The 143,650-nt window shown below is 38.5% G+C and overlaps 9 protein-coding genes and 1 long non-coding RNA gene across 15 annotated transcripts; 6 read left to right on the forward strand and 4 right to left on the reverse strand.

Moving 5' to 3' along the window:
* Positions 1-3,228: 3,228 nt before the first annotated feature.
* mrpl19 (mitochondrial ribosomal protein L19) lies at positions 3,229-7,033 on the forward strand. The gene is made up of 5 exons (XM_022234249.2): positions 3,229-3,387; positions 4,159-4,398; positions 4,670-4,804; positions 5,223-5,410; positions 6,100-7,033. The coding sequence occupies exons 1-5, from the start codon at positions 3,321-3,323 to the stop codon at positions 6,334-6,336; spliced, it is 867 nt and encodes a 288-aa protein (XP_022089941.1). The 5' UTR covers positions 3,229-3,320; the 3' UTR covers positions 6,337-7,033.
* LOC110978915 (cystatin-A-like) lies at positions 6,865-8,709 on the reverse strand. The gene is made up of 3 exons (XM_022234251.2): positions 8,464-8,709; positions 8,210-8,311; positions 6,865-7,748 (listed from the first exon to the last, which is right to left on the reverse strand). Exons 1-3 carry the CDS (start codon positions 8,539-8,541, stop codon positions 7,629-7,631), a joined length of 300 nt encoding a protein of 99 aa, XP_022089943.1. The 5' UTR covers positions 8,542-8,709; the 3' UTR covers positions 6,865-7,628.
* A 2,205-nt stretch (positions 8,710-10,914) lies between these two features.
* Positions 10,915-23,277, forward strand: stk40 (serine/threonine kinase 40). Its single transcript, XM_022234196.2, has 8 exons — positions 10,915-11,119; positions 12,817-13,682; positions 13,852-13,986; positions 14,559-14,804; positions 17,103-17,271; positions 17,810-17,954; positions 18,909-19,028; positions 19,495-23,277. The coding sequence occupies exons 2-8, from the start codon at positions 12,942-12,944 to the stop codon at positions 19,793-19,795; spliced, it is 1,857 nt and encodes a 618-aa protein (XP_022089888.1). The 5' UTR covers positions 10,915-11,119; positions 12,817-12,941; the 3' UTR covers positions 19,796-23,277.
* A 218-nt stretch (positions 23,278-23,495) lies between these two features.
* LOC110978868 (uncharacterized) lies at positions 23,496-48,466 on the forward strand. 2 transcript variants are annotated; one of them, XM_022234184.2, is made up of 9 exons: positions 23,496-24,632; positions 30,405-30,628; positions 32,057-32,180; positions 33,138-33,284; positions 35,719-35,862; positions 41,567-41,722; positions 43,484-43,633; positions 43,982-44,110; positions 44,651-48,466. In XM_022234184.2, the coding sequence occupies exons 1-9, from the start codon at positions 24,542-24,544 to the stop codon at positions 44,893-44,895; spliced, it is 1,410 nt and encodes a 469-aa protein (XP_022089876.1). In that variant the 5' UTR covers positions 23,496-24,541; the 3' UTR covers positions 44,896-48,466. The 2 variants fall into 2 exon arrangements, with proteins under 2 accessions (XP_022089876.1, XP_087002359.1); XM_087146233.1 differs by lacking the exon at positions 30,405-30,628 and having other exon boundaries at positions 23,501-24,632.
* cfap298 (cilia and flagella associated protein 298) lies at positions 45,489-55,421 on the reverse strand. Of its 2 annotated transcripts, none has more exons than XM_022234258.2 (8): positions 55,313-55,421; positions 52,254-52,425; positions 51,778-51,945; positions 51,070-51,137; positions 50,569-50,727; positions 50,219-50,350; positions 49,382-49,477; positions 45,489-49,012 (listed from the first exon to the last, which is right to left on the reverse strand). In XM_022234258.2, exons 2-8 carry the CDS (start codon positions 52,390-52,392, stop codon positions 48,899-48,901), a joined length of 876 nt encoding a protein of 291 aa, XP_022089950.1. In that variant the 5' UTR covers positions 52,393-52,425; positions 55,313-55,421; the 3' UTR covers positions 45,489-48,898. The 2 variants fall into 2 exon arrangements, with proteins under 2 accessions (XP_022089950.1, XP_022089949.1); XM_022234257.2 differs by lacking the exon at positions 55,313-55,421 and adding an exon at positions 55,235-55,300.
* Positions 55,422-62,754: 7,333 nt separating this feature from the next.
* Positions 62,755-71,251, reverse strand: LOC110978911 (protein FAM76A-like). The gene is made up of 11 exons (XM_022234246.2): positions 71,099-71,251; positions 69,726-69,950; positions 69,235-69,299; positions 68,839-68,899; positions 67,954-68,106; positions 67,143-67,324; positions 66,236-66,310; positions 65,566-65,704; positions 65,352-65,453; positions 64,929-65,050; positions 62,755-64,596 (listed from the first exon to the last, which is right to left on the reverse strand). The coding sequence occupies exons 2-10, from the start codon at positions 69,822-69,824 to the stop codon at positions 64,952-64,954; spliced, it is 975 nt and encodes a 324-aa protein (XP_022089938.1). The 5' UTR covers positions 69,825-69,950; positions 71,099-71,251; the 3' UTR covers positions 62,755-64,596; positions 64,929-64,951.
* Positions 71,252-72,440: 1,189 nt separating this feature from the next.
* On the forward strand, positions 72,441-79,262 carry LOC110978918 (uncharacterized). Its single transcript, XM_022234255.2, has 7 exons — positions 72,441-73,743; positions 74,149-74,280; positions 74,440-74,507; positions 75,024-75,157; positions 75,658-75,789; positions 76,259-76,376; positions 76,676-79,262. The coding sequence occupies exons 1-7, from the start codon at positions 72,896-72,898 to the stop codon at positions 77,815-77,817; spliced, it is 2,574 nt and encodes an 857-aa protein (XP_022089947.2). The 5' UTR covers positions 72,441-72,895; the 3' UTR covers positions 77,818-79,262.
* A 1,473-nt stretch (positions 79,263-80,735) lies between these two features.
* On the reverse strand, positions 80,736-92,039 carry LOC110978855 (beta-taxilin-like). Of its 2 annotated transcripts, none has more exons than XM_022234154.2 (12): positions 91,890-92,039; positions 90,998-91,208; positions 90,355-90,458; positions 87,733-87,903; positions 87,479-87,544; positions 87,072-87,200; positions 85,981-86,100; positions 84,936-85,010; positions 84,528-84,620; positions 84,097-84,192; positions 83,895-84,009; positions 80,736-82,618 (listed from the first exon to the last, which is right to left on the reverse strand). In XM_022234154.2, exons 2-12 carry the CDS (start codon positions 91,137-91,139, stop codon positions 82,437-82,439), a joined length of 1,293 nt encoding a protein of 430 aa, XP_022089846.1. In that variant the 5' UTR covers positions 91,140-91,208; positions 91,890-92,039; the 3' UTR covers positions 80,736-82,436. The 2 variants fall into 2 exon arrangements, with proteins under 2 accessions (XP_022089846.1, XP_022089845.1); XM_022234153.2 differs by having other exon boundaries at positions 90,355-90,461.
* A 57-nt stretch (positions 92,040-92,096) lies between these two features.
* cep57 (centrosomal protein 57) lies at positions 92,097-99,086 on the forward strand. Its single transcript, XM_022234151.2, has 9 exons — positions 92,097-92,237; positions 92,470-92,659; positions 92,977-93,156; positions 93,664-93,905; positions 94,115-94,192; positions 94,411-94,605; positions 95,515-95,738; positions 95,967-96,111; positions 97,312-99,086. The coding sequence occupies exons 2-9, from the start codon at positions 92,521-92,523 to the stop codon at positions 97,555-97,557; spliced, it is 1,449 nt and encodes a 482-aa protein (XP_022089843.2). The 5' UTR covers positions 92,097-92,237; positions 92,470-92,520; the 3' UTR covers positions 97,558-99,086.
* Positions 99,087-102,062: 2,976 nt separating this feature from the next.
* LOC110978926 (uncharacterized) lies at positions 102,063-111,297 on the forward strand. Of its 3 annotated transcripts, XR_015427880.1 has the most exons (8): positions 102,063-102,139; positions 103,236-103,336; positions 104,691-104,773; positions 104,904-105,067; positions 105,474-105,582; positions 106,578-106,675; positions 107,471-107,563; positions 109,451-111,297. It is a non-coding gene; the product is annotated as an uncharacterized LOC110978926 (long non-coding RNA). The 3 variants fall into 3 exon arrangements; XR_015427881.1 differs by lacking the exon at positions 104,904-105,067 and having other exon boundaries at positions 102,065-102,139; positions 104,691-104,816; XR_015427882.1 differs by lacking the exons at positions 104,904-105,067; positions 105,474-105,582 and having other exon boundaries at positions 102,069-102,139.
* Positions 111,298-143,650: the final 32,353 nt, after the last annotated feature.

A 143,650-nucleotide genomic window follows, 5' to 3' on the forward strand; every position in this document is an offset into this window, starting at 1 on the left:
ATGAGAATGAAATGGCTGTATCAGTTGAGGCTCCGTAGTTGAGTGGTGTGCTTTCAGTCATTCCCTGTGAAACCATGACGCATAAATTAAAATGGTGAGGAAATTGTTCACCTGTGCCCACAATTTGGATAGGCACTTCCGGGATGGGTCCCGGGATCTCTCATTCACAAAAATCATTCTTTAACCCTAACCCCCTAGGGTGTATGTAAAATCGTATTGAAATTGGAGGATTTGGGACTGTTAGGGTTAATTGAAATGATGAAAACCTGAGGGGAACAGGACAGTTCTCAGTAAAACCGAATTTGGTTGGGTGTGCGTGCATAAGGTGTGATGATTATCATCAAAGTTATTTTGACAATTTCTCTTCAATTTGTTTTGGCAAACTTAATTCAGGGAAAGTTATATGTATACACCTTTTTATCTCACACACCAGCGTATTAGCTGCGATCAACGTCAGACATGCATGTTGAAACACTTTTCATCATGTTGGTGGCGCTGTTACACTTTCCTAGTGCATAACTGGGGTGCACTTATTTAGTGGCGGTCGTAACCACTGAATTGGTTCGGTTGTAATTCGTCAGAGGTTTTCTTTGCAAATTTGAATAGGGTGATTATGAAATATGCAAATCCTGCAAGATATTAACATAAGAGAAACAAGAGAACCAAATCTTGATTATGACCGCGCACCCCTGTCAAGGCATAACCCGGCTTGTGGTGGGGCATTTATATGTGACCTGTCACCTGAATGAGCTGAAAGTCGGAATTTTCAAAACTGAGATATTGGAAGTTCTGAATTCAGCAGAAAGATTGCTTTCCGATGGTACGTACATGGAACACTTCGAGCAAAGGTATTAGATGGCAATGTGACATTACTCTGGTAGCTTTGGGTCTTTGTTTCCGACATTGTTTGAAAATCTTTGACTGGGCACGAATAATTGTATTGTGGCGTGACAGAGGGCGCAAGTCACTAGGCGCGGTGCAAAGATATAGATGGCGCTCTGCTCAGTAACAGAGGGGTGCAGACCACTAATTCAAGTGAGAATTTCTGGCCAGCTCATTAGCATTAAAAGTGCCCCCCCCACAGTATCTTTTGAAAAAGGAGATTGTTTGGCCCCGAAAATGATGAGATTGTGTAAATCGTTGCCGGGATCAACTCCCTAGGTCTTTGAGCTTTCATATGAGAGCAGAAGGGCTAAAAATTACGGTTGAAAAATGACCCTAAGTGCCCGTGAAAGTTGAGGATTGCCACTTGGAAAATGGCTGCAATCAGACTTCGGAAAAATGGGGGTGATTTTGTTTTGTAGGAATAATTAAAAATGTGATTGTTTAACCCACAAAAAATTGAAAAGAAATAAGTGACCAAACAAGAATTTAATTTGTGTTTCAGAAATCTCAGGGATGTTGGTGTGCATGCTACTGGGCCCTGAACAGTGCTGATTATACACTGTTTTCAATATGGGGCTTGAATTAGTGGACTGGATCCAGAGGCGCAGCAGACATTAGGCGCGCATAGCTGTGTGTTAAGCAAGCGCGGCGCATAGGCTCCGCCTTGTGCGTTATGCGATAGGGCAGCGGAAGTCACTGCTTGGTCACGTGAGCACTTGCGCGGGCGTGGTCACAGCAGCGCGAAAGCTATAAAATGCGCCACACAGGTTAAGCCCACACGTCTTGATCAAGGGCTGATCCTGAGGAGAAGGCCGAGAATCCTGTGCAAGGATTAAAGTCACCTAGCCTAGTGTGACTGTGCCTAAGTCAGAGTGGTGCGTGTGTTGTTGAGGGGCTCGGTAGGTTAAGGGGCTAATTGGTGGTGCGGTATAGTTCCTGATAGGCGCTTGCGGTCCATGCAAGGGCGGATTGCTGGCACAGCCCTGACAATAAGCCCCGTAGACTTGCCAAAGTCCCTGCTTCGGCACTGGATGCCCACAATTAATTGTGGTGTTTGCTGCTCTGGGCGAAGTCCGGTCACGTATAATCACACAGTTTCCCGTCAATAGCGCCCTCTACTGGTGTATTGGTTGAGTGTGTTGATGAATAAGCCAGCCGCTTGTTAATTGTTGCATATAAGTCAGGAGTCCAGGCGAAGTTTATTTCAAGTCAGTTCTGTCTGGGTTACGTCATTAAGTTTCGACCAATCAGATTAGCCATCATCTCGACAAAGACCAACTTTCTTGGGGGACGGTATACTTCGGTCCCGACGGACTCGTCCCTAGCCGCTCAGGGACTACCTCCGGCGTGCCGTCCGACACGCCTCGAGGAGGAGGGCGCCCTCGCCTTCGTCGAAGGGGCGCGACGTCACACTATAACTGAGTTTGCTGAGAAAAGTAACATTGGTAAATATTTGATCCTGCAAAAATTTTGGAATTAAATAGACAGATTAATTTCCAAATACGTGTATTACAAAACCCAACGATTAACCTCCACTTGAATATTTGACTTTGAACCCTCAAAATAGGAAAGACTGGAATGCGACTTTACGCCAGTGGTGTATCCAGCGGGGGGGGGTTGCCCCCCGCTATAACTTACGAGGATATTTTCAGTTTATTTTTACTTTAATATTTATTTTGCAATTGTTAATTTTAATATTTATGTCAACCATTCGCACTAAAACAGTCGGAAAACAACACCATGAAATAAAACATAGAATTTCTGGACCGTGAGTAAGGCTTTCAAGTTTGATGCTGATTGTGGCTTCGCGCCTCGCAGTAGGGCCAAAAGTTATTGTGGTGATTGGCGGAATCGCTCTCAGTTTCAGCAGACTACCCTCTATTTTTCCGGGTGTAATTATCGCTAGTATATAGGATCGTTCATCATATATAAAATGCAAAGTTTAAATGCAATTCCAAACAAAATTTGTATTAAATAAAAAATATCGACAAGCCGTTAAGAATGTCAAAACTTTCGCCCACCTGCGAGCCAAACCGCCCTCTATTGACCACCGTTTGTTCTCTTCAGCAAATCGGTGTTATGCTAAATAACGTACCCGCTTCAGAATCACTGGCGGCGGAAGTGGGGGGGGGGGAGCATTGTTTACACCCGATATTATATCTGAGTGAGAAAGAACTCCCCCGGTATGACAGCAATAGGGTTGAACTGTTGAAAATAGCATCCCTCCTTCCAGGTACGTCATCAATGATCAGCAATCAAGTAAGTACTGAAGAATATAGATCAGTGGAACAATATTACTTGTTACACCCTATCTCGACTCTTGTTGCACTGGCGCTATATAGCTATATGCGCACGCACATATGGCATACATGTACAGTACATGTACATCATATGCTGTACAACTTATTACAAGCACCACTAATTCCCGATGAAACATGGCCTTACATTCAAGTTTCCGCGCACGATTACCGTGCCTGTTACAAAGATATCTTCCGAGCAAAAGTGAGTCCAATGCACCTTTGTACAAAACTATGCTGGCACGATAATCTGCAGTGCCAGGCGGATATAGATGCGGACGGGCATGATTTGCGCCGTCTTCATGCAAATGTGCATGTCGGCCTGTGCTATGTCATTGTGTATGCTGGGGTTGTGGCGCAGAATCGATGCCACATGGACGTGTGCTTCGTAGGTTGGTGGGATGGGGGAAGGAGATGGGGGCCAGGGAGGGAAATGTTCCTCCAGCTTTTCAAGCGTGAGGGTTACCTTAAATTGGTACAGAACTCGGAAAAAGTTCAATATACAGACAACACTAATTTTCCCTTAAAATGTTGTAACAGACGTGAGACATTAGAAAGTGTTAACATATCCTAAAAAGTGAAATTTAGCCGGGAAAATTCCCCAAAATTTACTGAGAAAACACATTTTTTCAAGTAAGATTCATAGGTTTGTGCACAGAGGATATCGGGTGTTGTCCGTATCCTGCATGGAACTCTTTCCCAGAACTCTTGCATTGAGTTTTCAGTAGTACTAGTTCAGTTTACTTTATTTTACACATAATATATATTACACTACTGAAACAGTTTCATAAAGTGTATATATGTCTTGGCAAAGACATGGGAATGTTTGCTTGAGAAGTTGAGCGCTTACTCAATTTGCAAAGCAAACAGCTAATTTAAGTACACTGTAAGGCTAGGTGTGAAATGACATGCTACTTATTCATTTACATGTGAAGCAACTTTAGATTACTGCAGAAGTCACATTCTGTTTTCACAGATTTCAAATGCCCAGTATCAACCACGGGAGATACAATTACTGTAGCTGAAACAACAGCTGACAAACGGGAAAAGCATGTACATGATCAGGATGGGGGATCCTATGGACAAACAAGAGAACAATTCATTAGTCCAGAATTGCTTCCACCAATGGGGACAAGATCCAAACTCAAGGACTACTTGGAGAGAAAGGATTGCTTTACTAGGCGTAAGGTCATCAGCATCCCAGAGTTCTATGTTGGTAAGTCAAAATGGGACAGCGAGAACCATCTGTCAAATATGAAATGTGGCACATGTATTACATTCCAGATGACAGTGCCAACGACAGCACAGAGATGTACAGAAACTGGACTTGTAAAAACGTTGCATAATGAATTCAGTTTTGAAAACTGCAAATGTGATGAAAAGAAAAAACATACAAAAGTAGAAAGTGCACGCCACCAATTGAGAATACTTGTCTATAAATAATTAGGTTCAGTTCCACATGCAGATTTGTCTTAATTTATTTGCAGGTAGTATTATGGCTGTCATAGTGGCAGATCCCCACGCTAAGGGTAAGAGCAGTCGTTTTGTAGGTATTTGTACAAGAAGAGGAGGTTATGGACTCGGTGCAACATTTGTCCTCAGAAATATCATCAATGATCAAGGTGAGGATATCAGAAATGAAGGACTGAAAGTGAGTGGGATATGTGCTCATATAAAGTACCGAAGTGAATACATCACGTGCACAATTAGTGTGTAGAAGGCATGAGTGCGTGAATCAGCACGTAAACCAACACGCGCGCGTACTCCATTCATTTGCAATGCACTTTCTGGTTCACAGTGACGTCACACTTCGGTACTCTATTAAGAAGGCTGTGTGAATTACATTAAGTGAAATGAATGTGCCAATCTGTTTTCATAATGGAGTTGTTTGTCCTGCCAAGTTGGCAGTTGTTACACCAAGGCAACATCATCTTTGGAAGGTAGTAGAAATGGTTTCATTACTTTTTAAATGAACTTTAATAACAGCAATCACTTTATCAAGCAATAATTTTAATGTGTAATAATTGTTTTTGTGATCAGGAGTTGACATCTGTTATGAGTTGTACAGTCCACTCATCCAAAAGATCGAAGTATTGAAGCTAGAGAAGAGGTTGGACTCAGACTTGAAATATCTTCAGGATGCATTGCCAGAGTATTCTACCATTGATCCCAACATGGTTCCCATCAAACATCCACCAGGCAAACCAGTCCCAGTTAATCCTATCAAGGTAGGCTGCCCTGATAGACTTCTAGATTGTACAAATAAAAATATAGGATTTATGTTTAAGTTTGAGCCTGACACAGAAATCATGAACAGATGTGCAGTGCTCAAGGGTGTCAAGAAAATGTAGAAATGAGGGAGTGGCAGCAGTTACATGTTCATGTACGTCAGTGGTTATTACCAGTTACTATTACATGCAAGACAGTCACTGTCCAGCTACAACAGTGCTTTGTTGGGGGAATTCACTGAAATTATTGTGTATGAAGCAAGGTTAAGATTAAAGGAATATAAAATCTCCATAAAATAGTCACCAGAGGTTTTGCTGGCGTCCAAAGCAGTGTACAGTCTGTGGTATACATTGTGTTTGCTTCAAGATGCTCCTTAAAATACCCATTTCTTGTGTTATGTATCACTTTTTATTAAAAAAAAATCTTAATGGTAAACTCAGGACTTTAAGATGTTAAAAGAGATTGTATAGAAAATCCTGAAATCAGGAAAAATTCTGATAAATCTCACCCTCGATGAAGCCTTACATGTATACATGTGTAAACTTAGGCCAAAATGATAAATCTCCAGTTTCTGGTCAGGAGCTGGATTCAAAAGTGGTGCAGTGACGCTGATTTTTTTTTTAACCCGCACTTTTTTGGGGGGAAATGATGTACGTGTAATGCTTTTAATTTGGTTTCTTTTGCACAGGTTCAGATGAAGCCCAAGCCTTGGTACAAACGCTGGGAGAGAGAAGAATTGCAAGGAGTTGACTTCTCAATACTCAGTGAAGAGAAATTGGAACATGCTAAGAAGTGGTGGTTACCAATATATAAACGCATGGATCTCCTCCAACACTGGAAGCTACCTGATGAAGTCCAAAAGGGCATCAAGAAAGAAGTAGAGCAACATGAAATTACACTTGGCTATGATAAAACTAAAAGATAGTTTGACCTTTGGTACAGGTCTTTCAAGAAGTGTTGGACAATCAGAAAAAGGCCACCTAGGTCATGTAAGATGCTTTGCGTGATATGGAGTATTGCTGCACTTTCGGCTTTGACAGCACACCAAATAAAGTAATACTGTCCAGGAAGAGAATGTGGTAATTTCCACGTGTAAGCAGGTCTTACAGTGCATCACTACTCTTGTGGTAGTTTTATTTGTTGCATTTCCTGCTTGGATTATTACGTTGTCACTGCAGACCAATTACAGTTCAAAATGAAATGTTACAGGAGTACATTTTTTGTACCCATGTAAATTTTGAAACTGTCAACAATGCTTGGTCAAAAAGTCAAGTATATAAAAAAAGCCTAAAACTACTCTTCCCATTTCTGTCTTGCTTTGTGTAACCTTTTATCAAATTAATCTTCTGAAAAGTGTCAAGCTGCTATTTATTTTTAGTGAACTTTTCACTGATTTATTTACAAATGCAAATGGGGCTTTTTAAATTTCACAATAAAATATCCACTTGTCTCATTCAGAGTGGTATCAAACAGTTATAAACATTTTTATTGGCAGACTGTGAATAAATTTCAGAATGTCAGCGCCAAGTCATTTTCTTCAAGTTACATATTTAGAAAAAATTTCAATGTATTATTAAAGGCACTACACACACCCGTATTTACTGTATGTGGTACAGACTGGACTTGGCTGTTTTGGAGTCAAAATCATTCAGAGTACATATAATTTCTTCACTTAAAATGTATGTTTGGTAACAAAGACTCCAACGTTGTGAAGTTGCATCGACCATTCAAAAATATGACAAGATATTTATCAGAAAAATTTTATTTCCATAAAAAAGATAAACTACATGTAATACATTTTATATTATTCAGCTTGATTTCCGTTTTAATATTCACAATGGTATTTTACATGCTTAATACACCATGCATGATGATACTCAACTATATAAGTCAACTCATATTACTTGTTTGAATATTACAAATTTTCCTAAAATTTAGTGGTATTTGAGGTCCCTGGAGCCTGCCCCAACACCTTTTTGGTCCACATCTGCAACTGACCAAACTTTAGCAAAGTTGAATGATTTGGAAGATTTTAGAAAAACAATGAAAAAGAGAGTAGCAAATAAGCAGATTTTCATGGATTGATAGGAAGCAGCAATCATTTAAGAATCTACAGCCCAGATCTGTCTATCGGCCTTTGGCTCAAAAAACGAAAACGGTGATCATTTTGAAGTTAAGAAACTTTGTGTTTTCTCCTGTATATGTCAAATTTAATATTTAAAAGTACTCCAGTGCATCATTTTCACTCTTTGAATCTTGGCAACTGTGGAATGTGATGTCTCCCTGGAACGTCTTATGCAGCCTAACATGCACAAACTTGCCATCACCAGTATCGATCTGTAGAAAAAAAGATCATACAAGGAGTTTATCTTGATGCTCAACAGGTAATTAACATTAACCTAAATCATTCGGTCCTCTTTTTGTGACCTGCATTATCATAGTAGGAGGTCGTGGGTTTGAGTCCCACCCGAGTAAGCTTGTGAGGTTTTTTCGCAAGCTCTCAGACAAGCACTGAGCATACAGTGTTTATTAATATACGTTGGGTAAGGGCAACCCCGTTATATATAATTAACATCTCCCCAATGCAAAAATACATCTTGAAAACATAGTAATGGTGGTGTGATGTCGGTCTCATGCATTACAATGTACATTCATACAGGTCATATGAATAACAACAATTAACATTGATTTCAAGGCTAAATCCCCCACGTTGAAATACATGTAGCTTTGTCATTGTCTGAAATGCACCGTAGATGTATGACTCATGGAATCCTACCACAAAACAATTTCATCTGTACCTTAACAAAATAGTTGATACCATTTACAAGCTGGGTGGTGTAGAGCTTTGCTTCATATCTGTCCAGTTTTCTGCCAACAGCCTCCTCCACTTTGGATTTCACCTACAGGTACGTAGAATAACAATTTGAGAACAAATTTAACAATTCATTCAAACAGGATTGATCAGATAAATCAAATCATGACCCCCTCCAACGGCAGTGTAAGCGAAAATGCAGAAAGGGGCGGAGTTACATAAGTTCACGACATTATGTACCTGATCAGCATACCCCTGAACTTCGTCATCTGCTTTCCGTGGTTCGTTCATTCCACCGACCTTGCGCTGGCTTGCCATACTGATGTGAATTTAGTGAAACTGATTCGATGTGCAAATTTAATATATTAAAGATGGGAAGCGATATTCACTAAATCAGGTAGAACATGTGAAATTGGTAAAGATTGCGTGCACCCACACGTACAGTACGTAGGCCTACGATCACGGGACATGGTGCACATGGCACAGTGAGTAAACATTTGTAAGATTGGTACCCTAATACAATACAGTTCAAACCAGCATGAGTTCGATAAGTCCATTTTGGAACCTGCCTACCATAAAAGATAAACTTGCCTAACAGTCCTGCTATAGGTAAATTTCGAGTAACAGTTGGAAATGGATTCTGTAAAAACAGCGGCGTATCCAGCTTTTTTTGGGGGGGGGTAAAGTGAATGCGGCTTCGGGCTTATTCAACACAATATTAAGGGTTTTGGTGCTTTTATTTGATAAATAAATAAAATTATATGTGACAAAAAATCCGTCAAGGGGCAATTCGCTTCCCCTGCCCTTACTGGAAATACCACTGACCACAAGCGCAATTTTACACTTGAACCTGAAATAAAAGGAATTATCAACTTATTTTGGGTTATTTAGTTACAAATATTCGCTCTTTGCACGCTGCTGCCGCACGCGTATGCATGCAGAGCCTCGATCTAGCAGCTTTAAGACTCCTAAATTTACATACCCGGTACGTTTTTGGGTGCGTTCACTGCGTTGCGTAAACGATGCGTTAATACGTTTCACTTTTACAGACACAAAAGTCAACCTTGTCGATTCCCGCGTATGTTGCTTATGCAATTTTGCGCCTGCTGCGTTAGTTCTTATCATGCGATTATCGGTCAAAGCCGATTTCTGACGCGACCGTATAAGCTGCCAGTTCGAGGTTCTGCATATCCCTATGGCTCCGGGCAGCGTGCAAAAAGCGAATTTATTATAAGCACAAACTTCTTCACTATGGAATTACCGGTTCACTGCATACTTGGGTTGGCAACTTTCTCAGTGGTCGTACTCAAAAAGTAGCTTAATCATTGAAGGACAGGCTTAATTGAGTCCATACCAGTTACCTCTGGAGTTCCCCTCCGAGCTTTATTCCTTGGACCGTTGCTTTTTTGATAATAATCTCCCAATGAACTTGTCATCCAGCGCCCGTCTTTTTGCAGATGATTGCCTCATCTACAATGCTGATAAGCTCCAACTTCAACAGAATCTTCATAAATTAGAATTATGACAATCAAAGTGGCTGATGAAATTCGATCCTAACACTCACAGTGTACCACTTTGTCTGTAGGGTTGAGGCAATGTACTAAACCTAGCTACCAATTGTGGTCAGGTCCTACAGAATGTGGGCTCCCCAAAAGTCTTGGTGTCACTATTACTAGTAACGTGACCTGGAGAGGACAAATTTCAGAAGTGGTTAAGAAATCTCAAAATATATTAGGATTAATCAAACGGCACTTGTGGTTCTGTAGTACTAATGTAAAAGAAACTGCCTACAAGACATTGGTCTGTCCTGTCCATGAATATGCTTCAACATCTTGGGATCCTCATTTGAAGTCAGACATTCATCACATAGAACAAGTTCAAAAACTGGCTGTAGGCTAACATTCGTCTACGAAAATTATAGCACGTCACCAGGGACAGTTACATCGCTTCTCTCAAATGATTGGTGGCTTACCCTAGAGCAATGAAGAAAATCGGTCGATAGTCATACTCAATAAGATTCTGAATAGCATTGTCGATGCACCAGCAGAAGGTTTTGTCACTACAAACACACGACCATCTCGGGGACACAAATATAAATTAACCCAACTACATATATATGCCTGAACCAGTGCCTTCAGCAACAGCTTCTTTCCACGGACAATCTGGGATTGGAATAATCTCCCATCTAAGATTGTTGAATCTGGTAAAACATCACATGCAACTTTTAGAGCTGAACTTTTTAAGTTGTTCGGTGCTTGTAAGTAAGCTACCGAAGACATGTCTAGCTCCACGCCACAAACTAACCCTCAGGTTGGTGTGATGTTTCCTGATGAAGGCTTTGTCAACTATACGATTCAGATTCAGAAACCATTTCAAACTAGAACTTAAAGAAAATGTTAGTCTGGGAAATAAAACTCCATTTAGGATCCCGTCTCGATGTCTGCATAGTGGCAGCATAACGCTTGAACCATAGAATCGGACTTTTTTCAAACGTCTGATTAATCGATGGTTGTAAGTTGATACATGTAACAGAATATCTCTTGGTCCCAAAGCCAGATAGGCATTCTTCCACAGCTCTTCACCCCCCCCAGCACTCGGCTCCTACATACAGCGCATAGCTCCATGGTTCGACCAAAGAGGTTGTAAGTTAGGACAGTAAACCAGTCTATGTGTGCATCTTACATATTGCACTAGCACACGAAATGTATGCCCACAGTCATGACACTGCGCGCAGAGCTAGAGCGAGTCTACACGTATATATAAACGTTGCGTGATGCGTAAATCATGTTTCACTTGGAAACAAACGATCTAAGCGACCTAGTTTTGGCTGCCATTCCACGACTTCACTGATCGAGGTGTTGGAGAAACGGCGGAAGAAGATTTTCCTCGTCAACGGGTTTGTAGATTGAAATCCTTTTATGGAGATTTGATAGACGTACATGTAATTCACTACACGTTGGTGGGATTTTTGAGTTGTGCCAAAGAGCAAACATCCGGGACGTAGGCGTCACTTTGTACACTCTTTCATTATTGTAGGTATTGTACTCCTTACCTGTACGCGATTCCTTTGTGGATGACTATTGTCCCGATTACCTACCATGGCCATGCAGTTGTCATGGTTGTAGCATGGTTCACGGTCCTTATGGCTGTGGTTAACTTCCTACACTCTTGCTACTTTATACTTGTTCCATGGAGCTATGTATGGAGGAATTCCTCCCATACTTGTGCAGCATGTATCATGATGAGATATTGATTATCAACCCAATCTCTGTTTATTAACTGAATTTGTAGTTTCTGTGTTTGGATTTATGATTTAAACTTTTGAAGTGTTAAGTAAACGAGATGGGTTTGCGGTAGCACCATGGATATATCTCTTTTTGAGTATGTGGTGTTCTGAAAAGAACCGGTTTTACTCAGCATTTTTTAAAGTGTTTTCCGAAAAACGTTCACAAAAAAAATCTTTTACTGCTCATGCTTTTGTCCTTGATCCCAAGACACATGTACCTAGCAGTTACTTCTGGAAATCGAAAGACACCTTTGTGGGTGCCTTTTGAATTGCAGAAGTACCATTGTCTCAGTTTCCAAATATGGTGTTGGGGCTGACGATGCGGATTGCAGTATCTTTGCACCAAAACGGTGCTGTCTACCATATAAATTATTTAATGCTAGGTTACCACTCACCAGTCCATAATGACTACCATTCTTGCAGTTGAACATCCAGATACTTTGTTGTACAAGGTACATGTACATGTACTTCATACTTTTCATAGCTTTCACTACCATGCAAGAATGTGGCTAGAAGGAACATATTTCCCTTTTGCCCGGTGGTAGACATGTGTTACTTGGGTTGCCGAGATGTTATACCAACAGTGAGAATGATCAACCATTCATTTTATAATTTTATAGCTGTTGTACAAATGGTAATGCTGATTTCAAGAAACCGAGGGAAAGTGCGAGTATTGGAGGCAGACATGACAACATATCCACTCCATAAAAAAAATCAGAAGTTAGAATTGCTTTTCACATCAGAATCGTGTAGCATGTACTTTTTGTAATGACCATGGAGCTGTGTTGTCAATAGGGTAGCTGACAACTGGCATGCTATCAAGTTACAAAATGGTGGTGGCATAGTATTGGTCTTTCTGTTCATTGCCACACTTGTACAATGTGTACCTAGTTGTTAAGTCCTATCTTGTTTGCTACATGTATGTATTCAGAGGTTTGATTAATGCAGTCTGGCATTCATTTTGATTGTTAATGATGCCTGTAAAATGTAATCTGATTTTGGGAACACTTTAGGTCATGTTCGGTCGTGTCAGGATTACAATGAATTCATCACTGAAACTTTGTGTCACCCATTTACATTGTACACAGTTTGTTGTGTTTAAAGTTTTTAAAAACACTGTGGTAAGGTTGAGGTCTTTACGCATTTAAACATTTAAACGATATTGGCAAGTTTCTAAACATTTTTCAAATTTAACATAAATTCCCATCCTCAGTATACATGTACATTGCTTGCAGTGCTATGGTCACTTGGTCCTTGTGATTACATACATGTAACACAATGATTGATCTTTCTTTTCTTACTTCCAGATGTTGATGAAGATGAAATGCTTCTGTGAACCAGTATCTCAAAACTGTCTTCCTGAACAATGAACGTTTTTATCACCTGATACTTGCTGATTGCTGAGTCTTTGCCACTTTATTGTAACTCCAAAATGAAGCGAAAAGTGCCTTCATTGAATGAACTTCATGAACGTCAACATTCCCATGGCAATAGAAGTAGAAGACCAGTACAGAGAGATAGCTCAGAGACAAATGTATCACCATCAGAAGTATCAAGGAGGAGAGATCGAGACTTGCCAGTTCTGGTCACCTCCTTTTCCTCTTCTTCAGAATCTTCAGATTCTGGTTTTTCGGATCTCAGTCCATCAACATTTATCCTGGAAAGACCAGGATATTCCCAGGAGCAACCGAGTGTCAGTAACACATCTGGCTTTGCAAGTGTTCCATCAGTTTCACCGGTCACATCAGCAGTACCTCAGTATCTAAATTCATCTACAACAAGTTCATCACATTCCCCGCTAACAGCCCAACTAGGAGCTGCCATATCAAGGTCACTATCGCAGCCATCTCAGGAGGCTCTTCTATCTCAGTCTTTGTTGACACCCATCCAGGATCCAACATCAGCAAGTTTGATAACTACACCAAGTTTGTCTTCATTGCAACAGACTGCTCAAACTGTAGCCTCTACCCTCTTGCAACCTTCAGAATTATCAGGTTCCATTGGTACAACGACAACAGCACCAAGCACCCAGCGAGTAAACCGCAGCCATCCTCTAACATTGAAGAGAGCTGGGCCTTATCTGTTGGGACCACGTTTAGGCACCTCTCCTGTCAGGAGCATCGTTCATTGTCTGGCTCGTAAAGAAGGCACAGACAATTTTTACTCAATGAAGGTACATGCATATGTGTTGTGGAATTTATTTATCAATTCAAATGCTGGTTTTGGCAGCCAATCTAAGTTGAATCTTTCTCTTGACAGAAATGTCTTTTAAAAAATGTCTTCATTTTTTTTTGCAGATCTGACTCTACACTAACATACAGTATGTTGCTTTATCCATGCAGTTATTGACCCTATCTGAACAAGGCAAAGAGAGCAATGATGAGAGGCAAGGAAAGATGTTGCTTCACACTGAATATTCTCTGCTGTCATTATTACATAACCAAGAGGGTGTTGTTCATCATCATGGGCTCTTTCAAGTAAGCAACATACATGTAGCTTGTCAAATGAATGCTTTGATCTTTAAGGCCTCTAGGAACTGCATCAAGGGTCTCTCGTTGTTTCTTTTGCAAGTTTTGAAATCTCACAGCCTTGTTTTAATTTTATATACATATATGTTGCGGGAGGTGTGGTTGCAAATGTGAAATTAGTACTGACTGATACAGAGACTGTGCTGGTTGTGGCTTTGCATTGGTCATATGAACAGCGGTTAAAGATGGTAACTTTTTCAGTTGAATGCATGCAGTTCAGCCTGATTTCCAGGGCATTGGCCAATTAACATCCTGCTAAATTGAACACTTGGCAACTTTCAACAGCGTGTTCGTTGTTTCCAGGCCAAATTGGGACAACAAAAGCCTACTTCAATACATGTACTAGTGACTTGAGATGTACACAGGTAGTTCTGAGTTCATCAAGATACTGCTGAGTTTGTTAGATGTGTTAATGCCTAAACATTTCATAGATTAGAGTGGAGGCATTGTACAGACTTTTGCAAAATTATGTAAGATAGTTTCACATGATATTGAATTCCTGTGTCCCATTTTGTATTTAGGACCGAGCCTATGAATTAAAGCAAGACCACCCTCGAAGTAGCAAAGGACAAAGGCCAGCTCCAACAGGCAGATACAAGAAACGTCTCTGCTTAGTTTTAGACTGCCTTGCAGCTCATGAGTTCAGTAATAAGACAAGTGATTTGATGAATCTCCAGCATTATGTTATACAGGAGAAGAAACTGAGCGAGAAAGAAGCAATTATCATGTTTTCTGATGTGGTGCGTATAGTTGAGAGCTTACATAAGGTATGTACTTCAGCTTACCTTTCCTACATACTGTTTAGTTGCTTGCGAGTAAGCCAGCAATGTTAGTGTGGACTCATAGGATGGAGTTAAGGATACACATGTCTAAGCAAAGACTCTGAAATGGAGAGCCCATTTTTTTGCATGAGTGTTTTGTTTCATGAGTACTTTGATTATTTAGTGGATGGTGGTAACGAAATTAATGTACACTGACTGCTGCATCAAATACCTACACTATACATTAGGTTCTTCAACTGCCATAGCAGTAACCGTGCCTGTAGGTTTTAGGAAACAACACAGATAATGGAAAGTGGGAAATGTCTTCTTTAAGTTATATGACTGTTCAATTAAACGTTGTCTCTTTCTTTTTGGAGGGATACACATGGATGTTTTTTCTCCTTTATCTACATGTATGTTTGCTTTGTCATGATTGTTTTTCCTTTGATCAAGTTCGTAAACACAGGTATGGCTGTGAAACTAAATTTGTTGACATGACAGAAAATTTTGGGAACATGTGTCTTTTGGGCTTTTTGGCTACCTGACCTTGGTTCAACTTAGCTAGAAACTGGCAAAACAGGAAAGCCTTAAATTGTAGCCAGTATGGGATGCATTATCTAATGACTCAAACATTACATGCTGATTTAGTTGCTATGAATAGAGTTGTTGTGTCAGAGCCTTAGGCAAGCTGGTGGAGACACAGTGAGGTCAAACAGTTCATGGAGAAAGTACAGTGCCCAGGTAGGGGCTTCCAATCAACTTTACTTTGCAGACCTTTTAGAAGGGAAGAAAAACACAGAGACATAGACACCACAGAAAATGAGGATCTTTAGTAATGGCCCAAGTGCTCTTTTTTTTTACTCAATTTCTGTCCTCTCTAGTTCTTAACCTTTCTATGGATTGTCTTTCAGGACGGTGGTCTTTGTATGCACATAAATAACCTGTCCTCTGAAACTGATTTAATGACAAAAGTGCCTTTAAATTATGGAAAGTAAGATTAAAGTGTTGTATGTAAGTTGTTTTGTTTTGGGGTCAAAGGGTCAATGCTTGAAGTTAACTGATGAAAAACAAAATTTCTTGATTACATTTTTAAAGATGTTTTTCAAAGGTAAGAGTGTAATTGGAAAAGTGTAAATTGTGAAAGTGTAATATTAAATCAGGATTTACAAGTTCCAAGGTTAAAGTCATAATCACCTGATAATGATTGGAAATACATATGTGTGGAGATTAAAATCTTTTGAAAGATTTTAGATCTTGGAAGTAAAACCTACCCATCCCAATATCTCCTTCAGCTGTCTGTTAATTGCCTATGGAGGTTTAATGCACTTGTTCTGTAGTAAACACATGTACATGTAGTTAGAAGATGGTAGGCGCCATTAACTGATTTTGTTATTATGAAAAGCTGAGGAGAAGTCAGATCTAACAGACAGGAGGAACGACACTTTCAGCATGGGAACAACCACCTTAGAGTCACACACTATATCTATCCCTCTAGGCTTTATTATTACAGTCAGCTGCTGCTATATGTAGTCATCCTTGTTTGTTATATAGGAAGTCGCGGTTTGGTGCCAGCCATCACAGGATATTAGATTGAGGTCTACTGAATATGTCCTAAGCTTCGTATGTGCGCAAATATTTGTCTCTTGAAGGACAAGGACTCAGGGGTTTTTCTGGGTGTAGAGATCTGTAGTAATCGTCTTGTCATTCTATTAAGCTGTCAATTTTAAGTAGGCCACCGACATGTTTAGTCATTAATTATAATAGTGTGCATGTTTTAACCTTTCTTTTGTAGGGTTCAAAACTGATCAACAGATCTGATATTTACTATACAAACATTACCTTACCAGAATGTAACCAGGAATACTAAACTTACAGTTTCACATTGGCACAAGGCTTATACTTCGACTGAATTATTCATGTTTGGACGTGAAGCCCAGGACATTGATGCCAGATTATGCTTATTTCAACACCTGCCAATCTGACACTGTTACTAAAGAAAAAGGTCAGTTTTGTGGTGCAAATGCTGAGGAGTTAAATGCTGAGTGGAAAGTGTAAACGGAAAAGTGAGTTGAAAAACTGATGGAAAATTGCGCAACAATAACACAGAAAACTCAGCAAAAAATTGAGTGAAGAATGACTACATGTACCTCATAAACTGAGATACACAGAAGTTGGATGGTGTCAGAAAGTAGAACTCATTAATGGGGAGGGTCATGTTGTTGCTCTTACACTTAAAAGACTGGATCACATTTGTCTATATTTCTCTACAGTATTACGAATTTTGAAACTTTGTTTCTTTCACAGAAAAACATTGTCCATAGGGACTTGAAGCTGGGCAATATGGTGCTGAACAAGCGTACTCGTCGTATCACAATTACTAACTTTTGTCTGGGCAAGCATTTGGTTAGTGATCGTGATTTACTTAAAGACCAAAGAGGAAGCCCTGCTTACATCAGTCCTGATGTATTGAGTGGTAAGTTACAGTGCTTGTCTTTCAATCCAGAAGGGTGTGCTTGTAACATTGAAGTCACCTTCCAAATTGTAATACAGGGTTAAAGCTAATTTGATCAGGGGTTATATCTTTGAAGGTCAGTGTTACAGGTTAGAAGTCACAGGTCATTTTTATTTGCAAAATGTTAGCTAAGTACGTGTAATTACAGGTTAGTATTAGTTTAGGGATCACAACCCCATGGATTTTAATGTTGGAATTAGATGATGGTCGTTTCATGTTTTGAAAAGGACTCAGAAGGTTGTACTTAATATGAGGGAAAGGAATTAATAATGTGCTTGACGGGTCAGACTGGATTAGGAGAATGGGTGCTGATTATGGCCCAAGCATACATTACATACCTCATTACATCTTGTAGTAAGGTGGCTTTATAAAACATTTAAGACCAGCCAAATAATGGGCTCTCAACCAATGGGAGTAGCTAAACTGTCTAGGTATTTAGTAAGTACTACTATACAGGTCTAGCTTTTTGATGACTGCTGAATAAATTTTGTCTTTTCAGGAAAACCCTATCTTGGTAAACCCAGTGATATGTGGGCCCTTGGTGTTGTCTTGTTTACCATGCTGTATGGTCAGTTTCCATTCTATGACAGTGTTCCTCAGGAACTTTTCCGCAAGATCAAGGCTGCAGAATATCTCATTCCTAAGTAAGTTGCTGTGTCTTTTTTCTGTTTTCCAACCCATTGACTCAAAACTCCACATAGAGATTTTCCCGTGAATAATGTAAGAAACAATATCAATGTTTCAGTTACATGTCACACATTACTCAGTGGAATGTTAGGATTGAGTTGGTTTTGTCAGTATGCAACCCATGTTGGGTTTTGTGGTCTCCTTGAAACTACACTCTGATCTGAAAAGTTATTGTATTGAAAAAACAAAAACCCAGTAATTACTGCTTTTCAGGAAAGTCACAAGAGGGCGCCACATCCATCATTCATAGGAAAGCATAAAGTCGTTTGGTTTTGGGCTATGTCCCTTTAAATGTTAGAGGGTTGCAGTTCTGAAAAGTGAACTGTCACAAGTTGTAAATACATACTTGTATGTGGAGTGTAAATACATGCACATGATTATTCAACCCTCACTTTGAAGATGTCATTAACCTCAGTACAGTCTTGACTGAATCCTGTCCTTCATTTATTCAGCGATAAGCATGTAACACTTGGTCTTGTCTTTCAAGTAGAAATTTTCTGTCAGGTTTCACAGTACAACAGTCTATTTGCTGTTCGTAGCTTTGCCCTTAAGACAATTGACAATGTACCTATGGGCATATCCAGTTTGACTTTCAGTGTGCATGTAATACAAGCTAAGCTGATGTTTCACATTAATGCTTAAATGCAGTCACTGAAGTTATCTTGAATTTCTAAGACAACATTGCCTAAAGAAACTGATACTTCTTACATGTTCAATCTAACCATGGAAGAATATTCCCTCATGATTTAACAAAAGTTGGTTGGATGATAGACAGATACATTAAGATATTGAGTAGAGATTAATGATAGAGTTTTTAGTGACCAAGTAAAATGCATTTCTTTTCAAGTTTTGCAAATGTGGCTCTTAGAGTTTCCTGGATATTACTAGTTTCTCAATATTTTCTTTTGAAGTGATGGTAGGGTTTCAGAGAATACAATCAATCTCATCAGGAATCTGTTAGTCTTGGATCCAGCAGTTAGAATGACTGCCACTCAGGTTGCTGAGGTTTTGGATACAACCCTGGCAATGTGGTAAGAAAGACTTCAGATCTATTCCTGAACTGTAGCCAAGATTAATACAGCAAGATTCAATGTTGGGGGGGGCAGGGGACATGTGGGTGACGGAACTGTGTAGTAATAATGGAGTATGATAAAGGCTACATGCTTGATTTAAAGAGCAAATGATAAAAGCTACATGCTTGTTTTTGTTAAATCTTTGTTCCCGTGTAAAGTCTTCACAGGACAGAATTATGACAGTTTAGTTTCTATCTCTGGTTGTTATCATCTACACTTTTCTGTTTGTTTTAAAATCAACTTTTCTTTTCTACGACCCAAACCAGTTTGTAAGTCATAATTAAGAGTGAATTTATGAAGTCCTCCGTTAATGCATGTTATGAATATTAAGGTGTTGATAAGCTAAATTGGAAATGAAATATCACACCAAATGCCACAAGTGTAAAGTAGAAAACTGAAATCTTTCATGTTTGTTTAAATGTAGGAAATCCTTAGCTTTACAAGGAGAACAGCTTCAAGTGGTTCCAGATTTGGACATAGATGGTGATGGTGGAGAGGATGTAGATGGTTCACCACCTGCCAAACGCATGAAAGAAACATCTCTACAAACGCCACCTGATTGGGAGTTTAAACTTCATACAGAACGTAGTGTTATCAGTCTGGATATGAGACTTCAGCCACCAACAAGGAGACGATTAATGCGACCACCTGTCCATAAACTCAGTCAAGATGCACGACCTTTGACACAAGCAGAGAAAATGGCTCATCGCAACCTGTTGATGTAATAGGTTTATGCTATGGTACCTTGTAGGTAGGACTTCTGTGTCATGTGGTGTTGTGATGATTACATGTTGCATAGATTTTAATTGCACTTTAGATTCTGATAATTGTAATTTCATTGTCTGAAAATGGTTATTTTCTCAAAGATGGAATAAATCAGTCACTAAATGAAGTGACTGGAACTTCAAGTAAAGAAACCGCTTTGGAGACACCCTAAAACAGACAGCTTGTAATTGATGTGTGTAAATGTGTTAAATACAGCACAAAGGTAAAGGCGTACATTTAGTTTAGAAGGGTGATACAGTAAATTGTACATTAAGTTCATTGATCTAATTTTGACCACATGAATATGAAATTAAAAGAAAGAATATCTTTTATATTACCAATCTTCAAATAGTATTACATAAGCAGGAGTGGTTTGGTAGGATAGTTAAACTGAATTAGTAGATCAGAATTGGGAACAGAGGACTGTAAATATTTATATCAGTAGGATTTTAAAAAATAATAGTTAGCAGAGATTATTTCAGCCAGAGACGTTACTACCATTACTACGTTTCTTCTGCTGGTAACTTATATTTAAAAAAAATAGTTCAGGTTGTAATTTTTGTAGATAATATCAGAAACGTTGCTGTAAAAAGTCAAAGTTGAATTCAGATGAAACTCTAAAGCATGACTGCATATAAAGGTTAGATTAATTCTAGCTTTTGAAAGCTTTTTGTACAGTCTCTTTTGCAGAAAATAAATGAGTCATGATTTCATTTTTGACATATTCAAAGGATTGAAAACCTTAGCCAAGAACTAATCAAGTTTGAACCCAGTGTATCCATATGTGGAATCAAACTCAATTAATACTCTTAATCCTTGGATATAAGTCATGCTAACTGTATTTCTATTTGAAATTCATTGAGCAAACTCAGATGCCAAAGATATTTATAAATTTGCACAAGGAGCAAATGGAGATTACTAATTTTAGAAAATACTTGGAAATTGTAATGAATTTTTTGAAGTGAGTTATTTGACCAATATGTGTATCAATTTCTTACATGTGTATAGTGTACAACATAGATTCATTAAAGACTGTGGAATATATTAAACAAAATTGGTTTGTAAATATTACAAGTCGGTAACTGAAGTTAAGTATTTTTAATGTGTGTTATATACATACTTATTCCTTGACATTGGCATCAAACTGGTCGCGGAAGTTGTCCCACATATTTGAGCTTCCAAACAAGATGAAAACATTTGCAGATATAAAGCTATGCCCGATCTGAATGTACATGTATTTCCATTATTTTGGTTAATTTTCAGGTTGCTCTTAAACCTCTGTTTAAGCAACATAAAGGGAAACTTGTTCGAAGTTATTTTAAAGTGCAGTGGACTAGTAACAGCACATACATGGTTGAAAGCATGATGTTGAGTCTGTTATTCCTCCATACTGCGCTAGACATACAGCAAGAACCTACGAGTATACTTAGCTCTCATGGGTAGGCTAACATAAAGTCTACAGTTCCCATATGGACAGGATGGTAATTAACTGTGCATATAACACACAGCTTGATGGCACAGTAATGCCTCATGTGGATCGTGGCTTAATTTAAATGGGTACATTGATGCCTTTGCTTCTGTTGCCTCAGAGGCCAAAAGCTTGTAATTTCCCTGTGGTGTTGAGACTAGACATCAGGTGAATTAATGCATTCGCAGGCAGTTTTATGTTATCCATAGTCACGTCTTCAAGAATTGCCTAGTTGAAGCACAGGTAACTGCTCTTAGGAATTTGACGTACATGCACACGTAGCTAGTGCCATCTATATGAATGAAGTGATGTGAAGCCCTAGTATGCAAGTAACTACTGGTAAATGATTAAATGCGGTTAATTCACAGGGGTCTTAGTTTGAGTTGCACATGATGCATGTCAAATTGTTTACATTTTATTCTTGTGGCCCTTTACAATCGTAGATGATGTCTTTTCTTTGTGAAACAGGAAAATAATTTAAGTTGCCAATTTAAAATGGGAATTAGTGTCACTATTAGGAGATGTTGATTGTGTTTATTTACAACTGATATTACTTGCGTGTGAACTATTAACTTTAAAAGACCTTTTCAGCAACTTTTAATAATCATCACCCAAATTGTAATGACGTCTTCTTTGCCAGATATTTCTGTTTTTCATCCCTGAATTTCAGTGAGTCATTTTGGTTGTGAGTTGGCAAATGGCTTCGCTGATAGGGTAGACCTTGCACCTGCATTTTTTGTGTTCTTGAATGATGTAGGACATGGTGTATTTTGGGCATACCGTGTTTGAATATTGAACTGGCTCACTTTCATAAGTTTTAGTTATAAGTCAGTGTGATACACAGTAAGAACTTAAGAACTTTTTAAAATGCTGAAAACTTATGGAAGTGCCAAACTCAAATTTAATCAATATGTTATAAGCAAAACTCACATTTTATACTACATTGCCATTTTTGAAAAGCAATGAAATAATATGCTCTTTAGGTTTATGATTTTAATTGGCTTGGTACTTTCGTATAATAATTAGGAGGATATTTTATTTTAAAAAGCTTAGAACTCTTTCTGAACAGTTTAGGTATAAAGATTTTCTGTCATTCTTTTGTAAGTTCACTGAGGTGCATCGTGGCTTTTAACTGAAATTAACTCACAGCTGTGTGTCAGTGACTTGTATACAAAATAATGGCACGTGTTTGGAGAGTAGTGGGACTGTTTTCATCAATCTTAACTGTAGAAATAAACTGTAGAATTCGAATTGTAAAATATTGAAAGTTCATATGCTTTACTCTATTTGTTTTTTTTTCTCAGGGGCAATCCTGGATATATAAGTTAGCATCAGTGATACTGTATTTTTTTAAAAAGTGGCTGAAGACTTGTATAATTATTTTTACACACTTACATGTTTGAAACAGCATTAATAAATGAATGAAGTACAAGAAGATAGGTTCCGTTTGTTGCCATGGTTATGTCATGTGATTTTATCATGGGGTAAAATTTGACTTGCCTCACAGAAGTGTCACATTAGTAACAGCCTTTGGTTGACAGAAAAAAAATCCGATAAAATCATATTGATTACAAAGATGAACAAAGAAATTGTGGACGTAACAAAATTGAAGTATGAAACAACTGAAAATGGACGGGACTGTTTCCATGGCTACAGGATGACATTTTGGGTACCTGCTTTGTGTGGCTCTAAGAATTGGTGATTTGAGCTCAAATCATGACTTAAAGCTACCAAGTCTTTGCTATGAAGGGGTAGATCCTCAAAAAGTCATAAAGTCACAGAATCTTTCGCCGAACCCAATTGTAGTCTTGAAGAGCAGTTCCCATAATTTGTAGCAAATATTTTGTTACAAAATGGTACACACGGTATTCCAACTGAATCTTAATGTCTATTTCTGTGTCTTTGCTCTATGATTCCGAAAACGAAGGGACATTTTTCATAAGAAATAAACTGTCCGTGGGATGATTGCGTACAGATTGCGTTTCTTGTCTGTTCTGTTAATGGTCGGTAGTTAGCCATAATCACATGCACTACTGTAAACTTGTGCCAACGAACTGTTTTTTTTTACGGGGCGGGGGGGGTGCGCAGCGGCAGACTCAGAATTGGCAGACATGCTGTGTTTCAAGGTCGGAAAATGGCAAGAGCTCTGATGATAACTTAGAATTGGACCTTCCCGGTATGGTAATGTACGTGTACATGTAGTTGGTTTGAACACAGAGAAGGTGAAGTGCATGTCCTTAAATTCATGGTCCTTTTGGCATTGTTTATTTTGTCCTCTCGGAAATTCTTTAAACTTTTATTTGTGTACGCGTGTGATTTTTTTATTCGTTATCAAATTTTGCCTTTTCTTATTGGTCTTGTGTTCAATATACGCGAGCATAATCCCGTTTCTTTATTACCGGGTCCGAGACAGCGCCAACTTGCCTGCTAAACCGAGCCTTTAACAGTGGAATGTGTAATTCGATGATCAAAGCTAAACATGCCGCTGGCCGCTGGCTTTGTGTTGTTGCGAGGGGAAATGTGAGCGAGATGGCGCGATAAGTCGATGTGCCGTGCACAGCAAATATGTAGGCTGCTGAATCGAATGCGGACACCGGATAGATGAGACGTGCCTGCTTCGATGCCCCGTACAAGCCAACACTCGACATCTCCGGTTCTATCAGCAAAATGAGCGGTAAAGCGTAGACGAAGACGCCAAAAATCGTCTGTGGGCTATTTCGAATAAGTGTATCTGTCGCGTGTAGCTGTAGGACCAGGAAACTATTAAGTCTTTGTTAAAACCAAGCAACGGCGTCGGTGAGCTATGTTTAGCAAGTAACAGCTAGCTAGCCCCCTCCAGCCCCCCTTTGGCCCCCATGCGCACATGTTCGCTGCGCTAAGCAGTAGCTAGCGTGTTGAGTGTGAGTCATTGCAGTTTGGGATGAGGTATAGTGACCTCGTGGAGGACCACCATCCGTACATGCAAATAACTTCGACTGTTGCTGTTTTCTTCTGCTCCTTGTTATCGTCAGCATGCAATAAATCCAGCAAAGACTTTGGACTCTCAACCAGTTTCTCGTGTGATCTCTGACAGCGGCGGTAAATACCGTAGCTCTGTGGTCTAACTTTCCAACAAAGTGAACGTTTTCGTCAATTGTCGCAAAGCGGAGTTCTCGTGCATTTCGCCCTGTACTGTAGTGTTTTTTGTTCCTACCGGTTCAGTTGTCGAAGAGGAACATTCTTAGATGATTTCGGCGGTATGATGGCAGAGTTGCTACCGGTGGTATTCACGGTGATCGTGGGTCTCACATTTCCTTATCTGCCCATTAGTCGGGCAGATGAGAACTCAGGTTAGTCAGAGAATATTTTTAGACGGTGTTTTAGTGGACTGTTTTGCGAATTATACGAAGTATCGTTTGTTCCTACGGACACCTCGGTACAGTATATAACTCATTATAAGAAAGCTGAACAACATTTACTCATTCACATTCACTTCAGTGTTGGCACTTCCACTACGGGTGTAAAGTGGTCATAAACAGATTTTTTGTCACAAACTCGCAATATTTGATGCAGTTTTCAATGATTCTAAGGGGTTAACTTTGATTCTTTTATAATTCAAAGAATGACTTTGATTGGGACTCACGGGGGACACTAGCACTTGCATTTTTTTCAGTCTTGGATTGGACTTGGAAATTTTGTGTCTGGGTATCAGGCCTGATGTACTGTATCAACAGTTCGAGTGCATTCAGTTGGTTCATATCTTGTGTGACGTGAGAAAAAATGAGAACAAAAGCACAGTCAGTTCAAAGGAAAAGGAAAATGACAAAAGCCCATAGATTTTATTTGTTCTGTTATTGCCAACTTTTGTGTTTTGCACACTGGTGTTTGTATCTTGAGCTCTTCTTGTTGCATTTTATGTTTATAAATCACTGGCCTAACTGCTACCTTAAATCTCACACACACCACAGGCTGACTGGTTTATAGCTTGGAATGCCAACACAATACCCCTAGTTTAGATTACTAAGCTAAGAACAGGGAGCAGTCATGCATGATCTCATCCTATAGAAGCTGTACAAAAACCGCAGCGGATGTAATCGATTTTTGTGGAAGAAAAGATTTAACTTGGATGGATATCATCTCAAATAGTCACTTTGAAGAATGGATTCACCAAGGTTACAGACTTTTAACCTTGAATAAGTTGATCCAATTTGGGGATTGTACCTTTGCAAGGTTGATGAGAAATGAGTCCTTGATCATAAAAAAATAGAAAAAAATCCCAGAATTGCCAACAAGGATTACCAGGCAGCAAATGCAGAATTCAAGTGTTTCGTGTTTAATCCCCGACATAACTACATGTTGGTAGACCTAGGCCTTATGAGTTCTCAGCAATAAACACCAGGATTTTAGTTGATCCTTGTTATTAGCAATAGCATAGGTACATGTACAGTGTACTAAACACAAACATGATAGAGTAACACCTCAATGGTAAGTTGAGCAAACAAGCATGAGATAGTTTATCTTTGGTGAGAGAAATCCTGACTTTATGAAATGTGGAACTTCCTAAAAATCTTAGGCCTACCTTATGTGACTGCTACACACAGCTGCTTTGTTCCAGTACAATACCTGGATATGATTTGTTATTTTGAGCATTCTTAAATGCTTTGAGAACCTCGGATGCCATTCCATTAGATGTTATGCTTGAATGATTTCATTTCTCATTACGCAAGGAGGAGAGCTTTAATATGGGTCATCTCGTTCAAGCATGGTCTAATTCAGATATAATCAGCTTTTTCATTTAGAGCACTGACCGTGATAGCAGTAGTGGACTGAAGAAGGTTCCTAACCTACATACATGTACATGTAGCACAGTTTAATGTGAGGGTACATGTAGGTATCCTATAGGCAAGACACCTTGTATGAATAAGCTAGGGTGTTATACAGCACTTAACAACCTGTTTTAACTACTGGATATTCTCTCGGGACAACAGCAGCAGGCAGGATTTAGTAATGTTCAACTCCCATCTGGCGAGATTTATTTTAGGTTTCAAAATTGTGTGTCTTTTCAATGTAATGGCACAGAAGACCTGGACCTTTCATGTCAAACAAAAAAAAAATTGCCTCTCCAGAATTGGACCTACATGAAATATTTTAATCTCAATAAAATGAGACTGAGACTAAGACTGGCGTGCTAGTGCTTCAACATAATAAAAGTCCAGTAATAAAATTGGCTGTTATTATGACCATTAAGCATGTTATTTCCTGTAGATTTCTTGGAAATTTCCAAATGTCATCTTCCAGTTAATATGTACTGTGTATGTGTAGCAACTAGAGTGCATATTTTTACAGGTCATAAGCCTGTAGTGACCAAACTGGCTGACATCGACTTAATTGATTTTAGGTTCAGGTAACAACAGGTGGATGTCTCTTGTTCAATTGACCAGTTAAAGTTATTGATTGTATAAGATAAGGGATGACATGAAAGATGTGGAATAAGTCAAACCACCTACCCACATGTTCCTCTCTGCTCACTAGGCAATCTGAATAAATGCCACATTTGTTTTGGTGGTAGACATGCTGATTTTGTATTTTTGTTCACATTTTGGCACAAGCATAAAAGATCCTCTGTAATCCTAGTAGATTTTATTCTTGTTCTAATCCAAATTGACAGAGATAAAGATTGTATCTATGGTGTTTGCTTTTACTGGGAAACCAGTGCTTACATGTATTACACTGGAAATGCTTGGTTTCTGTGAATTTGGGTCTTTAGCACAGGGTAAAGGTCACTGATCTCATCTTGCAAAAATGCAATATCCTGAGAGAGTGGGTGCTAAGTGTTCAACATGACCTTGAGGTGACCTTATATCCCCCTGGCAATATTGCAGATCCACATCCTAGGCCTCTAGACATTAGAAATGCAGGAAAAACATTTCGTGTTAAGGCTGTTTTTGGCACATCCTACCATAGGTTCCAGTTATTTGTAGCTGAGGTGTCCATACTTTGGTAAATCTTATTAGCTGTAGCCCAAGGCCTACCTATGTTGCCTGACCAGTGCTGATTGGTGCAAACTGTATACATGTATACCTATGATGAAGTAGGTGGTGTGCTGGCTGCAGTCAATGAAATTTGTTAAATCCTTGCTCCAGGCAATAGAATAAATTCCCTAATCAGGTCACAGCATTCTGGTAACCAGAGTGTGGTTTCACTGCTTAGTGTTGTAAAGTAGGTTTGTACAAATTGTAAATTTTCTGAAATGCAGTTTTGAGTTTTACGAAAATTTCTAACACTCAGTTTGCTGATAATTGTGCTGGTTGTTGAGAGAGTCTACTGTTATATGATCTTTTTGTTATCTACAGTGTAGGCCTAATTCAATCAGTAAAAATCCTTATTGTGCCATACAGGACAGATGGAAAAATATGTGAAATCTTTGTAGCCACAGTTCTCCTTAAATGCAGTGATTCTGCTTTTGTCTGAATTAAAGTTTCTTATTATTGGAATTAAACATCTTAACAGCACATCAACTGGCAAGTGGAGGAACACTTCATTGACACCGTATGTGGCTTATATTACTTGCATGGTTGACTTTAAGGAAGGCTTAGTGATCAAGTCTGTGGATCGTGTGGAACATGTTGGAGAAGAGGCACATACTGTGCATACGTGTATGTTCAAGAAAGTTGGCCTAAGTTGACACGGCATGGCTGATTACGTTTGTTTCCATGTGATGCCTCATAGTTTTCTGAGATTTTTATGAACTTGTTTTCAGATCTTATCTTACCGTTTAAGGTTTCTTAAGGCATTCTTCTGTATTTACGTTTACATCATGACATAATTATAGATGTACTGAAGGCAGTGCAACAAACTCTGATATCATGATTCTAGTTTAATAGGATACAGGTGTTGTTTCCAAAAACTTGCATAATACATTTGTGCTTGGCACATCAGTCATGCTTGGCACATCTTGCTTAGGGAGGCCATGTGTTTCATGGATCTCTATAGCAGCTGGTTCTGATGAAACTGGTATTTTCCTGCAGGCAATTCCTGGATGTAATAGATGCAGAACACCCATCACTATCAGCAAACTTCAGCTGACCTGAATACCACAAAGTAACCCCCATTGACCTGCTGGGGTCATCTGGGTTACCATGGATTCAACTTTAGAATGTTAGAAATGTTGAGCAATTTCCTGAAGATCTAATTCTCTATCATGGTTTTGCACATGTCTAAGTGTGACAAGGGAGGTGAAAGGTATATAAACATGCTCCACACCATTTTGTGAAAATTGACAAATCAAAATTATCTAATAGGGGTGTACATTTGTTGCATGGATAGAGTGTACATGAACAACTTTGGCCAAAGTTGTTAGTTGCAATATTGCAGGTACATGAAGTTGTGGGTTTTTTTGGGGAAGCTCTTAATAAACAAAGGGAATAAGTGTCCGTTTCTGTAAAGAAATGTATTAAATAGAAACTGAGTGTTTCTTGGTATTTAGACTTAGAGCAGATGTTTTGAGACATGGGCGACATGTTTGTGAATGAATACTGATAGTGATAAACATACATACCTTTTTACTCAAACTGTTCCAAATCTTTTGACACCCTCCTGAATAGTTAAATCTGTTGAGGAATTTTGTGGGTGTTCTTCATACTGTAAATGTGTTCACAGTTACAGACTGGAGGATTGAGCTGAAGTAAATCTGAGCCTTAAGTTCTATAGTCAGTAAGATTATTAACAGATAGAGAGCCAATCTTGAACAGTCTCTTTGTTACTCGTGTAATCCCATTTGGATTTCAATGGTCTTCTGGGAAAGTTGTCAGGTTTGGAAACCTCTTTTCTTGTCATTAGCACATCATTGGAATATTTCAACTTAAGGTAGTCAGTAGTTTATGCATGTTTGCTGCAGGTGTTGTCTGCAGAAATATTGTTGTAATAAGGACAGCCTCAATCAAGACTTCCAATTAAACTGGTCATTATGGTCTGTATTAGGTTTTAACACATGATCCATGAGGAGGTGAGTGTCCTTCATGGGATACTATATTGGAAGTTAAACCCTGGTATTGCCTTGTAATTTTCTAGTGCTAGCCTCCATTGTTAGTGCACAATAATGTGTTACTGCCTTCCTTGATGTGGCTCACAAGTGCCACCCTTGTGCAATCAAAGTATGAATAGACTAGAGGGAAATCTCTACACAAAGCCCCTGTGGTCAACAATAAAGCTCTACTGACCAGGGTGGACGGAGGAAGGCCTTGGAGAAAAATGCAGCAGCTTAGTGTCTGCATACTACTGAAGACAGCTAAATTATGCACACTCAAAGAATCAGTATAGTGAAATATTTGTTAGCTTAAAAACATGGGTTTCATGCATGATTCTACATATGTTACCATGTAAAAAACTTCACTTTGAATTCAATATTTAACTGGAAAGTCATGCTGGCAATGCAAAACAAGACACACAACAGTCTGTTCTCTTATTGTTGAGCATATGCCTTTTAAACAGACTTCAGAGACATTAATGCCATCATCGTGACTTGTTTCAATTTGCCTGCCAGGTTTGTCTTATGGTAAAGCATTCACTCAGTCACGCACTTAACACTAGAGCTAATCTGTTACAAATGCATTAACCGAAATGCAAAATTTCCTTGAATCTTACAATAAGCTGAGATTATTTGAAATGGAAAATTTTTGTGTTTCCCATAGACTGATTGCTAAAGACAGGGTTACTCAATACCATTGTTTGCTGGGTCTACATTATCTATACCATAAAGATGGAGTGAAAATACCATCATTGACCATTCCTGTTAATTTGACTGTAAATACTGAATGACCATGTAGTTTTACCATTTGATCCCAATTCGACCTAGGAAATACAGATTGCTCACTTTCACATCAAACTGCTACTTGTATCAGGTAAAACATCATCAAAGAGCTGTGGGAGTACATGTATCTGCATGGCTGTGTGTCCAGGTTAATTGCATCTATGTATAAATAGGTCATAGTGTGTATGGGAAGTTCAGGAGCTACAGGTGTGTTGTGGGATGTAGTCCCAGAGTCATAGAGTTTCGATCATTAGTATTACATGTACATTTAACTCTTGATGTGATTTACTGTTCTTGTTTTTAATCTGTACAGATTTGTTAATGTCAACTTTAAGAAGCAAGTTTGTTTTTGCCTGTGACAAGGATTTTCTGGCATTGAAATGCCCTAACAGCACAGTGATAACAATAGACAACGCTAACTATGGCCGGCAGGTGTCCAGTGAACGCATGTGCCCATATAGATGGAGCACAGTGGGCAGCTATCATGTTACACAATATCATGAAAACACCAACTGCAAGGCAGTTAACTCTCTTCAGGTAAGGACTTTACCTGAATCAGTATATCAGTATTTTCTGCATGTGCAAGATGTACATAGCAAGATTCAACTCAACATCTGCATTTGCTGAGAATCCCTACAATTAAATTTGACTTTATGAAGTCGCCAAACATTTTTACAAAAGTTTGTGCCCTAAAAAGTATTTAAATGTTTAACCCTTTCCAAAGATTGCTGGTAAACCCATCCTGAGAAAAATTTACAACAGTAAAAGTTAGTAGGTTCAGTATTTATAGTAAGCAGTTTACTGAGTTCAGAGCAAAAATACTGTGGCGAAGACACTGCGTGGGACAGTATCACAAGTGGGGATTTTTTTCCTGAGTCCAAATACTGTAATGCACAAATAAACATTTCTTTTACTTTGTATAGGGCTAATTCCAGAAATTAGGGGTCAAAAGTGTGACATTTTTGTGTCCCTGTTACATCTGACCTTTGTTAATTAGCACGGAAATATCAATGGAATTGTTTTCAAACTACATGCATTACTATTTGTTTGGCAGGTAATTTGCATTAATTCGTCACTCTCGGAAACGAGAAAATGCGTTCTGAACTTACAAAATCATATGTCAGAGGTGACAGGGACACAAAAAAATAGACACCTGATTTCTGGAATTACCCATAGAAAATACTGCTTTGTGATCATGATTATCATTCTAACATGCACTGAGAAGTGACCTACAGTGTACATGTCAGGACTATGCCTATACCATTTGGCATGCCCATGTTTCAAAACCAGTATTTAGCTCTATCCATTGTTGAGTGGCACAGACACATACATGTAGCCGTGAGTTTTTCAAGATTTGTACTGATCAAACAAAAGAAATGGGGGTAAAAATTCCTATCACTGTGCAGTAGCACTAAGACTGAGATAAGCAATAATAGAGGTCAACAGTGTTCAATTGTTCTCTTTTCTTTGTAGGTTGTTTCTCTCCTAAGTTGGCAACAGAAATATGTGATAAGAAACAGCTGCTGTTGAAAGATTTTAGTGGTGGCAATGTTAGGGGCATGAAAATGAAGAGCTTGCATGACCTTGGAAAGAGCTGTGTTAGGAATTCAGGAGTAAGATTGGAGAATGAAGAAAATCCACAAACCATCCAGGGCAGAGGTTGTAACAATAACAGCAGTAACAAACACAACTTTCCAGGGGCTTTTGATTAACAAAGGTCAAGTTTCTACCAAATGGCTGTGATTGAATCTTAAGCTTTGGTTTTTTGTGTCAAGTGAAAAAAAGTTGCAAAAACCGAGTGTTTTAAACTCTAAGACTCTACTGTTCTTGGATATGAAATTGTGAAATGTGTCAAAATCCTAATAAACCACAGTGCTGGAATTACAATAATGTACCTTTATAGATGCACAGACACAAGAAAACTGAGCAAGTGTTTAAATACTTTATCATTTGATTTGTTCACAGGTTATAGAAAACATGTGTGAGAGTAGACAGTTCTGCAAGCTTAAGGTTTCTAGTGATTTATTTGGTGGTGATCCATGTCCTGGAACAAACAAGTATCTAGATGTCACCTATAAATGTAAACCAAGTGAGTACCATATACATGTACATGTATTAACACCCTCATAGACCTGCATGTATCACAGTCTTCACCTCTATGATACAACACAATGTTTATTGAAAGTTCCCTTGCAGAACCCTAAAATTAGGCCCTATATTGTTCAGCAAAGAAGAGGTATTGAATAACAGTGACTGGCATGGGCTTTACTTTGCTTCTTTTTATGTTTTTGGAATTCTGTATTGCAAGTTGATAATACAAGTACATGTACATAAACGTACATGTAAAGTTGGTCAGCGCCCACCTGGCCATTATATGCATTCCTTAAACGAAATAAAAATTCAACTGATCACACTGTAAAATAAATTTATTGAAATGCTGAGTTTGAAAAAACCCAATTTGCTGATTTCTGCTGTTTACTTGGTTTGGATGTACTGGTAGTGTTTATGATGGGACAGTAGGATTCTAGAAGCCTACCTTGTTTATCACAGAAACAGTTTGTGCTTAGCTGTGAGCATTACTTGCTTAGCATTTGCTCAGACTGCTGTATTATATGCTATTATTTTTATACCTTAAATGGTAAGCAACAAGCAATTACACTTATGTTCATATCAGATACAAGGATAGGATATAAATAGTTCTTGGCTCACCGCATGAAAGTATTCACAGCCAGAGGCCTTAATGACATTGCTCTCAGCTTCTCTGCTTTGGAACTTAAAGGGGCACATATACCCAGATCCCATCATTTACAGCACATAAAAATGGTTATTTGGCACGCCTTAGCAATGGCCAAAGACAGGAGTGTGCATTGTGCATCAGTTCCATATATTGAATTTAGCAAAGAAATAGACTTAAATTGGATTTGAACACTTACAAACTTCCCAGCAGTGAATTTAAGTTTGGAAGTTTCAGTTACACACTTCGTATGACTATACTGGTATGACACAGAACTAAGTAACAAGTCATGTTTTTGTTTACTCGATACAGGTATATTTCAGAATATGGTAGTGTGTGAAAACAGCCACATGATGCTACATTGTAATGCTAAAGAAGTCTTAGCAATCCATTCTGCTGGTTTTGGCCGACCAATAGCTGCCAACATGAAGTGTCCGTCTTTTAGCATGGACGAGATAGGTAAGTAATAATAATACCACCCTGATTGCATACCAGCTCTGATGTAATTTGTGCTTTGATTCAGTTAGGAAAGGGCAGCACTTGTGTAGTACATATACATCATACATGTAGCTAAGAGTTGAAATTTAAATAACGGTATAAATGCATCTCATAGTTCTCAAATTTCCATGGTTTATTTAAACTACCATTGATTGGAAGTGGTCACACTGTGAATACCTAAAATGCTAGAAGAAAACTTTACAAGTTCATATACAAATACATGTACTCCAGTTGTATTCTGCATTAGTTAATGTTTTTTGAAAGCCTCAATTGCAGTGTGCTTTTGCCATTATACAGTATCTGGCTTGAAATTACATCACGTGGCTTACAACTGAGTTAGCAGTGGGTTCAACAAACCTCAGATTCAGCAATTCAGGGGAATGGGATTGCCAGTATCATGAGCCTGCAATGCTAAATGTGGACAATAAATCACTTAAATGAACAAGGTTGAGTGGGAAAATGGTTATTGTCCAGTGATTTTAGGAGCTTAGGCTAAGGTTCATCTGTATTTTTCTTTGTGTTGACAAAACCATGCTCCGTATGTGGTAATATTCCATGAGTTGCTTACTGTACGTACTTCCCCATGGTCATACTGTCCTCAGACCTTTCTAACCTTTATTTGCTGCTTCTCCAGTCAGTAACCCCTGAGGTACCCATCAATATTTCAAAGGTTATTGCACCAACCAGCTAACTTGCAACCTTTTACTTGAACCTGTCCCTTTTGTAGGGACTGCCGGTGTAGAGTGCTTAGTAGTTCAGTTCTTGTCAGATCATCTTATTGAATGATGCATCAATTCACAGGTCTGCAGCATTCACAGAAATGAACTCAGAATTTAGAAGGTGATGATTCCTGTCCTTTTTAAAAAGTTGGGTGTGCTTTATATGAAATTATTTGATTGTATTTAACCTGACATCTATCCCAGTAATAATTTAACTGTCAACCAGACACAGTTCAAAACTATCTTTATCAGGCATAGAACATTTCTTGAAGTTTGTTATTTTAAAGCCCATGGTTTGGTCCACTTTTTAACCTCCAGAGACACTGGGTAATTTTTGAAGAATTCAGGAATTCTCTGGAGCTTTAATTCAGTTCTGGAGAAGTCTTTTCAACAGCAGCTGCTATGGATTGATGTACCAGATGTTGTCTGTCTCTCACTGTACTTTTTGTTTGATGGATAGTCAATATTCCGTTCTGTTTAGAGCATAATTGTCCATATCAAACCCAAGAATGAAAAGTAACAAAACTGTCACATCCTCTGGAGAGGAATGTGACATTGTGCATGATCTTGATGCTAAAGATCAAGCATAACTGATGTTTCTTGGAGAATAACCTACAGGAGATGTTACAAATAACATTTCTGGCATGTCAGTGGTATTAAAAAATGTCCCATGTGGTGAGGAATGTGTGACTGAGCGTGTAGTGTCCTTGCTGTATAGGAGTTCTGCTGTCAATGTTAATCTAGTTCACATGCATAGTCAATACTACCCCCTATCAGCCTGTCCATCTGTCCAGCATGTAATGAAAGAACCTGGATGGAAAGCGTGTATGTGTAACTAAATGACATAATATAACTTGAAATGTTACGAGAATGGAGCCTGTTGTTACCAGCTCCGTTTTGTTGATTCCTTAATTTGAGGCTGAGGAAAATCACTGCAGTGCTCAGAAGAAACCTAAGTGGAAACGTAGCAACAATAACTGTTATAATTACAAAGAACTTTCCATTTTTATGTTTACGAATTTCAGTCGTACTGTTTTCCCAGAACAAATTACCGGTAAGTCTGAAGTAATGGCAGTAATTAACCTAGTAATGGGCATTTCAGAATGATCTATTTACACCATCAAATTTGCAATCGTGTGTTTATTGGTAATGAAGCAAACTACAATTGATAAATGCAATCAAGAAAAAATATGGCAGCTTAAGTTGCATTATACATAATCATTTGCTTAATGATATCACAGCCATTACCATCAATTGTGTGAATATAGGTAATTCCCGAAATTAGGGGTCCAAAAGTGTGACATTTTCATGTTCCTGTTACATTTGACCTTTGTTATTTGACATAGAAATATCACCAGAAATTGATTTCAACTATTACTATTTGTTTGACAGGTAATTTGCATTAATTCATCACTCTTGGAAATTAGAAAATGTGTTTTGAATTTACAAAATCATATGTCAGATGTGACAGGGACACAAAAAAATGGACCCCTAATTTCTGGAATGACCCATATACTGAAAAATGTTGCTATAACATTATTTACAGCTGTATCGTATTGGCTTTTGGAAGGAATGTATTGAATATGTTGGGAAAACAATCTTTGGTTTTGTTTTTTTTTCTTATGTAAAAATGTTATGTAGTGCTCAGTAATTTTTCTCATTTTCATATTTTACAGAATGTTCATCTTCTTCATCATTGGAAGAGGTTATGAAGCGTTGTCATGGCAAAAGACATTGTACAGTTAAAGCCAGCACTCGTATCTTTGGTGACCCATGCCAGAGAGACACCTACAAATATCTGAGTGTAATTTATACTTGTGGTAAGTACATGCTGAGCTGTTTGTCCCTTCCAGATATTGTTCTTCAATTTCTGACGTACTGTATTTGTCTTCAATTCTGTTTTTAGAGTCAGTCATGTCAAATGTTGCTTATTAAATGAAACGTCCATGCTCAGGTTAGATTCTTAATTGAAATTTTGAATTTTGTGCTCAGATTCGTTTATTTAACACACAAAAAATTTAATTATCAAGCAAATAGTGTTTTGAATGAAATGCTCTTTTTAAACCATTTGTTACTGTATTCTACACCACTCTGCAAGGGCAACAGGTCTCTTTAGTACATGTAAATTCATTTTTCAAGATGAGATAAGTGTATCAGTTTTGGTTGTTTTTAGTCATTGAATGAGGCTTTTGTACCTTTACTTGATGAGGCAGTGTGCAGTTGGTTCTTTTTTTGCTCGCTCATGCAGTGAAATGAAATTACTGAAGAACAAAAGATGCATACAGTAATTATATGGACTTACGGTCTTCAGCTGTACAATATTTCATTTTTCAGGACAAATGAAATGTGGTGTAGCCTTCTTAGCAGATTCAGGATTGTGAAGTCTCTGCCAATTAGCTCTGACAATCATCAGCAGTGATGATTGATTCTGAATTCCGAGATTCCACTTTAGGTTGCAAAATGTTATCTTTATGTGCTGATACAAAGGCAAAGTGTTTGAAAACCCTGCATTTACATGAAGGTGTACATACATGTATGTATAGTATGCCTTTACAACAATGATATCTGGCCTTTATTGGATCAGCAGATGACACAAGTGATGACAAGTGTCATTCACCTATTTATTTTCGGCTTAGGTTATAGTGAGGACATATTTACTTTGAACATCTTGCAATAACCGTGTAGGATTTTCCTGTCAGGCCATAAAGGATTTACATTATGTTCGTCATCGGTGATATAAACCATTTCCATTCAGTCAAACAACCTGAAATAAATATTCCCAACATGTGAAAAACCTCGCAAACCCAGGTGAGCACTCTATATTAACAACCTGTTATGTAAAATGTCATAGATCATAAAAAGTCTTTTAAGTTCTGCTTTGTTGAGACTGGCATTGTAGAAATACTTTCCTATTTGCACAGTGTGTGATGTAAATTACTAAAGAAATTCAGTCGAAAGTATTTAATTTCCCAATATTTGGGAAATAAATTCAGAATTAACTTTGTTAGTAGAGGAAAGAAGAAAGTGCTTTATTGCGCATCTTAGATTTTAAATTGCAGAAGATAATAATTACAAAAATAAAGATGTCACATGTACAAAATAAAATGTGCAGTGACTTTCAGATCCCCCCCCAAAAAAGAGAAAAAATTTAAACGTCTAGGTTGGCGTTGCGTTTTTGGTAACTATTGAGTTTGCATGTATGTTTCATCTTGGTGGTCACGGACGATTGTTGCTCCCTCTGTGAGGCCTTGAGAAGATCCTTTAATTACATTGTGCTAAGATCTGTAGAGACAGACTGTATTAGTCATTTATAATGTACACCCTTCTGAAAGGTCACTGTGTAACCAACATGTATGGGCTCGGCAAGTGATGGATTGCAGTTATTTTGTCTTTATGAATTTTTTCATTGCCTTTAGTTTATCAGCAAATGAAATCTAAATGAAGGTTGATGCTTGATGTGGCGGTACGCTTGAGTTTCACTGCCAGCGGGATATAGGCAGGGATGATTACTTTACCAAGTGTCATATTTCTGGTATCGGTGGTGCAGCAAGTAAACGCCCTGTACGGGTAGGCAGTACATGTACATGTACATTTACTAGGCAGAGTAGGAGCTTGACTGGAGAGAAGAATTGTATTGTAGAATTCTGGTCAATCAGATTCCAGTCTTCAGTCCAACAGTAAGTAAATGTTTCTCTTTATGAGGTTTAGTGAGTAGCTAAAATGGACCAACATGATTGACTGTGGAACTTGGTTACCATATTAGATGAAAACAAAATTTGCTTAGCTGTAACGATGTCCAAGTAACACTGTATGGATCCAAGTTGTTGAGTACGCACCAGCATACATTGTGCATAGTCATAAGTCACGTTCATTAGTGACTGTGATTTATATTATATCAACTTTACTGTGTACATAACCACATTGAGAGAATTATTCTTTTTCAGTTGAGTCAATGAGTGTTTTTTCCACACAAATGCCATCTGTGTGGAATGTGGAATCAGGTGAGTACAGATCAAATGTCATTTGTGGGGTTTAATGTAGGAATTTACATTCATGCTAAGACTTCACACTACAAATGTTTATATAGTTTGTACCAGTCCACAAAAAATGGCTAATACTAGAACATATGTATCTACTATTAATCATGGGACTAAGCTTTAAAATTCTGGGCTACACGATGTCAATTTTAATGATAAATGTGCACAATATATGTAGCATGCTTGAACACATTTTATATCAGTTGAGAGATCTGACCATTTGAAGACTCAGCTATTCCACCCTACATTTAAGGAATAGTAGTACTGGTAACTCCATATTTTTGTTTTTATCATCTCAGTCTTGGTAGCTTAATCGTTGAAAGCATTTACCTTATTTGCATACATGAAGACTATTATAGTGTGGAAATCAAGTTGTTTTAAATATGTTTGAAATACAGTCATTTGCAAAAGTTTAGGACCAGCCATACAAATGCATTAACCTGAAGAAAAACCAAACTTAAACCAATCAATCATTGCAACTTCTGTTTATTTTCAATGTGTAACCTTAGTATCTCGGTTAAGCAGCTACTGGTAGTTGACAACATTTCCATTATTTGAAATGTTAACAGTCTAATTATTTAGTGTGCCCTCCTTTGTTTCTGATTACTTAGACTGGCTTTTTTTACCCGTGCTGCTTTGCAGACAAAATGTCATACAAGACCTGCCTTTGCACAAAATTTCATTCAAATGGGTATACAGCTCTACACCGATGTAAAAACATGTTACTTAATCATTCTATGAGACAATATATATCAGGCCCAGTGACAGAAATACCAATAAAATTTCAGGTGGTCTTAAACTTTTGCAAATGACTGTAGTAATTTTCAACAATACCCATAAATCTTTCACTGTTCGCTGCATTTGTTTTACGTGTAATTTCTTTTTTATTTTGTGTTGAATTTCCTTCATGTGGACTGAGAAAAGTGAAGTACATGTGCATGGAGAATAAGATAGGCACTTTATTATGACCTCCATAATTCTTACTTGTAGAAGGTAGTGCCCTTAACAATCCTATGTTGGTGGTCTCTCCAAGTTATGGGGTATGCATGACAGAATTAATGGAACTCATGAATGCCACACAGTCAGGGTTCAGGGCCAAAAATGCATTGTGAGATGCGGAATATACAGTATAATAGTTGTTTGGTTAAATGAGAAAAATTAATATTAATGTAATCAAAATTTTCCTGGACATTTCTGAAAGCTGGAGGTTCAATATCGACCTACTTGACCATTAGACTGACATGTAGATGTAAGAGATACTAAGATTGCAACCCCAAGGAAAACTGTTTTCATTGAAGTATCTCAGAACTTTTGTCCACATTGGCACATTTTTCCCCTGCAGAAAATCACAGTTTCTAACATTGTCTTTGAGATCTGCAGAAATCTAAGATAATTTACCCATGAAATTTACATTTAAATTTAAAATGAATCCCTTTCAGTTTTCAGGAGCAAGTTGTAACGTTGGCCCCAGCCTTGCCATGCATTGTTAGGGCCAACTTCAGAGGGAAAGAAAAGCATTCTGTCTTCTAGATCCCTGCTCAAATCTAAAGGGCAGATTTATTTTCAACCCAGAGCTAAATCTTTTAAATGATTACTTTGATCTGAGAATGAAGTAAACTTTGTAAGCAGAAGGAGACTTTAATTTTCTTTACTTCTACAGCCTTTAATAGCTACATGCAGTTCAGGTGTGTAGTTTGTGCTGTTTTGAAGTTGGCAGCTGTTTTTGTTGATGAGTTTCTTGGCACAATCAATGACAGTAAGGACTAGAAACCAAAGAGCAGTTCTCATCATTCCAATTGCTGACACTGGTATGAGCTAAGAGATGAAAACATGATCAAGAATAGAGTGCCGGTGCTTTGGGATGTTTAGATAGTGGCTTGTATTTCAGTATGGAGAGCCATTAACCATAGTGCATTCTGGATCAAGCATCTGCCACGGATCCATTCCTTGTCAAAATTGTGATTAGTTGGTGACGTCTTTGGCACTGGGGAATTTCTGTTGGATTTCAGCAACCCGCAGCATAAGAAAGTGTGTATGTGGTGCGTGGTATGCTGTGGTATGTGCATGTGCTTGACAGCAAGTAAATAAGAATCGAGGAATATAGCGGCATATCAATACCCTCATGTTGAGTGACAGGTAAGAAATGTTTACTGCATTTGGCCAGGCATGTATGTTGGGTATTATTAATAAGTGCTGGGTGAGATGGGACTTTCCCCTCTTAAAAATACTTCTGGAAAGGAAAGATTGTAATGGGTAAAATACAAGCTCTGATGAAAACATCCTTACTTCCATAGTTACCAAATAAAGCCATTTAATTGTTATAGAGTACTGAAGTGAATACATCACCTACACAATTTTGTGCGTGAAAAGCATCAGAGCGAGAACCAGCAAATGAGCCGACATGCACATACTCCATTCATTTGCACTGCAATTCCTGGTTCAAAATTATGTCGTCGGTACACTATAAGTGATATATAACGCTGAATTTCATCAGTCTGATATTGTAGTTACTTAGGGTCACTTTGAAAATTAAAGAAAGGAGGCTAATGCAGGACTTGACCATGCAGAGTTGGATGTTATGGCAGAACAACGTAGTGTTTTAGGACCTGTGGAAATCGAGCTATTCTGGTACAGGTTTCTCTTTTGTAAGACCTTAGATGGGTTGGATGTAGGACAACATAAACCACACCTTTAGCAATCAAGTTCAGATGGATTGAATCAAGTCTGAGATGCTGTTTACAACCATTGTATACATACACGTATGGTTAGAAACTTGCAGACATTGGAATTCATGTGACGATCAATTTTAATGCATAGTAAAGCCAATAATTGATTACGGGCAGCCGAGATAAATGTTTGAATTCCAGGCCCTAGGTTTAGCACATTAACTGTCACAGTGCTGAATCCTACACATGGAGAACTGAGGGCTGCTTGGGCTAATGTAATGTTGTAGATGTACATGTACAGTACATCATTTCTTACCAAGCTGCCACTGATAAGCCTTTTTGATTCTTGTTGATGAACAGTGTGTGTTCTGTCAAGTCTTGAGCTTTTGATGGCACAGCAAGTGTCTCGTGTTATGACAACTAATTGATGTGACAACAAGGTGTCTTCACTTCAGTGTCTCTGTATCTCTTCAGCAAACTCTTTGAGATGCACACTTCATTGGACTGAAATATCTTTGTGAATACATGTTGGCCTGCTAAGTATCTACAGGATGAGGAAATCAACTGTATTTTTATCGACAGAGAAAGTGGAAGTGCAAGCCAAGTGTTTTACTGAACCTTTGTATTAGGATGAATTCTGTACGCATAAAAGAAGTCATCGTCTGAACTTACAAATCAATTGACAGAGGCATTTAGTCATTTTTCTGTTTACTGCCCATATTTCAATAGCCCAAAGTGGCTCTTTACCGACAGAGTTCTCTGCAAATGAACCCAAATTACCCACCCTAATTAACAACTAATTTTCTTCCACTTATTCACAGTTTCTAAGAGGATATTTCGCAAGCCAAGGCGTTACACTGGCTCTGTTACTGTGCCACAGAACTTTGCTGTCAGTTTAACAAATCCTACTTTGAGTCCAGAGTATGGCTTAGACCAGACAACTTTCACCATGACTGAATCTACTGATCAAAGTCAAGGTAAAATTGAGTTTTGCTGCCCTTCGCATATTTTAAAGTGATGGTGGTATGCACTTATGGGAAATGGGAAATAAAGGAACTGGGTAAAACAGGGCTACCTTTAGGAAACCAAATGATAACATTGAAAAAAAGTTGTGTGAGAAATGTATTCAAATTAGCAAGTACCCACTTATGAACAGCCTTTGGATGTAAACTTAAAATGCATTTAAATTAATCACTGTTGCTAAGTTTCTGTTTTCAAAAATCCCTTCCAAAAAGCTTGAAAAATCTTTATTTTTTTAAAGTTACTAACTGTATTTAATTCCTCTTTTGGTTATGGATACCTGGTCCCATAATTTGGAACCTGTCAGTGGCCAGGTACTCAAATATGCACTTTCATTTTTCAGCCGTACATGGTGTACTTCTACACTGCATACTTCATAATTTATAGTCAAATAGTTCAGTTTCATACAGATTTGGGGGGGGGACACCAACTTCTAAAGCACAGCTATACACTTGCATTGGACTGAAGAGGAGTGCATCATGAATAGCAATAACTGCACACATCTGCAAGTTGTAGAGTGATGATCAGCCTAAGGGAAGATGGTTAGGACAAACGATTTGGTTTCAATAACCTGTAGTCATAACCATTCACAAAGGAGGAGAGCTTGTTGGAGGTTTACACTACATGTATCTGGTGCAGTGATGAATGCCATGCCTTAAGGGATGTACAGCAGTAGTTTATTGATTGCGTGTTTTGCTATGTGTCAACTATTCTCATTTATTAAATTATGGTTGCTAACCCTGGCAGTGGGAGGAGTGCAGTTGTACCTAAAAATGGCTTGCAAGTCTCACTTAGTTTTATTGTAAGATATTTGTCTAATGTTACACCCTTAGTCATGATTTAGGCACTTGAAATAACATCATCAATTGACGTATTACGCAGAGGCTTTAAGCTAAAGATACTGGATTGTGTGACAAGGCCTACATGTACAGCCTATGGGGTGGTGAATATTATCGAGGATTTGATTTGAATGAGGTAGAAGTAACAGAAGCTAAACTGGTTAGGGACTACCAAACGCTAGAAGTCAATCAGCATGTTTGGCTTAGTAAGAGTATGGCTACTTCCTATCATGACAAAACCCCATGGCATGTCTGTGGCCACTCAAGTTTGTTGTTTTCCTAAGTCACTTTGGGTGTTCAAGATGTGATCATGTGATAGACTGATATTTTAGACAATTAACATTTATTGATCATGCTGAATGTGTCACATGGATTTAAGAATAAAACGATCTCTTCACATTGAATGTTTCTTGAAATGTCGTAAGATTAATCATATTGAATAACTAAGTTGAAGGAATCTGTCAGATTTCAACTTTAAAAAGCACATTTAATATATAGCCACCATTGTTAACAGACATGGGTGGATTTTCAAAGTACATCAAACATAAAACACAGTCAATGCACATTATGAATTACATACTGTGTATCAGTTTTCTCTAAAGTCATACTTACTGACAGTCACTTACATGTACATCCATGTCAGTGCAAAGCTTGGACTTCTTAGGAATCTTAATACGGAGGATTCACAATAGTGCATCTCCAGGAGTTTGCAATGCGTTGGCCAGTCACAATGTGTGAAATCTGTTGACCCTTTCCAAGCGCACTTGGCTAACACGTTGTAAACTCTTGGAGGTGCACTATTTTGAATCGCCTGTATTACCGGTAGTTGTGAATCTCAATATTTGCATTGAATCATGTTCTTCACGTGCTTTGTTTCAGGTTTGTTAGGGACTGCTCCAGCCAATAATCATTCAGTTACCATCAGTTCAGTTAACATCAGTCTAAGCCAACAACCATCAGCAACGGATGATCAGGATAAAGCAACAGGATTCTTTACCAGTATAATAGCTGCCATAGGTAGCATTCACTGTACGTACACATACTGATTATTATAGAATATGATGACTGCCAGAATGTGTGGGCGGAATGGAGAGCACTTGAATGTGATACATAATGGTGTTTACATCAGGAATACAATGTAATTCTAAGGTTGTGCTTTAGGTTGTGTGGCATATAGGCATGGATATATGTATATTGCAGGCAGTGCTGGAGAAAGTCAGTTACACACAATAAAATTTCTTCCATCTTGCATCCTTCTGTAGCCTCAAGCCAACAGAATACATATACTTCACATTGTGACACCTGTTCAGAAAATAACAATGAATGGCTAGCATATATAATAAATATGGCTTCTCTTAACTCCTTTTCATATTTTAGTGAACACTGAAGTGTTCGTATTGTACATGTTGGTCGGCTGCTGTATTGGGACCATTATGACATTACTGTGGTGTGTTGTGAGACTGAAATGTAAGAATTGCCATTTGAAGAAGAAGATTCAAGAATCTGGTAAGTAATGCCATGTTTTTGTGAATCCTAATATGCAAAAGCAAAAAAATAGTGTAGTTCAAATCCACTTCCCAATTCTGTAGTGTTTCTTCCTTGGAGGACAGAAAATAATTTCAGTTGCTTTTAGATTTTATTTTACAACAGGATTGTTGGGGATACAGCTAGTTAATCTGAAAATGCAATCTGATCTGAATCTCAAAATGCAAATAGTTTCAAGTTATCTTGACATTTCTATTGGGAAGTGGAACATCATCAAATGAAGAGAACTGTTTTCAGGCTCCATGACTAATCCCCAAATGGTACTTGGCATCACTGCATGAGACGCGATTTATTTTGCCATACTGACATCTTTTTACAGAAGTTCAGTAGGCCTCTTGGGATTCCTCCTGTTGATCTCAAAAGGTTAAGAACTTTACAAGTTATCAAGCTGACAAAATTTCCTGATTTCTCCTCCCCATACTGACCACCTTGACCCATCTCTAGTGATATTACTTGCTTTATTCAAGCAATATCATATGATGTTCTTTGTGGGCTTAACAGGGGGTGCATCCAGTACAACTGAGGGCAATAGAACACTACCTAGGAATGGTTCAGTGCTTGAATCAGTTCGACAGGAGAATAGAGTCGACATTAATGAGATATGGAATACACCACCACCCTCAGCATCAACCATGAGACCAGAGAATGGAATCAGTGCAAACCGTAGATGGGAACCTGCCAATACACCACCAAGGGAAACTCAAACTCTACCAGCTGCACGCAATCTCAACAGCTACTTCTCCTGACTAGGCCGGGAATCCCATCTTTCAGCTCATGAATATGCATTAAGTCAGGATGATGATGGTGTCTGAGCTGACAGGTACATGAGAAAGATGGGTCTTGCATGAACACATAAAATATGCCATATGCTGTATCAACTTAACTTGGTTCAAAGACCACAAAGAGGTTGTCTCAGGTCACGCTTCAAAGTGCATTTGAAAGTGAATCAAACTTGTTTTCAAAGGTGATGTATCACCCAAAACCCACCCAGTGTCAGCCGACTGATGAGATATCATGTGCCTCTTGGAGGGATGCCAAATATATCGTTCAGTCTGTAATTGAAGCTCTCTGGATCTTTACTTTGTGTCCACAGTACTCATTGTATGCTTCATACTTATTCTCTGTGACTTAAAACACCTGCTCAAAGTTAATTGCATGTCAGTAAAGTGGCTCATTAAATGTATTGAAAATACATGATCATTGTCGGGGAAATGTAGTGCCACTTACATGCTGATGTACAGAAGGGGCATATTGAGTGATGAACAAATTGCTCTGAAAATGGGTGATGGGTGAGGACCAGACTTGGGGTACTATAAACAACATCATGATACTTTGGGGATCTTTTGGATCAGACAGACCAAATTCTGTATAAGAAATGTTTTATTCAGAACAGGAGGTAGACAGCAAATTTGGATGGATTTGCTTCTGCAATGTAACTAAGCAATCATCACAATTCAGAGAACTTGCAACATTGCATCAAAGTAAACTGGCTTGACGTCATCAAAAGCTTGGTCATCAGAGCTTTTCATTTTTTTCCCAGATAATTTTCAAACTCAGACCAAAGTAAACAAAACAGGGTCCCTTTAAATCAAGCCAAACATTCCACAATGTTTGCTGTTACTCTGCCAAAGTGTTAAATTTTGTAAATAAACTGTTCATTACAAATTATTTATAAAGTTATGTAATATATGTATATGAGTACAGTAGTGCAAATGTTAGTGGTCCAAAGGTTGTAATGTACTGGTATGAACCTTATTATACACTAGTATTGTAAATGTCAAAATCCTGCTTTAAGTATTTACTCTTTTTCCTTAAATGTTTATTTAACATAGGTCAATATTGGAATTTCTGTCTCGAGTCTTATTGGGTATAAACTTGTAACGCAAACAACTAATTAGAATGCTGTTATCTACTAAATAATGCCTACCTGTGTTACAAGCATTAGGGTTTAAAGATTAATAATGTACTACACTTTCATAAATCTGTACCTTGAAGGAATCAGAACAATGGACATGTACATTGTACATGTTAATTTGTGTTACACTTGGCAAAACTTACATGCAAGGGGATATTTGCTTTGAGTATAACTAGGGGATGACAAGCCTCCCCCTGACAGGTTTACACCAACCCTCAGTGTATGTACGACTTCCAAGGCATGCAATTGTATTCATTTTCCAAATCTACGCTCTAAATTTTACAAGAATTGACTGAAATATTTTCAAGTACATGTATCTTTATTGAGTTCTACACTATTATGTGTTGCACCTTTTCGGTACTGGTACATTATTTGTGTTACCCTTTTTGACTCTAGTAATAATTGCACACGCTGACAAAATATGCAATGTGAGAGATTTAAGTATGTTCATTTATCTCAGGAAGTTCAATGTACTGATTAAATCATTCTTGAACACAATGTTCTAGCAATTAACTTATCCTTTTTCCTGTAAACAGTATCACTGTTTCAAAATGTTCTCTGGTTATTGTACTGATCATGAACTGCAACATGAATGGAAATTCCTTGTGGGAATCCAAACATCTCATGTACGCAAACTTTTTTGAATATTTGTAAATTTACATCTCCAAGTTACTGTATGTTGCATTGGAATTGTGCTAAAAAATTCTAGGGAACAGTACTTAAAGAGGCCCATAAATTGTCAAATTTTTCCCATGTATTAACAACTCTTAGAATGTTCAAACAAAATATGTGAACAGATAATAACAGCATTTATCTTACAGAATCTGTCATTCAAAGGCACCAATATATTATCATTATTCTAACTGGAAGGTCTCTCCACATCTGAACATTTCTAAGAGCATCTCAGCTCCCTGGAGAGTATACTAGCCTGATGCCACCATTCCAGTCACAGATGGCTATATCTGCCCTCATACAATGTAGGTACCCACTTACTCCTGGGTGGAAAGAGGCATGTAGGGGTAAAGTGACTTACCTAAAGTCACAACACTTACAACCATCTGACGGGATTTGAACCCCCAACCTTTTAATTGAGGCTACAGGGCCTAACCACTGGGCCATATGTCCCTGTAATGAATGCTTCAAATGACATACATTGTATTCTTAACTGAATGAGAAGTAATTGCCCCATTTGTCAACAAAAATTCAATTTCATATGTTGGGTTGGCAGAGACAAGAGTCAGCTGCAGTTTAAGAGCTAAATGTATGTGGGTAATTCCAGAAATTAGGGGTCCAAACGTATGACTCTTTGTGTCCCTGTTAATCTTACCTTTGTTAATTGACATGGAAATATCTCCAGAATTGACTTCAAACTATTACTACATGTATTTGTTTGACAGGTAATTTGCATTAATTCATCACTCTTGAAAATTAGAAAATGTGTTCTGAGCTTACAAAATCATATGTCAAATGTGACAGGGACACAAAAAAATGGGACCCCTAATTTCTGGAATTACCCACATGTATTCCAGCATTAAATATAGTAGCTACAGCTGAACCTATCAGGGTAGGGCTACTTATGTAGTAACAGTTTGGAATTGCTCAATACCTTGGCCTGATTTTTTGTTGGGCAGTGTTGAACAACTGTATAATTCACAAATCTGGGTATTTTTTCATTAGGTATAATAATGCATGCTTTTGTATGGCAAGCTGTCCTTAAATTTAATGTTAGTTTTTGGTTAAATTCCTACCTCATTATTAATATTTGCCAATCCATAATTTATGCATACTACTAATTAGGGAAATATATACGATCATGGCAATAAGCCATTGGAAATGGGAACATGTATACATTCATCAGCAAGGAGGTGTGTACATGTATATATTTATGTGGGCATCAAACAGTTGTTACTTAAGTGTTGCTCAACTTGAAGGAAATAAATCTCGTAACGGACGTGGTGTTATTTGTGAAACTGTAAGGAATGTTCAAAACAAACGCTGGAGCATCATAGATTGTGGTGGTATGCTGCTGGTATTTTGGTATTCATTTTAATACCAGCTTTTGAAGTGATTCTATTCAATGTAACATATCCACTTTCTTTGCCTTGGCGTTTTTACTGAGACAATAAATGATTCATTATTTATGATCCTTTCTAATTAATTTTAGATTCATACCTGTGCATGTAAAAAGAAATAGCCATATTGTTAAAAATGTATGCATAAAATAATTTCACAGGTGCAAAAAGGTGTTATGTACAAGGCAAACAGAGGTGATTGTCTGTGTAAGTTATTTGTGCATCGTTAGTCAGTCATTTTCACTTGACAAATTCTATGCTTCCATTGTACATACAGATATTTATATTATAGTTTAGGACTGTAAATAAAATACAGTGTATCTCAGTGTATGTCTCCTTCACTCGATTTGTATTTTTATTTTTTCATAATTCTCAGGTGAATTATTTCACCTATGTACAGTGTATGTGCTGTTTACATGTCAAATGAAAAGATGATCTTCATTGAAAAAGCTGATTCAATGAAGTCAGTGCTTTGATTGATTAGCACTGATTCATTAGTCATTTGGCAACTGCAATATGGGCTCAGTATATGGCAAATACACATGGGAATTTCCCACTTTTTACTAATGTACATGCATGCCATATTGGGAATTGGAAGAATTTTAGATATCATTGTAGTATTTACAATGTAATTTGAAAGTCAATGTTCACTTTTCATAAAACCAGAGGGAATGTTACCTGCCTGTGAGACAAAGTGATTCATTCCTCCTGAAACGTGGATATTTACATGGATATTTACATTACTGATGTCACCCAGAGCCGTCAGCGTGTGCCTCCCCATTTCACATCTCGTAGTCCATGGAACTGTCGCTTCAAGCTATTTGGATCTGCCCATTCAGCCCCAAGATGAGAATCATCCATTTCAGTCTCTAGTTTCTATAAAGAGTACAGAGTAAGATGCTTAATACTTGCCAAATTTCACTGAGAAAAAAGTGAAAAGTCAACACTATGACAAATACTATATGCATGTTAAAATGTGCTAACACATGATTCTTCAAACTATTCATTTAAAAACAACCCTGCCATTAAAACTTCAGTCTTCCAATCTAGCTTGCTGGTTTTGAATGGATGAGCTTCCTAATTCATCATGCACCAAGTCTCACAAAGAACATGAGAAGATACAGGAACAAATTAGGTATTTGCATATTGCAAAATACATGTGACAAGTACCATACCATCACTGTTAATGTTAAGAGAAGGTACCGAAGTTGGTTGACGTCCCACTGCTACAAACACAACTATTACCTTCATTTCTTCCTGTTTCCTGTAAGCATAAGCCATCATTTCTTTCTGTTCATCCTGACTGAAGACTGGTTCTCTACCAGGAGCCCCTTGTCCCTTCTACAAACAAAACCAATCACCAGAATCAGTATCAAACAGGAAATACATGTTCAGATAAACCGATTAGCTTGCAGAAATCTTTGTTAATATTTTTGATAGTTTCAATGTTTGCCAAAGTTACATGTATGCTGCTTACTTCAGTCATGCACTATTGTGACTCCAATGCTACTGAATTGGTCCTGGCCCATCTATTATGTTATTGTTCCATTTCAGCAGCAGAAACCAGTGTAACCATACTGAATGTCAAATGTTATTTTTAAGAGGTAAAGCAAGTAAAATTTATGGGAAGCTGTATTTAATCTTGCAAGGTGACTTCCATTATAATAAAAGGTGAAATATGGAAAGAAAGACACTGAAGAAAAAAACAACAACTTTCGGTATCATTTGTTTTTAACTTGATTTTCTTGCAATGGAAGTGTTGGCCCAACACCCTCATACAGCAACATTTGTGAGGCAGGCCACCACATATTTGAATTGGCCAGAGTCAAGACCAGTGATGACTGATAATTACTTTACCGCATGACCACTACATAGGCTATGTGTGGTAGCCATCTTGTGGGGCAGTTTTTTAGTTGTAGAGGGTATGCACAAACGGAGGTTCCCTTGTGGAACCAAAGAACTGCCATAACATGCAAGATGGCTATCATGCAGAGCCTTTATACTGAACATTTTGTGTGGACTCTATGATGTTTGCTGCACTGTGACGCAAAAGTTTTAAGATTATTGTTACAAGAGTTTTACCTTTTGTATCTTGACAATAATCTTTGTCTTTTCATTCTTCCCTACAATATCCAAGAGCTTCTTTCCTCGTTGCATTTCTTTTCCTGAGAACCATAAGCAAGCATTAGCCTCTTCGAGTACATCAAGAGATGCCTACAAAGACAGAGAGAGAGAACGTTTGCAAATAGATAACAAACTACAACATAAAACCAGGGACACAGTCCATCCAACCATGCCAAGGAACAGTGACCTGTCGCAGCAATGTTTCATAGTTACATGTGCATGATCTTGTCAAGCAAGTGCTTTTGACTATTAGGAAATAATAGAAGCCACTTTAGCTTGTAAGTGATTTTTCATTCTCCACTGCTCACCTGAGTACCAGCTAACTCTTCTTTATTCTCAAACTCCATTCTGATAGGATCATGTGGTGGTAGTCCCATGGGATACACTATCATTACAGCTCCTCTCAACTGATCCAATGAATCTTTCACTGTCTGCTCTGTCAAGTACATATTGCTCTTTACAAGATCCTGTTGAAGCACAGAAAAATCAAAATTTCAGTATGCAAACAGTCAGATACTATTCAAACTTGAGCTAAGCCAAGTCCAAACTGGCATAAGTTTAAGTGTCAAAGACCACAGAAGAATTAGGTCTGTGTTACGTTTATGATCGGATCTCCAAATTGACTCTTTTTGAAGGCCTCAACTTAAATCGGCCCTCGCACACCTGTGACTCATTTTGAAGGCCTCAACTTAAAAACAGCCCTCGCACATCTGTGACTCATTTTATTATGTTCAGTCATACATATGCATAACAGTATTTTGAAAGCACGGCGACCGGTACATGTGTCTAAATGGAAACATAAGACATACCTTGGATACAGCTTTAGTTGCCTCACTTATTGTCTTGGAGATTACTTCCTTCATCTTTTCATTACAAGCTGTAAGCAGTAATAAAATGCTTTAAGTTAATTTCTATATTTATGAATTGTTGATTGATTTTATGTGCTGACACCAAATCGTCTCAGGAAAGATTTCCATGTATGGACACCACTTAGTTTTTCCTTTCAGTGACCTGTTTGCCATCTGAAAGCAAGAAAATGTCCTAAAAAGTCAAATTTAGCAGCAAGGCATTGAGATATTGTTTAAAAAACACTTTTTCAGGCCAGTCTCATAGGGTTTGCACACAGGGTGAGAAGTGGCGGCTTTATATGGAATTCTTTCCTACTCTGAAAGATTACGGAAAGTATGATAAAAGTCTGCGTGAGAACAGCTCAATGTCTCAAAAACTGTGGAATTATTTCTGAAATAAGGGAGAAAAGTGACTCACACTTTTTCCAATACTGCATTTTCATGGCCCAAAATTTTACATGTGAAATATATGAATGCGTAACAGTGCGGCACTACAAAACTGTTGTGTTCCTAATACACTATCCCAGAAAACAAGCAACAGCAACAATATAATGTACTCTTCTTGGGTCTTGTGCATAGAACACACTACATGTACATCTGTATGAGACTTCCATTGAGCCCATTAGTAAGAATAATGCAATGGTATCTAGGGATGCATTGATTTCATACCATAACCATTCCTCCTGCCAATTGGATCCTTGCTAAATATAGCTCCACCACTTGGTACACATTTGGCTTCCCACTCATCCTTCAATTTGAGTTCCTCTATCTGTTCCTCAGTTAGTCCTTGCATGTTAGGTGGTAAGCTGATACCGTGTTCAGATAGCTCCTTCATCTCTGAATGGAAATTGAATGTAGAATAAAATTGATCAGGGTACACTTGGTAACTTGTAGCATTATAAACTACCAGGATACAACCTGAATTGAAAATTCTGGTCAATGACATGTAATTTGTGATTAACATGATACATGTTCTCTGCTTTCCTTGATAACTATCCTCAGACATACATCATGGAATCTTGTTTCTAATCAGTAAATTCACTGAACTTAACACTCACTCTGTAAATTATTCACTGTACCAAGCAATTACTGAAATGAATGAAAAGATCAACCATTCTCTTTCAAATAGCATGACTTATACACACCTTGACATAATCTGCCAATCTTGAGCCTTCCATTATAGATAATGACTAATTCCTTGATCAGGTCATCAACTGTTGTGTTGACAGTGGTATCATATAAGAACTGACTTTCATCTCTGTGTTTGACGTGCAGTTTCACCATGATGATGCCAAAATTGTATATATAAGCACTGATCTAAAGTGAATGAAAACAAAAACAAAACAGCATGACAGTTTTAACCTAGTTTTTGCTTTAGACCTGTGCTGGGCAAAATTTGTAGATATTCATCAGTTTGGGTCTTTTTGCTAAAATATGTATGATTAGTCGAAGTCATCTGTAGTTACACCAAAGGTTGGCTTATTCATTTGCATGCTGGATCAACAAATCTGGTTGCTTGTCAGGAAGTCATCTGACATGTCTGATGTACTCGTATATGGAGGTCTTAGTTGCCTCATCTGTTAGAAGACTCACTGGCTTACAGATTCGTTTTAAGGCAGTTTATTTCATAGCAAACTGGTTGAGCTATAAAAGGAAAGATACTGCCCAGGTAATTAACTAGGCATTCAATTTAGCGAAATAAGAAGTCTGTTGCATGAATCATACCACAGTTCAGTGCCCTTGTTGGAATGTGCCATGACTGCCTCATGCATTCTTTTTGTTCTGTGTGTTCTACTTACTTTCTTTTTTTGCAAGGGCAGAACATTAATTCTCCATGCACGGTCAGGGCGGTTAGCACCTTGTCCACACATCTTTATATACTAACAACAGTCAGGCTGCTTTAGCAATAATGTGGATATCTCCATAGGCCAGAGCTCGGGCAACTGGACCGTTTGCCAACTCAACTTAGGAAAACTCAACCGTTGAGACAACTCGACTAGTGGGACAACTCGATTGTTGGGCAACTCGACCATCCGTGCTAGGGCTGCGCCAAAGATCCCAGTGACCGAATATTTGATCAATTATTGAATATTCAAATATTTGAGTAAAACGACTGCGGTTACACCATGGAAAAATCTCTTTCTTGAGTATGTGTGGTTCTGATCATTTCACTCATACAGTTCTTTCGCCATGAAAACGTTCAAGTCTTATCTATTCATATACTATTTTCCCAATTTGAATACTTGAATGCAAAATTCATGAAAAGGGAAAAGTTTTCTTTGTTTTAAATGGAAACAACTGCACTATGGTGGATTATTTCAAGCAGATTCAAATGAAAAGCGGCAAAATCTTTCAATTCAAAAAGTAAATTATTCAGTGAACAATTTAAAAGGAATAGAAATTTTTAACACGGCAAGAAACTTATTGTTCATCTCTTATATCTTGCTAAATCAAGGCTAAATCGATACTCCTAGATGTTGAGAAGCTATCACATTGATTATAATGTACATTTGTGTGCATTACTGCAACTGATTTTGTACATGGTTTATTCATGAACATATCTGCCAGTTGGTATGACTGAATATTTGATCAAATTGTAAGTTGAATATTCGAATAGTGAATTATTCGAATTGACTCAGCCCCAATCTGTGCCTCAAATTCGAACAGTGAATTATTCGAATTGACTCAGCCCCAATCTGTGCCTCAAATGGACAGACAGCTTGACTGTTGAGTGTTGGGACGAGTCACTGATTGAGACTTACATGTATGATGAGTGTGTATGAACTTTACAGTAACTTTGCCAACACCTTTTCTCCAAATTAAAAAAAGAGTAGGGATTGGGAGGGTCAGATTTACCATCTCCAACACTGGTAAAGAGACTAGATCATCGGTGCGGCCGAGGTGCTGCAATGTGGATGGTGTGCTACACCACTGACCACTGTGCATGCCATATCTCCATCACGGCCACACACCGTGCTAGTTAGGGAGGCTGACGCGTCAGCCAATGGTCCTGTGCATGCTGCATCATCAGATCCCTGAGCCTTTACGCATGTTATGCCCGGCGAGTTGAGTCACAACGCAATATAACACACGGAAGTTTGCCCAAGCACATTTGATAAGCAATCTGTCTTTACTGCCATAATCTCCATAATCTTCATGCCTTGCACAGTCGAGTTGTCTTAAAAGATGACTTGGTGCATGTAAAATGTCAAGTTGTCTCCCCACTAGTCGAGTTGGTTGACTTGTCCTGAGTTGTGTTGGTAAATGGTCGAGTTGTCCAACATCCCAAGTTTAAGCAATGTACATCTCCACCGTACCAGGATTGGTTTTACATGTACATGTCTATTGCTTTTTACTGACACAAAACTTAATCATGTTTCTCATAATCTGGATTAAATTTAGCACAACATTCACAATGTAGATGACACAATTGCCTTGATGGACGTAGGCATAGGATAAAAACACAGAAAGGAAAGTGTTCCACATCAATCCTCCAAACCCAAATTCTCACATAGGCCTACCATATTATTATTGACAACTTTCATCTCACCTTGAAGCCTGATCTTTTTTTATGACACTTGAGAATCAGAGTGGCCAGATACGGAACTTGGAAAGACTTCTATATCCAGACAACACTTGATGCCCCTGTGTACAAACCTTTGAGACTTGTCTGAAAAAGCCTATGTTTTTCTAACTACATGTAAATGCTTCGGAATTTTCCAAACTAAATTTCACTTTTTAGGACATGTTATCACTTTCTAATGGCTGTTACAAGTTTTTAAGGGAAAATTACTGTTGTCCATACATGTATATGGAACTCTTTCCCAGGACTCTTTCAGTCTTTACAAGCTCTTTCATTTTTATGCTATTTTGCAAATTCACTCAAGCAGTTGTTGCGATTGATTCAATCCCAACGACATTATGTATACACACTGGTGCCCGTGACGAGTTGACTCGTAATGTGTGGCCATCAAAATCATAATTGCCGGGTTGACCCGTTTCCATGAGCACGGGTGAATTTCTAAATACATGTAGGGATGTAGGGCCTAGGCCTACTTTTCAAAATCAAATACTCAATTTGTCAAAAACATTTACAAACGGTCTAGTCAACTGTCCTAGAATGTACCTTCATATGAACATAGCTGCTGAAACCAAGCAAGCCAAAGAAAAGACAAACGTGAACATGGTTAAGGTTAATTCCTACCGTTGGTTGTCGCCGCTATCTAAGCAACGCAAGTGGCCTCCATTAGCCCCAGTCGAATCGAGTGTGGCGCTGGCGTTGGCGGCGCGGTAACAACTTAACTGGAGATACCAACAACGTTGGTTGAAAATGAGGGCGCTATCACAATGATGCGGCCAGAGCTGGAGCTGAATATGCGCGCGCCGGCGGCTCGTGATTTTTTCCCCGTTGGTGGGCGAGGGGCAATTATTATCATGGGCGTGGTTAACAGCAAGCTCGATCAATACTGGCGATTAACATTTCCACACGTGCATTGGGTCGACAGATTCGCGCATTGTGATTGGCCAACACGTTACAAATTTTGGAGGTGCACTGTTGTGAAACGCTCGTATTTCGTGGTCATTCAGAAACTTTAGTTCGAAGGCAAATATCGGGTTTTACTTTCCTATTATAAAACATCCTCAACCGACCGATTTTCCCCCAAGACAAAACAAAATTCCCTAATTATGTAAAGGTTAATTACCTGAAATATAATTAGAATTATATGAGATAAGGGAGGAGAGACTCACCTCGTAGATTGCCCCTCGTGATGTAGTCTGATCCACCTTAGAAGTAATGGTATCGTCTTCAATTCACATTCACATTTAAGTCAGTGCCCAGGTTCAGGCCAGTGCACCCTGACTCCACCTTGTAACGTTCTCTTTGAAGCTTGAATCGCTGCATCAGATCAGGACTGGCGACGGGTTAGATTGGATCTAGGGAAGGGTAATAAAAACTTTGCGTGTAGCAAAAGGAGAAAGAATAAAAGAGGGAGGGAGTTGAGTCTCTCCTCCATCATCTCATACAATTCTAATTATATTTCAGGCAATTAAACTTTACATAATTAGGGAATTATATTTCGCTAATCTCGGAGAGACTCACCTCGTAGACTTCAAAGCACATCTGCAATCTAAGCCGACGCCAGCACTCCTTGATCGTAGATCGTCTTGTCAGGATGTCTGCAGTAAAAGGTTGCAAACGTCTTCGATGAAGACCAATCTGCTGTCAGAATGTCACCCATTGTAACACCAGCACGTTTTGCTGCTGAGGATGATGCACTCCTAGTAGAGTGTGCTTTATAGCACGAGGTGTCAATACCAGCCACTGCCATGTTAGATTTCAACCAGCGCGCAATGGTTGATGACACAACTGGGTGATACGGTTTTCCATAAGAAATGAAATGTTGTGTGAATTTTGTACTCCCAGAACCCCACAGAGAACTCGTGCGATCCAGGTATTCATCCAGCGCCCTGACTACACAAAACTTCCTGCTAGTAGGGTACTTACGGAGAACTACTTGGCCGCTGCACTGAAGCACACTTGGCTAACTTTTGTAGACAGAACACACAAGTACTATCCTGTTCTCTTTTTAGAAGGAGATGTCTAAAGCTGTCAAAGATGAACATCTCCCAGCTGTTACAAGGGCTATTAACATGGCCAATTTCTGCGAAAGCTGTATGATATTGAGACGACGGTTGTCAGGGAGTTTGTATAAATATCTCAAAACAACACCGACATCCCAGGTAGTATCATACCTCGGTTTAGGAGGTCTTAAATTAAATTAATTTAATTAATTAAATTAATCTGGTTATTAAATGGTGTTGACGAATGGGTTTCCTATCAACAAAATAATGTGTAGATGAAATAGCAGAACGGTAAACATTGAACGTCCTGTATTGGAGACCATATCAAACAACTCCTGTAAAAAAGGATAACACCTTGGCTACAAATGCCTGAACAGGATCAACTTTCCATTTAGAACACTAGCCGCACCAGCATTTCCATGTCGAATTGAACTGTTTGTGAGTATTCTGCCTCCAGGATGACAAAATTGTGTCGAACACGTTAGGTGGAATTCCTCCTGTTGCCATGGTATACCGGATAACCTCCAAGCGGCTAGTTGCATCTTGTGTGCTAGTGGGTGTTGTTCCAAGTTTTGCAGTAGGTGTAGAAGATCTGAGCGCCTTGGCAGGAGGAGAGGGCTGCCAATAGTCAGTTGCAATAGTAACGGGTACCAATTACAAGGTTGCGCCTTCCAGACGGGAGCTATCAGAACTACTTCTGCTCTGTCTCTGCTCACTTTCTGAAGGCATCTGGCTAACAGTATAAACAGGGGAAACGTGTAACCTAATATGTCGGTCCAGGTCAGCATCAAGCGTCTACGGCCCAAGCAGAGGGATTGGGTGTCCACGAGACAAACTTCTGAAGTTGGGTGTTTAACCTGGTTGCAAATAGGTCGACTTCTGGTTGTAACGCAAAGCTGTCCATGATCTTCCGGAAGATTTGAGGAAGAAGACACAATTCGACACTGTCATTGAACTGTCTCGACATCATGTCCGCCCTGGCACTCTGCGACCCTGGAAGATGCTCTGCCGAAATCACTATGCCCCGACGAAGACACCAAACCCAAATCTGTACCGCCAGACGTGGCAACCGTTGGTTGTGTGTTCCTCCCTTGTGAGAAATATATGCCCCTGTCGAAGTGCTGTCCGTGTGCACCCGAACGTGTTTGTTGCTGCAACAGGCCACTTGAGCGCATACCACACTGCCAGAAGTTCCAAATAATTGATGTGACTGAACTGTTCTTGGCGCATCCAGCGACCTCCAGTTTGGGTCTCGCCGAGGCACGCACCCCATCCCACCAGCGATGCATCTGTTTGGAGATGAAGGTCGGAGATGTCCTGAACAAATCAGTGACCATTCCAAGCGTGAATGGAGTCTATCCACCACTGACGTTCCTCCTTCGAATCTGCCGAAAGAATTGTTGTCGACTCGTAGGACCTGTTCTTCTGAAGAACGCAGTTCTGGTCGTTCTGCAGGCAACGATAAAAAAGAGGCGCTGGAAGCACCGTTTGAATGGTTGATGACATATGGCCTATAAGACTCGCTATATCGCGAACGGTGAGGTCGTTGAACTGCTGAACTTGATGGCAGTGAGATACAATTTTGTCCGACTTTTCTTGTGTAAGGGATAGTGTCATGTGCTCGGAGTTTATGACGAACCCCAAGTAAACAAGTTCTCTGCTGGTAGGCTCCAGATGAGACTTACAAAAATTTATCACAAAGCCTAGACTCTGTAGAAGCAGAAGAGTCCGTTGCACATTCTTTCTGCATACTTTGAGTGCAGCTTCTAACACTACAATATCGTCCTGGTAGAACACAACGGATTTCCTCCTGGCGAAGGAATGCTGTGACGGGTGTTAGAATTTTTGTAAATGCCCGAGGAGAACTGGACAGGCCAAACGGTAGGCACGTAAACTGGAAAATCTGTCCTAACCAAACAAACCGGAGAAATTTGCGTTGAAGCGGATGTATCGGTACCAAAAAATAAGCATTCTTCAGATCTGTGGAGGCTAGGTAATCGTGCGGTTGCAGCAAACTTTTTACACTTGTTAGGCCCTTCATCTTGAAGTAATGATACTGAATAAATCTGTTCAGGGGCCGTAAATTGAAGTTAGGCCTGGATCTCCATTTTTCTTTGGAATGAGGAACACAGGAGAAATGAACTGACCTGCAACTTGTTTTTCTTTGGTATTTGCTCCCTTTTCCAGCATTAACTCTATTTCTGCTGACATAGATGCTTTCTGTGCCTGGTTTTGTATCTCTGTTACCGGAATGTGATGTTGCACCGGTGTCTGGAGAAGCTCGAGATGATACCCTTAGATGCTCTCTAATACCCATGGGTCCCGAGTCACTAAAAACCATTGATGAAGAAAATATTGAAGGCGCCCGTCCTGTGGACGGAGTGGTTTGTCGCTTAGTTTTTTTTAACTCTGCTGCTCGAACGAGCGAAAGCTACGTGTTGCGAAAGAAACTGCGGCTGAAGGCACCACGACGTCCCCTGCTCTGCGAACGTGCCATTGCATGACGGTACGGCGCAAACCGCTTCTCCTTCTGGGTTGTAGAAAAGCCCTTCGTCACCTTTGTCGCTAATTTATTCGCTTTCTCAGTCTCTTCGATGTCTTTCATAATCGAAGAACAAAACAGTTCACTCATGGATGGGGAATTTTTGCGAAGGACATCAAAACGCTTATTAACAATCTCATCAAAAAGGTGTTGACGTGCCATAGCCAAATTCTGGCTTGCCCAACCCAGTAGCATCAAAGCTGAAGTCAAATGTTCAGCAACAAGATTTTTACTTACTGAGTCAGGGCACTCTGTATCCACCATAGCATCAAACAGATGAAGAAGTGGCAAAGCTGACTTCAAACATGTCCATGGGCCGACTTAAAACGGTCGTCCCCTGAAACAACGGACGAATTAGCTTGCTTGAAGACCTTCTTAATCCCAGTTGGCAATTCTGGAGGTTCAAAGTGGCCTACTTGATCAACTGTTACCACATGAGACTTTAGTTCCTCTTTAAGGTCGTCTGGAGACAGCTTACTCGTTCTAAGATACTTCCACCAATCTAGCACTTTATCAGATAAAGGCGTACCCGTGTCTTTACGATGAGGGTTGCGAAAGGAGTCTGATGCACTCGTCGGAGTAAACGATGCTGAGCAGGATGAGCAGGCACATATTCCTGTTGCATGGGCTCCATCCAAGGAACACACATACCATAAGGAAACACAGGGTTGGTTGAGTACCGCCCGTTTGTAGCAGGCCGGGTCCCCTAGCGGCATACATAGGAACGTGAGGCTGCATAGGTATATTGTTCCACATATTGCCGAATGGCGCGAAAGTTGAAATGGGCGTTGGCAGGGCATGGGTAGGAACATGGCAGCTTCCGATGCTGGGTTGGGTGCTCGGCTGTTGCACTGGATATGGTTGCCCGGGGTAAGTACTGCTGCTATGGCTCGATGTTACATGTGGGACCGGGTATGGCGGCCCGACCCCACGCTCAACATTAGGTGCCACCAATGGCGAGGTAGACACTTGTGAGCTTCTCTTTGCGGCAGGAGCGACCCTGGCGAGGTCAAACCTGCAGAGAGAGCCATTCCTGTCCTCTTCATCTGGCAGAATCTCTTTAGTTGCCTTGGCTAGAATTTCCATAGATTCATCATCATCTGAAGGACGAGAAACTGGGGATGTTGCAGGAGCTGATGAAGATGATGAACGTGAACGAGTTCTCTTAACTTCCATATTGAAAAAAGCGGAGAGATTTTAATCACGACTTATCAGACTGCGCCACAAGAAACAAGGACAGCGTTACAAGGTGGAGTCAGGGTGCATTGGCCTGAACCTGGGCACTGACTTAAATTTGAATGTGAATGGAAGACGATACCATTACTTCAAAGGTGGAGCAGACTGCATCACGAGGGGCAATCTACGAGGTGAGTCTCTCCGAGTTTAGCGAAGTATAATCATGGCTGCATACATGCAGACTTCTGAGCTTCCGTGCAACTCGGCCTGAAAAGCAATTTTGTTGTGTCTCTCCGAGCAGAACAAAAGAGGGCGCGTTTGTAAATGAAATTAATGGTCCTTTTGGGGAGCAGTGCCCCAATTCAGGGGAAATTCTCCGCCAAGCGGAGACGCACTTTTGAAAAGAGGGGTCTGTTTGGGCCAAGAAATGGTGGGATTGTGTCAGTGTGACCCGGGATCAGTTCTGTTTATTCAGGGGCACCCATCTGGGGGGCAAAGCAGACAAAAATGTGATTGAAAATTTGTCAGGAGAGCCCAAGGAAGGTGAGGGATGTCATTTGAAAATGGCCGCTGAGAAGACTTGGGAACATTCACTTTTTGGAGGCGAGTTTATTTTTTGGCGTATAATTAAAAAATTCATTGGTTAACCTACTAAAAATTGAAAATCAAATGAAATCCGAAGGACCAAACAACACACTGTTTTTTGTTTGAGATGCCTCAGGGACTTTAGTTGCCTGCCACGTACGGGGCTCCAAACTTGGTTGGTTTTACACTATTTTCAATGGAGCATGAATTGGTTCAGTGCACCCTTTGGTACCAGTCATAGAGCTTTACTAAAGGTGCGTTCCACCAAATGTTTGTATTTCTGCGCGAAAGCTCATAAATATTTTGTGATCCCATGGGGTTTCTATAATAAGACATGCCATAATCAGGAGAGATCATAGAAATATTTCTAGAAATCCCAAATTTGGGACTGATCCAGTTTGGGGTATTGCTTTCACAAAAAGCCCCAAATTGCTGGCCTATTTTGGATAGAGGTGGGCTGCTACATTCATAGCTGAACGCATAATTTTACTACTATTTTTGCGGTATCTTCGGGAAAAGGCAAATAAAAAGAATTTCGTGGCTAACCCTCATAAAATTGAAACGAAAAGTGATCTCCAGGCTATAATTTTGAATTTCCAGTGCAAAACAAGAGAGGCCAACCTCTTCACGCTATTTTGGTCCGATTTTGCACTGTTTTCTCAATAGTAAAACTCTATGACTGGTACCAAAGGACCGTTAATTTCATTTGCAAACATGCCCTCTTTTGTTCCACTCGGAGGGACACGTAAAACAACATTGCTTTTCAGGCAGCTCAGAAGTCTGCGTGTATGAATTTTTTGTCCGAAATTTGGGGCTTTTAGTGAAAAAAATACCCCGAACTGGACGCCTTCTGATTATGGCCTGTCTTATTGTAAAAATCCCGTGGGATCACAAAATATTGAGTTTGCGCGCAGAAATACAAACATGCGCGCAGAATGCACCCTTGGGGGGAATGGCGTTCCGTTGGGTCTCAATGGTACCAACTCACCACATAAGCGCACAAGTATATGCGCGTTTGACGCGGAGTACGCGCAACGAATTTATTCCAAAGTATATGGTCTTTGCACACACAGAACGCGTACAAGAACCCAGTTGTAGCCATCTGTCTTTCTCTCGCGGACTGGGGGTGTTCGTCCACCCATTAATGTTAATTGCCCCAACCATCCTAAGAGAAATACGCACGCACAATTCCTGCTTTTGACGCACCAACCCGCGGAAAAAATCTGCATGCTGTTCAGGAGTACTTGGGCATTTTGGCTCGGTGCCATGCCTGACGCACATGTAGGCCTACTACTGTTATATATTCGGCCAAATTAATTGAAACGTCTGATTTTAAACAAAGTACCCGCTTAAGTCCTAGATGCAGCAAACGTTTCATGACAACAGCCTTCGTGTTGTGTCCTCTGTTCCTACCATTATCACCTGAAAACATTTTAAAAAAGCCACTTTTTGCCCAACTTATGAACAGTTATTTTGCTCACCAAGCAGGGCTGCGGTAAATGGCTCTCTTATGACAGTGAAACCACTCAAGCCACAAAGGAGTCGTTTACACCCTGTTGGTATGGCTGCCCTTCAAGCCCCAACAAAGAACTTACAGTCCTTGTATTAGGGTGTAATCTGTAGCGAGTGTGACAAAGCTGAAATTTTTCAAATGTTAATCTCAAAAACATCGTCAATGAACTGGCTATATTCTTTTGTGTGTTTTGGCAAACACCAACAGTTACTTGGAAATAGCAAGACACTGTTGTGCAGCACACAGGTGTGTTTCTGAATATACAATGTAATTCCATCACTACATATCACATTGCTACAAGCCAACACAAGAATGTATGACTGGCATAATCCTATGTACAGTGATGTAAACTGTATGTACATACATTTACTTTCCAGTAAAGGCAACAGTCATTGATCAAGTTACCAAAACAACAATGCAAGAACATTTTGTCATTTTGAAATATTACCCACAACACTACAAAAATTCAGCTTTCATGATACATGATACATCTCTATTACATTCAGACGTTTTGCCCACAGCTAGTGGTGCTATTCTGGTTGTGAGAGTGTTCCCCCTCCAGATGCCACCATGATTGCTGGATTTGGACAATTGTCAGGTGTTTAGATCTCATTTGGGCGAAATGAAGTATTGACATGCAGATGGATCCCTACGGCTACATTCTCATATACATGTACATCCCTGAAACAAATATTCCGTGCTAAATGGACACATGCTATGAAAGGCCCACAAATTCTAGCTCCACCAATTGAAATCAACCAAAAGTTGCCAATGCAATTTGGGAAAATTGTCAAATTGCATCCTCTTCAAATATAAATGTCTCCCTGAATGTTCTTTAGTTAGTTCATCCCTAGCAATTTCCTCACTTGTTTTGTGTCTTTTCTTTATCCGTGTTCTCTTAGGATGTGAAGAATAAAACCCTTTTATGAAGTTACCAATTCAAAACGACTCCTATTTTAATCTGCAATAATACTGATGCATAAAACATATGAAATAAAATCAAATCATATATATGTATACAGTTAAAATAACGAACAGGCAAGGAACATTGGTGGCCCATACAAATAGATACACGTACTTCCACAAGTGGACTAGTTCAAAAGAATTCAAACATCCCTTATGTTGATGGGTAGACAATGTTACAGCATGCCAACACTCAAAGACATCATCATGAAATATGTCACTGCTACTGGTCCCTTCGATCCTTAGCCAACGGAAACAGCATATCAGTGCCACTTTTAAACAATTTTTGTCAAGACTCTTTACGTATTACATCAGAGATGAGGGTGCAGTCAAAGTTCACACAAAATGCATTGGCTGAATTTGACGTCCCAGTTCCGCAGTACCTAATAGAATTGTTCAGTTTAATTTCACATTGATTTACTCCTGAAAACTGCTTAGCATGTAATATAACTCAACTTTTCTTTCTCGGTGCAATTTAAAATACAAAACAAACAAACAATATCCCAATGAACAAATTATTGACTAATTTTTCATTGTATCCCACCACAAATGTTTGGATCATGGACATTAACTTAATTAGTTCCAGGCATCGCAATTTAATTGAAGACTTGGAAGGAGGATTTACCCTTGAAAACGAAGCATTAAGCTTGCTGCATGACATACACCATTATCACCCATTCGGAGACAAGAAAAATAGATTGTGATAGACTTGCATTTTTAATTTTCTCTTTGCCTATTGGCCCTTCATTGGAGAAGGCTTGTAAAATGAAAAATCTGTACACGCAGCATAAGTGACTTCTGGTTTTTTGTGTTGCATTACAATTATATACAATGGCCACACACGGAGTATGTAAACATGTTTTCTAAAACAACTGAGTGACATGTTGAAAAATATAAAAACACTTAGGAGAAATGTAAAAAAGTTCTATACAACTTGTATTTACATGTACATACTTAAAATTATTAATGTTAAAATAAGAATATAAATGTGTAATGTCCTGAAAGAGTGGTGAACAAGAAGATGCAGTAATGCAGGCTTGAGACAGACTAGTCACAGGATGAGCTAACGACAAGGAGTTATCAAACATGGAGCTCACAGTAGTCATCAACTTTACCATTACTAATCCTGCAACAAAATAATGAGAGAAGATTTCAGTAGTTTGAATAAGATCATTCTAAAACAGAGCAATTCAAACCTTTTTCAAAACTAACATCACTGACACTTAGTTTTGGAATTTTGCCCTGCCCGACGTGTATTTTAACACTGTATGCTCAGTTTATGCCCCGAAGGCTTGTGAACAAACCACAAGCATTCTCGGGTGGAACTTGAACCCACGTCCTCCCGCTTACTAGTGCAGACGTCTTAAGCGGGTATCGCGAACAACTAAAACTTGATTTACATCTCCCCGGCAAAAATCCATCCTTGAAATCACTGACACTGTTTCTAATTAGACTTACTAGACTGCAAGCTGGATCCATCATCATAAAACAGGGCCTTGTCCTTGTATCTTTGCATCAGTCTTTTCTGGCTTTGTTTTACACATCATTGAAACCTGTTTGGCAAGTGCACGGTTCTTGGCCTGCACATAGTAAATAAAATACAGCATCTTACAAAAAATTTCAGGTTGCACAGTCCTTTTTTCAGTTCAAATATATCCCTCTACTGACCATACATGTATAAGTCTGACTAGCTTAAGAGACCCAGAAAGATATTTGTTGGTACAAATACATCAACTGATCCAGTCCATTATACTCTACATCTTTAAACATGTCCCCTGCTCTCCTTCAGTCTTTCATCTTAAAGAGAGAAAAGAAACTGAAAAATCTTCACTAATTGGAGGTAAATAAACATAATGATAGGAGCAAAAGGACGTCAGGTACCTGGACATCTTCCATGGTTTCACCATGTTGTTTCTGAAGAACTGCAAGCTTGTTTCTCAATTCTTTCTCAATCTGCATGTGAGTTGCTCGTAATTCAGTTATCTAACAGGATGATAACATCAGACAATTTAAAAAATCAATACAATCATAAATGCAGTCCAAAAACAATTAAAGACAAGGGTTGGGGTGTGCAGCAAGTGTTTTTCAAACTAACCTTTTTATCTCTCTCTAAGATGATCTTCTCCTTTTCTGCCAAGAGCTTCTTAAGAGATGCAATCTGCTCCCGAAGTTGAGTCATGGCTACCATATGATCAGTATTGCCAGGATCCACAAACATTAAATCTGATTTGTTCCTAAAGAAAAACACAGGATGCGAAATTATTGGAAAACATGACAATACTCTGCAATTTGACGCATCTTGGAGTGATAGTTTTCTGCTGAGAGAATAAGGTTTGCAATTTCTTTCAGTTTGGAAAACGATGCCTGTTGTACGAGGTAGCTTGTTACAGTTCATGCAGTTAATTGAAAAGGATAATGGAGTTTACAATTACAAGTTTGCTTTATGAACAGAAATCATAGAATGTATTTTCTGGATAGTTACCAGCCTATTATTGTTCTCCCTGAATATCTACCCCCCTTTCCCTCAACATATTCCTTACAATGGCACTTTATGTTGCATGTTACTACATCCTGTATTCATGCTCATACATGCATGTTTTTTTCTGACAAAATAGAGGTCTTTCCATATAAACCAATTTGTTCATAACCAGTTTACATGCATACATATATGTAGCATTTGCAGAGGACAAGTTGCAAGTGGGATATTTCCTGCAATAGATCCTATTTTGCTGAAAATTCCAGATGACTGATCAAACTCCACTTACACTGATGATGGAAGTACACCATTGCTAGAGTAGTCTGACTTCACTCTCTTAGTGTCATTGTCATTTGATGATGACCTACAATTATGAATGGCACACGGAAACAGGGGCAAGTCACATTACGGTAAGCCACCAAGAGATTGCCACAGAAAGGCCATTTTTAAGTTTGTGGTCAACAAAAAACATGCCTCGCCATGACTTGCATTTGAGTTTACATCACTTGAAAACCTGTGTGAATTTTTGATAGATTGGGACCTTCCACACAAAGGAAAGAAGAAAGGACTAATTAAAACTGCTACATGAAATATTTTAATTAATCTTCTTTCTTAAGCAAAAAATCTGGAGTAATTAAAGTTCTCCACACACAGCTGGCACACAGAATATGTCTGCCTTTCCCCACAATGCACTTCAACAAATGGCCGATTTGTGGCAACCTCACACTGAACTTTAGATTGACATTTCACGGAATCAAATATTAATTTTGGGGCAAAGCTTGGGCACCATTTCATTCTGGCTTTATGTTGGATTAATTTGTTTCCTTTATTGATGTATTTCAAGCAATATACATTTCTGGAAAGTAGGAGAGTACAACCATACAAAGTGAGAAATTTATCCAAGATTGAGGGTAAGTGCAACTGAACATAATGATACTCATCAGGGGTATGTCTGAAAAGTTTCAAGCAAGTTCCTCAAGTCTCACTTTGTACAATCATTTGCAATGGCACAAAAAATATGTTAATCAAAACAACTAGTGTGCATAAAATTTTTCTGACAATACCAACAGTGATTAAGAGAACTTTCGGATATTCTCATTGTTTTACTGTTGTACCTTACTGTCAGAATCAACACTACTAATAACCAAATGAGGAAATTTTCTCATGCTGAACACGACCTCCTATGATTTACTGACCTGCTATTTAACTTTTCTAACTTGTCATCTGGTTTGGCAGATTCTCCGTTGTTTGCTTCCTTTGAGGGCTGTGAGGAACTACGATGGTGGCTGCTGACAAGCTCATATTTACGCTTCTTAGCTTTCTGAAGAACTCTTTTGTAGGAAAGTGTGCATAACCAACACAGAAGTTTTCCATCCACCTGAGGTGCAAGTGCAGAATTTGCTACACATAAATGTCCATAATTATGATTAAATTATTGGTTATTAAGATGCTTCTCATTTCAAAAGTCAGACTGCACAAACGGATTTGGGGGTCAAAATGAATAATGTAGTGGTTGAAAACAACCTGCCAGTTACAAATGTTCCTGAGAATTTGAATAAATATAAACACCATGGAAATAGATACAAATGTGAAATGTAACATTATTAAGGTAAGCCCGGCCATAAACTCCAAATACTATAACTCAAGACCATGCAGAGAAACTATTTTAAGCCTGAATCCATCAAAATCATTTTCAACTATTTAGTAGATTTTGATGGACTCAATCTAGGAAGGCTGAGGTGAAAAAACGTTAGTTTATGATTGATTTTGTCCAGGAGGCATTCAGTACATGTTGCCATGATGATAATGTCATGTAAGCCGTGTGTAAAAGGTCTATAAACAAAGACAATTACGTCAGCGGTTGACAATTTAGCAAATGTGGAATACACAGGGAGTGTTGGATTTCGATGGATTTGGTCCAGTGCCTAGTAAAAGACACTTGCAAGTTAAGTTTAATCTAATGCCATCGTTTATTTATAATAAATTAACCATCAATCAAGAACTTACCTTCTTTCTCTCTTCTTTCCTATCAAATCCACATTTCTGCTTGCACTGTTCACATGTGTGTGGAGGACCATACTTCTTTTCCGAGTTGGCACAACGTTGACATTTATTTCCAATAAAAGCAGCGATTACATTGCAGTATTCACATGGCTTTGGCTACAGACAAAGGAAAAAGTAACATTAAAAAATTGGTGTCACCTGTTTTAATTAGCATCTATACTTTCATTTTCAGAACTTGTTTTTCTGTTCATTGGTATTTTGCAAAAAAGTTATTTCCTGAATGGACAGGACCTGACACGAACAGTTAAAAAGGGTCGTTTTCTGAGATTATTTGACATAGATTATATCAATGAGCAGTTTTATGCATGCAAGGGAGGGTTTTGTCTTCATTTTAAGCATGGGGGGGGGAATCCAGGAACATGTAGTGCACTGCTGTGAGTGCTGTGTTTGCAATACCTAAAAAACAAGTTGTCTTGATATGAAATTTTGCAAAATGTTCTTATTCAATATTGTCTTTTTAAATGAAAGACAAATGTGACTGTAAAAAAGCTAGTACCTGTGAGGGTTTTGACATACATGTACATGACACAAATTTCACTACTTCTTTGATGTCATCAAAACCCCAAAAAGTAATGGACTGCAGCTAATGAAAAGTGGCTGTTACAATGAAAACCTTGCTTCAAATCTAAACAAGAGGCAAAACGCCCATCTTGAAACAGAATACCTGTCATTGCTCACATTATAAGACCAGATTTGCACTAGAAAGACAAATTCTGTCATTATGAAGGTCAGTTTCATTTATTTCATACACTATAGGTGAGAAATTACAGACTGATGTCCATATGCTAAATCAAATACAAGACATTCGCTGGAAAACCCTGAACTTACAGTGCCGTAGAGCTTGACATTTTGTGCACATTTCTTGCAGATAGTATTTGTGCTGCTTTTACTGGGGGGAAAGAAAATAAAATCAAGAAACTACATGTGATATTAGTTCTGCCAAAAAAAAACGATAGTCACGTTACACAAATTCATGCATCAAATACATACATGTATCATCCAAGATGCAGAATGTACCACAAGATGTGATTTCTAAACTTTCCATTACTATTAGAGGATTTGAATGCAGTGCCAACTTGGACAGAAAAATTGCCAAGTCTGTAAAGCAAAGATTGGCACTTTCACGTACCATACTTGTATCATGTGGTATGGTGCATCACACTACAGTGTATTTGTATTTAAAAATCCCAGGTACATAAAGCTAGAAGTTTTACAATTACATACTTCTCTTGCTGAAACTCTGCCCTGCAGTAAGTGCATTTCACCACTGGATAGGAACCTCTGCAGTCCTTTGACACAAAAAAATGCTTCAGTATGAAAATGCCATCCATAAATCTTCCAACCATGCTGCATAATTCAAATGCATAATGTATAACCTCAAATAATTTGTCACCTCAAGTTGCACTAGAACTTTCTGACTGTGAGACTGCAAAAAGTGTGACTTAAACAAGTTATCATATTCAGAGCACAGATTAAATACACATCAAGATGTCTGTGTTGATACACATGTAGTAGTACATGTACATGTAAAGCAATGCAACGGTTCACATGTTTGGTACACCTGAAATGCATGCTTAAATGTTCATATAAATGAACTGTTAGCATCTCTTGTTCATTACTTTGTACTTAATTTCAAATATGCCAGATGTAATAGTTCCAGATGAAAGGGTAAGAAAGCTTTTTGCACTAAAGTGAAGAGTAGTTTTCCATTGTACCTTACACAGTTGCTGCCCTTGCGAAAGCTCCTCAAAGGGGTGACGACTGTTGCACTTAGTACAGGCAAACAGTGGGTTCGTTGTGGTTGAAATCGACATTGCACAGATCCTTATCTGGTTTGGGCAATCTCTTGACTTAACATCTAGATGAAATATATTCTAGCCACATCCACGCCCCATAGCACTATACTACAATACACGTACAAATTCCCTTAGTTGTTGCATCTGCATAATAAAATGAAGTAACAACATTAACAATTAAGGCACAATTACAAAATACTTTGCAACTCAAGCATCCCAACTTGTAGCCGGCTACAGAGCCATGGTTGACTACCTACCCACGGTAAATATGTCCTCAATGTGCTACGACTTTGTATCTGGGTAACCAGCTACAGGATAGTCCATTGGGACTTAAAATGTGGAATAATTTCCCTCAACAATTCCTATTTGTTGTGCATTCCTTTGAACTCCAAAGGCACCTTGACTCCTTATCCATGCCCGAGTACATGACAACAGGGTACTTGGTTAGGACTTAGAATATTCTCCCACCTTAAGCCCATATACACATGGCTGGCTGCACTAGGTAGTCAGTTTGGACTTAGAATTTTTTTACAACTCCTCGTCATAGTGAATTCCTTCATTCTCAAAAGTGCCCAACTCTGATGTGTCATGTTCGAAGCCAGGTAGCCTATGTGGTCAAGTATAGCAATTTAGGAAAGAGTTCCATACATGGACATCACTTGACACAAACAGCATGTGCACAAACCCAATGAAACTTGTCTGAAAATGTTTTCTAAGTCTGTAAGACAAATGATTTAATCTTTCACTGCTAATTTGTTAGGCCATCGCTTTTTGGTCATGCTAATGGCCTCGTTCTACAAGATGTAAATAGAAAAATAAGTGATGTCAGACTGTGTTTGGAACTCTTTAGGGCCTACTGCAATAGCGATCAGCTTAATCTGCAAATAACAAAACAAAAATGATTTTAGGCCTAGGCCCAGGCCCCCCGCAGGCTATATCACTGAATAAACATGATGAACGAATGTTATAATTATTTATTGGCTCTATCCAACATGATCCATGCACAAACAGTTAATTACCGAGAAACTAGGCTTTACGTTTCAACTTTCAATAACAATTAACGTCAGAAGCATGATACTCAGTCATAGGCCTAGTTAAGCGGTAAGAATAATTTTTACGTTTAAGTTTAACAATAACATGTTCAATCTTTTAATTCATAGTCCCAATTTATTGGAAATACGTAAACTAACACGTACACCAGTACCCATTTCTACAGTCATGGTGTCTAACTTTTAAGTAAATGTAGGCATATATGAGATGAAAAATACGACAGACCGAGTTGATCGCCTTACCTTTCATGCCTTTTGCTTTCCTTGAATGATTGATGGCGCGGGTGCCTCAAATTTGGAAGGCGCCATCTACATTGAAGTAAAGCAGTAGACTGGCTACATGAATAAGTATCTCTCCGCAAGAGTTCATTACGTACTTCCGTAAAAAGGAAAACAAGTCTATTCACTTCACTGAAAATTCATCAGGTTTGTTCCCAAGCGCCTTTCTTTGTAGTGTGAGTAATTTAGTTGCTTCCAAAGAACCTAATGCACAAATGACAAATGATGGACTTTTGTATTCGGCATGGTAAGATGGCCGCCGGTGGCTTCATTGACCTCTGTGTACCGCAGACAACATTTTCGGATTCTTTACACACTTTTGGAAGGAAAAGGAATAATACAGCCCCCTTACCCGAAGAAATTCCTTTCTCCCAAAGGCTCTTTTTAGGGGAGGGGGCTCCTTTGGCCCCAGATCCACCCTTGTAAAAAGAATCCAACTCATGTTTAAGTGTGTTTGTTTTTTGCATTTAAAATATGAAGAAGATCGAATCAAAACGAATGAAAAACGTGACGCTTGTTCAAAAAAGTTAATGTACAAAGACAGGGATAAAAATCCTAGAAATTTTTCGACTTTTTGGACTAAAGGGAACTTTAAAGAGTAACTTATCACAACAGACTTTTTCAAATCTAAAGCATTTTGTAGGCTTTTGACAATTTAAGTTGACAATCTGGTAATTGGTCCAATGAATCTTATTTGATCAAATTTCTCCATAGGTTAATGTTGCACGCTGCATGCAACCTGATGTCGGAAGATCTAAAATATTAGTTCGGCAGGTCCAGTCTCAGCTATTCCCTATTTATTAATTTTGACTACCATGAAAGTTATAAAGGTAACTTTAAACGAGACATACTCCTTCTGACACTTTAGGTGCACTTTTTGCTACAATTTGTCCCCCATATAATAGTCAAAAGAACAGTTAACGTGTATTATTTACTATGGTGAACTATTTTCGACACACATTTCTGCCCCTCTCTCTCTAGCCTCCTCCAAGGAGAGGGAACTACACAACGCGACGGCACGACGGCTCCCTTGCGTCGTGCCGTCCCGTCGAACCGTCGCCTTCAATTGCCATTACGTTTGTACACACACGGTGCATCGCATCGTGCCGTCGCGTGGCCAGCGGTGTTGTGCTGTCTAATTAACGTTTGTTCCTTGCTGCATTTTTTCTGAATGTGGCTCCTCCGTCGACACGACGCCGGACGACTCGACATGTGCTGTCGCCCTTTGCTTCATGGTGTTTATAGAGGGCGCCATTACTTTTTTCTTTCATTCCTTTCCCCCGTACTTGCAAATGAAGTACATGTACATGTACACTGTACGTGTACATGCCCCGGGTTGTAAGCCTTGATTCTGTTGTTCCCTTTCATGCATTCTTTCCAACTTTGTGTTTTCATCATTAAGAGTGAATTGCGGTGAAGAAAAGGTTATTGTTTTAGTTTGTTTTTAGGCAGAAAAAAATGCAGCTAGGAAAGGACGTTAGACAGCACGACGCCACGGGCGACGACGCGACGCAAGGGAGCCGTCCTGCCTTCGCGTAGCGTAGTTCCGTCGCCTTGGAGGAGGCCCTGGAGAGAGAGGCAGAGATGTGTGTCGTAAATAGTACACCATACTAGTACCGTGCTGTACCGGTACCCCATACAATATACATGTATGAGTATACTGTACATGTACAGACCGGCGCTTCATTAACTTCCTCGTCGTTCCACGTTAGATATGTACGAGTAGTTGATACCAGTCTAACGTAAGCTGCATTTGTCAACATGGCCGACAACAGAATGGAGGTGGTTGACGAAATGAGCGTCCATCGATTTGTAGAAGACGAACGTGAATCTGAAGGAGTTTGTATGAAACAAGATGGAGAGTGCTCAAGCACCGGAAATTTTGAATTTGACAGAACGTTTGTGTATATAGAACGCATTGGGGAGACAAGTGGTGGGAGCAGTCACGTCATGCATGTCGCTGAAAATCACCAAAACGACGTAGGCTTAGGCCTGGCCCATACTACAAGCCTCCAATCCCATGTACGTAATGTACATAATGTAGGCCTAACCGGTACGACAAGTCATCAGGAAGTCGAACATGTAGATTTAACTGCATGTAGCACTCCATCTCTTCACCAATATTCCGTGGATGCTCCATCATCTGAGTCGGGCCGTGATGTTCTGCAGATGCATGAAAATGACCAAGTCAATAATCTTGGTCATGTTGGTGATGGTTGTGATGGATTCATACATCACACAATATCACCAGATCAAATACAGACACAGATCAGCCATGTTGGCCCAGGATATCCATTCGATATGCCTGATGACATAGCCGGGGCAACCTTAACTATGGAAAGAACAAATCCCAAGACTAAGAAAAAAGAAATTAAGAGATATAACTGTGAGTTTGAACGATGTAATCGGACATATAGTACACCTGGAAACTTGAAAACACATTTGAAAACCCACACTGGGGATTTCAGTTTTGTTTGTAAAGAAAAAGGATGTGGTAAAGCATTCTTGACTAGTTACAGCTTGAAAATTCATGTCCGTGTCCACACAAAAGAGCGTCCATACTCATGTGTTTCAGAGGGATGCCAGAAGTCCTTCAACACATTATACAGGTGAGTAGATATTGGGAGCTATTTTTGAGTATTGAGATTCAGATACCTTCATTTTTTTAAGTTCCCAAAATGGAGGATTTGGAGGATTGAGGATGAATGCAGTTTTTGAAGTTGGGCAACTGGAGGATTTTGGAGGATAGAGGATGTGCCTTAGTAAAAAGTGTTAGGGTTGATATACATAATATATGCCCAAGGACACATAGTTAATTTTCATTTTCACTGACTCTAATTTAAAAACCTGCCTCATTCAGGGTGCACTGTGCAAATTCTAAGTAAATGCAGGAACTCCCTTCAGGTGGACACAGCTGTACAAATTTTGTTAAGAATTTAGATAGCAGTCATTTTGTGGTTACATGTACATGTATGTTTCCAGACGCTTTTCCAAACTTTTTCATGCACGCTTAGATTAAAAGCTCATCAGAGACTCCACTCTGGATCAACCTTTAACTGTGATTCAGAGGGTTGCACCAAGTTCTTCACTACACTGAGTGATCTCCGAAAACATATCAGAACACACACTGGTGAAAAACCATTCAAGTAAGTTGGATCAAATGCATGGTATTCAACTCATTTAAATCAAATTTTTGCAGTAGGTCTATTTACTTTGATGTTATACATTTAAATATATGGATGCTAAAAATATAGGAGGTGAGAGTTGTTTTGAAAGTTTGAAACCTCTTTGTCTTACGTTTGCAGATGTGAGAGCTGTGGAAAGGCATTTGCCGCAAGTCATCACCTCAAGACACATGTCAGGACACATACTGGTAACGATGCATACGTAGTACATGTACATTCATGAGTTTCTAAGTAACGTGAAACTGAATACATACATACATGTAGCACTGATGTGAACTTGATTGAATAAATGTAGCAGTCAGCTTACCCCCATACAACCAGACCATTACCAGTTCACATGACAAACTGATTTGACATGCTTGGCTGACAGTTGTATTTACCTGGCAACCTGTCGAGTAACTCACCCAACAACTCAACTGACAAAGTTGCTTCATGAAGTACATGTAGCTTGACAAACTCACATTATAAATTCACTTTACAACTCACATAGTGAACCCATTTGCCAAACACACCTGACAGACTTATATGTACCTTTTATCTGATGGCTATCCATCCACTTGACTTTGACAAAGTAGGACTGGCACAAATCTAATCTGATAGATAACGGTGTTAACAATGGATTAATGCTCACAGGAGGTCCAATAATACATACCCAGTAAATCTAATATGCACTGAGTTAGAGAGTTTACCATTGTTGTTCATAGGGGAGAAGCCTTATTCATGTCAAGAGGACGGATGTGATCGTTCCTTCAATACACAATACAGCCTGAAGAGTCACCAGAAGGGGCATGATAAACACTCATCCAACTCAGACCCTTTGAATGCGGACAAGCCACAGGTAGAGATGAAATTGTAGTAATTGGCGTGTATCAATTAGTGTCTTAAATTGCTGTTATGGGTAAAGGAATAATTCAGTGTGATGAAATAAAATCTTTGTTCCACCTACAAAAGATTTTGTGATGTTGATTTGGTTATTAGCCATGAATATTCAAGTCTTCCCCTGGTGACAGTTTATAGTGGTCACCCCAGTATTAATTGTTTTTGTTGAACTTTAATTATGAAGGCCAAGTTCCACCACTAATCATTTGTTAAAAGTGGTCGATTTTGCTTGGTAACCTACATGTGTGCATAGAACACATTGTGAGTACCAGGTTAAATTGACTAGTAGTTAAAGTGGGCTGAATGAACTTTGCCAAAGAGTGGCATGTACATATACATTTGGCTAGAATTTGGACTTCCTTTGTACATTTGTATGTGTACATGTACGTAATTCATGTCTGTGCATCTTTATGTACATGTATACAGCACATTGATTGTCCCCATTTGCTCTTATTACAGAAAGATGATTCCATTCAGGAGAATAGAGTGGCCAGTTCAACCTCCGTTGGTTGGGTAGCTACACCAAGTTCAGCTTGCATTTGCACCTGTGGCTCTAGAAATGCAACCATGATAGCCACAAAGCCAACTGAGGTATGGCATTGTACATTTTGTTGTCATGCAGTCTTAGGCGTTTGTTCAACCCAGTGAAGGGATTAGCTGGGGTCAGATGACGCATACTTCCTGTAGACCTGGAGTATTTTACAGCATGGACTTGTTCATATTACAGAAATAAGTGGATACAGCTGGTGGCAGAAATGGATTTTTAAAACTCAAATTCGACATTTTCATAAAACCTGTTAAAACCAAGTAAATCAGTTTTTTGTTATTCCTTTATAAGCAATTTATGAATTGTACTAGTTTCACACCCTGACTGTGCAATCCATCAGGATTCTGTCACTGAAACTGTAACAGTTTGACCTTTGGTAAATGCTGCAGTCACAAACAGACCATTTCAATCTGCAGATACTAGCACATCTGAAGAGTGAATGTCATTTGTTTTGTTGCATAATGATTATAACAAGCCTCATTCCCTTTATCATGTCCTTTTCCTGTAATACAGATACCTGTTGGTGATGTGGTTACCACTCCTGCTGTCCAGCGTGCTAGTACAGCCAATTTTGAAGTAGTTAACACTAAGGAACTACCAGTATTATCGCAGTCATTGAACCAGCAAACAGGTACATAGCTCATTTGAATTTGTCTTTTACTCACAGCACATCAACCAGCACTTGTGTTGTCATTAGAACTATGTTAACCTTCAGTATTCTCAACTGTCACATTTTAATACAATTTTTCAATTAATTGTAATTTTTCACATGCCCCAGGAAGTTAGGGTCAATAAACACTCAGAAGGATCAACAATTGTACAGTCCGTAAGACTTTGTAGGTATGTTGTATAACTCACAGCTAAGTGACAATCGTATAGTCTGTGTGTATGATGTAATGTTTTCACTCTCATTTTATTTTACTGTCGCAGAGAAGAAGGCCCAACACACTGGTCAGTCTGTGATTATTCACAGCATTCCATCTGGCTCAGCTGGTCAAAATGTGATAATTACAATCAATCAAGATTCATCAGCTCCTACACAAGTTGTCATTGCACCACAACATCAGGTTTCTCAACAGACATGCAATGCAACACAGGTCATGAGTATTAAGCCAGATAATACCAGCAGTATTTCAACAAGGATGGTTCCTTTTGGAGATTCAACTGGTCAACCAACTGTTGGAATGTGTGTACATCATACAGAAGCAGCCAAGTCACATCTTCCTGTCACCAATTTATCAAGTACATCAGAAGTTAAAACTAATGGGACAGCAATGATCCCAGTACCTCCAGTAGGTTTATCTATAAATCAACCACGTACAGCTGCTGTACCAGCAAATCCTCCAACCGTAGTTCCTAGACCAGTGGTTCTTACTATTGCTACACCTGATCATGCTGTCATGCACTCCCATTCTAGTGTTCAACAACAAACCTGCATCCAAGTCATAACAGATGAAAGTAAAGTGCACAAGTCGGATTCCAGTGGTCAAGCAGAGTGTAAGCATGGCATAAGTTGTGCACCTCCTGTGACCACTGATATTGTGGTTGCTAGGCAACCTCCCGGTAGCTTCTGTGCCGCTAATCAGAAAGCAGGACAGTCGACTGTCCAGCAGACTGTCCAGCAAGTGGCACATTCACATCAAATCAATGAGCAAATTCCGATGATTAAAGATTCCTTCTCTCTAGGTTCAACCAATTCCATTTCAGTCCATTCAAGTGACCAGATGAAATCATGGGTCACTAATTTTCCGCATACTTCCTCAACATCTCCAGATGTTGCAACAAAGTCTTGTACATGCAATGACTCCTGGAAGAATCAACAAAAGAGACAGACTGATGATATGATCAAATCTTGGTTGAATGATAAGAATGCGAGCATGTCACAGCGTGAAGCTGATGCTGAATCCAATGCAAACAGCTCAATTAGTACTGAGGAAATAGAAAGGCAGCCTTGTCCCTTGTGTAGCTGCACCTGTCCATGTGAATGTAAGACACCACTATCCAAAAGTGACTTCCAGGATGGCATGTCAGTCATTTCATCCTTCAGTTTAAGTAATTTCCCGGACTTTTAATTCAGATGGATGAATGAAAAAATTAAGTAATTGAAAGAAACCTGAAATTGTTCCATGTTTCTGTCTCACTTTCTACATACTAAAATAAATTGTTTGTAATCTTTTGTAAGTCAAGGTTTCAGATGACAAACATGTTCTTGGTATCACTACATTTTTGGCCAGACAAGCTAAACCAAGAAATGCATGGCCAGCAGCATATCAAGCTTTTGGTGTGGGGGGGGGGAAACATTCAAAAGGGAATGCGGCTTTGGGCTCATTAAAAATGATGTTGGGGGAAAAATCAAATTGCGTTGTTTTCTTAGGGTTTTGGTGCCAATGTTTGAGAAATAAATATACCGATTACTTTCTTTCCTTTTCACCTATAAAGTATTTTAAAAAACTTCCATCGGGGGGCAAGTTTCCCCCACCTCCCCCACTGGATATGCCACTGTGCATGACTTCTTATAAAGGAAATGACTCGGTGAAATCTTCAAAATTATTTTGTACAGGCTCTTAGAAAGTGAATATTGGATTCGAATGCATGTCCATAAATTAGGTAATTGTTAAACACAAATAAGAATCAAGGCTGGACAATTTAAGGAATCAAATTTCAGTTATGTGCTTCAAGTGAATGCTATGCATTTAAAAGCAATATATGTTTGTTTTAGGACTGTGAATGTAGATACATTGTACATGTAATATTTCATAACATGAAAACCTTAACATATAAGTATAAATTTGAAAAAGGAAAACATTTTATTAAACTTTACCACAACCTGTCAAATTATTTAGATTTAAGAGCTGAAATGAATACATGTAATAAACAAAAATTTGATATTTTATGGATCAAAACATTTTACCTTTCAGCTTTCATTGGTTTAGGTACACTGTTCATATATTTCAGCGGTTAAAAGTGAACATGCATGCGTCCAAAGTCAATGTGCATAGATATATACATGTATTACTTTTTAGAGGTGATTGTGTCATTGTTAAGGACTGCATAATTCTTTTTAAAAAATCTCTGGATGTTTTTTTGTGATAATTTGACATGGTATGTTACTGGTACTGAATGCATTAAAAAAGTAAACAAATGTTTTATCTTAAAAGCTATCTCTTAGATTTTGATCAATTTTATACAGATATACAGATTTCATGACTTACAAAATAGTTTGTCAAGAGGTTGTATAAGAAAAGATCACGGTAAAAGACAAAATTGGATGACAGTTTGCGACAGTTGTATCCAGCGTTGAGTCCTAGTGCATGCGAAAATGCAAAATGCTGTCTTAAATTGTGTTCCAGTAATTTAAGTGCATTTAGCGTTGTGCATTTCGGTATAAAATGTCTTGTTCAGAAAAAAATGAGGAAAACTTGGGAGTTAAATGCACTTAATTTGATAAGAGGAATACATGTACCAAACCCTCAACATGCATGTTTACAGTGTAGAAATAAAAAGTTGGGCTTGTGAAGTCATGGTTCTCTAAGACTATGGAGAATTATTACATGTATTACATTGTCCGAATTTCGTTTTATGGTCTAATGGAGGAGAATGCCTAATTGATTCACAGTATAACATGAAACTGATACAATTTAAACTGCTGCAAACTTCAACTACAGCATTACTGTATGGAGGTGAAAAAGCAATGATTACTCTGTAATTACCACAAGTGAAAACTGGTTTGCAGTTGAATAAAATGACATTTTGTGCAGCTGTGCTTAGCTTTTTTAAGAATCAATACAAAGTTCGCACTGCAGTTGGTTTCATCGTGATTTCAGTTGAGTCGACCAGCTGATAACAGGATATTTGCAAGTGTACACATTTGTTCTGTCTATTCATGCAGTTTGTTGCACATGTAATGTCAGGTCACTCTTGGCCGGAGTGGCTTGTTGTGAGAGCCTGCAATTTCATGCTCAATATTATGGCAGGCCAACTAAAAATTGTAATATCAGTTTCTAAGTTGTGGCAGCTGAACAGTCTGATATCATTGGTACAGTATACCTGCATCTCTGTGAAGATACTACAGGTATTCCAAATGACTTGTGTACGGTCTATATACCAGCATGTGTAGACAAGCATGAACATGCAGTGTGTCAACCTCCTCCCCCTATAGCTGATTAAACTGGTTAAACAGGCAAAGCTTAGAATCCATTTCAAGTTCAATTGTTTCGTCTCAACCAATATATGAAAATGTGTTCTGCCTCTCTTCTCCTCTCGATGCTTTATATTGCTTCACATTACAAATAAATGTAGTTGCTTGACAGTTGTGAAGGATTTCTAATAAAGGTTTGGATGTTCAAAAAACAAAAAGTACATGTGCTTCAGTCCAAAGCATTTTAACAGCACACGCATGTACATTAGATTTCTGGACATTTGAAGCAAGATATGGATAGAGAACACCCCTTTGTGTTGGTCATTAGAATCTCAGGAATTCTTTTCAAACATCTAGTGAGGGATATGTTAGGTAACAGTAGTCTAGAGTGTCTAATGAGTGTGGACATGTGGGAGGGGAGGACAGATCAAGCTTTCAGGAAAGGGGGGGGGTGATGGATATATTGAAGGGATGCCCTGTAAAGGAGACCCACCAGAAATCTATGTAACTGTGTAACTAGATAGGTGGATCCATATCTAGGATTTTTTTAGGGGGTAGGCCTACTAATTTTCCATCATTTCACTGGTAGTTCCATTAAGTCCATGGCTGAACCACCCCTCTCGATCTGCCTCTTGGGGGTACCCCTCTGTCCCATATCTTGCTGGGTATATTTCTCAAGGTAACTTGCAAGAATCTTTGTTTTCCAGAAGCTTTTCCTTGAAACTGCCAGAAGTACACGTATAGAAACATTAAAGGTGAATGGAATTCTTCAAGTAAGGATTTTAGTGAATTGTTTTTTACACGCTGGAAAATATCATTAAAAATTATCTACAAAATTTTAATTTCATAAAGTAAAGTTTTCACCATAGCAATCTGTGTTTTCTTTATTAGAAGCAAATCAGCAAAAATTGAGAGAATTGCATGATGTCATATTATTAACTTAACACAGATACATTATAGGGATCATCAGATTATTTTCTAGAAAACGGTAACTTGCAAGTAACAATTGTTACGCGCTTGCACACTATCATCACATATTCTGACCTGTGACACCCCCAAAAAAAGCTAAATAAAGAGTGCGGCAACAAGAGGTATCAGTGGTGAATGACAGTTTTGAGTGATTTACACAACAGTGTATGCAAGAAACAGATAGATGTTGACATTTCAAATATAGTTCTTGAACTTCGGGAATGCTGAGGTAACATAGCAGCTCAACTTAGCCAATTGGAGATTAGGTCAAATACTTCATTTGTCGATTTCTAATAGTTCATTGCCTGCTTAACTGTCTGGCTAGATAAACCTCTACTGTTCAATAAACCTCAAAAATTTTGCCACAAATAATGATCCAAAAAGGTAAAACTCAAATATATAAAATTTTACCTCAATACGTTTTGTCAAGAACACACTTTCACAACATGGCCACCTAACAGAAAGCACTGAATAAGGTCAGTCATTTGGCCAAAGATTTAGTGTTTGAAGAATTATTACAAAATATGTTTACAAATGCTACCACTACATCCAAGCTTTTTGCATGTTTCCAGTGCCGAAAAAACTGGTAAATGGAAGACTGAAAATTTCCTGTGTCCATTAAGTTGTAAAAAGTACACCAAGTAAAGTATTACATATTGATAAGAGGTTAATGTTTTTTTATACATGTAGCAGTCATTCTATGGACATGGTATCAAAAACTCTTTTGATAAGTTAAGACTCTTGATATTCAGACTGTGCAATAAACTTTCCTACACGTATGAATCTTTTCAGATTAACACAGCATAGATGTGATTTCGGAGTATTCAGTAGATATCTGGACCACTATGTGCAAGCAATGTGGCAGTGGATTCGTTACATCTGTAAGTACACCCAAGAAAGACTAAATGCAAATTGACCACTCCACATCAGTAACATTTTATTAATTTGAAATCCACTTTCTCAATCACATACAGTTTTCTCCAATGAGCACAACTTCTGTGCTATCCACTCACCTCTAGGGTTGTGCTGCACAGTGCAATCATATATTCTTGGACAGAACCTGTACTGCCACCTGCTTGCAAGCAATTTCTAAATAGTTGTTTCTTTTTTTACTGTGTAAATAATGTAGAAACCAAAGCAAATTTGTACACTCTTGATCCTCAACACTGCAACTAGTCCTACAAATGCATTTGTACAGCACTCAAACATATTAAAAACCCCAAACAAGTTAGTATTGAATGAAAAGTCCTCCATATGATATATAACAACTCTTTAAGGGTACCCGATTGATTTGTTTCCCAAAAGCATTGGATATTGACTTCAAGTATTATATTCTTTCCCTTCATACATGCATTGTGTAGCAGGTCCTGTGTACTAAAGTGTGATGTATATCTCTGTGGATGTGATCATATTTATGCCTCAAATCAAGTTCCTGTTGCACGCTTCAAACAGTAGTGCAGGATTCTAAAAAGAAGCCACAATCTTCCATCCAGATGTTGCTTTAATCCTAACAGTCCTCAGTCCTTCACCTGTTAAAGGACTGAGGACTGTTAGGGTTACGGTTCCTTCATCAAGTCAATTTTATTAGTCAATATCTTGTATAGAGCTACAAGCTTCTTGTAACTTGCTACTATCTTGCTGGCTGGATTCCTCAACATTCTCAGCCTTACTGTCTTCTTGACTTAAACAACTTATCTCCTCTCCTCTTCGGTTTGCCTCCTTTTCTTCAACCTGTTGCTGACAAGATGTTTCTGATGCATTAGATTCTGTGGAAAGGATGTGAGATAAATGCTGCAACTTAAAAATGTTGGCAATGATCATGTATATATTTTTCTGGTACAGAACATGTACTAGTTTAAACACACTGTGTTCCAAGGAAAAAATCCAATGCCGTTCTATCCCTATCTCTCTAGTTGAAGTGCTGAATGAAAGGCAAAGTACACACTGTAAATAGTTGAAAACCTTATTCTGGGTGAGCATTGCAATGAAACTATTTACTGCAGCAAATCCAGTTACATTTCAAACCTTTCATGTAGGATATCATGAGTTCAGAGATGCCAACTTTTCAAAATGAAAAAGTGTAATCCTATCACACTTCCAGTTCCGGTTTCCCAACCGGCCATAATTTTTATTATGGAAGTGTGAATGGTCCTTATTTGTTAATTATAATTCCACATAAATTCTAATAAGTTTTTATTTCAATCACTTTTGTGGCAATTTTTGGCAACTTTAGTCCCATTCAATCAGCACAAAATATTGACCAAAAATCCTTACTTACCGACCCTATCAGAAGCAGAGCTATTTTTTCTGGGCCTAACTAATGTACCTCTTGTTGTCGTAACATCCAGCATGAGAATTATTTATCACGTCACAGTTACAAGAGTTGCAAAACACGTAAGCTTCTCCATGACAAGACTTCACAATAAAGGCCCATTTTTGTGGTGTATTTGTCTCTGAACTTCAGCCGACTTGTTGCCATTGTGCAAAACAAGTCCAGTTGCGCACCAAATATCCAAGAATCAAATCCTCGACAGTCCTCTGCTCACGATCATGAGGTTCGACACACGTGACTATGAATGATATTGGTACATGTACAATGCATATGGACATACACAATCACATTGCGTATGAAGTGTATTCGTGCCTATTCGCCCCCGTTCATCAAAGTGTTAATTGGGGCTAATGGATGATTCAACCACACTGGTTTCTACCACTACTCACACAGCTTGTATGCACAAACTGCAGGATGCCAGTGACACATTTCTGACACACGCATTACAAGGCTGGCTCCATGCTAGCTTATGTGGAGTTTATACCCACAACTGTATGGTTTTGCAGCTTCGAGTTGGAAATTGTAAAAAATCAAAGTCTGGATCGTACAGTCATAAACAGACAAAACAAATTCTCAAAAATATGCCTAATTCATACAAGTTGGCATCTCTGTGAGTTTCATATGGATTTACACCCTACAAAATGTACCCATGATTTTGAGGATTCAGGATAAGGGTTAATACAAGTTGAAGTAGCCATCTATGGATTTACCTGCCCTGGCCTTGTCAAGGAGAGCATTTCGTTCACCCTGCAGTGCACGACATAACTTCTCTAATCGTACCACCTTATTGCGATTTTCTGCCGACTCGCGCTCATGGTGATTTTTCTGAAATGAGTCAAGAGGAAAAACACTTTAGTGGTATTTTTTAAACAACCTCTCCTGACATTTCATGCACTGTTAGACATGAAATACCTGTTCTGCTGTTGCCAGCAATGATTTGTTGGTGTTTTCCCAGCGAATTCGCCACATATTTGTCTCCTTCTCCAATTTCTTGATCTTCTTTGTCATCTACAACAAAACAGGACAAAACCATGATGAATAAAACCAATTTTTTCTTTACTGAGAACTATTGCAATGAATCTCCATTTATTGCTTTGTGTACTTCAAATCCTCCATCCTAGCTTATTAGTAGTGAATGTTGGTTATGGAGGGGTTTATAGTGCCATTACCTGAAATGTTACTTTAAGCTATGTTGAATTTTTAGACAGATTTTGACACCGTGCCACACTGGGATTACAAATAACATTTTATTACTAAATTTAAGTCTGATTATGAGTTATTAATGCGCACAGTTTGGTACTCTAATTTCACCAATAATATACTCTCTGGGTGTTCAAATGTACCTTGTCCATTTCTTGCTTCAGTGTCTGGAACACATCATTGCTCTTTGTCAACGTTGACTGAAATTCCTCGAACTTTTCTGTATATACAGTCAGCTTTAAAATAACCAAGAAAAGAACAAGTAATTTTTATCGGTACAGGAAAAGCTAGAGAATATGTACATGTTATTTAAGAATGACATATTAAAGATTTCCAAACTTTATGAAATGTTTAAATTGTGACAATAGTTTATCTAAAAACAATCATCGCTAGTTTATAAAGTGCAAAGGAAGAGCTCAGTGATTTCAAAATACACATTTGAAAACAAAAGCAAGAGTAGTTAATAGTTTGCAGTTGTATGAACCATCACACAAACAGACAGATAGCCTAATTAACAGACAGGCAGATTAGTGGCCCGATATTGTACACACCTGTGCTTTTAGTTCAGATTCTTGTTTAGTAAGCACATCACATTTCCTCCGATTCTCAGCAGCTTCTACCATCCACTGGAAATAACATGATACAACTGGTAATAATAATTTACAATGTAATCAACTGTTTAGCACGTCTAACCCTTTTTTGTACTTCACATTTGTTAACCACGATGTCATCTTCATACTTACCATTTGTGGCTTTATAACGCAAGTTTGCCTTAGCAAAGAAAATATCCAAATACATGCAGTTTGAAAATTTTAAAGGTACATAATTATGTTTATGGTAGGAAAACCTCAATGTGGAGGATCTGGAAAATATCAACTGGTTTTTGTACGTACTGAAACCTTAAAAGAAAGTGGCTTTTTTTGACCATCTCACAGCATTGAGTATGGCAGTGAAAAGTTCACATTTTTTGCCAACCTGTCTTGGGAAATTAGCGCTGTATTTGAATGATATGCTTTATTTTCACAAAATTTGTGTCAAAATGATTGAAAAGAGATACTAAAACACTCCTAAAGGCAAAGCTCGATACTAATGCACAACAAAATGTCAAGAGGGGGGATCCATCCCCCCCGAACTCTGTTTGGGTTACACACATTATTAATAACCAATTTTTTTTAGAATGCATGCATTAATGCTGGTGAAAAAAGAAGAAGCACATTCACATTTTAACAGATTGAAAGAATGGGGCATTATGGTGTAAAATACAGCAGGCCAGAGACAATACTTTTGAGTAATTCTATACATTAAAGGTCCAAAAGAGTAACTTTTTGTGTCCCTGTTACACCTGTTAATTTGACATAGAAATATTACTGATTGACTGAAATTGATTTCAAACTATTCATATTTGTTTGGCAGGTAATTTGCATTAATTCATCACTCTTGGAACTTGGAAAATGTGTTCCGATCTTATAAAATCATGTCAGATGTGACAGGCACACAAAAAAATTGGACCCCTAATTTACGGAATGACCCTTTTTCTGTTTGTTTTAAACTCCAAAATGTGCTTTCTCATGAAATAAATACAATCTCAGCACTCACCAAAGCTTTGTCTCTCTGGTACTTTTCCTTCTCTTCAGCAAGTGCAATATTTGCTTGTTGTATCTTTGCATCATAGAGTTGTGATTCTAACTCTTTGTGCTTGAATAATTTCTCTATGTGCTGTTAAATGGACAGAACAACTGAGATTCAGTTATAAAAATGCTTTCCATTTACACAAATTCAGAAAACTTCATTATTATGTATTACTAAAGATGATGCAAACAGACATACATATAACAGCAACTTGTGTAAGTTCAACTGATCTAACTTGCTCAAATGTTAAAGGCCACACAGAAAATCAAGATTACAACATTTTTAACCTAATGTTGTTTATATATGTAATCAGTTTGCTTTTAAGATTTACATCTACATAAATTCATATGATAAAATTGAATGTAAAGTTCATAGTAAGATGGATCCAGAATCTGCAACCTTCATATGAAAACTGTACTCTGCAGCCAATACTCTCCAGCCCTATACCAAAATATACAGTATATTGGTGACAGTATTTTTTTCTGGAGTACGGCTACAGCACTGGCTACAGAGTAAGGCTTTTCCTGTTTTTGGCTACTGCAGACATATGGTACATATACATGCATCCTGGGCTCCTTCAAATTGAAACCTTTGGATCGTAAATCAATGTTGATCCTCTCTCCTTACCAGTGTTGTTCACCGAGTCAAGCAACATGCATGGACGCAAGTCGGACTCAAGTTGTAATTTTTGTGACTCATAACTTGGCTTGTAAATCTACAAGATTTTACTTCTAACTTGACTTGGAAATGCAAAACAAATGACTTGTTGCCATGTTTGCTTGAAGTAGTACTGTAGTACACACGAAAATTGAATAAAGTATACATATACATGTACTAATCAAAACAGTCAAATTTAAGTCCTAAACTGGTCACAATTAAGCTGACACCAGGCCCTGTATACTTATTATAGTTGGACAAAATAATGCACTACTTGACTTGTGACTTGAATTGTGCAAGTTTAGACCAAATGACTTGTGACTTGACCTGTGACTCAATGATTTGTGATTTGAACTGAAAATTTTGCAAATAATGATTTGCTAGCCATGTTTATTCCATACCTCTTCCCGCCGCTCATACTGCTCAACCAGACTCTTCAATTTAGTTGCAAGATCCAAATTTTCTTCTTTAAGCTTCAGGTTACGTGTATGGTTTTCCTGCATTTGAGTTGTTATGTCATTTATTGTTTGCTGTAAAGGAACAAAACAAAACATTCAAAATGTAATATCCAAATCCTCTAGAAACATATAAGGAACTTTTGGCCAAGTCTTACAGGTGACTAATCTTTCTTGAATCAGAGTTTAGAAGCATAGCCAGACTCAAATCAGCAAATTAAGCCTGTTTCTGCATCACAAAAATGTCAAGGTTTCTCCAGTTGTCAGACAACTTTAATCTTCAGATAAGAAATTGCTTTATGTAAATAAAGCTACAATGCTCTAGACAACCTTGACACACTACATGTATTTACTTGAAATTTAGCCGACACTTCTTTCCTTTTCTCTTCCTCTTCCTTGCTCCTCTGTAAACTCTCTTCCTGCAAAATTAACATCATTATACATCATCTTTCAAACTCAGGTTCTTATTTTGCAACAGTATGGCCATTAATTCTGTTAGGAAATCATGTTCTTAACATACTGGAAAAAAACATGTAGAAATGTATTTAACAACTTGAAATCCTGGGCATAGGCTAAAGAGGCATCACATACATGTACATGTACCTACTTTAATTGTCTTGTTGTGTCGTTGTAATTCTCTGCATAAACTTTCTAATTTGCTCTTTGCCAACACTGCTCGTCCATGCTCACTCTGAAGATGATCCTTTTCTCTTTGCAATGTAGCGTACTGTTTCTGTTGAACCTTGACTTCTCTCTGTAATGCCTTGTGTTCAACCATCTGCAAATAAGCCACATCATAAACTGGAAAGATCATCCAAAAAGGTCACTTTTTCAGCTTTAGAAATATGCAAACTTGAAAACTCTCAGTAAAACATGCACCTGGAGGTTGAAGTGGGCAATAGAAAGCATGCAAGGAGATGTATCTGTACATGCGCGTCCTTTACTACTGGAAAAGTAGAAAGGTCGAACACATTTGAAGTAAAGTACATGTATACTCAGGAAAATCTAAAAGTCTACTGTACATGTATACCATAAAAAGTACATGTGAATGAGAAATGTTTCTTGACAGTCTGGTGAACAAAAGACTCACATATCCTTTACAGACAGAGTGAATCACAAGAGAAGTATTCATTCAGGAAGTACCTACTTGTACCTTGTAGTAAGCACTGTGTTGGCTAAAATTCAGAAAACCATCAATGGCCAATTACAGTTAAAAACAAATTTATTCATTATAAATTCGAGTTTTTTTGTGTTTTTCTGCAGAATGAAAGATGGGCACATAATATTTGGGACATACATGTACATGTAGTTGAATACTTCTAGCTTTCAGGTATAAACCCTGATAAATGACTAATGGCTTAGGTTTTACCTCGTTTGCAAAACAAAAAGAATGCTACATTGTTTAACTCCTGATATGCTCAGAAATATTCATACCCTTCTGCATGTCATGGTATTTGGACACATTCCTCTGAAATGCGCATGCTCCAGACATTCCTCAGATTCTGCATGTCATTTTAAAATATACCGTATGCGACAATACATAAATCCTCTAGTAATCTGTTACAAATGTCACCTTTTGCAATCAATTTGTGGAATGCCATTGTCAGTACTCTGCTTCTAGAGTATTTAAAGCAAAGTGCAATCGTGGGGTCTTCCTCAGTTGTTGTGAACATGGTGAAAACTACAACACTATAAAGCCATTTTCAAGCTCTTCAGAGTATCAATTTCCACTGTACAGTGCACCCTCAAGAAGTACAAGAAGTTCAGTGCTGTGAAAAACGTTGGCACGTGTGGACGGAAGCCGAAGGTGTCTCCTCGTCTGGTTAGGAGAGTGTGCCGCGAGGCTCTTCTCTTCTAACCCCAGAACAACAATCAAGGCACTTCAGGACAACTTGGGTGAGATGGGCACCAAGGTTTCAACGTCGACAATCCGCCGCATACTGCACAAGGATGGGCTACATGGGCGTCATCCAACAAAGGCCCCTCTCCTCACTCACAGGCATCGAAAAGCTCGACTTGCATTTTCCAGAGGTCACCAAGACAAGGACCAAAGTTTCTGGTCAACAGTTCTAAGGTCAGATGAGACAAAAATGGAGCTGTTTGGCCACAGGGCTATTTCCTTCATTTGGTGCAAGAAAGGTGAAACATTCAACCCAACGAACACTGTGTTAACCGTGAGGTTTGGAGGTAGGAGCATAATGTTGTGGGGTTGTTTCTCTGCAAGTAGGCCTGACAATCTCAGAAAAGTGGAAGTAATTGTGAAGAAGATGTACAGGACAATGTTAAGCAGTCTGCAGAAAATCTCCACCTCGGCCCCAACTAGACATACATGTACCGGTACCAACAGGACAATGATCCTAAACATAGCGGCTAATTAGGGCAGTAAAGACATTGTTTCAGAATTAACAACATGAAGGTGCTACCCCAGCCATGCCATCCAAAATCTGTGGAAACCCTCAAGTCCAAGGTGCATGCCAGCAAACCTGAAATAGGTAGAGGTCTTCGCCAAGGAAGAAGAAGGGCCGAGGTTCCGAGACGCTGTGCTCAACTCTCATGAACAGCTACACAAACTGTCTAGAAGCTGTTATCAAGAAAAATGGCTTTGCAATTGTTAACTGTGGTATTAACTCTTACAGGTACAGGTGCATGTACATGTAAAGGGTATGAATAATACGGGTGATTCACAATAGTGCGCCACCAAGGGTTTGCAACACGTTGGCCAATTATAACGCGCGACATTTATCAACCCTTTCCACTGGGCCGACAAATTTTGCACATTGTGATTGACCAATGCGTTGGTGGCACACTATTGTGAAACGGCCATATTCTGAATGTCAGAATTTAAACATTGTACATGTAGATTTGTAATGTAAATGAGGTAAAACCAAAACCATTAGTCCTTTATACCTGACAGCTAGAAGTATTCACATTTCATTCTTTAGAAAAACACAGAAACCTAAATTTATGAGGGGTATAATTTTGCGTTAACTTTACATGTAAATGTGTACTTTGCAGAAAGGTTGACACCATGCTTACATGTACACCGTTATTGGACATTTTAGAGTACAAAGCAATCATATACATTTATCAGAGAATCACTGACTTGTAATTCTTGGAATGATGCTTATTATCAATGAAAATGTAAGATAGGATGTACAGATACATGTCCACTAACTGCAGACAGGATATAATGTGGATACTGGATTACTTGATGCTGATCTTTACTCACCAATTCAGCATATTTTTTGCTGAGACACATAATCTTCTCCTCAGATGTGTGTAGACTACTTAGAGTTTGCGTTATTGCTCGATTCATGTGCTCTGCATCTTTAACTGCTAAAGATAAATTAATTCAATTCAATGTACATCAAATTATACTGAGATAGCATCATCATACAAGAATTCTTGCACCTAATTGGAGCCAATACATGTACGAGACACTCACCCTGGAGGTACATGTACATTTAAGTTAGATTTTTTAGTGCTTAACAAATGGAACCTGGTTAATTCCCTAGTGTTAGTGATAACGTGAACTTCATCATACTGGTATTTTGTTTCAGGCCTAAGTTCAATAAAGAGATAATAATGCCCGATTAAAAAAATCAACAGGACAGGAAAAGATGCCAAGTAAACAGACAGGTGGATACTCAAAGCCAATCTTCACATGGTCTTCATACTGTGTGCTTACTGGATAACAAATATGCAAATACTCCCGGAGTGATAAAATCGTTATTTAGTTCTCACTGCAGACACGTAACTTTAATGATAATGTCAGTGAAGATTGGATACATCAATGTACATATCATTAAGACAAAATATATGATGCAAAGGATTCTTAATGTGTTTGCTGACCACAGTGTTTAGAAACTCACCTCTTTTGCCCTTTTTCCCCTCTTTGTCCTGACTTTTCCCCTTTTTTTCCACACTCATTTCACCCATCTTTTCAAGAATTTCCTCTTCTGAGTGGCTCTGTGAATCATTGCTGCTTTTTTGAATGCCAGTGGTTTCTTCCATTCCAGATAAAGTTGCTTTAACCTTTGGGATATACCTTGATACTTGGTACGTACCGTATCTAGCTTTTGCCTGTGTTTAAGAACAAAAAAGCCTCTCATGTTACAAGGTAAATACATGTACATTTGCACTTTTTAGTATGTTTTTAGATTTTTGAAAATGGAAGGAAAACCTGACTATGAATTAAGTACTGTGACTTCAGATATTAAGTTTTACAATTCTTCAATTGCAAATGAAGTCTGGTTACCTGACCTGGATGGAGATTTGTTCCAAATTGCCTGAGTTGGGTAACCAGATGAAAAAAATGGCAGGATTCGACTGAGTGGTTGTCTTTTGCCAAACGTAACACAGGTTAGAAATTTGAAGTTTTCTTGCTTAAATATTGTCAAAATTTACCTAAACTGGACCTATCAGGATTTAGTAATCCGATAATGGTTCCATAAGGTCGAAATGTTAGTTAGTTTGAGAAAGTGGACTTTGTTTCCTTATAATAGGAATAGGGTGCTAGCGCTAATGGTCATGAACCCCCATAATGCCCATGCATGTAGGCCCTAGGCCTCGGTCTACAAGTACAATTTACAAAGTAGCATGTGTGAAGAAAGATCATGGGCCCGGGTAAGACTCACTAAGATAGTGAGAAGAGTCCCCGTTGCCAAGGTCCCCCGAAAACGAGTTTGGAAATTTTTTCCAAGCTAGAAAGTCCATACAGCATATATTGACAATGTTACCAATCCCCGAAAATTTTTTTTGTACCTTAAGCCGTCTAGTTGTCTTGATATTTCGAAGCAAATGTGAAAGCACAAAGTCACGCGAAAATTGTGGGCAGTGTGGCGGCCATTAATGCTGTGATGGGTCTAACGCGTACGCGCACACGATACGAAAGCATGGCACATTCGTAACTATCTTACCTACGGCTGTTGCATGTTATTTTTACATTCATTGACTGAATCTGAACAAGGCATAGTGTTGTTACAGATAGACATAGAACAGCCATCGCGCATTACCACAGCGTAGCAAAATATGGCACAAGCCATCACGAAGTATTTGGGCGACATTGCCCTAAATTTACTTCAAGATTTCAAGACAACTGGAGGGCCACAGGTATAGAAAATAGTTTTGGGACTGGTAACATTGTCAATATGTGCTGTATTGACTTTCAAGCTTGTAAAATATTCCCAATCTAGTTTTTTTGGGGAGCAAACGTGTCCTGATAGGATCCCAATGGAAACCAACTGCCGAGTAATACCAACACAGTGACCAAAGTACATCTACATAACGTTAGGCCTAACCATGCTAACCAACCTTTTTTCTCCATTGTTAACTTTCCATGTAGATACAGATTGACTTAAAGTGTGAAGATTCCTGAACATCTAACAGATGCAAAATGACTTCAGCAGGTGTGGCTCCGGAGTCTATTTCTTCATATCAAGACTATCCATCCAATCTGTCATTGATCAGTGACAGATATCCAGTGGTGAGAACCCCAAAGAGAGTGAATTCCGCAGCAGAAAGCAACAACAGAGGTAACTCCTCTTTGTTATAAGTACAATAGGCTTACCTGCCTACTCTTAACAAAATGATGTTTCGAAAGTTAACTTGTAAACTGGTGTCTGTAGTGTGCATGTGCAAAGAAGTGTCACAAGTAAGGTATTTAGGCAAGGTTCCAGCTTATTCGAAGTCATATTGGTTTGAGACTGAAAGATTGACTCAGACCAAGCCATAGACGTACACAAGTTTTCTTTACAGTGACCTGAAGCAATATACATGTACAGTATATGTACATGTAATTAGTGAAATATGTAAACATAACTTTACATGTTTTGTCGTTTTACTTACACAGCTGTAATATCAGCTTTATTAGGACTCCAAGAAAAGATACGCAGACTAGAAGAGGAACGCACTGAGGCTGAAGGCAACTTAAAGTCATTGGCCACGGAAACAGCTCATTATCGTGACTTGATGAAAAGACAACGTGCGGTTAAGCAAACTTCAGATATGCCTGGTTCAAAGGAGACTCAAGGTAGCAAATCGCTGGTTGAAAGTGCCTCTCTTCATATGTATAGTTGCTGTTGCTGTTCAATTTGTGTATTTTTCTATGCATTATAAATATTCATGATGAGGCTGTACATTAGGTTTAAAAGCCTTCATTGGTGTACCATTCCTCTCTGTGTTTAGCCGTTATTTCTCATGTACATGGAGAAATACTTGTACCTGTTTGCATATGCGTTAATGTCTTTCCGTCACCACTACTTTGAACTTCTTCCTGTTTGTTTAGTCATTCATAGCTACTAGTCAGTCAGATTTTATTCTGTTTGTTGTTTGAATAATGGCTTACAACGAGCAATCTTCCATGTGAAATTTTTTTTTAACACTTTATAGCAGTGATTTGACTTGAAAGCACTAATTTCAATCTGTCATTGAATTACTCAATTTTAATGTTTGTGGTTACATATCCAATGGGCTGATTTGTTTCCATAAGTTGAAGACAAGTTTTTCATGGTACATGTACTTTTCTTTTTTCACTCAGAGTTGCAAGGTCAACTTGCTTCTGCAGAGAGTCGTAGTCAGTTGTTGGAGAAACAATTGGAGTATATGAGGAACATGGTACGTAGTGCTGAGCAAGCGAGAGACAGTGCCCTGAGACAACAAGAACTTCAGAGTATGCAACTTACTGAGAAAGCAAGTGAGCAAGTTCGTGTTGAAGAAGAGAAAATACGTGAGTTGGAAAGGGAACAGGTCAAATTGAAGGCAACGCAAGCACTTGCTGAGGTATGTCAGAAGTTGTACGGTGAACAGAGGAAACTTGTGTTTGAACCATATTTAAAAGAAACACTTTCACATTGGCTGATTGTAAAAATGCTGTGCTGTTGTACACATGTATGTGGATCCCTTTTTTCATTAGGGTGTGGAGGGCAGTGTACCATTATTACTAAAGACAGAAACCTGTAGACAAGTGTAACATGGTTTTCTTTTCACAGAGTAAACTCCAAGACTTGGAGAACAAGGTAAAAGAAGAAAAACACCATCGTGAAATGCAGCATTCTAAGGAAGCTCATGTAAGTGTTGAGAAGTAATGTCTTTTATTGTTGACAACATTGTAAGCTCCAGATTAACTCCTTATTTTTATGTGCATGCTATTACCTATCCATAAGTGTTTCACGAGAGACAATTAATAAAATTAAATCTTTTATTAAAAGTATTTAAGCATAAGCAAATTAATGGGGAAACTTCTTGCATGTTATTCCCATTCCCATTCATCATACTTACGTTTCAGCTTCAGTATTGGAAAGTATCGGATAAGGCGTTGCAAGGCACTTCAAATAAGGTGAAGAAACCAAAGAAGAAAAAAGTCCCTTCTACAAGTATTCCTGCATCTTCCAAAGTACACGTACCTTCCCATAGCAAACGGCCCTGCTCATCAAGACACCTTCGATTGAAAATGGAAAATGTTCCATTTGTTGCTGGCAAGGTACGTGTATTTTAAATTAGGCTTCCAACTCGATTTACAGAGTTATACACCAAACCGTTAAACCTCCAAAGTGTCCCACTAGGGTTTACTTTTTGTTTTGTATGACTGACTGGCCTCACCACTTTGTTTTATTGAATTGTGTCTTGTGGATACTGTTTAATTGTTTTTGATGTGGTCTAACTGCAAATACAGCGGTGTAGTGCCCTTTGTGCTATTAGTTTGCAAACTGTTTCAGATCAGGCCAGTAGGAATTCAAAGTTCAATACTAGTGGAGAGGTACAATATATGTAAAGACTCGCTCAAAAGCAAGTAGTACAAAATCCTTACAAGACAAACGAAAAGGACAGGCAGAAAAGAAGTCACTGATTATTAAAAGGTATGGAGGTTGAAGTAGGGGTGCTGTTTTTTCTATAGACAGGCAGTGTTACTGCTGCCCTGCAAGGTTGAACTTTGTTCCATGCAATTTAAGAGCCCAGACATCACTGAGTTCTTTGCAGACCCACAATACCACTAGATAATGAAGAAGCAACACTGTGACCAGCCAACCGCCAACACTCCCCTCTCCTGCAGAAGTGCAGTATCCACAAGCATCTATAATTCAATTGTACATGTGCATTCAGTTATCAATTGATAGTAACCATCATCTTCGTGCTTGTGTTTTTTTTTGTTCCTTGTTATAACCCCCATCTTTGTCAGAATGTAACGCCCACCTAAATGATTAACCTTAGCAATCCGCCATTCCTCACTTGTATGAGAATGGAGGACTGTTGAGGTTAATGATCAGCCAGCACTAGACAATGTGTGTGCCCCTGGTGCTGTAAAGGATGTGGCCATCCAAGGAAACCTTGAAGTTTGTAAAATAATGATGGTATTTTCTGTTGTGTAATTTACTTATTTTTGCTGTTTCAGGCAGTCACTCCTAGTCATAATGTGAATGTGAACATGCAGAGTTTAATTGCTCTGATGAAAACTCACCATTCTGCTTGGTGTGGGAATGCATCGGTGAAGAAACAACCAAACCGACTGAAAGCAATGTCCAAGAAGTCTCAAGCTTTATCATCAGGAACTAGCAGTGACAGTGACCTGTCTGATTTATTGCTTGGATTGCAAGATGAGTTTGGGCAGCTAGCTTTGTAAGTGTTGTTCATCCTCGCTGTTATGAGTGTGGTTTCACAATGATGACTTCATTGCTGGGAAGTAGATTGAAGACCCAAGTTACCCATTTAAATTCCTCTCTGCCCAAAACTAGAGGTGCATTCCGTGATCCCTCACCCATTTTATCCCAATCAATGTATACTCACGCAGGGATTTCTGTGCTAGTTACGTATTATTTACTATTTTCCCTTATTCTCATGTTCCAGAGAGCACCAGGAACTGACCAAACAAATCCAGCAGACAGCAGAGCTGCAGTTGCAAGACCAACTAGAACAAGAACTTGCTCAAATTTTCTCCAGAATGGAAGCTAAGGGCGAACAGATAAATAAACTGAAAAAGCACAAGCAAAAGGTAAAAATTTCTTCTCACGTTGTCAGCATTGAGCTCATAGTTTTTTGAGCATCATGTTGATAGGTTAAGAAGTACAGGTGTATTTAAAAGTAAAACTACAAGTTTACATGTATAAGTGGTCATTGATAGTGTTTGTACTTCCTGAAGATGCATCATTAAGTGTTGTCCAGAGAGCATAATGTATGGATTGTCAGGGTCCCCCTTCCTTTTTAAGGGTGAGGTAGCCTTCCTTACAACTTTGAGTAACTTACTTAGCTTTTTTAGCTATCTCAATGGTGATAAATGAATGACAAATAAGTAATGTGGAAATCCCTGCATTTTTTCATGAATTTATTATTTTTCTAAATGTACTTCACCGTCAGTTTATTTTTTTCTTATTAGAAGGTAAAACATAAGTGGAGTTAACATGTAAATTATGTCCTAATGAGAAGACTTGTATTGTTTTGCATCGGGTTTCCACGCAGGCACAATTACGAAACTGTAGAAATCTAATCTCTGGTTTTTGTCTATCAAAATACAAATGCCAGAATGAAAAAGGCAGGGAACCAGTCTAAAGCCCTGGATCCCTCGATGACAACACAGTGCAATTATTTACATGTGGACGTATGTCTGAAGACAGCAACAGGAGATCTGTCACACAATCATTGCTTGAATGGATTGAACTGCCTAATCACTAATGAAGATTTCTTTTTAGCTAAACCACTAAACTTATAGTCTGTCTCTCTGTATTTATTTCCCCGACATACATTAATTTTGGAAAACAAAATTGCTTAATAAGCAGATTGACCGAAATGCCAGCATGAATTTATCACTCTTGCAAACTGAAATATTAAGAGTCTTTTGGATAGTTTGAGACCCTATAATGCTACCCTGTAGGTTTATGTTTACAATAAAAATCATCTTGATGATTGGTACTTTTGGTTTTTATTACAAATGTCTGGGGGATTATTCTATAGCTTATCATCTCTTGAGTAGGATGAATATATGTGCATGCATGTTACCCTTCCACACTGTACTGCTGGATTCAAGCCCAGCATGTGTACATGTACATGTTTAACTGTTTATGAGCTGCGCTTGTAATAATTCAACAAGAGATCAGGGATCATCAGCAGCTCTTACCCTCCTGAATTTCAATCTCATAAAATCTGATTGATCCATGGTTTTAATTTTTGTTAATTTTTCATTTACATGTTACTGCAGATAGCAAAGAAAGTGCCAAATTATTCAGCAAAACCAAAGCTGGAAGGGAGAGGTAGACGATCTCCTAGTGTACCGTCAAGGGATGGTGAAGTGAAAGTTATAACAACAGTTACCACCAAAGGCAGCGGAATAAAGACTAAGTCATTTAAAGTCATAACCCCTGATACCAAAAGCAATCAACGTGTTCTTCATAATATGAAGACATTGCAAACATCATTATGCAAAGATGATGTGACTTGGGATTAAATTTCGTAATTATTACAGTTCCTGAATAATTTGAAGTTCATTGTTCAGGGTACAAAGTGGGTTTTGTAAGTGCTGGAAATAAAAATTTGAAATTGATTGTTACATGTACATGTGTCAGTGTTCCTGCTGAAGACATAACACTTTTCGTGGCATCTCAAACATGAACGTATGAAGTGCACAGTATACTTTGTATGTAATTTTTGAAGTAGAATCAGATGTGTTGTAGAGGGAATAAATTTATACCGTTTTGCCCCAACTGTACCATTTGTCCCAACTATTAGGACATCCTTGAGTATAATGCTGCACTTGGAGTGGTCCAGCTGTGGTTAGTTCTTAAAAAGCATTTCCTAACCTCCAAGTTTATGTGGCAAAAACATCATAAAACTAGTTCCTGCAAGCATTAGCTGCCGATATTCATGTACTTGAAATGACAACACATGCTGTACCGCAAAATGGTAGTTTGAGCTATGGTTGGGCCAGCCCAGTCGTACCACTATAATCCTTACTTGTTATAATTTGGGTGTAATAGTACATATATCACACAAATGTGTAAAGGAGTCATGGCACAGAAAAGAGGTGACTTGTGAACTCATTGGTTTTGCTCTAGGACACCAGCTGAGGTGTTGTCTTTGATCAAAACTTCTTAGATGGTTTGGCAAAGATATGACCACACTTTTTCTGTACTTGATTCTTCAAAATACATGTACACCGGTGTATCAAAAGGACATTTTCATGATAGTGTATTGCCACTAAATCCAAGTGACTGGGATATCTGAACTATTCCATATGGGAAACAAGTGTCTTGAATATTATTCTTAGGTCGTTTTTATTCAATATCAGATATTTGAATGTTTGAAGGAAATAACAATTTTGTAAGTGTATGGATTTTAGCAGAATTGAATCTGGTAATAATTTTGGAAACTCGACATAAAATCTTTTAAATAATAGGTGTAGACAGCTGGTTTTGGAGTGTTCAGTGGAGATTTTTCTTATGTTTATTTTGTTTAAATGGTTTTCCTTGAATGAACAAACTGATTACAGTTTCCGACAAATTGCAGACATATGAAGTGTAGATTGCTTAGTTTCATGTATTCCTTTGCAACAAAATGACAAATTGTCATTGTTACAAGGAAGCCAACTCCGAATTGTATACTGAAAATGTGGGAAATGAACTGTCTCAAGTTTGTAGCATATATGGTCTATGTATTAGCGCAATGACAAACAATTATTGGTTCCTAGCTTGCCTTTTATGATAAGCGTTTCAGTTTTTTCGGTTCATATGAAATTCTTATTACTGCCACAAGGTTGAGTGAGTACATGTACATGTACACTTTGAAATCCAAAATTGGTAATTGGAATACATGTCCAGCTGATTTGTGTTTGCCATGATAGGCCTCTATTTATTAGCCATGCCTGTTTTTATTTGTTGTAAAAATGTCACGGTTGATTTTTTTCTGTTCTTTAGAAAGAATAGGTTAAAGATTTTTTTAGCATTTGGCTAAAATAGATAAAACAAGTCGTAACCTTAACGATTTCAGATGTGATACTATGTGGTAATTGCAGCTTGAATAAGCATTTGTGAATACATCCATTTATCATTATAACTTTCAATTCTTACCCTTCATTTAACGCTAGGATGCTACAACGCCATTATCCCACCTTGAGGGGGTTCCAGAGAAAGCATCCCACGCTGCTGTAGGAGACATAACATCAAAGATTAACGATTATGATCGAACTTGATGAGGTGGTTCAAAGTGCCATTTGCATAACAACATTTTGTTAAAAGAAAAAAGGAACTATTCTAGATCAACGTGGGAGATATTTTTAGTACACAAATTGATTGATTCCATGTGTACTTGGAAAGGTTGAGTTAACTAGCATGATTTTTCCCGGAGGGTCTGAGAAACATTCACCATAAACCTATCAGAACCAAGAACTGAGACGTCCCCTAAGTTCGAGTACATGCAATTTAGGAAACTTCTCTCCGAAATCATGTGTCCGGCTAATTAATTGAATTACAGTAACTTATCTGAAGGTAGGCCAACTCCCCTGAAAGAGTGTACAGTTGGTAACGACGCTCCCATAAACGGGTGGTTAGAAGGAGTGTTAAAAGCACCTGAAGGAACATTGTTTCATTTTCTTCCGTAGGGCTGCATAACAGCTCCGAGGTTGCACTCCCTCTATCCAAATTCCTGCTGGCTGAAATTTGGAACTTTTTGTTTGTCCTGAAAGTAAAATCCAAATTTCTGTTTGACGAAATTGGTAAATTTTGGTTTGGCAAGAAAGTGAATCCCAATTTCTGGTTGCTAAAAATGCACATTTTAGTTGGACCAGCGAGTAGAAGCAAAATACAAATCCAAATACAAGAAGCAAAATGTACAAATTTCTGATCAAAGAATTATCGTAAATTATGGTAAATTCAAATTTTTTGCTACCCCAAAAAATTGGAAAATTGGGTTGCCCAGGGCAGATGTTAGGCGACCAAGGCCCTGTGATAAGCGAGTGCGGCGCTTAGGCTCCGCCTTGCGAGTACGGCGATTGGTTAGCCGAAGTCGCTGCTTGGTTAAAATCCTATGATGTTCTATAACTACAAAAATTGTTTCGCGTCGCCCCGACGGGACGACAGCTCCGTCGCGTCGGGTTGTGTTGTTTCTTATGGTGTTCTATAGCCGCCAAATGTGCGTCCCGTCGCCCTGACACCACGACACGACGCCAGGATGGCTTTGTCGCGTCGTGCCGTCGCGTCGTGGTGTCGCGATCCTTTCTCATTACTTTTACGCTGCGTATAATGCATTACGCCTTGCCGTCGTCGGCGTCGCGTCGTGGCGTCGTGACGTAGCGTTGTAACGTCGTGTTGTGTCCTTCTGTCTTGCCGTCACGTCGTATCGTCGCGTCGTACTGTCGCGTCGTGCCGTCGACCCGTTGCGTCGTGCCGACGGTGCGACGACACGACGCGACGGCAAGACATCAGGACACGACGGCAGGACGGGACGGCACGACGTAATGCATTATATGCAGCATAAAAGTAATGAGAAAGGAGGTGACGCCACGTGACGACGCGTTGGCACGACGCGGCAGAGCTGTCGTAGCGTCGCGTCGTGGCTTCGGGGCGACAAATGTCATCATCGACCTTGGCGTCCAGCGATATCGTGCATGTCCCTACCTAAGTCTCCTTGTTCATACACGTGTGTTTCAGCTCCCCGTACTTAGGTGAAAACGAGATTGTAAAACTTTACAGAGATTTACCTACCTGCAGTCGAGGGGTTGCATGTTCCGTTGCTTTGACATAACAGTTGTTCTCAGCAAAAGTTGAGTAGAATACTAAAATGTTTCAGAGATTATTGGTTCCTCATAAATCAAAATAGTTTCTGAAATATTTTTATTTGCTTTTATATCGGCTTTATCAAAAGACGACCATAAAATTTCAAAAAAGCTCATTTGCGTGCGTGACCGCCGCATAGGATTGTTCTTTCTTTTTTATTTAATAGATTTTCGGAAGTGATGGGTCATTTTTGGCAGGATGTTTCTCTTTTAGGGCAGGTAATGTTTTAGTGTTTATAAATTGATATAGTAGCAAATACTTTGCACAGCCCTTTTTCCAAGTTGGACTTTTTAAAGGAGCTGAAAGAAAAATATTACAAATTCTGAAATATGTGCACGTTTACCTATCCTAGGGTTCTGGAAAGGCGCCATCAGAGGTCAACTTTCAGGCTCTGTTATGTGTATAGGCTAGGCTGGTCTTGTTTTACCCAACGGTTGTAGAAAGTGTTATTAATCTACCACTTTTTTACCCAGTGTTATGCTCTTTTTGCCCACCAGTCCAGCGACTCACCTAGTTTTCTTCCGTGTTGGGCAAACGTAATGTCGGGAAAGGACCAATTAAGAAGATGGCATTAGCAAACCTTAAATTATTAAAGGAAAACCGCTGACCACCCCCCCGGGCCCCCCCAAACCTGAACAAGATTAACCGTGCACGTGAAGCCGCCATGCTGTTCGAACTTCGAAGTACAGAATACCAGGGCTATAAATATTTAATGAACCATTGGTCATTTGCATACAACTGCTGCACCCCCAATTCCAGCACTGGATTCCCAAGACGTTAGTGAAAGTAAGTAAAAACTAGTTGTGCGAGGGCGCTCTTCAACAGATTTAAAATAAATATCGATCACTGACGTCTCGGGCCAAGACCAATGGCGCCCATAACGTTATATATAAATATATATTCTTATGATTCTTATTCTTATAATTCTTATGATTTACCTTACGAAAAATCACACCCGTTTTCGTCGTGGTTCGAGCGGACTGATATTGAAAAGGGAAATCACTAGCGCGTTTTGGTACCTTGCTTAATGGTACCCCGCTCATTACTGTACTTACTGTAAGGAAGTTGGTCGACGACCAGTTTTCCACGTGCTGATATGATCGCAACATCAGCGCGGTACTTGCACGAGCATTAGCATGACAATGCCTACGCTCGAGAACGCGGGATTGTTTGAATGTGACTTCAGAGGAGGTGAGTTTAAAAGTGAGAAGTGTTACTGATTTAGCGGGGTTCATTACCTTTAGCACCCAGTATTATAAGGTAACAAATTCTACTTTTTCGAAATAACTTATCTAAACAAGTTGTTGATGATGCTCTCTTTCATATCAGAAAGAAAAGAGAACACGGCTTTTGGTTTTTGAGGGCAAATGGCAACGTACATGACCGCCCCGAAGGTAGCTGTGAACGACAAATAAAGGAATGTAGTCTGGTTCCTTTTTGAATGGAGATTTGTTTTGATGAATCCGAAATCCTAAGTCAGGTAACCGGACGAAAAACAAAATGGCGTGATTCGACTGATGATTGGTTGTCTTTTGCCAAACTCGGGTTAGAAATTTGAAGTTTTCTTGCTTAAATTTTGTCAAAATTTACCTAAACTAGGCCTAGTAGGGTTGAGTAATGGTTCCTTAAGGTCAGAATGTTAGTTAGTTTGAGAAAGTGGACTTTGTTTCCTTATAGGAACAGGGTGCTAATGGGAACCCGACTTTAATACCAACCAGTGAACTAGCCCAGGTGGACTCCCTGACCGTACTTAGTCGTAATGAAATGAAGACAACGTCCAACCTGGGCTACCATTGAACCAACAATTGAAAATGAATGGGAAACGACGCCCAGGACGATAATGAGATTTACGTATGACAAACTTCATTAATGTGGGCTTCAATGTGGGTTATTTTGCCCTTGGCTTTGTTGATTTTACACTGCCTTTTGCTGCGGTAAACGTAAAGTGCACCCTCTATTTTAATTTAAAAATGGCGTACCCCACGAGTGTTAGGCTGGGATTTTAACAGGGTTCCTTTGGTTTCTGCTTTAGCAGTAGCAGTAATGGAGAGATGAGAAACACTCCTGTGGGACCATTTTCTGGATTGCTGCACATCTGAGATATCATATTTCTATTATATTTTCAACAATTGAAAATGAATGGGAAACGACGCCCAGGACGATAATGAGATTTACGTATGACAAACTTCATTAATGTGGGCTTCAATGTGGGTTATTTTGCCCTTGGCTTTGTTGATTTTACACTGCCTTTTGCTGCGGTAAACGTAAAGTGCACCCTTTATTTTAATTTAAAAATGGCGTACCCCACGAGTGTTAGGCTGGGATTTTAACAGGGTTCCTTTGGTTTCTGCTTTAGCAGTAGCAGTAATGGAGAGATGAGAAACACTCCTGTGAGACCATTTTCTGGATTGCTGCACATCTGAGATATCATATTTCTGAAACTTTACTACCCAACAGGTATGCGGAAACAGTTCGTGTGATAATCTGTTAACAACCTGTTAGTAACGCCAATGGTAATGGTAGTAATAATAGGCCTAGGTGCCTATGTACAGTTTTGTAAATCTGAAACATGACTTTTGTCCAATAAATTTTTAAACCAATGAAAATCTTTGAAAAAGTTCCATACACGGACGCCACTTGACACCATGTGCAGAAACCCTTGCAACTAGTCTGAAAAATTCTAAGTGTTTTCTCAGTAAATGACTTGGTATTTTCCCTTCCAAATTGATCTTTTCTGGACATATTTTTGCTTTCTGATGGCTATTAAGTCACCATAGGGAAGAATTAATGGCAGCTGTATATGGAAATTTTTCCAAAATATCCAGCCAGTGGAGCCGAGGTGACTAATTTTATAGTCGATGGGTAGTCTAAACAAACAGGAGAATAGTATGATTTGATGTAGTAAATTAAGAGGAAACATTAATTACTTTATACCCCACGAGATTTTGTCAGGAACCCAAAGTCTTTGAAAATAACTATCTACTTGTTTTCAGAATTAGGTACCATTTCAAAATTCTTATCGAGTCGATGTCAGACAGATCTGTCCAACTGATACATTTAAAATCGGTTGGCTATCAAGTGAAGTGTTCTCAAGTGGCCAATTCTAACCGATAAATGCCTCTACACTGGATTACTCCCAAGGCCATTTGGTTTCAGTAGAGCAACACCCCCCTCCATTATTCACTCAACACAAGTCACTGTTATTATTTATCGGTCGGATGGCCCTGTCCTAAAGTCATCCAATAGGATTTTTGAAATGATGCCTTATATACATGTAAATACATGGCAAAAACTGTCATTTCCACATTTATTTCAGTGAAGCTGGTGAAAAATTGGGTAGAAAGTGGGCCTGTTTGAGTCAGTTTTGGTTGGAGATTTGCACTGATTGCCTGATGAAAATCTTTAAATTGGAAGTTGTGCTAATCATTTCTGAATACATGTTGCTTAGTTTCAAAATTCTGCTGCGCCGAACTGATTTTGTTTGGGGTATTACAGTAAAATCTTTCTGTACTGAAAATACAAAGGGGAGAGGTCTACTTTACAGCAAAACTGTCCTCTTTGTTTTTTCATCTATTTATATGCAGTCTGTATGTTTGTCAGTCTATCATTCATCTGTCTGTTGTTCCGTTGTCTCTCCCCCCTTTCTCTCAGTCATTCTCTTTCAAATACGAAGGTTATTGGGCCAGTACTTACGAATTCTCAGTCAGCTTTCTCCATCTCTCCGATCCTTCACAGACCTCTGAGAACTGGCAAACAAGCTCCTCTACTCATTTGCATGTTTTTTAATGACTGTTATGTGCATTTATTTCAGCCAGAGCACAAGCCGCTGATGAGTTGTTACTTACAGGACGATCAGTTTCTTGGCATTTCTTGATGATGGCCGCTGTTGTTGAGGTGATTGTACTGTGATCTCTTGCTGTAGCCTTCTTGGTAACATGTGAGTGATTCTTTGTTATTGGGATGATCCCAAAGGTATGATACACTGATTGAGTCTTCTGTGAACTCATTCCCTCATGTCCTGTAGACCTAGCACATTAACGCCTAGGACATGCAAGCAGCTCCATCGCTACCAACAGAATGAATACTCCCAACCTACACAGCTCTTTCCAACCAATTAGGTAGTGCTTATACTCAAGACATATCATTTGGAGATGGCAGTGGAAGAGATTGTTTGGCTGAAAAAAACAGGTGGGATTCTAAATATAGCTCAAGATCAACACTCCTTGTTTTGTGAGCTTGCAACTGTCAATGGTTGAAAATGGATCTTAAGAAATGCAAAAAGTAGAGGGATTCAATTTGTTAGATCGCTGCTTACAGGCTTGAGGAAAAGGACTTTTTGTGAAGTGTATATAGGGTGTTTTGCAGAATAAAATATGCTTAGCCAAGCAACAATCCAAAAGACATGCAAAAATGACAACTAAGATGATGAGATTTTTATATGAGAAACTCCAGTGATGTGTGCTTGACCTTTGTTGATTTGATGCTCCTTTCAATGATTCTTCAATTGTTGTAAAGTGCAACCTATATATTTTGAAATTGTGGCCTCCATGTTCGTGTATTAATACAGATTGGAATTCAAACACGGTTTGTTTAGTTTCCCTAGTTTCAGTAGTTTGATGGAGAGACAAGAGCAAGCTAGTCCCTGGAGGCTGTTCTCTGGAGTGTAACAAATCAGAGATATCACTGGTGACACTACGTCACAGGTATGGATTGGAAACATTCTACATCAGTGATATTAGTCCATGGTATAGACCTTTTTTCTGTGATGTCACGATCGTGCTGGACCTCTATGTGGTGTAATGGTAATGAGTGCATGGTGTTGTAATGGTAATCTGCCTACTCAAGATAATAGTCAAGCATGCAGCGTTCGCACGTGCCCTTAGGAATGTATGCGGTCACTTTGACCAAGGCGGTCCACACTTAGTGTTGTTTACAGTTAGCACAATCCAGTCACGTGGGTGAAAAAAGCCTACTGGTAATAATGAAATGCCAAGTTGTTTTGTAGATCTTGACCTTGCGCTTTGTCTTATAAGCTTTTCATCTAATGAGAATCTCCGGCCTTTGGGGTTGGGTTGAATTTGACTACAAAAAATGGATGGAATTATTTGATGTAGTCCTACAGTTTGCAGCAAAGTGGACAGAAACAAGACAGGACAATTTGCTCTTAAATTTGCATGCTGCTACCCCAAGAATGCAGTCTCGATCTCGATCTTTACAAAACCCGCTCAGTAATTCCGATGTACAGTACGTTGCTTGGTAATTCTGCGCATGCTGTGTCAGATCTTATACCATACAATTGGACAATGTTTCAAAAGTTGAGTTGATGCGATTAGGATGCGATGTACAAACTGCCAGATTGAGGCTCTCCTTGCCTATGGTGGCAGCATGAAGAGTGAATAACAGTTTCTTTTATGATGTCCTTGACACAGTGTTTACCATACACACCAAGGATTCAACATTGGTTGGAAGGTATGATGTAAGCCTTCTTGCCCATAATTCTTTGATGTCAATTTCAGTCACATCTATCTGGAACCCCATGCCTGGAAGGAGGTCATTGAGGAAGCTCTTTAAACTTAGTTCTCTCCACCTTTCTCATTCTCCACTAGCCCTCTGTGAATTAGTTAATCCAGGCTAATGCAGTCATGTTGTATTATTGTCATTGCATGTTTTTGATGACTGTTTTTTGTGTCCATTTCAGCCAGAGCACAAGCTGCTGGTGAGCCGCTGGTCATGGTACATCCAGTTTCTTGATATTTCTTGATGATGGAGTAATCTGTTCCTGTGCTTGATGTTGAGGTGATTGGTACTTTGATCTCTTGCTCCTGTGAACTCATTTCATACTTTGTTTTTTTTAAATACCGTATATATGGACCATGAACATAATGACGTCAAGCTATTATTTTGTACTTTGACTATTATTGCTTCCCATCTCACTGCCTTAGGAAATGCTGCTACATGCACATGTAAACTAAGCATGACGTCATTATGTTACAGGTCTCTTCACTTTCCCCAAAGTTGACAGGAACGGAGGTCCTCCTTGAAGGATAAATTTGCACCTAAACCTGGGTGATGACATACATGTCTATGGGGAGTCATAATTTAAGACCACTGATAAATTTGGGAATGGTTTCTACACAACATGTGATCCCTGCATAGCAATTGGGGATGACAGGTAAAACATGAATTATCAGAGAGTGTTGGCCCGACCCCCTTTGGTGTATGCGAAATCCTATTGAAATTGGAGGATTTTGGACTGTCTTAATTTTCTACTCAGTTTCTGGGGCTGTTAAAAGAGCCCAAGAAAGTAGAGGGGTTGTCAGTTGTAAAATGGCTGCTTCTAGGCTTGAGAAATATGACTTTTCAGGAGTTGTGTTTGCTGACCAACCGACAATTGAAGAGAGTTGAAACAAAGGCCAAAACGAAAATTTGAGTTTTATATAAAGACATCCCAGCCATGTCTACTTGTATGTTATTCGGCCCGGATCTTTGTTGACTTGACTCTGTTTTCAATGTTGCCTAAAGTGTTATGGTGGCTCCTCAGTGAGTAGTCATTCAGGCTGTGATAGAAAAATAGTTTTTTGATTTTGTTAGTTGTAGCATTGATGAAGAGACAAGATCATACCCCTGGGAGACAGTTTTCTGGATTTTAACACATCACTGGCAACTGACAACACAACTCACTCGGTAAGCACTTTATATCATGTTCTGATTTTAGCCTTACACTGAAAGTCATGTTCCAGATTTGAAACAATAGCTGTACATAATTTTGTATACATGTACAGTTGTTACGGTAAAATCTGGAGCATGGCTTATCAGGCTTCACTCTTGAGGACGACGAGAGCATGCTGGTTGAAACGTCAAGCACATACTCTACGGTTCTTGTCAGAACCATACCTCTTCCAAGAGAGATCTATTCACATGATGTAACCACAAGCCCTGTTTTTGTCTCCACCATGTAAAGCTTCAAGTCTTATCTAATGAACGTGAATATTTAGGGCAGTTATGCTTCCTACTTTGTATTTTGCATTTGTAAGTTGCTCTTGTAATTAGATGGTTTTGCAAACAAAGTTGGCTCTATATAAGACCTAATCCTAGTTAAAATCAACTGATCTTGTTTTCATTTTGTTGTACATGTCCACTGAAGAATGTTTCATTCTGATATTCCCACATTTAAGAGAACTATACACAAATGAAGGAGAAAGCTTGTGTCAGTCATTACGTTTGCTAGTATAGGGTCGTCATGAGAGTCAGTATTGATTCAGCATTGTTACCAACTTTATTCGCAATAACGACCAAGAAGGTTGCGATAGAATTGTAAGCTAACTGTTGACTGAATTGGAGAATTGAAAAGCAGGCTAATACTGCATACTGGATACTGGATCTGGATACTGAATCCTGAGGAGCTGTACAATGATGATGCAGGACTTATATACGGTCAGAAACAGGATGTAGTTGAAGTCACATAACTTAATAAGGGAAAGTCTTAGTCACATGTCTTCGCTGGATTCTTAGAACAATGATTGTGAATGAATAATTTCACCTTAAAACAAAGTCCTTGGTGGATGATAGTACAAGCTTAAATGAAGCATGCTGAAGTGTGCCACAGCCTCTGGGCTAACAAAGTCAAATAGGCCGAAACAATATACACTGTACAAGACACTGTGTAGGTGTACTCTTACAAGGAAAACGCAGTGAGTAATGTGTCTAAGAAATGGCAAACAGGATAAATACAGGAAATTAAAAAGTTATCAAAGTTAAAAATGAAGATTATGAAAGCTAAATTCACTAAAAGAAATAAATGCAAATAATTCAAGTAATTGTGCAGAAAACGCTACACTAGTAATCTTGTCCCTCTTGTACTTGTTAGTCAATCTGTTTCAGTAGTTAGTTTGGTCTGTATATATGAGGATAGTCTTCAAATGGTCAAAACTTGTACCTTGTTTAATCGTAATGGGTACCATCCTTCGATTATTCTTATTATTTATTTGACCATCACAAGAACAAAGCAAAATTGAACAAAAAGTATATAAAAAACAACAAAAGCACAAATACAAGTAAATATAAGCAGTAGCAGGGACCAGGGACGAAAATCTGAATACATTACAAGACATAAAACAGTTATGTGGGTCAGGGACTGCAAAAGTAAAATAAACTACTATTACCCGTGCTTATGCTGCCCCGTTTATAATGTTAACAAGACAAATTATACATAATAACAAAGAAAACAACGGTCCCCACACAGGTGATAAAAATGACAGCCAAAAAAAAGAAAAAAAAGCTGCAGAGAATGTTTCATTTCCTTATTTCCAAACGTAAGAAAATTATCCCGCAAAATGAAGGCCATGCTATAAAAAGAATTTTTCTTACTCGTTCTTTTTAATCATGTGAATTTACTCATTTAAACAACTATCCAGTTTTAATCAAGTCCTCTAAGCCCTCCTTTTGAGGTTATTTTATTGGCTTGTCGGTAATTTTGTCTTTTTGTCATTTATTATTCATGTGATGCCTTTAATCTTAAATCATGTCATCCTAATTAAGCATTTGTCTGTGATTTTTTACGCCTGTACTCAGTACCACAAGCACAGCCAAGATTTGGACTCTAGCACTGTGCCTATCTGTTCTACTTGCTAGTCTTCTGCTGATGGTTGAACAGTGATATGCTCCATGCTGTGACATGTTCAACCTCTCACATCATTTTCTTATTTTGTCTGTCCTGGAATAGCATGAGCAAATTCGGGGTGCAATTTCTGTTGTATAAGTGCATTGAGCCTTTTAAGGGCAATAAAAGTAACACCAGCATGATTTGATTTCCTCAACATAACAGAACTGGTAATTTGCAACTGTTGCAGTGACCGTTTGTCTTGTGGTGGCAACAAAAGGTTTTGTTGAAAGGTTCCTGTTTTGCATGGTTTTTCTGTACCATCTGGTGTACCTCAAGGAAGTGTCTATTGTCCAATCCACTTCAATTTATGTATGTCAACGACCTTCCTTATCATATCGTGTCAGCTAGCACTTTATTTGGTAACAATGCTCTTGCATATATAGGCCAATATTATGTCAGTCTGATGACCTTCATCAACAAGATGTTCATGGCTTCCATAGATGTTGTCATGCTAATATGCATCTCAATAAATTACGAAGGAAACCAAAGTTATACGTATAGTATGGTTTAAGAAAATAGTGGATCCAAAGTATACTTTGGTTAACATGCAGTTTTGAAGTTGAGAATGAGTGCAAATATCTTCGTGTAATAATTTCAACTACTAAATTTCTTGGGAAAATCATGTTATGTCACTACCAAATCAACCAGACTCAGTATCTTGCTTTCATTTTGTCAGTTTATAGTGTTGACTGTTCTGGAATACCAGTAGCCTACCTTCACAACAGAAACCTTATATATTAACAAATTAGACCAACATTCAACATTGAGCAACCAAGATAGTTCTCTAGCAAAGAAGATTTGAAATGGAACAGTGATTGGTTGCATACGTACATTGAATTTGTCTTTATGAGAATCTAAATGCATCCATATTTTGCTTACATTTGTTGTTAGAGGTCTCCGTGGAGTTTTTGACAGTGAAATAGTCTCAGTGAACAGTTCGAACATGTATATTGGAAACGATCAGGCTGGACAAACCTTACGGCTCAAATACAAAAACCTTCACATTTTGCCAATTGCATGCTTTAGGATGAACTACATGTACATGTACCTGAACGTATGAGAACAAGTGGTTTAACTGACCCTTCAACACCGGATCAACTTAACCAAGTGCCCACTTGAATTTGAAAGTTTATGAAACTTTACAGAGTGCTGATTGAATTTGCAGTTGAGTACCTTTGTAATAAGTTCGTTGGGACTGGCAGGTTGTGGGAGGGGCATTGTTGTTTGGTGTAAGGGAGCACAACATTTGGGGATTTGATACCCAGGATTTGCCATGTGGACCAGATGTGTCGATGGTTTTCTTTTTGTTGTTCTTCAACTGTATTTTGTTATTTCGTGGTGTCCTTCTTTCATTTGGTTTTACACAATAAATTTCTTTCATTGTTTTGAAGGTACTTGTCATTGATTTATGTACTTGTTTCTGTAATTATTTTATTTTCATTACTGTAATGTATTTGTGTGTCATATTTATCTTAGTTTTGCCGACTGAATGTACTTTTTCTGTTCGATTTATTTAGTTGTTATTTCTTGAATCATATTTTCCTTGTATAGTTCCTTAATTGTGTATGTGTGGTCACGTTTATGTAAAAGCTGGAACTTCAGAAAGGAAGGCTCACGCCAAACTCTTTCCTCTCTGTGCATTTGTAACGTTTGTGTTCGTGATTTCAGTGTATATGTGCTATGTGTTTTGTTTAATGTTCTGTTCTTTATCCTGGAAAATGCTGAATAAATGAAAGTGTTTCCCCCATTGTACACACGTTATTTCTCCCTGTCTCATTTGCTGCATTCCGATGTATTCCGCAACGAATTCCAGTATAAGTAAAGCTCAAAAAAGTTTTTTCAAGAAATCAATTCCTCAATAGTCCAAGACTCAAATCGTGCAGCTTTTAAAATTTTTTCTATTTTCTGAGACAATAATACCTGCACCACTCCATAGATTACCGCCACTATGATGTATAAGCATGGGAATGTAGGTACATACATCTCTCCATAGATTACCATCATTATAGGAACTCCAGTGTATAAACAGGAAATACAGATACATTCGTTACTCCATAGATTACCATTATTGTGGGGTCCGGAATTTATAAGGACCAGAATAAAGATACCTGCACCACTCCATAGATTACCATCATTATAGGAACTCCAGTGTATAAACAGGAAATACAGATAAATTCGTTACTCCATAGATTACCGTCATTATGGGGTCAAAAATGTATAACGACCAGAATAAAGATACCTGCACCACTCCATAGATTACCGTCATTATAGGGACTCCAGTGTTTAAGCAAGGGAATATACACTGAACAGCAAAAGAAACTTGCCACTTTTTTCAAAGGCCACGCGTAAAAATTCACTGCATAGAAATAAACAGATTGTGTACACAGGTATGCTGCAGTACGCCTAACTAATCACATGCCCCAAAGCAAGTGAATATCTTACAATTAAGAAAACTTGACATGAACAGCAACTGACCTTCGATTATTGAATCAAAAGTCACACACAAAAGCACTCTCCACCAAGCAAAAATGACCTATGAATGGACAACATTTTAACAACCAATGACAAGTGAACACCCGTTTCGTCAAAATGATGTGCATGAGTGGTTTCCGTATAGGGATGCCATCCTTACTGACTATGCATACACATTATTGAAAAGTAATGATTGTGACTTCGTCCTGTGACATTGATAACTGCGTAAAACGTAAGTCTCATTCTGTTACATTCTAGTAAAGGGTACGGAAGCATATATGTACAAAGACTGTTTATTTCTATGGAGTGAATTTTTATGTGTGGCCTTTGACAGAAGTGGCAAGTTTCTTTTGCTGTCCAGTGTAGATACATAAATTACTAAACAGATTACTGTCATTATGGGTCCCAAATTTATAAGGATGAGAATGAAGATACCTGCATCACTCCATATAGATTAACGTCATTATATGGTCCCAAAGTCATAATTGAACTTTGGGAATAAGTCAAGCCAGGCTTGTTATTGTGTTCTTTTGATAGCCCTAAATGGCCGGGCCGCGCCGCAGCAGTCACATTTTTTGTTGGGATACCCTTTTGAATTGTATTTATTTGACCAAATACTGACGAACAGGAAGTCATAGAGACAGCAATAATGCAATGCATAGTGCCTAATTACGCAACTTACATTGGACTCAGAGTGACACAAGCTACCACTTCAGCGTGTACGCAATATGGATCACTCTTCAAAGGGTTAATAATTAAGTGAGGCCTGTGCAGCAAAAGAGGACCACTTTTTATTTGGGGTAGACTGTTTTTACGAGACATTTTACTGATGAAAATGTGCATCAGATGTTTCGAAAATTTTTTTTTTGGGGGGGATGATGTTTTATTCCAATGGGAACACCATCTAGGCATACAAAAGCAGCAAAGTGCTGGACCCCCGATTGCTTGGAAAAGAATTACAAGTGAAGAATAAGTGGTCCTTAATATTTTTGCGTAATTCTGACTTTGCGGTTTACCGGGTCGTGTACTCGCACAGAAAGTGCTTTATACATGTATAGTCGAGCATGAAAGACCTAAAATTATCTAAATCTTGCAATCTTGGTGTCATCTGAAAGGGCACTTGCTTCTCTATTTATTCCTATAAGTTTCATATCCATATTTGGAATAGTAAGGGAAATATCTGCAAAAGGAAGTGCGGGTTCTTGTACGACTGCTTTGTATTTTAGCTTACATCTGACTTTGCGGTATACCGGGTCCTCTACTCGAACGGAGAATGCATATTTTAGTATAAAAGGTCTAAAAATTATCTTAATGTTGCCGTTTTGGTGTCATCTGAAAGGGCATATATTCCTCTATCTGTTCATGTACGTTTCATATCCATATTTGCAGTAGTTAGGGAAATATCTGCAAAATCTCGTGCGGATTCTTGTCTGACTGCTTAATATTTTTGCGTAATTCTGACTTTGCGCTACACTGGGTCCTGAACTCGCACAGAGAATGCTTATTCCAGCATGAAAGACCTAAATATTAACTAAATCTTGCAATCTTTCGGTAATCTGAAAGGGCTCATGTTTCTCTATCTATTTATATAAGTTTCATATCCATATTTGCAGTTGTTAGAGAAATACCTGAAAAAGGAAGAACGGGTTCTTGTCTGACTGCTTTACATTTGTGCGTAATTCTGACTAAGCGCTATACCGGGTCCTGTATTCACACAGAGAATGCTTATTCAAGTATAAAATATCTAAAAAATTATCTAAATCGTGCAATCTTTCAGTCATCTGAAAGGGCACATATTCCTCTATCTATTCATATAAGTTTCATATCCATTTCATATCCATATCTTGTCTGATTGCTTTATGATTTGCGTAACTCTGACATGGCGGTATACCGGGTACTGTACTCGCACAGAGAATGCTTATTCCAGCATAAGAGACCTAAAATTACTTTCATCTTGCAATCGTTCAGTCATCTGAAAGGGCACATGTTCTGCTATCTATTCATATAATTTTCATATCTATATTTGCAGTAGTTAGGGAAATGTCTGCAAAAGGAAGTAGAGGTTCTTGTCTGACTGCTTTATATTTTGCGTAACTTTGACTTAGCCTAATACCTTTTCCTGTACTTGCACAGAGAATGCTTATTCCAGCATAAAAGACCCAAAAATTATCTGAATCTTGCAATCCTGGTGTCATCTGAACGGTTACATGTTTCTCTATCTATTCATGTAAGTTTGATGTCCATATTTGCAGTAGTTAAGGAAATATCTGGAAAAGGATGAGCGGGTTCTCGTCTGACTGCTTTACATTTATGCGCAATTCTTACTTAGCGCTATACCGGGTCATGTATTCGCACAGAAAATGCTTATTGAAGTATATAAGATCTACAAATTATCTAAATCTTTCAACCTTGGTGTCATTGGAAAGGGCACATATTCCTCTATCTATTCATGTACGTTTAATATCCATATGTGCTGTAGTTAGGGAAATATCTGGAAAAGGAATAGTGGATTTTCCTGTGACTGCTTATATTTTGCGTAACTCTGACGTGGCGATTTACCGGGTACACTTCTCGCACAGAGAATGGTTATTCCAGTATAAAAGATCTAAAAAATTATCGACATCTTGCAATCTTGGTGTCATCTGAAAGGGCACATGTTCCTCTATCTATTCATGTAAGTTTCATATCCATATTTACTGTAGTTTGGGAAATATCTGGAAAAAAATGAGCGGAGTCTTGGCTGACTGCTTTATTTTTAGGAAACTCTTCCATGGTGGTATACCGGGTCCTTTTCTCGCAGAGAGAATGCTTATTCAAGTATAAAAGATCTCAAAATTATCTAAATCTTGCAATCTTGGTGTCATCTTAAAGGAAACATGTTCCTCTATCTATTCATGTAAGTTTCATATCCATATTTGCTGTAGTTAGGGAAATATCTGGAAAAGGAATAGCAGATTCTTGTCTGACTGCTTTATTGTTTGCGTAAATCTGACATGGTTGTATACCGGGTCCTTTACTCGCACAGGGAATGCTTATTCAAGTATAAAAGATCCCAAAATTATCCAAATCTTGCAATCTTGGTGTCATCGGAAAGGGCACATGTTCCTCTATCTATTCATGTAAGTTTCATATCCATATTTGCTGTAGTTAGGGAAATATCTGGAAAAGGAATAGCGGAATCTTGTCTGACTGCTTTATTTTTTGCGTAAATCTGACATTGTGGTATACCGGGTCCTTTACTCACACAGGGAATGCTTATTCAAGTATAAAAGATCTCAAAATCATCTAAATCTTGCAATCTTGGTGTCATCTGAATGGGCACATGATTCTCTACCTATATATGTAAATTTCATATCCATATTTACTGTAGTTAGGGAAATATCTGGAAAAAGATGAGTCTGTTCTTGTCTGACTGCTTTATTTTTTGCGTAAATCTGACATGGTGGTATACCGGGTCCTTTACTCGGACAGGGAATGCTTATTCAAGTATAAAAGATCTCAAAATTATCCAAATCTTGCAATCTTGGTGTCATCTGAAAGGGCACATGTTCCTCTATCTATTCATGTAAGTTTCATATCCATATTAGCTGTAGTTAGGGAAATATCTGGAAAAGGAATAGGGGATTCTTGTGTGACTGCTTTATTTTTTGCGTAAATCTGACATGGTGGTATACCGGGTCCTTTACTTGCACAGGGAATGCTTATTCAAGTATGAAAAATCTCAAAATTATCCATATCTTGCAATCTTGGTGTCATCGGGAAGGGCACATGTTTCTCTATCTATATATGTAAATTTCATATCCATATTTACTGTAGTTAGGGAAATATCTGGAAAAAGATGAGTCTGTTCTTGGCTGACTGCTTATATTTTGCGTAACTCTGACATGGTGGTATACCGGGTCCTTTCCTTGCACAGAGGATGCTTATTCAAGTATGAAAGATCTCAAAATTATCCAAATCTTGCAATCTTGGTGTCATCTGAAAGGGCACGTGTTCCTCTATCTATTCATGTAAGCTTCATATCCATATTTGCTGTAGTTAGGGAAATATCTGGAAAAGGAATAGCGGATTCTTGTCTGACTGCTTTATTTTTTGCGTAACTCTGACATGGTGGTATACTGGGTCCTTTACTTGCACAGAGAATGCTTATTCAAGTATAAAAGATCTCAAAATTATCCAAATCTTGCAATCTTGGTGTCATCTGAAAGGGCACATGTTCCTCTATCTATTCATGTAAGCTTCATATCCATATGTGCTGTAGTTAGGGAAATATCTGGAAAAGGAATAGCGGATTCTTGTATGACTGCTTGTATTTTGCGTAACTATGACATGGCGATTTACCAGGTACACAACTCGCACAGAGAATGCTTATTCAAGTATGAAAGATCTCAAAATTATCCAAATCTTGCAATCTTGGTGTCATCTGAAAGGGCACATTCCTCTATCTATTCATGTAAGTTTCATATCCATATTTGCTCTAGTTAGGGAAATATGTTGAAAAGGATGACCGGGTTCTTGGCTGACTGCTTATATTTTGCGTAACTCTGACATGGTGGTATACCGGGTCCTTTCCTTGCACAGAGGATGCTTATTCAAGTATGAAAGATCTCAAAATTATCGAAATCTTGCCATTTTGGTGTCATTGGAAAGGGCATATGTTCCTCTATCTATTCATGTAAGTTTCATATCCATATTTGCTGTAGTTAGGGAAATATCTGGAAAAGGAATGGCGGATTTTTGTCTGACTGCTTTATTTTTTGCGTAAATCTGACATGGTGGTATACCGTGGCCTTTACTCGCACAGGGAATGCTTATTCAAGTATAAAAGATCTCAAAATTATCCAAATCTTGCAATCTTGGTGTCATCTGAAAGGGCACATGTTCCTCTATCTATTCATGTAAGCTTCATATCCATATTTGCTGTAGTTAGGGAAATATCTGGAAAAGGATGAGCGGATTCTTGTCTGACTGCTTGTATTTTGCGTAACTATGACGTGGCGATTTACCAGGTACACAACTCGCAAAGAGAATGCGTATTCAAGTATAAAAGATCTCAAAATCATCTAAATCTTGCAATCTTGGTGTCATCTGAAAGGGCACATGTTCCTCTATCTATTCATGTAAGTTTCATATCCATATTTGCTGTAGTTAGGGAAATATCTGGAAAAGGAATATCAGATTTTTGTCTGACTGCTTTATTGTTTGCGTAAATCTGACATGGTGGTATACCTTGGCCTTTACTCGCACAGGGAATGCTTATTCAAGTATAAAAGATCTCAAAATTATCCAAATCTTGCAATGTTGGTGTCATCTGAGAGGGCACTTGTTTTTCTATCTATTCATGTAAGTTCCATATCCATATGTGCTGTAGTTAGGGAAATATCTGGAAAAGGAATAGCGGATTCTTGTCTGACTGCTTTATTGTTTGCGTAACTCTGACATGGTGGTATTCCGGGTCCTTTACTCGCACAGGGAATGCTTATTCAAGTATGAAAGATCTCAAAATTATCGAAATCTTACAATCTTGGTGTCATCAGAAAGGGCGCAAGTTCCTCTATCTATTCATGTAAGCTTCACATCCATATTTACTGTAGTTAGGGAAATATGTGGAAAAGGGTAAGCGGGTTTTTGTCTGACTGCTTTATTTTTTTGCATAAATCTGACATAGTAGTATACTGGGTCCTTTACTCGCACAAGGAATGGCTATTCAGGTATAAAAGATCTCAAGATTATTTAAATCTTGCAATCGTGTTGTCATCGGAAAGGGCACATGTTCCTCTCTCTATTCATGTTGGTGTCATATCTATATTTGCTGTAGTTAGGGAAATATCTGGAAAAGGAATAGCGGATTCTTGTCTGACTGTTTAATTTTTGCGTAAATCTGACATGGTGGTATAGCGGATCCTTTACTTGCACAGGGAATGCTTATTCAAGTATAAAAGATCTCAAAATTATCCAAATCTTGCAATCTTGGTGTCATCTGAAAGGGCACATGATCGTCTATCTATTCATGTAAATTTTATGTCAATATTTGCTCTAGTTAGGGAAATATCTGGAAAAGGATGAGGGGGTTCTTGGCTGACTGCTTTATTTTTTGCGTAACTCTGACATGGTAGTATACCAGGTCCTTTCCTTGCACAGAGAATGCTTATTCAAGTATGAAAGATCGCAAAATTATCTAAATCTTGTAATCTTGGTGTCATCTGAAAGGGCACATGTTCCTCTATCTATTCAAGTAAGCTTCACATCCATAATTACTGTTGTTAGGAAAATATTTAGAAAAGGATGAGCGGGTTCTTGGCTGACTGCTTTAGTTTTTAGTAACTCTGATATGGTAGTATACCGGGTCCTTTCGTTGCACAGAGAATGCTTATTCAAGTATGAAAGATCGCAAAATTATCTAAATCTTGCAATCTTGGTGTCATCTGAAAGGGCACATGTTCCTCTATCTATTCAAGTAAGCTTCACATCCAATAATTACTGTAGTTAGGGAAATATTTAGAAGAGGATGAGAGGGTTCTTGGCTGACTGCTTTATTTTTTACGTAACTCTGACATGGTAGTATACCGGGTCCTTTCCTTGCAAAGAAAATGCTTACTGAAGTATGAAAGATCTCAAAATTATCTAAATCTTGCAATCTTGGTGTCATATGAAAGGGGACATGTTCCTCTATCTATTCATGTCAGCTTCATATCCATATGTGCTGTAGTTAGGGAAATATCCGCAAAAGGAATGGCGGATTCTTGTCTGACTGCTTATATTTTGCGTAACTATGACGTGGCGATTTACCAGGTACACAACTCGCAAAGAGAACGCGTATTCAAGTATGACAGATCGCAAAATTATCGAAATGTTGCAATCTTGGTCTAATCGGAAAGTGCACATGTTCCAGTATCTATTCATGTAAGCTTCACATCCATATTTACTGTAGTTATTGAAATATCTGGAAAAGGAATAGCGGATTCTTGTCTGACTGCTTTTATTTTTGCGTAACCCTGACATGGTGGTATACTCTGTCCTTTACTGGCATAGGGAATGCTTATTCAAGTATAAAAGATCTCAAAATTATCTAAATCTTGCAATCTTGGTGTCATCTGAAAGGGCACATGTTGCTCTATCTATTCATGTAAGCTTCATGTCCATATGGGCTGTAGTTAGGGAAAAATCTGGAAAAGGATGAGCGGGTTCTTGTCTGACTGCTTTATTGTTTGCGTAAATCTGACATGGTGGTATACCGGGTCCTTTACTCGGACAGGGAATGCTTATTCAAGTATAAAAGATCTCAAAATTATCCAAATCTTGCAATCTTGGTGTCATCTGAAAGGGCACATGTTCCTCTATCTATTCATGTAAGTTTCATATCCATATTTGCTGTAGTTAGGGAAATATCTGGAAAAGGATGAGCGGGTTCTTGGCTGACTGCTTTATTTTTTGCGTAACTCTGACATGGTGGTATACCGGGTCCTTTACTTGCACAGAGAATGTTTATTCAAGTATGAAAGATCTCAAAATTATCTAAATCTTGCAATCTTGGTGTCATCTGAAAGGGCACATGTTCCTCTATCTATTCATGTAAGCTTCATATCCATATGTGCTGTAGTTAGGAAAATATTTAGAAAAGGATGAGCGGGTTCTTGGCTGACTGCTTTATTTTTTCGTAACTCTGATATGGTAGTATACCGGGTCCTTTCGTTGCACAGAGAATGCTTATTCAAGTATGAAAGATCGCAAAATTATCTAAATCTTGCAATCTTGGTGTCATCTGAAAGGGCACATGTTCCTCTATCTATTCAAGTAAGCTTCACATCCAATAATTACTGTAGTTAGGGAAATATTTAGAAGAGGATGAGGGGGTTCTTGGCTGACTGCTTTATTTTTTACGTAACTCTGACATGGTAGTATACCGGGTCCTTTCCTTGCAAAGAAAATGCTTACTGAAGTATGAAAGATCTCAAAATTATCTAAATCTTGCAATCTTGGTGTCATGTGAAAGGGGACTTGTTCCTCTATCTATTCATGTAAGCTTCATATCCATATGTGTTGTAGTTAGGGAAATATCCGGAAAAGGAATGGTGGATTCTTTTCTGACTGCTTATATTTTGCGTAATTATGACGTTGCGATTTACCAGGTACACAACTCGCAAAAAGAATGCATATTCAAGTATGAAAGATCGCAAAATTATCGAAATCTTGCAATTTTGGTCTAATCGGAAAGGGCACATGTTCCTCTATCTATTCATGTAAGCTTCACATCCATATTTACTGTAATTATTGAAATATCTGGAAAAGGAATAGCGGATTCTTGTCTGACTGCTTTTATTTTTGCGTAACCCTGACATGGTGGTATACTCTGTCCTTTACTGGCATAGGGAATGCTTATTCAAGTATAAAAGATCTCAAAATTATCTAAATCTTGCAATCTTGGTGTCATCTGAAAGGGCACATGTTGCTCTATCTATTCATGTAAGCTTCATGTCCATATGGGCTGTAGTTAGGGAAAAATCTGGAAAAGGATGAGCGGGTTCTTGTCTGACTGCTTTATTGTTTGCCTAAATCTGACATGGTGGTATACCGGGTCCTTTACTCGGACAGGGAATGCTTATTCAAGTATAAAAGATCTCAAAATTATCCAAATCTTGCAATCTTGGTGTCATCGAAAAGGGCACATGTTCCTCTATCTATTCATGTAAGTTTCATATCCATATTTGCTGTAGTTAGGGAAATATCTGGAAAAGGATGAGGGGGTTCTTGGCTGACTGCTTTATTTTTTGCGTAACTCTGACATGGTAGTATACCAGGTCCTTTCCTTGCACAGAGAATGCTTATTCAAGTATGAAAGATCGCAAAATTATCTAAATCTTGTAATCGTGGTGTCATCTGAAAGGGCACATGTTCCTCTATCTATTCAAGTAAGCTTCACATCCATAATTACTGTAGTTAGGAAAATATTTAGAAAAGGATGAGCGGGTTCTTGGCTGACTGCTTTATTTTTTCGTAACTCTGACATGGTAGTATACCGGGTCCTTTCGTTGCACAGAGAATGCTTATTCAAGTATGAAAGATCGCAAAATTATCTAAATCTTGCAATCTTGGTGTCATCTGAAAGGGCACATGTTCCTCTATCTATTCAAGTAAGCTTCACATCCAATAATTACTGTAGTTAGGGAAATATTTAGAAGAGGATGAGCGGGTTCTTGGCTGACTGCTTTATTTTTTACGTAACTCTGACATGGTAGTATACCGGGTCCTTTCCTTGCAAAGAAAATGCTTAGGCCTACTGAAGTATGAAAGATCTCAAAATTATCTAAATCTTGCAATCTTGGTGTCATGTGAAAGGGGACTTGTTCCTCTATCTATTCATGTAAGCTTCATATCCATATGTGCTGTAGTTAGGGAAATATCCGCAAAAGGAATGGCGGATTCTTGTCTGACTGCTTATATTTTGCGTAACTATGACGTGGCGATTTACCAGGTACACAACTCGCAAAGAGAACGCGTATTCAAGTATGAAAGATCGCAAAATTATCGAAATGTTGCAATCTTGGTCTAATCGGAAAGTGCACATGTTCCTGTATCTATTCATGTAAGCTTCACATCCATATTTACTGTAGTTATTGAAATATCTGGAAAAGGAATAGCGGATTCTTGTCTGACTGCTTTTATTTTTGCGTAACCCTGACATGGTGGTATACTCTGTCCTTTACTGGCATAGGGAATGCTTATTCAAGTATAAAAGATCTCAAAATTATCTAAATCTTGCAATCTTGGTGTCATCTGAAAGGGCACATGTTCCTCTATCTATTCATGTAAGCTTCACATCCATAATTGCTTTAGTTAAGGAAATATCTGGAAAAGGATGAGCGGGTTCTTGGCTGACTGCTTTATTTTTTGCGTAACTCTGACATGGTGGTATACCAGGTCCTTTCCTTGGAAAGAAAATGCTTACTGAAGTATGAAAGATCTCAAAATTATCTAGATCTTGCAATCTTGATGCCATCTGAAGGGGCACATGTTCCGCTATCTATTCATGTAAGCTTCGCATCCATATTTACTGTAGTTCGGGAAATATCTGGAAAAGGAATAGCGGATTCTTGTCTTACTGCTGTATTTTTTGCGTAACCCTCACATGGTGGTATACTGGGTCCTTTACTCGCATAGGGAACGCTTATTCAAGTATAAAAGATCTCAAAATTATCCACATCTTGCAATCTTGGTGTCATCTGAAAGGGCACATGTTCCTCTATCTATTCATGTGAGTTTTATATCCATATTTGCTCTAGTTAGGGAAATATCTGGAAAAGGATGAGCGGGTTCTTGGCTGACTGCTTTATTTTTTGCGTAACTCTGACATGGTAGTATACCGAGTCCTTTCCTTGCACAGAGAATGCTTATTCAAGTATGAAAGATCTCAAAATTATCTAAATTTTGCAATCTTGGTGTCATCTGAAAGGGCACAAGTTGCTCTATCTATTCATGTAAGCTTCACATCCATAATTACTGTAGTTAGGGAAATATCTGGAAAAGGATGAGCGGATTCTTGTCTGACTGCTTTATTTTTTGCGTAACCCTGACATGGTGGTATACCAGGTCCTTTACTCGCATAGGGAATGCTTATTCAAGTATAAAAGATCTGAAAATTATCTAAATCTTGCAATCTTGGTGTCATCTAAAAGGGCACATGTTCCTGTATCTATTAATGTAAGTTTTATATCCATATTCACTGTAGTTAGGGAAATTTCCGGAAAAGAATTGGCGGATTCTTGTCTGACTGCTTGTAATTTGCGTAACTATGACGTGGCGATTTACCAGGTACACAACTCGCAAAGAGAATGCGTATTCAAGTATAAAAGATCTCAAAATCATCCAAACCTTGCAATCTTGGTGTCATCTGAAAGGGCACATGTTCCTGTATCTATTCATGTAAGTTTCATATCCATATTTGCTGTAGTTAGGGAAATATCTGGAAAAGGAATAGCGGATTCCTGTCTGACTGCTTTATTTTATTGCGTAAATCTGACATGGTGGTATTCCAGGACCTTTACTCGCACAGGGAATGCTTTTTCAAGTATAAAAGATCTCAAAATTTTCCAAATCTTGCAATCTTGGTGTCATCTTAAAAGGCACAAGTTCCTCTATCTATTCATGGAAGTTTTATATTTATATTTGCTCTAGTTAGGGAAATATCTGGGTAAGGATGAGCGGGTACATGGCTGACTGCTTTATTTTTTGCGTAACTCTGACATGGTGGTATACCGGGTCCTTTCCTTGCACAGGGAATTTTATTCAAGTATAAAAGATCTCAAAATTATCAAAATCTTGCAAGCTTAGTGTCATCTGAAAGGACACATGTTTCTGTATCTATTCATGTAAGTTTCATATCCATATTCGCTGTAGTTAGGGAAATATCTGGAAAAGGATGAGCGGGTTCTTGGCCGACTGCTTTATTTTTTGCGTAAATCTGACATGGTGGTATACCGGGTCCTTTCCTTGCACAGGGAATGCGTATTCAAGTATAAAAGATCTCAAAATCATCTAAATCTTGCAATCTTGGTGTCATCTGGAAGGGCACATGTTCCTCTATCTATTCATGTAAGTTTCATATCCATTTTCGGTGTAGTTAGGGAAATATCTGGAAAAGGATGAGCGGATTCTTGTCTGACTGCTTTATTTTTTGCGTAACCCTGACATGGTGGTATAACAGGTCCTTTACTCGGACAGGGAATGCTTATTCAAGTATAAAAGATCTCAAAATTATCCAAATCTTGCAATTTTGGTGTCATCTAGAAGGGCACATGTTCCTCTATCTATTCATGTAAGCCTCGCATCCATATTTACTGTAGTTAGGGAAATATCTGGAAAAGGAATAGCGGATTCTTGTATGACTGCTTTATTTTTTGCGTAACTATGACGTGGCGATTTACCAGGTACACAACTCGAAAAGGGAATGCGTATTCAAGTAAAAAAGATCTCAAAATCATCCAAATCATGCAATCTTGGTGTCATCTGAAAGGGCACATGTTTCTCTATCTATACATGTAAGCTTCACATCCATAATTACTGTAGTTAGGGAAATATCTGGAAAAGGATGAGCGGCTTCTTGGCTGACTGCTTTATTTTTTGCGTAACTCTGACATGGTGGTATACCGGGTCATTTCCTTGCAAAGAAAATGCTTATTCAAGTAAAAAAATCTCAAAATTATCCAAATCTTGCAATCTTGGTGTCATCTGAAAGGGCACATGTTGCTCTATCTATTTATGTAAGCTTTAGATCCATATTCACTGTAGTTAGGGAAGTATCTGGAAAAGGATGAGCGGGTTCCTCGCTGACTGCTTTATTTTTTGCGTAACTCTGACATGGTGATATACCGGGTCCTTTCTTTGACCACAGAATGCTTACTGTAGTATGAAAGATCTCACAATTATCTAAATCTTGCAATCTTGATGCAATCTGAAAGGGCACATGTTCCTCTATCTATTCATGTAAGCTTGAAATCCATATTTACTGTAGTTAGGGAAATATTTGGAAAAGGAATAGCGGATTCTTGTCTGACTGCTTTACTTTTGGGCGTAACCCTGACATGATGGTATACCGGGTCCTTTACTCGCATAGGGAATGCTTATTCAAGTATAAAAGATCTCAAAATTATCTAAATCTTGCAATCTTGGTGTCATCTGAAAGGGCACATGTTCCTGTATCTATTCATGTAAGTTTCATATCCATATTTGGTGTAGTTAGGGAAATATCCGGAAAAGGAATGGCGGATTCTTGTCTGACTGCTTGTATTTTGCGTAACTATGACGTGGCAATTTACCAGGTACACAACTCGCAAAGAGAATGCGTATTCAAGTATAAAAGATCTCAAAATCATCTAAATCTTGCAATCTTGGTGTCATCTGAGAGGGCACATGTTTCTCTATCTATTCATGTAAGTTTCATATCCATATCTACTGTAGTTAGGGAAATATCTGGAAAAGGAATAGCGGATTCCTGTCTGACTGCTTTATTTTATTGCGTAAATCTGACATGGTGGTATTCCAGGACCTTTACTCGCACAGGGAATGCTTTTTCAAGTATAAAAGATCTCAAAATTTTCCAAATCTTGCAATCTTGGTGTCATCTTAAAGGGCACAAGTTCCTCTATCTATTCATGGAAGTTTTATATTTATATTTGCTCTAGTTAGGGAAATATCTGGAAAAGGATGAGCGGGTTCATTGCTGACTGCTTTATTTTTTGCGTAACTCTGACATGGTGGTATACCGGGTAATTTCCTTGCACAGGGAATGCTTATTCAAGTATAAAAGATCTCAAAATTATCGAAATCTTGCAAGCTTAGTGTCATCTGAAAGGGGACATGTTCTTGTTTCTATTTATCTAAGTTTAATATCCATATTCACTGTAGTTAGGGAAATATCTTGAAAAGGATGAGCGGGTTCTTGGCTGACTGCTTTATTTTTTGCGTAACTCTGACATGGTGGTATACCGGGTCCTTTACTCGGACAGGGAATGCTTATTCAAGTATAAAAGATCTCACAATTATCCAAATCTTGCAATCTTAGTCTAATCGGAAAGGGCACATGTTCCTGTATCTATTCATGTAAGTTTCATATCCATATTCGCTGTAGTTAGGGAAATATCTGGAAAAGGATGAGCGGATTCTTGTCTGACTGCTTTATTTTTTGCGTAACCCTGACATGGTGGTATACCGGGTCCTTTACTCGGACAGGGAATGCTTATTCAAGTATAAAAGATCTCAAAATTATCCAAATCTTGCAATCTTGGTGTCATCTGAAAGGGCACATGTTCCTCTGTCTATTCATGTAAGTTTCATATCCATATTTGCTGTAGTTAGGGAAATATCCGGAAAAGGAATAGCGGATTCTTGTGTGACTGCTTGTATTTTGCGTAACTATGACGTGGCGATTTACCAGGTACACAACTCGAAAAGGGAATGCGTATTCAAGTACAAAAGATCTCAAAATCATCCAAATCATGCAATCGTGGTGTCATCTGAAAGGGCACATGTTTCTCTATCTATACATGTAAGCTTCACATCCATAATTACTGTAGTTAGGGAAATATCTGGAAAAGGATGAGCGGCTTCTTGGCTGACTGCTTTATTTTTTGCGTAACTCTGACATGGTGGTATACCGGGTCCTTTCCTTGCAAAGAAAATGCTTACTGAAGTATGAAATATTTCAAAGTTATCTAACTCTTGCAATCTTGGTGTCATCTGAAAGGGCACATGTTCCTGTATCTATTCATGTAAGTTTTATATCCATATTTGGTGTAGTTAGGGAAATATCCGGAAAAGGAATGGCGGATTCTTGTCTGACTGCTTGTATTTTGCGTAACTATGATGTGGCGATTTACCAGGTACACAACTCGCAAAGAGAATGCGTATTCAAGTATAAAAGATCTCAAAATCATCCAAATCTTGCAAAATTGGTGTCATCTGAAAGGGCACATGTTCCTCTATCTATTCATGTAAGCTTCACATCAAATATTCACTGTAGTTAGGGAAATATCTGGAAAAGGAATAGCGGATTCTGGTCACACTTCTTTATTTTTTGCGTAACCCTAACATGGTGGTATAGTGGGTCCTTTACTCGCACAGGGAATGCTTATTCAAGTATAAAAGATCTGAAAATTATCTAAATCTTGCAATCTTGGTGTCATCTGGAAGGGCACATGTTCCTGTATCTATTTCTGTAAGTTTTTTATCCATATTTGGTGTAGTTAGGGAAATATCCGGAAAAGGAATGGCGGATTCTTGTCTGACTGCTTGTAATTTGCGTAACTATGACGGGGCGATTTACCAGGTACACAACTCGCAAAGAGAATGTGTATTCAAGTATAAAAGATCTCAAAATTATCCAAATCTTGCAATCTTGGTGTCTTCTGAAAGGGCACATGTTCCTCTATCTATTCATGTAAGCTTCACATCCATATTTACTGTAGTTAGGGAAATATCTGGAAAAGCATGAGCGGGTTCTTGGCTGACTGCTTTATTTTTTGCGTAACTCTGACATGGTGATATACCGGGTCCTTTACTCGCACAGGGAATGCTTATTCAAGTATAAAAGATCTCAAAAATGTCCAAATCTTGCAATCTTGGTGTCATCTGAAAGGGCACATGTTGCTCTATCTATTTATGTAAGCTTTAGATCCATATTCACTGTAGTTAGGGAAATATCTGGAAAAGGATGAGCGGGTTCCTGGCTGACTGCTTTATTTTTTGCGTAACTCTGACATGGTGATATACCGGGTCCTTTCCTTGACCACAGAATGCTTACTGTAGTATGAAAGATCTCAAAATTATCTAAATCTTGCAATCTTGATGTAATCTGAAAGGGCATATGTTCCTCTATCTATTCATGTAAGCTTGAAATCCATATTTACTGTAGTTAGGGAAATATTTGGAAAAGGAATAGCGGATTCTTGTCTGACTGCTTTATTTTTGGGCGTAACCCTGACATGATGGTATACCGGGTCCTTTACTCGCATAGGGAATGCTTATTCAAGTATAAAAGATCTCAAAATTATCTAAATCTTGCAATCTTGGTGTCATCTGAAAGGGCACATGTTCCTGTATCTATTCATGTAAGTTTCATATCCATATTTGGTGTAGTTAGGGAAATATCCGGAAAAGGAATGGCGGATTCTTGTCTGACTGCTTGTATTTTGCGTAACTATGACGTGGCGATTTACCAGGTACACAACTCGCAAAGAGAATGCGTATTCAAGTATAAAAGATCTCAAAATCATCTAAATCTTGCAATCTTGGTGTCATCGGGAAGGGCACATGTTTCTCTATCTATTCATGTAAGTTTCATATCCATATCTACTGTAGTTAGGGAAATATCTGGAAAAGGAATAGCGGATTCCTGTCTGACTGCTTTATTTTATTGCGTAAATCTGACATGGTGGTATTCCAGGACCTTTACTCGCACAGGGAATGCTTTTTCAAGTATAAAAGATCTCAAAATTTTCCAAATCTTGCAATCTTGGTGTCATCTTAAAGGGCACAAGTTCCTCTATCTATTCATGGAAGTTTTATATTTATATTTGCTCTAGTTAGGGAAATATCTGGGTAAGGATGAGCGGGTACATGGCTGACTGCTTTATTTTTTGCGTAACTCTGACATGGTGGTATACCGGGTCCTTTCCTTGCACAGGGAATGTTTATTCAAGTATAAAAGATCTCAAAATTATCAAAATCTTGCAAGCTTAGTGTCATCTGAAAGGACACATGTTTCTGTATCTATTTATGTAAGTTTCATATCCATATTCGCTGTAGTTAGGGAAATATCTGGAAAAGGATGAGCGGGTTCTTGGCCGACTGCTTTATTTTTTGCGTAAATCTGACATGGTGGTATACCGGGTCCTTTCCTTGCACAGGAAATGTTTATTCAAGTATAAAAGATCTCAAAATTATCAAAATCTTGCAAGCTTGGTGTCATCTGAAAGGGCACATGTTCCTGTATCTATTCATGTAAGTTTCATATCCCTATTCGCTGTAGTTAGGGAAATATCTGGAAAAGGATGAGCGGATTCTTGTCTGACTGTTTTATTTTTTGCGTAACCCTGACATGGTGGTATACCGGGTCCTTTACTTGGACAGGGAATGCTTATTCAAGTATAAAAGATCTCAAAATTATCCAAATCTTGCAATCTTGGTGTCATCTGAAAGGGCACATGTTCCTGTATCTATTCATGTAAGTTTCATATCAATATTTGCTGTAGTTAGGGAAATATCTGGAAAAGGAACGGCGGAATCTTGTCTGAATGCTTGTATTTTACGTAACTATGACGTGGCAATTTACTAGGTACACAACTTGCAAAGAGAATGCGTATTCAAGTATAAAAGATCTCAAAATCATCCAAATCTTGCAATCTTGGTGTCATCTGAAAGGGAACATGTTCCTCTATCTATTCATGTAAGCTTCACATCAAATATTCACTGTAGTTAGGGAAATATCTGGAAAAGGAATAGCGGATTCTGGTCACACTTCTTTATTTTTTGCGTAACCCTAACATGGTGGTATAGTGGGTCCTTTACTCGCACAGGGAATGCTTATTCAAGTATAAAAGATCTCAAAATTATCTAAATCTTGCAATCTTGGTGTCATCTGGAAGGGCACATGTTCCTGTATCTATTTATGTAAGTTTTTTATCCATATTTGGTGTAGTTAGGGAAATATCCGGAAAAGGAATGGCGGATTCTTGTCTGACTGCTTGTAATTTGCGTAACTATGACGGGGCGATTTACCAGGTACACAACTCGCAAAGAGAATGTGTATTCAAGTATAAAAGATCTCAAAATTATCCAAATCTTGCAATCTTGGTGTCATCTAAAAGGGCACATGTTCCTCTATCTATTCATGTAAGCTTCACATCCATATTTACTGTAGTTAGGGAAATATCTGGAAAAGCATGAGCGGGTTCTTGGCTGACTGCTTTATTTTTTGCGTAACTCTGACATGGTGATATACCGGGTCCTTTACTCGCACAGGGAATGCTTATTCAAGTATAAAAGATCTCAAAAATATCCAAATCTTGCAATCTTGGTGTCATCTGAAAGGGCACATGTTGCTCTATCTATTTATGTAAGCTTGAGATCCATATTCACTGTAGTTAGGGAAATATCTGGAAAAGGATGAGCGGGTTCTTGGCTGACTGCTTTATTTTTTGCGTAACTCTGACATGGTGATATACCGGGTCCTTTACTCGCACAGGGAATGCTTATTCAAGTATAAAAGATCTCAAAAATATCCAAATCTTGCAATCTTGGTGTCATCTGAAAGGGCACATGTTGCTCTATCTATTTATGTAAGCTTGAGATCCATATTCACTGTAGTTAGGGAAATATCTGGAAAAGGATGAGCGGGTTCCAGGCTGACTGCTTTATTTTTTGCGTAACTCTGACATGGTGATATACCGGGTCCTTTCCTTGACCACAGAATGCTTACTGTAGTATGAAAGATCTCAAAATTATCTAAATCTTGCAATCTTGATGCAATCTGAAAGGGCACATGTTCCTCTATCCATTCATGTAAGCTTGAAATCCATATTTACTGTAGTTAGGGAAATATTTGGAAAAGGAATAGCGGATTCTTGTCTGACTGCTTTATTTTTGGGCGTAACCCTGACATGATGGTATACCGGGTCCTTTACTCGCATAGGGGTTGCTTATTCAAGTATAAAAGATCTCAAAATTATCTAAATCTTGCAATCTTGGTGTCATCTGAAAGGGCACATGTTCCTGTATCTATTCATGTAAGTTTCATATCCATATTTGCTGTAGTTAGGGAAATATCCGGAAAAGGAATGGCGGATTCTTGTCTGACTGCTTGTATTTTGCGTAACTATGACGTGGCGATTTACCAGGTACACAACTCGCAAAGAGAATGCGTATTCAAGTATAAAAGATCTCAAAATCATCTAAATCTTGCAATCTTGGTGTCATCTGAGAGGGCACATGTTTCTCTATCTATTCATGTAAGTTTCATATCCATATCTACTGTAGTTAGGGAAGTATCTGGAAAAGGAATAGCGGATTCCTGTCTGACTGCTTTATTTTATTGCGTAAATCTGACATGGTGGTATTCCAGGACCTTTACTCGCACAGGGAATGCTTTTTCAAGTATAAAAGAACTCAAAATTTTCCAAATCTTGCAATCTTGGTGTCATCTTAAAGGGCACAAGTTCCTCTATCTATTCATGGAAGTTTTATATCCATATTTGATCTAGTTAGGGAAATATCTGGGTAAGGATGAGCGGGTACATGGCTGACTGCTTTTTTTTTTGCGTAACTCTGACATGGTGGTATACCGGGTCCTTTCCTTGCACAGGGAATGGTTATTCAAGTATAAAAGATCTAAAAATTATCAAAATCTTGCAAGCTTAGTGTCATCTGAAAAGGCACATGTTTCTGTATCTATTTATGTAAGTTTCATATCCATATTCGCTGTAGTTAGGGAAATATCTGGAAAAGGATGAGCGGGTTTTTGGCCAACTGCTTTATTTTTTGCGTAAATCTGACATGGTGGTATACCGGGTCCTTTCCTTGCACAGGGAATGCTTATTCAAGTATAAAAGATCTCAAAATTATCTAAATCTTGCAATCTTGGTTTCATCTGAAAGGGCACATGTTCCTGTATCTATTCATGTAAGTTTCATATCCATATTTGGTGTAGTTAGGGAAATATCCGGAAAAGGAATGGCGGATTCTTGTCTGACTGCTTGTATTTTGCGTAACTATGACGTGGCGATTTACCAGGTACACAACTCGCAAAGAGAATGCGTATTCAAGTATAAAAGATCTCAAAATCATCTAAATCTTGCAATCTTGGTGTCATCTGAGAGGGCACATTTTTTTTTTCTATCTATTCATGTATGTTTCATATCCATATCTACTGTAGTTAGGGAAGTATCTGGAAAAGGAATAGCGGATTCCTGTCTGACTGCTTTATTTTATTGCGTAAATCTGACATGGTGGTATAGCAGGACCTTTACTCGCACAGGGATTGGTTATTTCAGTATAAAAGATCTCAAAATTATCCAAATCTTGCAATCCTGGTGTCATCTGAAAGGGCACCTGTTCCTCTATCTATTCATGTAAGCTTCATATCCATATATGCTGTAGTTAGGGATATATCTGAAAAAGGAATAGCCGATTCTTGTCTGACTGCTTTATTTTTTGCGTAAATCTGACATGGTGGTATACCGGGTCCTTTACTCGCACAGGGAATGCTTATTCAAGTATAAAAGATCTCAAAATTATCCCAATCTTGCAATCTTGGTGTCATCTGAAAGGGCACATGTTACTCTATCTATTCATGTGAGCTTCATATCCATATTTACTGTAGTTAGGGAAATATGTGGAAAAGGATGAGCGGGTTCTTGGCTGACTGCTTTATTTTTTGCGTAACTCTGACATGGTGGTATACCGGGTCCTTTCCTTGCACAGGGAATGCTTATTCAAGTATAAAAGATCTCAAAATTATCTAAATCTTGCAATCTTGGTGTCATCTGAAAGGGCACATGTTCCTGTATCTATTCATGTAAGTTTCATATCCCTATTCGCTGTAGTTAGGGAAATATCTGGAAAAGGATGAGCGGATTCTTGTCTGACTGCTTTTTTTTGCGTAACCCTGACATGGTGGTATACTGGGTCCTTTACTCGCATAGGGAATGCTTATTCAAGTATAAAAGATCTCAAAATTATCTAAATCTTGCAATCTTGGTGTCATCTGAAAGGGCACATGTTCCTGTATCTATTCATGTAAGTTTCATATCCATATTTGCTGTAGTTAGGGAAATATCCGAAAAAGGAATGGCGGATTCTTGTCTGACTGCTTGTATTTTGCGTAACTATGACGTGGCGATTTACCAGGTACACAACTCGCAAAGAGAATGCGTATTCAAGTATAAAAGATCTCAAAATCATCCAAATCTTGCAATTTTGGTGTCATCTGAAAGGGCACATGTTCCTGTATCTATTCATGTAAGTTTCATATCCATATTCGCTGTAGTTAGGGAAATATCTGGAAAAGGATGAGCGGGTTCTTGGCTGACTGCTTTATTTTTTGCGTAACTCTGACATGGTGGTATACCGGGTCCTTTACTCGCACAGGGAATGCTTATTCAAGTATAAAAGATCTCAAAATTATCCAAATCTTGCAATCTTGGTTTCATCTGAAAGGGCATACGTTCCTCTATCTATTCATGTAAGCTTCATATCCATATTTGCTGTAGTTAGGGAAATATCCGGAAAACGAATGGCGGATTCTTGTCTGACTGCTTGTATTTTGCGTAACTATGACGTGGCGATTTACCAGGTACACAACTCGCAAAGAGAATGCGTATTCAAGTATAAAAGATCTCAAAATCATCTAAATCTTGCAATCTTGGTGTCATCTGAGAGGGCACATGTTTCTCTATCTATTCATGTAAGCTTCATATCCATATATGCTGTAGTTAGGGATATATCTGAAAAAGGAATAGCCGATTCTTGTCTGACTGCTTTATTTTTTGCGTAAATCTGACATGGAGGTATACCGGGTCCTTAACTCGCACAGAGAATGCTTATTCAAGTATAAAAAATCTCAAAATTATCCAAATCTTGCAATCTTGGTGTCATCTGAAAGGGCACATATTGCTCTATCTATTCATGTAAGCTTCAGATCCATATTTACTGTAGTTAAAGAAATATGTGGAAAAGGATGAGCGGGTTCTTGGCTGACTGCTTTATTTTTTGCGTAATTCTGACATGGTGATATACCGGGTCCTTTCCTTGCACAGGGAATGCTTATTCAAGTATAAAAGATCTCAAAATTATCTAAATCTTGCAATCTTGGTGTCATCTGAAAGGGCATACATTCCTGTATCTATTCATGTAAGTTTCATATCCATATTTGCTGTAGTTAGGGAAATATCCGGAAAACGAATGGCGGATTCTTGTCTGACTGCTTGTATTTTGCGTAACTATGACGTGGCGATTTACCAGGTACACAACTCGCAAAGAGAATGCGTATTCAAGTATAAAAGATCTCAAAATCATCCAAATCTTGCAATTTTGGTGTCATCTGAAAGGGCACATGTTCCTGTATCTATTCATGTAAGCTTCACATCCATATTTGCTGTAGTTAGGGAAATATCTGGAAAAGGATGAGCGGGTTCTTGGCTGACTGCTTTATTTTTTGCGTAACTCTGACATGGTGGTATACCGGGTCCTTAACTCGCACAGGGAATGCTTATTCAAGTATAAAAGATCTCAAAATTATCCAAATCTTGCAATCTTGGTGTCATCTGAAAGGGCACATGTTGCTTTATCTATTCATGTAAGCTTCAGATCCATATTTACTGTAGTTAGGGAAATATGTGGAAAAGGATGAGCGGGTTCTTGCTGACTGCTTTATTTTTTGCGTAATTCTGACATGGTGATATACCAGGTCCTTTCCTTGCATAGGGAATGCTTATTCAAGTATAAAAGATCTCAAAATTATCTAAATCTTGCAATCCTGGTGTCATCTGAAAGGGCATATATTCCTGTATCTATTCATGTAAGTTTCATATCCATATTTGCTGTAGTTAAGGAAATATCCGAAAAAGGAATGGCGGATTCTTGTCTGACTGCTTGTATTTTGCGTAACTATGACGTGGCGATTTACCAGGTACACAACTCGCAAAGAGAATGCGTATTCAAGTATAAAAGATCTCGAAATCATCCAAATCTTGCAATTTTGGTGTCATCTGAAAAGGCACATGTTCCTGTATCTATTCATGTAAGCTTCACATCCATATTCGCTGTAGCTAAGGAAATATCTGGAAAAGGATGAGCGGGTTCTTGGCTGACTGCTTTATTTTTTTTCGTAACTCTGACATGGTGGTATACCGGGTCCTTAACTCGCACAGGGAATGCTTATTCAAGTATAAAAGATCTCAAAATTATCCAAATCTTGCAATCTTGGTGTCATCTGAAAGGGCACATGTTGCTTTATCTATTCATGTAAGCTTCAGATCCATATTTACTGTAGTTAGGGAAATATGTGGAAAAGGATGAGCGGGTTCTTGCTGACTGCTTTATTTTTTGCGTAATTCTGACATGGTGATATACCAGGTCCTTTCCTTGCATAGGGAATGCTTATTCAAGTATAAAAGATCTCAAAATTATCTAAATCTTGCAATCTTGGTGTCATCTGAAAGGGCATATATTCCTGTATCTATTCATGTAAGTTTCATATCCATATTTGCTGTAGTTAGGGAAATATCCGGAAAACGAATGGTGGATTCTTGTCTGACTGCTTGTATTTTGTGTAACTATGACGTTGCGATTTACCAGGTACACAACTCGCAAAGAGAAGGTGTATTCAAGTATAAAAGATCTCAAAATCATCCAAATCTTGCAATTTTGGTGTCATCTGAAAGGGCACATGTTCTTGTATCTATTCATGTAAGCTTCACATCCATATTTGCTGTAGTTAGGGAAATATCTGGAAAAGGATGAGCGGATTCTTGTCTGACTGCTTTATTTTATTGCGTAAATCTGACATGGTGATATACCAGGACCTTTACTCGCACAGGGAATGCTTATTTCAGTATAAAAGATCTCAAAATTATCCAAATCTTGCAATCCTGGTGTCATCTGAAAGAGCACCTGTTCCTCTATCTATTCATCTAAGCTTCATATCCATATATGCTGTAGTTAGGGATATATCTGAAAAAGGAATAGCCGATTCTTGTCTGACTGCTTCATTTTTTGCGTAAATCTGACATGGAGGTATACTGGGTCCTTTACTCGCATAGGGAATGCTTATTCAAGTATAAAAGATCTAAAAATTATCTAAATCTTGCAATCTTGGTGTCATCTGAAAGGGCACATGTTCCTGTATCTATTCATATAAGTTTCATATCCATATTTGCTGTAGTTAGGGAAATATCCGAAAAAGGAATGGCGGATTCTTGTCTGACTGCTTTATTTTATTGCGTAAATCTGACATGGTATTTCAGTATAAAAGATCTCAAAATTATCCAAATCTTGCCATCTTGATGTCATCTTAAAGGGCACAAGTTCTTCTATCTATTCATGGAAGTTTTATATCCATATTTGCTCTAGTTAGGGAAATATCCGGAAAAGGATGAGCGGGTTCTTGGCTGACTGCTTTATTTTTTGCGTAACTCTGACATGGTGGTATACCGGGTCCTTTCCTTGCACAGGGAATGCTTATTGAAGTATAAAAGATCTCAAAATTATCTAAATCTTGCAATCTTGGTGTCATCTGAAAGGGCATACATTCCTGTATCTATTCATGTAAGTTTCATATCCATATTTGCTGTAGTTAGGGAAATATCCGGAAAACGAATGGCGGATTCTTGTCTGACTGCTTGTATTTTGCGTAACTATGACGTGGCGATTTACCAGGTACACAACTCGCAAAGAGAATGCGTATTCAAGTATAAAAGATCTCAAAATCATCCAAATCTTGCAATTTTGGTGTCATCTGAAAGGGCACATGTTCCTGTATCTATTCATGTAAGCTTCACATCCATATTTGCTGTAGTTAGGGAAATATCTTGAAAAGGAATAGCAGATTCTTGTCTGACTGCTTTATTTTATTGCGTAAATCTGACATGGTGGTATAGCAGGACCTTTACTCGCACAGGGATTGCTTATTTCAGTATAAAAGATCTCAAAATTATCCAAATCTTGCAATCCTGGTGTCATCTGAAAGGGCACCTGTTCCTCTATCTATTCATGTAAGCTTCATATCCATATATGCTGTAGTTAGGGATATATCTGAAAAAGGAATAGCCGATTCTTGTCTGACTGCTTTATTTTTTGCGTAAATCTGACATGGAGGTATACCGGGTCCTTAACTCGCACAGGGAATGCTTATTCAAGTATAAAAGATCTCAAAATTATCCAAATCTTGCAATCTTGGTGTCATCTGAAAGGGCACATATTGCTCTATCTATTCATGTAAGCTTCAGATCCATATTTACTGTAGTTAAAGAAATATGTGGAAAAGGATGAGCGGGTTCTTGGCTGACTGCTTTATTTTTTGCGTAATTCTGACATGGTGATATACCGGGTCCTTTCCTTGCACAGGGAATGCTTATTCAAGTATAAAAGATCTCCAAATTATCTAAATCTTGCAATCTTGGTGTCATCTGAAAGGGCACATGTTCCTGTATCTATTCATGTAAGTTTCATATCCCTATTCGCTGTAGTTAGGGAAATATCTGGTAAAGGATGAGCGGATTCTTGTCTGACACCTTTTTTTTGCGTAACCCTGATATGGTGGTATACTGGGTCCTTTACTCGCATAGGGAATGCTTATTCAAGTATAACAGATCTCAAAATTATCTAAATCTTGCAATCTTGGTGTCATCTGAAAGGGCACATGTTCCTGTATCTATTCATGTAAGTTTCATATCCATATTTGCTGTAGTTAGGGAAATATCCGAAAAAGGAATGGCGGATTCTTGTCTGACTGCTTGTATTTTGCGTAACTATGACGTGGCGATTTACCAGGTACACAACTCGCAAAGAGAATGCGTATTCAAGTATAAAAGATCTCAAAATCATCCAAATCTTGCAATTTTTGTGTCATCTGAAAGGGCACATGTTCCTGTATCTATTCAGGTAAGCTTCATATCCATATTCACTGTAGTTAGGGAAATATCTGGAAAAGGATGAGCCGGTTCTTGGCTGACTGCTTTATTTTTTGCGTAACTCTGACATGGTGGTATACCGGGTCCTTAACTCGCACAGGGAATGCTTATTCAAGTATAAAAGATCTCAAAATTATCCAAATCTTGCAATCTTGGTGTCATCTGAAAGGGCATACATTCCTGTATCTATTCATGTAAGTTTCATATCCATATTTGCTGTAGTTAGGGAAATATCCGGAAAACGAATGGCGGATTCTTGTCTGACTGCTTGTATTTTGCGTAACTATGACGTGGCGATTTACCAGGTACACAACTCGCAAAGAGAATGCGTATTCAAGTATAAAAGATCTCAAAATCATCCAAATCTTGCATTTTTGGTGTCATCTGAAAGGGCACCTGTTCCTCTATCTATTCATGTAAGCTTCATATCCATATATGCTGTAGTTAGGGATATATCTGAAAAAGGAATAGCCGATTCTTGTCTGACTGCTTTATTTTTGCGTAAATCTGACATGGAGGTTTACCGGGTCCTTAACTCGCACAGAGAATGCTTATTCAAGTAAAAAAATCTCAAAATTATCCAAATCTTGCAATCTTGGTGTCATCTGAAAGGGCACATATTGCTCTATCTATTCATGTAAGCTTCAGATCCATATTTACTGTAGTTAACCACTTCGGACCGGGGCATTTTTCAACGTTGAGGATGCTGGGCCGGCATGACTATCATTTTTTTGTTTTTCAAAATCCTTCAACAATTCATCATTCCATTTAACAGTCGTTTATAGCCGAACGGAGTAATCTTCAGGCACTACTCTAAGTTGACAGGTGACCTTCATTGACACCCGAATATTTCAGCCAGGCCTGCAGCCTTGTAAACAGAGCCCAGATTGTGCGGTGTCACACAGCTGTCTTTTGTTCACAAACCTGGCTCAGTGCACTGCTGACCTCTTTTCAATAGGGGCCAGATTAGCATGCAGCGGTGCTGTGTGGCTCATCGCTGCGGTGGTGGAGAGCTTTTGTCCCCGGTGGTAATCCGCTTGCTCTAAATACCCCAAACCCTGGTATACGGTTTCAAAATAATGCTGGATTATCACCACTTTTGAGAGCGAAAAATTCCGGTCATGCCCAGCAGCCTGGTCTTTTGTTCGGAGTACGGTCTTTTGTTACAGGGCCCTGTTTCCTTTGTCCGAGTTCGGAGACCCCGGCCACACATATAAACCATACGGCTCCGATCCCGGAGTCCCCGGCTGGTAGTGGTTAAAGAAATATGTGGAAAAGGATGAGCGGGTTCTTGGCTGACTGCTTTATTTTTTGCGTAATTCTGACATGGTGATATACCGGGTCCTTTCCTTGCACAGGGAATGCTTATTCAAGTATAAAAGATCTCAAAATTATCTAAATCTTGCAATCCTGGTGTCATCTGAAAGGGCACCTGTTCCTCTATCTATTCATGTAAGCTTCATATCCATCCATATATGCTGTAGTTAGGGATATATCTGAAAAAGGAATAGCCGATTCTTGTCTGACTCCTTTATTTTTTGCGTAAATCTGACATGGAGGTATACCGGGTCCTTAACTCGCACAGGGAATGCTTATTCAAGTATAAAAGATCTCAAAATTATCCAAATCTTGCAATCTTGGTGTCATCTGAAAGGGCACATATTGCTCTATCTATTCATGTAAGCTTCGCATCCATATTTACTGTAGTTAAAGAAATATGTGGAAAAGGATGAGCGGGTTCTTGGCTGACTGCTTTATTTTTTGCGTAATTCTGACATGGTGATATACCGGGTCCTTTCCTTGCACAGGGAATGCTTATTCAAGTATAAAAGATCTCCAAATTATCTAAATCTTGCAATCTTGGTGTCATCTGAAAGGGCACATGTTCCTGTATCTATTCATGTAAGTTTCATATCCCTATTCGCTGTAGTTAGGGAAATATCTGGTAAAGGATGAGCGGATTCTTGTCTGACACCTTTTTTTTGCGTAACCCTGATATGGTGGTATACTGGGTCCTTTACTCGCATAGGGAATGCTTATTCAAGTATAACAGATCTCAAAATTATCTAAATCTTGCAATCTTGGTGTCATCTGAAAGGGCACATGTTCCTGTATCTATTCATGTAAGTTTCATATCCATATTTGCTGTAGTTAAGGAAATATCCGAAAAAGGAATGGCGGATTCTTGTCTGACTGCTTGTATTTTGCGTAACTATGACGTGGCGATTTACCAGGTACACAACTCGCAATGAGAATGCGTATTCAAGTATAAAAGATCTCAAAATCATCCAAATCTTGCAATTTTTGTGTCATCTGAAAGGGCACATGTTCCTGTATCTATTCAGGTAAGCTTCATATCCATATTCACTGTAGTTAGGGAAATATCTGGAAAAGGATGAGCCGGTTCTTGGCTGACTGCTTTATTTTTTGCGTAACTCTGACATGGTGGTATACCGGGTCCTTAACTCGCACAGGGAATGCTTATTCAAGTATAAAAGATCTCAAAATTATCCAAATCTTGCAATCTTGGTGTCATCTGAAAGGGCATACATTCCTGTATCTATTCATGTAAGTTTCATATCCATATTTGCTGTAGTTAGGGAAATATCCGGAAAACGAATGGCGGATTCTTGTCTGACTGCTTGTATTTTGCGTAACTATGACGTGGCGATTTACCAGGTACACAACTCGCAAAGAGAATGCGTATTCAAGTATAAAAGATCTCAAAATCATCCAAATCTTGCATTTTTGGTGTCATCTGAAAGGGCACCTGTTCCTCTATCTATTCATGTAAGCTTCATATCCATATATGCTGTAGTTAGGGATATATCTGAAAAAGGAATAGCCGATTCTTGTCTGACTGCTTTATTTTTTGCGTAAATCTGACATGGAGGTTTACCGGGTCCTTAACTCGCACAGAGAATGCTTATTCAAGTAAAAAAATCTCAAAATTATCCAAATCTTGCAATCTTGGTGTCATCTGAAAGGGCACATATTGCTCTATCTATTCATGTAAGCTTCAGATCCATATTTACTGTAGTTAACCACTTCGGACCGGGGCATTTTTCAACGTTGAGGATGCTGGGCCGGCATGACTATCATTTTTTCTGTTTTCAAAATCCTTCAACAATTCATCATTCCATTTAACAGTCGTTTATAGCCGAACGGAGTAATCTTCAGGCACTACTCTAAGTTGACAGGTGACCTTCATTGACACCCGAATATTTCAGCCAGGCCTGCAGCCTTGTAAACAGAGCCCAGATTGTGCGGTGTCACACAGCTGTCTTTTGTTCACAAACCTGGCTCAGTGCACTGCTGACCTCTTTTCAATAGGGGCCAGATTAGCATGCAGCGGTGCTGTGTGGCTCATCGCTGCGGTGGTGGAGAGCTTTTGTCCCCGGTGGTAATCCGCTTGCTCTAAATACCCCAAACCCTGGTATACGGTTTCAAAATAATGCTGGATTATCACCACTTTTGAGAGCGAAAAATTCCGGGCATGCCCAGCAGCCTGGTCTTTTGTTCGGAGTACGGTCTTTTGTTACAGGGCCCTGTTTCCTTTGTCCGAGTTCGGAGACCCCGGCCACACATATAAACCATACGGCTCCGATCCCGGAGTCCCCGGCTGGTAGTGGTTAAAGAAATATGTGGAAAAGGATGAGCGGGTTCTTGGCTGACTGCTTTATTTTTTGCGTAATTCTGACATGGTGATATACCGGGTCCTTTCCTTGCACAGGGAATGCTTATTCAAGTATAAAAGATCTCAAAATTATCTAAATCTTGCAATCCTGGTGTCATCTGAAAGGGCACCTGTTCCTCTATCTATTCATGTAAGCTTCATATCCATCCATATATGCTGTAGTTAGGGATATATCTGAAAAAGGAATAGCCGATTCTTGTCTGACTGCTTTATTTTTTGCGTAAATCTGACATGGAGGTATACCGGGTCCTTAACTCGCACAGGGAATGCTTATTCAAGTATAAAAGATCTCAAAATTATCCAAATCTTGCAATCTTGGTGTCATCTGAAAGGGCACATATTGCTCTATCTATTCATGTAAGCTTCAGATCCATATTTACTGTAGTTAAAGAAATATGTGGAAAAGGATGAGCGGGTTCTTGGCTGACTGCTTTATTTTTTGCGTAATTCTGACATGGTGATATACCGGGTCCTTTCCTTGCACAGGGAATGCTTATTCAAGTATAAAAGATCTCAAAATTATCTAAATCTTGCAATCTTGGTGTCATCTGAAAGGGCACATGTTCCTGTATCTATTCATGTAAGTTTCATATCCCTATTCGCTGTAGTTAGGGAAATATCTGGAAAAGGATGAGCGGATTCTTGTCTGACTGCTTTTTTTTGCGTAACCCTGACATGGTGGTATACTGGGTCCTTTACTCGCATAGGGAATGCTTATTCAAGTATAAAAGATCTCAAAATTATCTAAATCTTGCAATCTTGGTGTCATCCTAAAGGGCACATGTTCCTGTATCTATTCATGTAAGTTTCATATCCATATTTGCTGTAGTTAAGGAAATATCCGAAAAAGGAATGGCGGATTCTTGTCTGACTGCTTGTATTTTGCGTAACTATGACGTGGCGATTTACCAGGTACACAACTCGCAAAGAGAATGCGTATTCAAGTATAAAAGATCTCAAAATCATCCAAATCTTGCAATTTTGGTGTCATCTGAAAGGGCACATGTTCCTGTATCTATTCAGGTAAGCTTCATATCCATATTCACTGTAGTTAGGGAAATATCTGGAAAAGGATGAGCCGGTTCTTGGCTGACTGCTTTATTTTTTGCGTAACTCTGACATGGTGGTATACCGGGTCCTTTCCTTGCAAAGAAAATGCTTACTGAAGTATGAAATATTTCAAAGTTATCGAACTCTTGCAATCTTGGTGTCATGTGAAAGGGCACATGTTCCTGTATCTTTTCATGTAAGTTTTATATCCATATTTGGTGTAGTTAGGGAAATATCCGGAAAAGGAATGGCGGATTCTTGTCTGACTGCTTGTATTTTGTGTAACTATGACGTGGCGATTTACCAGGTACACAACTCGCAAAGAGAATGCGTATTCAAGTATAAAAGATCTCAAAATCATCCAAATCTTGCAATCTTGGTGTCATCTGAAAGGGCACATGTTCTTGTATCTATTCATGTAAGCTTCACATCAAATATTCACTGTAGTTAGGGAAATATCTGGAAAAGGAATAGCGGATTCTGGTCACACTTCTTTATTTTTTGCGTAACCCTAACATGGTGGTATAGTGGGTCCTTTACTCGCACAGGGAATGCTTATACAAGTATAAAAGATCTCAAAATTATCTAAATCTTGCAATCTTGGTGTTATCTGGAAGGGCACATGTTCGTGTATCTATTTATGTAAGTTTTTTATCCATATTTGGTGTAGTTAGGGAAATATCCGGAAAAGGAATGGCGGATTCTTGTCTGACTGCTTGTAATTTGCGTAACTATGACGGTGCGATTTACCAGGTACACAACTCGCAAAGAGAATGTGTATTCAAGTATAAAAGATCTCAAAATTATCCAAATCTTGCAATCTTGGTGTCATCTAAAAGGGCACATGTTCCTCTATCTATTCATGTAAGCTTCACATCCATATTTACTGTAGTTAGGGAAATATCTGGAAAAGCATGAGCGGGTTCTTGGCTGACTGCTTTATTTTTTGCGTAACTCTGACATGGTGATATACCGGGTCCTTTACTCGCACAGGGAATGCTTATTCAAGTATAAAAGATCTCAAAAATATCCAAATCTTGCAATCTTGGTGTCATCTGAAAGGGCACATGTTGCTCTATCTATTTATGAAGCTTGAGATCCATATTCACTGTAGTTAGGGAAATATCTGGAAAAGGATGAGCGGGTTCCTGGCTGACTGCTTTATTTTTTGCGTAACTCTGACATGGTGATATACCGGGTCCTTTCCTTGACCACAGAATGCTTACTGTAGTATGAAAGATCTCAAAATTATCTAAATCTTGCAATCTTGATGCAATCTGAAAGGGCACATGTTCCTCTATCCATTCATGTAAGCTTGAAATCCATATTTACTGTAGTTAGGGAAATATTTGGAAAAGGAATAGCGGATTCTTGTCTGACTGCTTTATTTTTGGGCGTAACCCTGACATGATGGTATACCGGGTCCTTTACTCGCATAGGGGTTGCTTATTCAAGTATAAAAGATCTCAAAATCATCCAAACCTTGCAATCTTGGTGTCATCTGAAAGGGCACATGTTCCTGTATCTATTCATGTAAGTTTCATATCCATATTTGCTGTAGTTAGGGAAATATCCGGAAAAGGAATGGCGGAATCTTGTCTGAGTGCTTGTATTTTGCGTAACTATGACGTGGCGATTTACTAGATACACAACTTGCAAAGAGAATGCGTATTCAAGTATAAAAGATCTCAAAATCATCTAAATCTTGCAAT

Source organism: Acanthaster planci, linkage group LG15 (assembly GCF_054643075.1).
Source record: "Acanthaster planci isolate LZ-2023a linkage group LG15, COTS_SCS, whole genome shotgun sequence".
NCBI classification, from domain to species: domain Eukaryota; kingdom Metazoa; phylum Echinodermata; class Asteroidea; order Valvatida; family Acanthasteridae; genus Acanthaster; species Acanthaster planci.

Coding starts and splice junctions, on each gene's coding strand:
- mrpl19 (XM_022234249.2), top strand. CDS start 3,321: ATGGCCTTACATTCAAGTTTCCGCGCACGATTACCGTGCCTGTTACAA. Junction 3,388..4,158: donor AAGATATCTTCCGAGCAAAA/GTGAGTCCAATG, acceptor CTGTTTTCACAG/ATTTCAAATGCCCAGTATCA. Junction 5,411..6,099: donor TCCCAGTTAATCCTATCAAG/GTAGGCTGCCCT, acceptor TCTTTTGCACAG/GTTCAGATGAAGCCCAAGCC.
- LOC110978915 (XM_022234251.2), bottom strand. CDS start 8,541: ATGGCAAGCCAGCGCAAGGTCGGTGGAATGAACGAACCACGGAAAGCA. Junction 8,312..8,463: donor TTCAGGGGTATGCTGATCAG/GTACATAATGTC, acceptor ACGTACCTGTAG/GTGAAATCCAAAGTGGAGGA. Junction 7,749..8,209: donor GTATCAACTATTTTGTTAAG/GTACAGATGAAA, acceptor TTTTTTCTACAG/ATCGATACTGGTGATGGCAA.
- stk40 (XM_022234196.2), top strand. CDS start 12,942: ATGAAGCGAAAAGTGCCTTCATTGAATGAACTTCATGAACGTCAACAT. Junction 13,987..14,558: donor ATCATCATGGGCTCTTTCAA/GTAAGCAACATA, acceptor TTTTGTATTTAG/GACCGAGCCTATGAATTAAA. Junction 19,029..19,494: donor GATACAACCCTGGCAATGTG/GTAAGAAAGACT, acceptor GTTTAAATGTAG/GAAATCCTTAGCTTTACAAG.
- LOC110978868 (XM_022234184.2), top strand. CDS start 24,542: ATGATGGCAGAGTTGCTACCGGTGGTATTCACGGTGATCGTGGGTCTC. Junction 24,633..30,404: donor TCGGGCAGATGAGAACTCAG/GTTAGTCAGAGA, acceptor TAATCTGTACAG/ATTTGTTAATGTCAACTTTA. Junction 30,629..32,056: donor AGGCAGTTAACTCTCTTCAG/GTAAGGACTTTA, acceptor ATTTGTTCACAG/GTTATAGAAAACATGTGTGA.
- cfap298 (XM_022234257.2), bottom strand. Junction 51,138..51,777: donor TGGCAGGAGGAATGGTTATG/GTATGAAATCAA, acceptor TACTGCTTACAG/CTTGTAATGAAAAGATGAAG. Junction 50,728..51,069: donor CAACTAAAGCTGTATCCAAG/GTATGTCTTATG, acceptor GTGCTTCAACAG/GATCTTGTAAAGAGCAATAT.
- LOC110978911 (XM_022234246.2), bottom strand. CDS start 69,824: ATGTCGATTTCAACCACAACGAACCCACTGTTTGCCTGTACTAAGTGC. Junction 68,900..69,234: donor GCAGAGTTTCAGCAAGAGAA/GTATGTAATTGT, acceptor CTTTCCCCCCAG/TAAAAGCAGCACAAATACTA. Junction 66,311..67,142: donor TTAGAAAAGTTAAATAGCAG/GTCAGTAAATCA, acceptor TCATAATTGTAG/GTCATCATCAAATGACAATG.
- LOC110978918 (XM_022234255.2), top strand. CDS start 72,896: ATGGCCGACAACAGAATGGAGGTGGTTGACGAAATGAGCGTCCATCGA. Junction 74,281..74,439: donor ACTGGTGAAAAACCATTCAA/GTAAGTTGGATC, acceptor TTACGTTTGCAG/ATGTGAGAGCTGTGGAAAGG. Junction 75,790..76,258: donor TAGCCACAAAGCCAACTGAG/GTATGGCATTGT, acceptor CCTGTAATACAG/ATACCTGTTGGTGATGTGGT.
- LOC110978855 (XM_022234153.2), bottom strand. CDS start 91,139: ATGGAAGAAACCACTGGCATTCAAAAAAGCAGCAATGATTCACAGAGC. Junction 90,462..90,997: donor GGGGAAAAAGGGCAAAAGAG/GTGAGTTTCTAA, acceptor ATTTATCTTTAG/CAGTTAAAGATGCAGAGCAC. Junction 84,193..84,527: donor TGAAGCAAGAAATGGACAAG/GTACATTTGAAC, acceptor GTTTTGTTGTAG/ATGACAAAGAAGATCAAGAA.
- cep57 (XM_022234151.2), top strand. CDS start 92,521: ATGACTTCAGCAGGTGTGGCTCCGGAGTCTATTTCTTCATATCAAGAC. Junction 93,157..93,663: donor TGGTTCAAAGGAGACTCAAG/GTAGCAAATCGC, acceptor TTTTTCACTCAG/AGTTGCAAGGTCAACTTGCT. Junction 94,193..94,410: donor AGCATTCTAAGGAAGCTCAT/GTAAGTGTTGAG, acceptor CTTACGTTTCAG/CTTCAGTATTGGAAAGTATC.